The sequence below is a fragment of the Camellia sinensis genome, chromosome 9 (assembly GCF_055761805.1).
Source record: "Camellia sinensis isolate YWXY chromosome 9, ASM5576180v1, whole genome shotgun sequence".
NCBI lineage: Eukaryota > Viridiplantae > Streptophyta > Magnoliopsida > Ericales > Theaceae > Camellia > Camellia sinensis.
Window position 1 is genome coordinate 55,178,000 of NC_138969.1, and position 144,179 is coordinate 55,322,178.

General features: G+C 38.1%; 4 protein-coding genes, 1 long non-coding RNA gene and 1 pseudogene across 21 annotated transcripts; 3 read left to right on the forward strand and 3 right to left on the reverse strand.

The window, feature by feature from the left end:
- Positions 1–32,209: 32,209 nt before the first annotated feature.
- Positions 32,210–32,788, reverse strand: LOC145799432 (uncharacterized). The gene has a single exon (XM_082889015.1). It carries the CDS (start codon positions 32,786–32,788, stop codon positions 32,210–32,212), a length of 579 nt encoding a protein of 192 aa, XP_082745141.1.
- Positions 32,789–50,375: 17,587 nt separating this feature from the next.
- LOC145798596 (uncharacterized) lies at positions 50,376–59,922 on the forward strand. Of its 7 annotated transcripts, XM_082886819.1 has the most exons (6): positions 50,391–50,669; positions 51,304–51,381; positions 52,213–52,278; positions 52,727–54,209; positions 58,723–58,800; positions 59,632–59,922. In XM_082886819.1, exons 4-5 carry the CDS (start codon positions 52,733–52,735, stop codon positions 58,758–58,760), a joined length of 1,515 nt encoding a protein of 504 aa, XP_082742945.1. In that variant the 5' UTR covers positions 50,391–50,669; positions 51,304–51,381; positions 52,213–52,278; positions 52,727–52,732; the 3' UTR covers positions 58,761–58,800; positions 59,632–59,922. The 7 variants fall into 7 exon arrangements, 4 of the variants coding, with proteins under 4 accessions (XP_082742945.1, XP_082742946.1, XP_082742947.1 ...); XM_082886820.1 differs by lacking the exon at positions 52,213–52,278; XM_082886821.1 differs by lacking the exon at positions 51,304–51,381 and having other exon boundaries at positions 50,530–50,669.
- A 12,010-nt stretch (positions 59,923–71,932) lies between these two features.
- LOC114309808 (phosphatidylinositol N-acetylglucosaminyltransferase subunit C pseudogene) lies at positions 71,933–72,812 on the forward strand (annotated as a pseudogene).
- Positions 72,813–80,614: 7,802 nt separating this feature from the next.
- On the reverse strand, positions 80,615–82,619 carry LOC114305275 (uncharacterized). The gene is made up of 3 exons (XR_014339685.1): positions 82,473–82,619; positions 82,200–82,248; positions 80,615–81,019 (listed from the first exon to the last, which is right to left on the reverse strand). It is a non-coding gene; the product is annotated as an uncharacterized LOC114305275 (long non-coding RNA).
- Positions 82,620–87,334: 4,715 nt separating this feature from the next.
- LOC114317104 (kinesin-like protein KIN-7C) lies at positions 87,335–91,952 on the forward strand. 11 transcript variants are annotated; one of them, XR_014339690.1, is made up of 6 exons: positions 87,335–87,731; positions 89,056–89,336; positions 89,460–89,573; positions 89,707–89,839; positions 90,324–90,515; positions 91,662–91,952. XR_014339690.1 is itself a non-coding variant. In XM_082886824.1 (5 exons), the coding sequence occupies exons 3-5, from the start codon at positions 89,563–89,565 to the stop codon at positions 91,818–91,820; spliced, it is 303 nt and encodes a 100-aa protein (XP_082742950.1). In that variant the 5' UTR covers positions 87,347–88,722; positions 89,056–89,336; positions 89,460–89,562; the 3' UTR covers positions 91,821–91,952. The 11 variants fall into 10 exon arrangements, 3 of the variants coding, with proteins under 3 accessions (XP_082742950.1, XP_082742951.1, XP_082742949.1); XR_014339686.1 differs by having other exon boundaries at positions 87,347–88,722; XR_014339687.1 differs by having other exon boundaries at positions 87,347–88,722; positions 90,324–90,471.
- Positions 91,953–93,296: 1,344 nt separating this feature from the next.
- LOC114309900 (receptor kinase-like protein Xa21) lies at positions 93,297–103,184 on the reverse strand. The gene is made up of 4 exons (XM_028255777.2): positions 102,673–103,184; positions 94,265–96,480; positions 93,715–94,139; positions 93,297–93,431 (listed from the first exon to the last, which is right to left on the reverse strand). Exons 1-3 carry the CDS (start codon positions 103,182–103,184, stop codon positions 93,715–93,717), a joined length of 3,153 nt encoding a protein of 1,050 aa, XP_028111578.2. The 3' UTR covers positions 93,297–93,431.
- Between the last annotated feature and the right edge of the window lie 40,995 nt (positions 103,185–144,179).

The following is a 144,179-nucleotide window of genomic DNA, read 5'->3' on the forward strand; positions in this document are numbered from 1 at the left end:
TCCACCTTATTTGCCTTGTATGCATCATGCCTTATGCCCCTCATGCTAGTTTGTTTTGGCTCCCTTCCATGCATATTTTAGACTCATTTTGACATGTTCTAGGACTATTTTTGGTTGCCTCGACCATATGCTTCATGCTTTGTATAGCTATAGTGCAATTGGCCATACTAGCCTTGTGTTTTGATGCCTCTTGCATGCTATCTTTAAGCTATTTGGATGATTTGGCATCACTTAATACTTGATTTCAGAGCATGTAGCATTGTCATATCCTCATGCACATCACTCTCTAATTGTGGTTTAAGAGTTGTGCCTTGTTACCTTGTTTGTGGCCTAGCATGTATGCCATCTTGCCTAGGTCCTTGAGTCCTCATCTCAGCATGTTTTGGTCTTTGTTTAGACCTACTTGAGCTCTGTCCATAATTGGTTCATGCGTTTATGCCATGTATTGCATGTCCCCTTTGTAGTCTTTTTTGCTAGCTCTAATGCTTAAGGACGTTTGCATGCTATACCTGTATTATTTGAATGATTTGGCATCATTTCATACCTTATTTCAGTGCACTTAGTGTTGCTACACTTCCACATTTGTCACTCTTTGAGCACTCATGAGAGTTGCTCTTATGCCCGATCAATGGGCCTTTGCATTGTGCATGCATTTACTTTGTACTTCATGCCTTAGTTTCATCATTATGGCCACTGATTTGGGCATGATTGAGGTCTATCCATTTTGGTTTAAGTCCATCAAGCATGTTATGTGAATGTTGTTACATTGCATCATGTTGTTTGCATGCTTATGTTACATTGCATTGAGTATGCCATGTTGTTACCTTGCATTGTGTATGCCATGTCACATTGCATTGAGTATGCCATGATGATCACTGCATTGAGTATGCCATGTTGTTGCATTGCATTGTGTATGCATGCCTTACATTGTGTTTTGCATGCTTGAGTTGCATTGCATATTTGCATGTTGTTGCTTGCATTGTGTTTGGATTAGGTGTTAGTCCAAACACGAGGAACGAGGGACGCTTCATACTTGAAGTGATGAAACGTGCCTTAATTCTCGGTCGCTGACGCTCTTGATCATACATGATAGAGTTCTAGCCTTTATGTGTTTATGTGTGCATTCATTTCATATTAAATTGTGCAATTTGGCTTCTCGGCCATCATGCATCGAGATGCGTGATTAGTGGTCCGAGGGTCGAGAACTACACTCCCTCGAGCTTATAGGGAGGGTGGTTGTGCACACATATCTTGCAAATACATTCCCATGCCCTTTCTTGCTCTCTATTGTAGCAAACTAGAAAAGTGCAGCAAAAACTAGCCGGCCAGCCAGAAAAACTAGCTGGCCGACCACTTTTTCTGGTATGCAGCAAAGAAAAGTGGTCGGCATGTGGTCTCCCACATCAACAACTGGTCGGCCACGCTCCTACAGGTTCCCATGGTAGAGTTGAAGCTTTGTGGAGCTTTGTGCAATGTTCTGAGGTCAATTGCAAACAGAGGCAAGTTGGGGCATCGCGACGAATTTCTAAACGAGGCGACCGAGCATGCATACGCTCTTCTCCCTTTGAGGCTCCTGTTTTACTACTTTACTTAGCTAATTTGCTTAGCTAGTTTATGCTTTGGTTTTGTACTTAATTAGCTAATGTGCTTAGCTATTCAATTTGTGTTGTAATAATTAGTTGTAGCTAGTTAATCAATTTTGTGATGTAATAATTAGTTTAATTAGCTTAGATTAGCTAGTTAGCTCCTAATTCGGACCCTCCGTCGAGAGGGCCAACTGTTGTAATAAGCGTGCGTGTGTGTGATGCATGTCTTCCAACCCCCATTTCTTTCTCCCTTTTACTTAACCGCTTACAATGGTTAGTTTTAGGACATATTTCGATTAGCATCCTTATGCTTCGCATGCGTACATTTATTCATCTGTATTGCATGCACCGGGCTCGGCGCATCATACTAACTGCATTGTATTTCATTTCTTATTTGAATACATGTTATCAAGTTGCATTTCATATGCCATCTTAGAATAGCCGAGCCTATCTTAGTTGCATTTTTGCATGTGTTGCATTAGCCATCTTAACATGAACTAGGATCATGCATGATTTCTAACTAGTTCTCTGTTTTGGCTCAGAGTACACTGTGAGTGTTTACGCTTTAGCATACTACATGTGTGTTATTGATTGCCATGAAAGCATGCTTGTCATGAGGCTAACTGCTTAGTTGATTAACTGCCTGAATGCCTGTGGGTGAAGGTTGGATTGCTTGAATTGGAACAATTCATAGAAATCCTCGTCTTAGCCTATTTGTGAGTAGCAAACTTCAAAATCATTTTCACAAACGAACATGCAATGTTTTGTTCTAACTTAGGCGATCTAGTCTATACTTGTATGTTGTGCGCATCACATAGTAATTTTAGGTTAATAACCGGAATAAGAACACATGTGTTTTCAAAAAAAAAATATCATGTTAGTAAAGGCCGATCTTTGATCGGGCGAGTAGGGGTACTCATTGCATGACCTTCCCCTCTCGTACCCAAGTTCCCGAGCCGAGGCAACTTTGGTGATGACGGACACGTGACCTGAGGCACGAGTTAGGGTTTCCTAAATCCCCAAAATAAAATATTTAGGTGGCGACTCTGTATCTGGCAAAGCAGTCCATGTTTGGCACTTTTTTATTAAAAATCAGTTTTCCAAAACGATTTGTCGGATTTGGACTCTTTGGTGATTTATCGGTCTCACATTGCACTTTGTGAGATTAGATTCAGAACCGTGACATGAGTCCGAACTTGTAGTAGCCTAAAGAACAAAACAATTTCGCGCCCTCGCAGTGCGGAGCCGCAGAGTTCCCGGGGCGGTCTACACCCCTCTTTTGATTTTAAACCAAACCCCTAGATTTGTTCAAAATCACCATACGTTCCAATATTTCTTACACATCGACGAATAATTAAGTTAAAACTCATAGAAGAGTGTAGAAAGTCCCTACCTCGAACTTAGAAGACCAAGAGAGCAAGGGAGAAACTTCAAAAGTGCCAAAACCAAGCTTTATTCGGATCAAAATGGAGCTCTAGGAATGCTCTATCTTTTTATTAAAGAGAGTAGGGTAGAGAGATGCTTGATCTAGGTGTATATGTAGAGAGAAGTTGTGTTCTAGAGAGAGAGAAAGAGTCGGTCTAGGGCTTTTGAGAGAAAAGATGTCAAAAAGTGATATAAAAATGTGATTCCGTGAACTAATATACGCTCAGCTCACTTGAGCACAAGAGTTGTCGCTCGAGCGACCAGACACAAATAAGTCACCTTGCTCGAGCACAAGAAGCTTTGTTCGAGTGTAGAATACACATTCTCAGAAGTTCTACAAACAGAAAACCGTCGCTCGAGTGCGGAAAGTCTCGCTTGAGCGAAGAACACTACCCTCCCAGTATCTCTGCAGGCCTACAAAAGTACTAGGAGTTCATAAAGCTCGCTCGAGCGAAGAGGCCAAAATCTGGACAACAACAATTTGAACCAACTAGTAACCAATATGTTCCAAACACAACCAAGGAACTCTAATACTCAATTTCAATGGGGAATAAGGGGAAAAAGGCTAGAACAACAATACAAAATCATGAAACTCGAGTCCAAAATGCAAGATGGGTCGGGTCTAAAGCATAATCGCTATATTTTAAATATGAAGAACACATAAATAGTGCATACTATTTAACAAATTATGTATTTTTTTAACAAATTATGTAACCCACGTACAAATGTTTTTGTTTTATGCAAGCTTCACCATTTATCATATTATGCAAGCTTCACCAACCCCACAGGAAATTTTATGTAATAAGGTCAATACTCATTAATTATAAAAAATAGTGCCTACTATTAAAAACAAAACTAAAAAACAAATACAAAAATTACAACAAAAAAAGGTGTTTACATCCATGAAATTCTATAACAAATTATGCATTTTTTTTAACAAATTCTGTAACCCACGTAGAATTTTTTTTTTAACAAAAACCCACGTACAAATGTTTTTTTTATCAAATATTTTAATTCAAAATATTTTGTTATTAAACATTATATACAAATTCTATATATTTTTTTTACACCAACCTGTCAAGAGCTTATGGCAGGTAACAACTCAAGAGCAAATATACACCTACCTCCTTTGTACCACCATTTATCATATTGTCTAAGCTTCACCAACCCCATAGGAAATTAAATATGTAGTGAGGTCAATACTCAGTTAACTACAAAAAATAGTGCATATTACTAAAAACAAATACAAAAATTACAACAGAAAAGGTGCTTACATCCATAAACAAAAAAAATTAGTGACAAGACAGTACAAGTACATCAATAAAAAAAAGGTAATTAGATGAAAAAAATGTCATAATCAAATAAAACAATTAAAAAAAACAGTAAGCAAAAGTACATCTTCAAAACAACCAAATAAACCAGATTCAGGAATACATGTAATCGTTCATCCAAACATGTCAAACGTCATTGTCAGGTGGTAGTAGAGGTGGAGGGAAGTAGTGATGGTAGAGCTGACTGACTCAATGGTCAATTTAATCAATGTGATTACTTGTCACTTTATTACGTCTTTTAGTGTCCACATGAAACTCACCAAATTACCGAATTAGTGTGTTCTGAGCGGCGGCAAATGCATCGAACTAATTACCCAATGCATTTGTCACGACCCAAACCTGCCCCTATAGGTTTAGCGTCATAACCGGTCAGTAATCCTCGGATTACCAAAGGCCTCTTAACAGAATGACTTATAATTAGGGGCTGAGGAAGCAAATATACAAAATAATGTAGTCCATAGAGCTGTGTTGACGTATGTGGGACATGAATTTAAAACTTTAATAACATACATAAAGCATCATTTATATTTACGTTAATCGAGCATCACTTTCATATACAGATAAAACAAAAGATGGGCTTAGACCAGTGTACAGATGAACAGGACTTGCTCTATACTCAAAAAAAGATAAACTCTTAAACATAAGCCATTTAGACTTGACTTGCTCACAAAAGGGAACCTCCTCGAAGGCACAACAGTTGGCTGACAAAACTGAGACGCCAGGTCCTCAACTCTGAGCCTGGTCATGCACTTGGTCACCTACATTCATAATATAAATAGTGAGCGGGAGTCCAGTAAATAATAACAGAGTAAAGGGTTTAAATGAATGATATTCGTCACAGATATAACTTTCAAATCTTTTATTGAACAGAAACATAAACATATTCGTATTAGAAACAGAGTCATAAACATATTCATGCCATGAGTGGTGCATCCGTTAGCATTAAACATATCCCTTTGGTCAAGCATATTAAGTTCCACATTGGAACCTTCGGTACTGGGTAACATATTTCCCCCGGGCGAGGACCTGGGCCACGGCATTATCTCCCCCAGGCGAGGGCTTCATGACCATAAGCCACAGTATTATATCCCTTGGGCGAGGGCCTCTGCTAAGGATACCACATTTACATTTCAAAGAAATGGATCATCATTCATATAATCATAACACATTCTTTTCTATCATTCAAAAGCAGTTCATATCATATCATAATATTCAGAAAGTATTTCATATCGAACATAGTTTTACTAAGTTATTACTTACAGATAGCTTCATAGATAGCTTGATTGCAAACCAATGGATCAACAGCTCACGGCGCGTGACCTACACCAACATAACAGATACATATATTGAAACATACGCTTGGATTGTACATAACTCATTTCATTTCAGTCTTAGTGTGTTTCTAGCCTTTACTCTAATTATTGTGTCTTAATCTTAGCCTAGGAATGCTTAGGATGCAATGAGAAGGCCAAAATGCACTTCGAAACGCTTAACAAAACTTGTTAAAAACAGGGGTCACGCTCGAGCGCAACTCCCTCGCTCGAGCGGACATACAAACATGTGAGGGATTGCTCAAGTGCAACTTCCCTCTCTCGAGCGGTCTGTAAACTCTGAAAAAGTACTGGTTGTGTAATATTCACGCTCGACGGTCGCTCGAGTGTGAGACTCAGGTCCTTGCTCGAGCACAACTCTTGTCGCTCAAGCGGTCTACAAAACATGTAAACTTCTGGGAGCATGCATTTTATGCTCGATCTAACATTTGGTCGCTTAAGCAGAGGTGCAAGATCACAAAGTGGTCGCTTGAGCGCAGGATATGCCGCTCGAGCAGAGAGGTCAAATTCTGGAATTTCCAGATTCACCTCCAAGCTGTAAAACTTGAATTCAATACATCAAACTCATCCTTTTGGGCTAAAAACTTAAGGAAACACTTGTAAACTTGTCGATCATGAAGAATTGAGGATCTTTTCATAAAATCAAGGCCCAAGAGCATGTGAATTATTCAAAACTCATCTTGAAAACACATGCATGTAAGAACTTGAACTTTAGCTTCCAAAACGTGGACAATTAAGGTGTTTGAGTGTAAAACCATGTTGAACTCTCAAAATGTAGTACAAATAACTCCATGCATGTGAGGTATGAGTTAGAATTTAAACTCAACTTCATGAATTATGCATGCATGCAAGTGTTGATCCTTAATCTTACTTCTAAGGTCCAATTTATGTAAGTAACCATTAAATTCCTTTGAATACCCATGTAAGTAAGCTTGATGTCTCAAAATGAGGGTTGAATTTCTTACCTAGACTCTTCAATCTCTTGTATCCTAGCAAGTTCTTAGGCAATTCCTCTAATTTCTTCAATTTTTAAGCAATTCATCTCCTTCTAGTTTTGGATTCAAGCTCTCTCTCTCTCTCTCTCTCTCTCTCTCTCTCTCTCATGATTTTGAGCTCAAGAGTGCAAATTAAGTGATAAAGAAGTGAGTTTAAGAGATGTATTGGCCCTATATAGGCTTGCTTAGTGGTCTTTAATTAATTTAACTGAAGCTAATCAAAGTGGCCTTAATTAATCTAATTTAATCATTCTGAACCGAATTTTATTTAAACCTACCGTAAAATTTAAAATTCCAATTAACACAAAAACCAAGTCAATTTCATGATCGCATGTTGATAGGGCCTTCAATTTACAGAATAGAACAAATTAGAGACAGATATTCCTACACAGAACAGATAGAAACTCATATAACACATAACACACGTAATGAATGAAAAATTTCATTTTAATTACTTATTAAGCATTCTTAATCATGGATTGCATGTTAATAAGAGGTTGGGGTCATTACAATCTTCCCCCCTTAAAGAGTTTGGTCCTCCAAACTCGAAGTACCTTTATTTTGGAAAAACGTTGGGTTCAACGAAAACAAATCTGAATATCTCTTCACTATATCTTCTTCTGTTTCCCATGTAGCATAAGTTCCCCCATGATTCTGCCAATCAACTTTCACCAATGGAATTTCCTTGTTCCTCGATCTCTTGATTCTTCAGTTAATGATTTGAATTGGCCATTCTTCATGCGTATAATCATCCTTAAAAAGTACATGTGTCGGCTCAATAACATGAAATGGGTCTCTCAAATAGTCCCAAAGCATTGAAACATGAAAGACATTATGCATATTTTCCATGACTGGAGGCAAGGTTACCCGATACGTCACCGGGTTAATTTTCTCAAGGATTTCATAAGGCCCAACATATCTCGGTGCTAACTTACCCTTCATTCCAAACTGTGTTTGACCTTTCATTGGAGTCACTTTTATAAACACATGATCTCTGACTTCATATTTTCTATCACGCCTTCGGATGTCGGCATAACTTTTTTGATGGCTCTGTGTAGTTTTCAGATGTTGATGAATTAATTTTACTTTTTTAGTTGTTTCTTGCACAAGTTCCGGTCCCAACAACGGTCTATCACCTACCTCAGCCCAGCAAATTGGAGATTGACACTTCCTACCATACAAAGCTTCATAAAGAGCCATGCCAATACTCGAATGGTAGCTATTGTTATACACAAATTCGGCTAATGGTAAGTAGGTTTCCCAACTGCCTTGAAAGTCTAAGGCACACATCCGTAACAAGTCTTCCAACGTCTGAATGGTCCGTTCAGATTGGCCATTTGTCTGTGGGTGATAAGCACTGCTTAGTCTCAATTCAGTCCCTAGAGCCTGCTGTAGACTCTGCCAAAATCTTGAAGTGAACTTAAAATCTTTGTCAGATACAATAGATACTAGCACACCATGTAATCTCATAATCTCATTAACATACAAGTTAGCCAACTTATCTGCGTTATATAAGGATTTGACAGGTAAGAAATGTACGGATTTAGTTAAACGATCAACAATTACCCAGATAGAGTCTATACCTCGGGGAGAGTGAGGTAATCTCACAACAAAGTCCATCGTGATATGTTTTCATTTCCATTCTGGTATTGGAAGCGGCTGTAGTAATCCGGCATGTCGTTGATATTCATCTTTAACTTATTGGCAATGAATGCATTGAGCCACAAAATCTGCAATGCTTTTTTTCATTCCCAGCCACCAGAAATTTTGTTTCAAATCACGGTACATCTTTGTATTCCCCGGATACATAGCAAATTTTGAATTGTTAGCGTCGGTCATAACACGTTTCCTTAAATCAGAATGGTCCGATACACAAAGTCTATTTTGGAATTTCAGCACACCATTCACAGTCACAAATCTTGGCTTTGGTTTTGAGCCAATCTCCTCAATGATTCTCTTCAAAAACTCATCTTCACATTGTTTCTCTTTAATTTTTTCAATGATAGCAGGTTGAGCAGAAATAGCGGCCAAGATCCTGCCTTGTTCATGCAATACAATTTCAATTTCATTCTTCTCCAAGTCACACAATAACTCTCTCCGACTGGTGAGCAAACATGACAAATTCCCAATAGATTTTCTGCAACAGTATTTGCCTTCCCTGGATGACACAAAATTTGCAAATCATAGTTCTTGATCAATTTCAACCATCTCCTCTGTCTCATGTTCAGCTGTTTTTGGGTGAAGAAATATTTTAAGCTTTTATGATTTGTGTATATTTCACAAGTTACTCCATACAGATAATGGCGCCAAATTTTTAAAGCAAACACCACGGCTGCCAATTCAAGATTATGAGTCGGATAGTTCTTTTCATGAAGACGGAGTTGTCGAGAGGCATAAGCAATTACCTTCTCATTCTGCATTAACACATAACCCAAGCCTTTGTAGGAGGCATCACTGTAAATCTGAAACCCATCGGTACCATTAGGCAAAGTCAAAATCGGCGCAGTTACTAACCTAGTCTTCAACTCTTGGAAGACAGACTCTCTTTGATTGTTCCAGTCAAATGATACATTTTTCTGGGTCAAATGGGTTAATGGTATAGCAAGTTTTGAAAAGTCTTTCACAAATCTTCTATAATAACCTACAAGTCTCAGAAAACTTCTAACTTCTGACAAGTTTGTCGGTCTAGGCTAGTCCATAATAGCTTCAATTTTCTATGGGTACGGAGATACTATCCTTCTTGATGACATGCCCCAAAAATGCTACACTGTCAAGCCAGAATTCACATTTGGATAATTTTGCATATAATTTCTTTTCTCTCAGAATCTGTAAGGCAATTCTCAAATGATTTTCATTCTTCTCCCTGCTTTTGGAATAAATCAGTATATCATCAATAAAAACAACAATGAATTCATCAAGGAGTTGTTTAAAAACCATGTTCATTAGGTCCATAAAAGCTGCGGGTGCATTGGTCACTCCAAATGACATAACTAAAAATTCATAATGCCTATATCTAGTTCTGAATGTTGTTTTCTCTATATCTTCTGCTTTAACTTTTAGTTGATGATAGCCCAATCGAAGATCAATTTTAGAAAATACTTGGGCTCCTTGAAGTTGGTCGAACAAATCATCTATCCAGGGCAATGGATATTTATTCTTGATAGTTACTCTATTCAGTTCCCGATAATCTATACATAATCTCAAGGACCCATCTTTCTTCTTAACAAACAAAACTAGAGCACCCCAATGTGAAGTGCTCGGGCGGATGAATTTCTTGTCTAACAGTTCTTGAAGTTGGGTTTTCAATTCTTTCAGTTCTGCGGTCGACATCCTGTAAGGGGTCTTAGAAATAGGTTGTGTTCCCGGTGTTACTTCAATACCGAACTCAATTTCCTTATCAACTAAGTCTCTAGGTAAGTCATTCGAAAACACATCGGGAAACTCACAGACAACATGAATAGTTTCCACATTAGATTTATCAAAAATCTCAGTCAAAACACAACACATGTAACCCTTATAATCCTGTCCTAAGTAGTTTAATAGCTTTCATAGCAGAAATCAAGTATGGGGGAGAAACTACCCCATTCCCAATAAACACAAATTTAGGTAAACCAGGTGGACGAAATACAATAGATTTATTCACATAGTCAATAGTCGCATAGTACTTCGTTAACCAGTCCATACCTAATATGCAGTTAAAATGATCAATTGCCAAAGGCAATAAGTCAATATACAACATCACATTACCAATCATAATATCACACGCTGGATACACATATGCATATACCATAGAATCCCCAGATGGCGTAGATATAGACTATAAATAATTCATGGATTCTAAGGGTCTAGTTAATTTCTGAGAAAAGGCATGCGACACAAATGAGTGTATAAAACCAGAATCTATCAAAAAATATGCATTCTAGGAACAAATTGGAATTATACCTGACACCACAGACTCGATGTTCTGTACATCTCCAGGCACTAGTGCGAACACTCTCCCTTGCCTCAACGTTTCATTCTCAGTGTTACTCCTAACATTAGTTCTAGCATTTGACCTGGCCACTGAGGCAGACCCAGCTGAACTTGCTGCGAGGCGATTGGCATTCTCAAGCCCAAGTGGACAATCTTTCATTATGTGGCCAACTTTGCCACACCGGTAACAAGCACCAGATGTACGGTAACACACTTCCCTATGCTTTCTTCCACAATCAGGATAGTTTGGAATAGAGCCACTACTCTGGCTAGAGCTGCTGGAGGATCCCGTACTCTATTTTTTTTTTTTAAAAATGACTGGTCCTTCTTGAAATTGAATCCGGATCTTTTGCTTCTCCATTCTATGGTTGGTGCCTTGGCTTGTTTCATTGCTACTAGGGTGTCTTCCACCATTATTGCTTTGTCCAAGACTTCCATATAGGTAGGCAACTTCAAGACGCCTACTCGGTCAAACACTTCCAAATCCAAACTGCCTTCAAATTTTTGTGCCTTTTTGTAATCAGTATCCACCATGTGTAGGGAAAACCGAGCCAACTTAGTGAATTTGGCTTCATACTTGGCCATAGACATTTTGCCATGCTTAAGTTCTTGAAACTCTGACACTTTCCAATCTCTAAAACATTGGGGAAAGTACTTGTTGTAGAATATCTCAATGAATTGAGCCCATGTCATATCTCCATTGTTATTTCGAACTGACAACCACCATCTCCGAGCTTCATCCTTTAAGGTGTAGGTGGCCAAGAGTACTCTCTGCGTTGCGGAGCAAGGAAACACTTTAAATAACTTTTCCATTTCAAGCAACCATGTTTCTGCCTTTAAAGGTTCAATACCACCCAAGAAAGTTGGTGGTTTCATCTTTATAAACTTCTGGGCCAAGTTGATTATATCATTGTTATTTGGCTCATTTTGTACTGGTGGAGGTGGAGGTGGATGGGACAAAGGTTGTTGCCTCTGTTGTTGTGTCATTGCCTCAGTTAAAGCTGCAAGCATTTGTTCCATGCGGTTCATCCAGGCCTCAGAGGATTTAGCGGCATCATTATTTCTTGTATTTTTCATATGCTATAGGTAAGGACAACAAAAATAAACACAGACGAGTAAACCCTTCCATAATGTTCAGAATATTCAGTTTCAGTTCATTTGTTTCATTTATGTGAAGTAAAGCTGAATTCGTGTTCAGATCCAATTGTCATAGTAATCAACTTGTACACTCACACATGCACATGAATGTCCCAACTTCTTTTCTAGAATATCTTATAGCTCATATGGATTCGTGTGTGCGGTAAGATGCGTGCTCTGATACCATTCTGTCATGACCCAAACCTGTCCTTATAGGTTTAGCGTCGTAACCGGCCAGTAATCCTCGGATTACCGAAGGCCTCTTAACAGAATGACTTATAATTAGGGGTTGCGGAAGCAAATATACAAAATAACGTAGTCCATAGAGCTGTATTGACGTATATGGGACATGAATTTAAAACTTTAATAACATACATGAAATATCATTTATATTTACGTTAGTCGAGCATCACTCTCATATACAAATAAAACAAAAGTGGGGCTTAGCCCAGTGTATAGATGAACATGACTTGTTCTATACTCAAAAGAAGATAAAGTCTTAAACATAAGCCATTTAGACTTGACTTGCTCACAAAAGGGAACCTCCTCGAAGGCACAATGACTGGCTAACAAAACTATGACGCCAGGTCCTCAACTCTGAGCCTGGTCATGCGCCTGGTCACCTACATACATAATACAAATAGTAAGCGGGAGCCCAGTGAATAATAACAAAGTAAAGGGGTTAAATGAATGATGTCCGTCACAGATATAACTTTTAAATCTCTTATTGAACAGAAACATAAAAATATTCGTATTACAAACAGAGTCATAAACATATTCATGTCATGAGTGGTGTATCCATTAGCATTAAACATATCCTTTTGGTCCAGCATATTAAGTTCCACATTGGAACCTTCGGTACCGGGTAACATATCTTAAACGTGGGCCACAGTATTGTTCCTCCCGGGCAATGGCTTGTGCCATGACATTATTTCCCCCGGGTAAGGGCCTAGGCCATGGTATTATCTCCCCCGGGTGAGGGCCTAGGCCATGGTATTATCTCCCCCGGGTGAGGGCCTCATGCCCATAAGCCACAATATTATATCCCTTGGGTGAGGGCCTCTGCTAAAGATATCACATTTACATTTTAAAGAAGTGGATCATCATTCATATAATCAGAAACATTCTTTTCTATTATTCAAAAGCAGTTTTATATCATATCGTAATATTCAGAAAGTATTTCATATCAAACATAACTTACAGATAGCTTTACAGATAGCTTGATAGCAAACCAATGGATCAACAGCTCACGGCGTATGACCTACACCAACATAACAGATACATATACTGAAACACACGCTTGGATTGTACATAACTCACTTCATTTCATTCTTAGTGTGTTTTTAGCCTTTACTCTCATTATTGTGTCTTAATCTTGGCCTAGGAATGCCTAGGATGCAATGAGGATGCCAAAATGCACTTTGAAACACTTAACAAAACTTGTTGAAAATAGGGGTCACACTCGAGTGCAACTTCTCTCGCTCGAACGGACATGCAAACATGTGAGGAGCCGCTCGAGCGCAACTTCCCTCGCTCGAGTGGTTTGTAAACTCTGAAAAAGTACTGGTTGTGTGATTTTCACGCTCGATGGATGCTCAACGATCGTTCGAGCGTGAGACTCAGGTCCTTGCTCGAGCGTAACTTTTGTCGCTCGAGCGGTCTGCAAAATATGTAAACTTCTGGGAGCATGCATTTTATGCTCGATCTAACCTTTGGTTGCTTGAGCGAAGGTGCAAGACCATAGAGTGGTTGCTTGAGCGTAGGATATGCCGCTCGAGTGGAGAGGTCGAATTCTGGAATTTCCAGATTCACCTCTAAGCTGCAAAACTCAAATTCAACACATCAAAACTCATCCTTTTAGGCCAAAAACTTAAGGAAACACTTATAAACTTGTCAATCATGAAGAATTGAGGATCTTTTTATAAAATCAAGGCCCAAGAGCAAGTGAGTTATTCAAAACTCATTTTCAAAACACATGTATGTAAGAACTTGAACTTTAGCTTCCAAAACATGGACAATTAAGGTGTTTGAGTGTAAAACCATGTTGAACTCTCAAAATGTAGTACAAATAACTCCATGCATGTGAGGTATGAGTTAGAATTTAAACTTAGCTTCATGAATTATACTTGCATGAATGTGTTGATCCTTAATCCTACTTCTAAGGTCCAATTTATGTAAGTAACCATTAATTTCCTTTGAATACCCATATAAGTTAGCTTGATGTCTCAAAATGGGGGTTGAATTTCTTACCTAGACTCTTCAATCTCTTGTATCCTAGCAAGTTCTTGGGAAATTCCTCTAATTTCTTCAATTGTTAAGCAATTCCTCTCCTTCTAGTTTTGGATTCAAGCTCCCTCTCTCTCTCTCTCACACACACAATTTTGAGCTCAAGAGTGAAAATTAAGTGATGAAGAAGTGAGTTTAAGAGATGTATTGGCCTTATATAAGCTTGCTTAGTGGTCTTTAATTAATTTAACTTAAGTTGTTCAAAGTGGCCTTAATTAATCTAATTTAATCGTTTTGAACCGTATTTTATTTAAACCTACCATAAAATTCTAAAAATTCAAATTAACACAAAAACCAAGTCAATTTCATGATCGGATGCCGATAGGGCCTTCAATTTACAGAATAGAACAAAATTAGAGACAGATATTCCTACACAGAACAGATGGAAACTCATATAATACATAACACACGTAATGAATGCAAAATTTAATTTTAATTACTTATTAAACATTCTTAATCATGGATTGGATGTTAATCAGAGGTCGAGGTTATTATAGCATTGAACTGATTAGTCATTTTGTTGTTTCCATTGAACACACTGATTGTGTTGTTCTTGTTCCATCGCCAAATAATCATTCCAGTATTGCGGTTGTTGATTTTGTGGCATGGGAGTCTTCGGGGGCATCATCTATTGTTGCATTTCCAACATTCAGAGATCCCAATAAGTTCTCAGTGCCACCAGCTCAAGTAAGTGTGTACTCTAAAATCGGTGAAGTGATTTTAGTCTTTGCTTCACCTACAAGTTTGACATGAAAAATTTTGAAAATTTTGGTTAGTAGGGCTCCAAAAACTAGTGACCGGCCACTGATACTCCCAAGATTTGCAACCACATCTTCCTTCATTAGTATGTAACATAAATCCAATTTATGTCCAACTTGAAAACAATAAAACAAATAAGCATTACATATTGGAACAACATCAAAATGTCCTTTTTTTGGAGTGACATTTTCTACTATGAATCGATGGAGAATACAAAGGTGGGGTTTCAAATGTCTAGTGTGTAAATTACTATCGGTAAATCGCCTCTCACAAATTGTAGTATAAACTTCACTTATATCACTAACAATGTCAAGTAAGTTAGACTTACTCTGAAAATGGATTTACAAATTCCCTGGCTGAACTTCAATAATTTGTGCCAAAGTGTGACTGTTAAATGTGATTGTTTTACCTTTGACATAAGACGTAAGACTATAGTCTCCATCTTCTCCCTCAGCAGGTCTCAAGTGAAGATAAAATAAATACACAAGGCGTGGATATACCTTTTGTGGTAAATTGATTAAATTTAGCCACCCCATCGTCTCAAGTTTGGAAACCAACAGAGGATTATATTGAGGAGGAACATTTACCCTTCTCCCAATGACAATTGGTCGGTTGCAAAAATATTGAAAAGCTTGTTCATGATTGCAAGTGAGAAAATTAGTAGTTGGATAAGCCTGTTGTTGTTGTTATTGGCGTGGTGGAAGGTTAGAGGTTTCGCCATATTCTGGTCTTGCTCTTTTTCTTCTAGGCATGACTTCTAAAGGTAAGCCAAAGGATAGCGAAAGGTAAGCAAAATGTATAGAAGGTTTCGACTGCTATTGTAAGGAAATTATGTTCAAAAGGTAGGCAACAAGATAACCAAAATAAAGCCTCATGTTGAGCCTTGCTAAAAGTTGCAAACAGGTGCAGTCGATTGACCGGCCAGAAGACCCCCTGGTTGACCTCCCAGTCGACCGGTTCTGTGCAACTGCTATGGAAGGATTCGGCTGCTGCTGTTGTGAATCTTTGAAATTGATCAAAGCTCTTCCTCTCTTCTTGTTTTAAATGGATATGAGTTATAAATATATAGACAGAATTTGTGAAATTAATTGTAGAAGGTGGTGGACTGAATTTGAATTCGGGTGTTGTTGTGAAGCTTTGAAATTGATCAAAGCTTTTCATCTCTTCTTGTTTTACATGATCAAGATTTGTAAATATATAGACTGAATTTCTAAAATTAATTGAGCTAGGTGGTGGACTGAATTTGTGAAATTAATTACAGTAGGTGGTGGAGGCAAGTAATGGAGGTGGTTGTATGTTTCAGGTTAGTGGTGGTTGTATTGACACTATTCAATGATGAAGGTGAATGAAGATGGTGAAGAAGTTGGTGGTTGTATTGAAGTAATGATGTTGTTGGTTGTTTTGAACTAATATAAAAGTTGTTGGTTGAATTCAGATGATATAAATGATGAACGTACATAGGTTCATGAGTTTCCCACGAAATTGATGAAATTTAGCAAAAGAAAAAATTCCAATAATATTGAATTATGTGGTAAACTGTGTACATGCTAATCAAATGATATTCTAATTTTTGTTTGACTCCAAATATATGTAATGTTGATAAATTTTGTGGCCATTTATTTGAAAATAATAATATAATAAATAGCAAATGATTTGTGATAGTAATTATTAAAAATATAAAAATATTTTAACTGGAAAATATTGAAAAAAACATATTCGAACTAAATATACAATCATAAGTTTGGTATGATCAATAATTGAATATTTATTGTGACCTTCAAATTATTTTGTTTATAATATTTTCAATTAAAAAAATTTTAATGTTAATTTTTGTTAATAATTAATTTTTTGAATTGAATTTGAAAAAGAGTTTGGTTATGTCTGTTACTTTTTGTTAATCATTAACTTTTTCAATTGAATTTTAAAAAGAGTTTGGTTATGAATGTTTTTTTTTGTTAATAATTAATTTTTTTAATTGAATTTTAAAAAGAGCTTGGTTATGATTGTTGATAAAAAATTTCAATAGAGTTTTGAGTTGTGTATTTGATTATGAGTTATAGCTTTTTAAATTAAGTTCTGAAAACTCTTTTCAAAACTCATAACCAAACAAATTTTCTTATTTCACATGTCAAATCAAACATTCAAAACTCAATTCAACACTCTTTTCAAAACCCATAATCAAACACTTTTTTTACACTCAAATCATAATTCTAAAACTCACAAATTCAAAATACAACTCTATTGTCAAATCATATTTCTAAAATTCTATCAAACGCAACCTTAATTTTTTTGGAGTGTCCTATCATTAGTGTCAAATTAATGCCACATTGGAGTATCACACCATACCTGTCACACATTCCAAAAAAAAAAAAGCTTCCTCAATTAACTAGTGAGGGTATATTTCTCTAACCAATACCCATCCACGTTTAAAAAAGGACTTACTGGTCACACACTATACCTAATAAGGACTCCTCAATCAACCATTTAAACTGTGGGACCAAATGGTACAGAAGTTTCAAAAATAGGACTTTCCAATAAATTTTCCCGAAAAAAAAGAGAGATTACTTTCCCATAATTTCTTATCAAATCACCTCATCCAAATGAAGTTTTAGTTTTAGAATTACTATATACAATCTCATTTCTTATTTTATTTTCTTCATTTACAAAAATAAGTGAGTTTACATATTGTGGAGAAGTGGTTTGGAAACACTCTTTGGGTCTAATGGGACGCTTGAGATCCTCATCCAGTCACCTGAAAAGGAATGAACACTCCGGTCGGGGGTGCCGGAATTAGCACTCCGATGGACAAGTCAGTGTATACTCTCTTAGTTGCTTATATCTCAAGTTTAGAATTTTTCTCACATACCTCTCTTTAGCTGATACTTTCCTTATTTATAGTCCTTCTTGATGTTGACGGTTGGGCCCACCTTTCTTCCAATGATTAATCCCTCATTCGGCTAACTGTTCTTACTCGGCCTGGTCTATAGTTGATTATTCGGCCTTCATCCCTCTGGGATGGAGTCGTATAATTCACAATTTGGTTTCTTTCCTCAAGTTATTCGGCCTTTGTATGTAATAGATTTATTTGGCCCCCACAATTGCCCTCCAAACATCCTATTAACGTCAGTTAGTCGGCATGTTTGGTCTTTGGACCTAGAGAGTCAGAAAATATGGCGGTATCCCTTACTCCAATGCAAGCGTCAGGACACCTACTACTTTTGAACATCATTACAATTTCCCACCCCTTCGTACATTTCATTCATTTAATACGATTTGAAACCGTGTTGTCTTTTCATCTGTATGTTCTTTCTTCAATGCTCAAGATTTCTCGTTGCCTGTCAGTTCAACTCCCTCACTTCTCGCCTTATGCAACTTTTTTTCGCTCTTCATTGTCTTCCTTATTTTTTGTAAGTTTCTCTTTCTTCCACCCGACTCCTTTTTCTTTCTTTGTTTGCTTGCTGTGTAGAGTGTCCATTTTTCATGCTGTGATGGCTAAACATCTGAGAGCCCTTCTTTCTGCGGAGCGAGTCTCTGGTTTCCGTTGCCACTTTTCTATCCCTGACGACGTTCATCTGTCACTTATGGCACAGAACGTGATTGACACGGAGAGGACTGATGAGAGTACAATTGTCTTTCCTCTCCTGACAATCGCGGAGGGCGGAGTCCGTTTCCCCCTTCATCCACTTTTAAGGGTTGTCCTTCATTATTGGGGTTTAATCCTTTCTCAGCCAAACATAAACTTTTTTCGAATAATAATGGGTATTATAGAACTAAATTGGCGCCTTACGCTTAACCTTGGAGTCCCTGCCATTCGACATTGTTATGCCTTGGCCAAATCCTTTGGATGGCAGGGGCGCTACTTTTTCAGGGCCAAGGACACCAACCATCACTTGGTCACTATGCTTGCCAGCTCTGGCAAGCGAGTTGACGATGTTATGGTTGTGGTTTATGGAAACTGGGAATTCGGCGAGAGTGAAGATCGCCAAGATCCAGTGCCCCAGTGAAGGGGCGAACCAAGTGGCCATTTAACACCCCATGAATTTTTACTAAATATTTTCTATTCAAATTCCATGTATTTACCATTTTAATTGTGCAGGAAAGCACTTGAAGAAAGTTCAAGTTTCGGTCGACAACGCCGTACTTGCACAGATCAAAAGGGTACTCCAGTTCGTTGGCCGTCCGAATCTCCAGAAACAAGGGAGGGCGGCCCACATTCTTCTACGATATGAGCCGACCTATACCACTTTTTCGGCGGCAGAACATATCCTAATTCCAAAGGGCGAACAGCACCTTAAGGCACTTGTTTTTTCGAGTTTCAAGAATCTTAGGCAGATCGGTTTTGAGGATTCAGATTCAGAGCCGGTGGCCGAACAAGTTGCCGAAGGAGTCGAAGAGGAGTCGAATCAGCCATCTCTGGACGGATCCGACGTACTAGAGGAGGTTGATGCGACACTGAATTTTGCCTTTGAGGAAGTCGGCCTCAATCCTCCATCCACTTCCGACCCCGTTGGTGAGTCCTTCAAGGATATTTTTACCGACTTAGGGGACCTACCCGGCTCGTATTCTAACAACATGGGTGGTGAGTCGCTTACTCAATTGGCCAGACGGAAAAACGCCGAGAGGATGGCTGCGCGTAAGAGAGCCGAAGCCGAGCGAAACTAACCTCTACCCCCTCCACCCGACGCTAGGAAAGAAACTCCTCCACCTGCTCCTGTTGAGGAGGTTGAGACCGAAGTGGCCGAAACGGAACCTGTTGTCGATCAACAGGAGGGTCAAGTGACAGAGCAAAGGGGGAAAAAATGCCTGGCCGAGCACGAGGCTGATTATTCGGAAAAACCAATTGATAAACGACCACGCATGGATGAATCTGACTTGGTTGTGCCGTTTACAGTATAACCAAGGATAAAGAAAATGTCGGTTGCGTCTGATACATCGGCTATAAGAGACCCAGCCGTGGCCTTGAGCTTGGCGTCTTCCATTTCTCTGTCGGTTAACAAAGCAGCTTTTAGGGCAGAGGCCGATCTGTTGGCCATCACTTTAGCTGTTCAATCGGCGATATTGGCACGTGCCCCTTTATAATTTTGCGAGGTTAACCCAAAGAAAATTTTTTATATTAGCTTATTGATCCCTTATTTTGTATGCGGCGGGAGGATAACTGAAATTGGTCGTCGCCAACACGACGCTATCGAACAGATCGACTTTCTTATAGCCAAGTTGGAAAATCAGAGGGTTAAGGCAGCAGAGGCCTCTCTCCGAGCCGAGTTTGAGGCCATGAAAGCGGCGGTAGAGAGAGCTAGGGCCGATGCCGAAGAAAATAAGGCCAAGACTGCCGACGAACTGAGAGTGGCTGCCGTGGGAAGAGCGAATGCCAACGAAGAAGCGCTCAAGTCTGCCAATGAGACAATTGCCAAGCTGGAGGCCGAATTGGAAGAGTCAAAGAGGGCGATGGCAAATGCCGAGTCCGAGATTTCCAAGTCATTCCAGAAAGGCAAGGATGCTGCCTTGGCAAACTATGTAGAGGAAGTGCCGAAGTTTGAAAGTAGGGGGTTCAAACACTGCTAGCTCAAAGCCTTGGCTACCGCTAACGTGGTATCGGATCAGCCAATTCTGTACGAGCAGGTAGACATTGAGCCGCTGGTGTCTGACCCTGAAGGCTGACCTATAGTCAAGTACTTTTTCATTCTGTTTTTGGTATTGTGTGTACGTAGGTTTTGTTAGAGTTATTAGGGTTTTTTTTTTTTTTTTTGAGAAACTGATGTAGGGTAGTTTTCATTTGTAAGATGACTTTTGTTTGTGCTCAGCTTAAGAATGAAAGTTACTTTTGCCTTTCTGCCTGATGAATGTGCTTGTGAATGGCTAAGTAAGATATAAAATCATGAAATGAATGAAACGAACTGCAGAATCAATCCAGCTCACGAATAATTCTATAGCACTGCAACCTAGCCGAATATATTAGTGAATATGCACTTGCCCCAGCAGGTTGATGAGGACCAACAAAAGACGGCAGTTCAGGGATGTGCTGCGGTACAATGTATATTAATGAATAAGATTGAATGGATAAGATGTGTCTGCCCTTGACCCAACAAGTCGATGAACAAGACCACCGAATTAATGAATAAGACCTAAAAATGGTAGGTCAAAACTCTGCGGGGGCACCGTGGATATTCGGCTAGGAGCTCTGATATTTAAGTCGAATAGATTGACGAATCTGCGCTTGCTCCAGCAAGTTTGAACAAGACTGCCTAATTAATGAATAAGACCTCCAAAAAACGGCAGGTCAAAACTCTACTGGGGCACTGTGGATATTCGGCTAGGAGCTCTGATATTTAAGCCGAATATATTGACGAATCTTCCCTTGCCCCAGCAAGTTTGAACAAGACTGCTTAAAAATGACAGTTTAAAACTCTGCTAGGACACCATAGGAGCTCTGATATTTAAGCTGAATAGATTGACGAATCTGCGTTCCCTAGTGAATTAGTGGTGGATAATGATTATTGGTCGTTCATGAATTGGCTGGGGCAGCCTGTCTGTTCGGCACAATGACTTACGTAAGGCCGAATAGATTAATTAATTTGCCCTTGTCCCAGTGGATTAGTGAACGTTCCCGCCGATTATGAATTGGCTGGGGGCAGCGTTGAAGGGATCACTTTGGGAGCGGTGCATCTGTGGTTAATAAAAAATGAGTTACTTCATGCGCGTAGGTCCCATTAGCGTGCTAAGACTCAACTCAAACCAGTTTGTCGAAGAAGGTTAGCTAAGTGTGAATGTCAGGTAGACTATTCTTCAACAATAGAGGAGAGAGTAGGACATTGGCTGAGCTGGACTCAGCGATGAATCGAGGTGGGGAACCTTCACGAACGGGAACTAGGGTGCCTGGGGAGCGGGAGAGGCGTCATTCTCCACGTCGTCGAAGCAGGTCGCCTAGAAGGGAGAAGCGACAGCGGTTGAACTCCTCTCATTCGCGAAGCGAGGCCAGTGGGTCTCCGCGCCCGTTGAGTTTTTCAGTCTTTATTAGGAACAAACCGATGACGGAAGCAGATTCAATCATCCGAGATCCAAGCGTGGCAGTCGAATTTGCACGACAAATTTTTCCGCTGGAGGTCTAGTAGTCGATGATTGGTCGACAAGATTTCAAAGTGTTTCAAGAAGGCGTTCACGGAGCGGTGAAAGGACTATACACCGTTTATGAGATCGGCATGCGCCTTCGTGCCATGCGGCGGGAGATCGAACAGAAAGATGAACGCATTCGTAGTTTAGAGGCCCGCGCAGAGAAAGCCGAGCGGGAGTTAAGAAAAGCCAAAACCGTCAAAACTCAGTCGGCCGGCCTATCTAACCCGATTGTAGACGAATGAGTGACCCAGCGTCTTATAAGTCACGCGATTGCCGATCGCGACACGGCGAGCATGTTTGCAATAGAAGCTGCAAAGACCCGGGCTTGTGAACAAGGCTTTTATGCGGGCCGAAAAGTTGGGATTGAGAAGACGAAGGAAAAGCTTGCCGTGGAGGTTTGCCGATGTGAGAACCGTGGATTTAAACATGGGTGGATTAAGGCTCTCTAGGCCGCAGAGTCTCTCTGGGTAGTAGGCGTTGATTCGACGTTGCCATTATACCAGAGTCATCATTTTCCTTTTGTGGCCTTCGAAGTCGAGAAGAACGATGACGAGGGGGACGCCGAATAAATTAAACACATTGTACCGCTTTAGCGTAAATAGGGAGCGAAATATGTATTATCGATTTATGCAATAAAACATATTATTTTACACGTTTGCATGTTGTTTCGGTTTATGTCGCATGTTGTTTTAGTTTGTGTTTAAACATATTTACAATCATCTTCCATCCTTGGTCAGCTGAGTTTATGCTTGTTAACAGAATATTCATGAAAAGAGTGCCGAAGCTGGATGTTTTAAACATGTTTCAGCTTTTTTTTTTTTGTTTTTTAAGCCAATCGTGATATCCACGAAGGGCGCTGTAGACGTCCTCGAACGTCCCGGGAGGGAGATCCCGTTTTGTTAATTTGGGCTCACTACAGTTCGGACTCAAATTGTCACGGTTCTGAATCTAATCTCACAATGTGCAATGTGAGATTGATAAATCACAAAAGAGTCCAAATCTGACAAATCGTTTTGAAAAACAGATTTTTAGAAAGCAGTGTCAAACATGGACTGCTTTTCCAGATACAGAGTCGCCACCTAAATGTTTTATTTTTGGGAAATTTAGGAAACCCTGACTCGTTGCCTAAGGCCACATGTCCGTCATCACCAAAGTTGCCTCGGCTCGGGAACTTGGGTACGATTGGGGAAGGTCAGCTATGAGCACCCCCGCTCGCCCGATCAAAGATCGGCCACTACTAAACATGATATCTCGTTTTGAAAACATATGTGTTCTTATTCCGGTTAATTAGCTAGAATTTACTATGTGATGCGCACAACACACAAGTATAGACTAAATCGCCTAATTTGGAACAAAGCATCGCATATCCGTTTTGTTTGGAAAATGGTTTGAGGTTTACTACTTGCAAGTAGGCTAAAACACGGGTTTCGACAAATTATTCCAATTTAAGCAACCCAACCTTCACCCACAGGCATTCAGGCAGTAAATCAACTAAGCAATTAGCCTCATGGCAAGCATGCTTTCATGTTAACACTCACATACATGCAGTATGCTAAAACATAAACACTCACAGTGTACTCCGAGCCAAAATAAAGAACATGTTAGCAATCAATGTATGATCCAAGTCCATGTTAAAATGGCTAATGCATCGCATACAAAATGTCACTAGAATAGGCTCGGCTAATCTAAGGATGGCATGTGAAATGCAACAACTCGATGCATGTATTCAAATTGGAATTGAAATACTATGCGGTTAGTATGATGCGCCGAGCTCGATGCATGCAATACAGATGAATGGATGCACACATGCATAGCATAAGGTATGCTAAATGAAATATGCCCTAAAACTAACCACCATAAACGGTTAAATAAAAAGGAGAAAGAAGTGGGGGTTGGAAGACATGCATCACACACACGCACGCTTAGTACATAATTTGCCCTCTCGAGGGAGGGACCAAAAGAATAATACAAATTAATTAACTAACAAGCTAATTAAATATTACAGACCCTTAATTAATTAAACAAATTAATTAAATTACTGAAAGCTGTAAAACAGCCTCGAGAAGAGGGACGAATGCATGCACGCTCGGCTCCACTCGGAAATCCACCGCCATGTCACATGTTGCCTCTGTTTACATTGCTCTGCACCTCTGAAGACTGCATAAGTCTCAAGGTTACTTCTGGACTACTCCCTAAGCACTGTGGGAGGTCACCGACCAAGGGAAAATGCCACTGGCCATGGAGAACTGGTCATCGACCAAAAATTATACCACGAGCTGGGTTTTGATAGTCGGCCGGCACTGAAAATTGCCGGCTGGCCATTTCTTCCTGCAGAAGACTGGTTTTGCTGCAACAGAGGACAGACAGTGCATGGCATAAATTTTCAAGGCAATGTGTGCATGGCCACTCTCCCTATCATGCAATGAACTCAAGGGAGCATGGCTCTCGGTCCTCGGGCCACCAATCACGTATTTCGATGCATGATGGCCAAAGGTGCCGAGTTTGCAAATCAATATAAAATGAATGCAACGAAAACAAATGGATGCTACACACTCTATCATGTTGGGATCAAGAGTGTCGGCGACCGAGGATTGAGGCGTATTTTGTCACTTTAAGTACGAACACACCTCATACCTCATGTTTGGTTTGACACCCCAAACCAAACACAATGCAATGCATGTATGCAATATGGCTCAAATATGCAAAATGGTTCAAGTATGCAATATGGGGCTAAGTCAGCAAAGCATGCCAAATGCGATGCAACTTAAACATGCAAATATAAAATATGCTAAGCATGCAAGATATAATGCAATGCAACCTAACATGCAAGCTAAGCTAATGTAACAAGAACATGCAAACATGATATAATGCAAGCATGCAAATGATGTAACAAGATGCAACATGCCAAACATGCAACCATGTACAAGGGTGGGCTTAAACCGAAATGGGGGGCCTCAGCCATGCCCCAAAACAGTGGCCAAAATACCAAAATTAAGGCACCAAAATGCAAGATAAACATGCACACATGTTGGCCTATCAATTTAGGCCACGATGCACAACCTTCAAACATGAGCGAGATGTGATAAATATGAGGATATGGCATCGCAAATAAACTCTAAAATCACATGAAGAATGATGCCAAATCGACTACACAATGCAAAACACGGCATGTTAATAGAGTTAAAGCTCAAAGCTAGCTACGGGACTTAAACCATGACTATGTCGACCAAGCCCCAAATGGTTGAGGCGACCCAAAACAGTCCCGAGGCAGACCAAAATGAAGCTAAAACTCATATGGAACAAAGCCAAAACATGCGATGAAGAAAGGCACAAAACAAAACGCATACAAGGCCTAAAAGGGCAAATGCACTACACCTCTTATAACCGAACATGGCATGACTTAGACTAATGAAGTCAGAGTTAAAACAATTCAAAATAAGCCCCAAAACCCACTGATATGGCAGCCCGAAGACTTAAACAAAGAGGCATGCACAATGACTCATTTTTAAGGCATAAAAGAACAACTCTTCAAAGCATTGAGAGGATGGTAAATGCAAGCACACAAGCATGGAGTATGGACTGAAATAGCATGATAAGTGATTCCAAATCACTGAAATGGTCCAAGTAAAGCATGCCAAAGACTCACACACCCAAGGCCAACGAGCTCGATTACATGGTAGCTATGTAAAACAATGCAAGCATGACCAAAAGGACCAAAATCAGAGCGTAATCATGTCATAACAAGACGAAAAGCTTCAAGGAATCAAGCCAAAATATGTAAGCATGGTAGTCCACATGCTAGACACATGTTTAAAGAAAATAATGGGATTACAAGGCATGCATATGATGCATGTAAGGGACCACTAAACCAACTCAAAACAGAGGTATAACATGACAAAATAACTTCGAATACCCACTGAAATGGTGCTAGAAACAACTAAACATACATGCTACCATATTAAGCCAATAATACAAGCAAATGAGACAAAAGGGGAGAGGGGTGTCCCTCCCCTATACATGACCTCAAAACCACTTCTCCACCACTGAAAATCCTCTGGATTTCAGTGGTGAGAAGGTCGAAATAAAGGGGTCCCAAAGCTCAAAGAGAAAGGCACAAAAAGAGGCCAAACAAGGCCTAAGAGGGGGTGGACAACCCCAAACACAAAAGAGACCTTAATGAAACATCTTAAACATGAAAAATCAAAACTTTTAATGAAACATCTTAAACATGAAAAATCAAAACTTTTATCAGTTATACACAAAGCTCAAAACAGCATGCAAGATAGGTTAAAAGCTTGTACAAAAATAGGGAATATAAAGCAATAGTGCTCACCCTTGAAGAACACTTCAAGAACACCAACCCCAGCCCCTTCCTCTGATCAAAACCAACCTAAAAACTCTGAAACCAGTCCCTCAACACCTCAATAACCAAAGTATGGTGTAACACTAGGTGCCTTAGTGCAAAAATAGGAACAAAAAAACACTTTTGAACACTAATACACACACAATCTAGAGAGAGAGGGAGATATAGAGAGAGAGTGGTATGCGTGATATATATATATCTCTGATCTTTGCTCAACCCCTCTAAAGGAGAAGGGAGGCCCTCTTTTATAGAACAAAAGGGGCCTAAGCTTCTTGGAGAAGCTAAGACAAAGGAGTCAAGCTTCCTAAAGAAGCTAGAATAAAGGTTCAAGCTTCTTGGGGAAACTAAGGCAAAGGTCCAAGCTTCTTGGGGAAACTAAGGCAAAGGGTTCAAGCTTCCTCAGGCTCCATTTGGGAAGAAAAAAGCCAGGCTTTTTTGGCTAAAATAGCCACAAAAAACAAAATAGGCTATTTTAGCCACAAAAAACAAAATATCAAATCCAACCCATAATCATTACAATCCCCTCTCACAAAAAAAGTCAAAAAAGTCAAAAAGCCAAAAAGCCCTTCCCAAACCAGGCTAAAATAGCCCAGGCTAAAATAGCCAAAAAGCCAAAAAGCCAACCCACTTCCCAAACGGAGGCTCAAGAAGCTTAGAGCAAAAGGATGCAAAGGGTGCAAATCCTCCATACACGTGTATGGAGGACAGGTATGTGTGCTCCAGCTGGCACAACTGGCGTGCAAAATGCCTGAAAAAGGCAAAAAGAAGTCCCGGCCAGAAAATATGGCCGATTGACCAAACGAACGGCCAGCCGACCAAAAACAATGCCGACCGGCCTCACCAATGGCCGGTAGCAACAAAACAGGGCCGGTGGCCTCAAGCCAAGGCCGATGAGGTGTGGGGATGACCAACAAGCCATTTTCTGCCCTTAGAAGTAAAAACAAACAAGTTTTTGGTCCACGACCAAGCATAAAACAGGCAAGTTAAGAGATCCTGAGGCAAGTAGCGCGACCGAGACCTTCGGGAACTCAAAATGAACATGAACATGGATGATCATTGAGTGTTCAAACGATAACGTCCAAGTCTTGAGGACGGTCAAAAATGGGGTGTCTATAGGCGCTCCGAATCCGGAGGCTCATTCGGCCAAAAGTGTCATTCACAGAAGGGCGCTCCGAATCTGGAGGCTTTTTTGGACCAAAAGTGTTATTCACTGATGGGGCTCTGAATTTGGAGGCTTTTTATTTGGCTAATCGTGATATCCACGAAGGGCACTCCGAATCCGGAGGCTCATTTGGCCCAAAAGTGTCATTCACAGAAGGGCGCTCCGAATCCGGAGGCTTTTTCGGCCCAAAAGTGTCATTCATTGATAGGGCTTCGAATTCAGAGGCTTTTTATTTGGCCAATCGTGATATCTACGACGGGCGCTCCAAATTAGGAGGCTCATTCGGCCCAAAAGTGTCATTCACTGATGGGCTTCGAATTCGGAGGCTTTTTATTTGGCTAATCGTGATATCCACGAAGGGCGCTCCGAATTCGGAGGCTTTTTCGGCCCAAAAGTGTCATTCATGAAAGGGCACTCCAAATCCGAAGGCTTTTTCAACCCAAAAGTGTCATTCACTGATGGGGCTCCAAATTCGGAGGCTTTTTATTTGGCTAATCGTGATATCCACGAACGGCGCTCCGAATCCGGAGGCTTAATCGGCCCAAAAGTATCATTCACTGATGGGGCTCCGAATTCAGAGGTTTTTTATTTGGCCAATCGTGATATCCACGAAGGGCGCTTCGAATTCGGCCCAAAAGTGTCATTCACGGAAGGGCACTCCGAATCCGGTGGCTTTTTCGGCCCAAAAGTGTCATTCACTGATGGGGCTCCAAATTCGGAGGCTTTTTATTTGGCCAATCGTGATATCTACGAAGGGCGCTCTGAATTCGGAGGCTCATTCGGCCCAAAAGTGTCATTCACTGATGGGGCTCTGAATTCAAAGGCTTTTTATTTGGCCAATTATGATATCCACAAAGGGCGCTTCGAATCCGGAGGCTCATTCGGCCCAAAAGTGTCATTCATAGAAGAGCGCTCCGAATTCGGAGGCTTTTTCGGCCCAAAAGTGTCATTTATTGATGGGGCTCCAAATTCGGAGATTTTTTATTTGGCCAATCATGATATCCACGAAAGGCGCTCCGAATCCGGAGGCTTTTTGGCCCAAAAGTGTTATTCACTGATGGGGCTCCGAATTCAGAGGCTTTTTATTTGGCCAATCGTGATATCCATGAATGGTGCTCTGAATCTGGAGGCTTTCATCTTCAAACTAAAATTTCATGTAGTGAGATAAGGAATCATGTATTATAAAAGTGAAAGTTTGTACACGACGAACATTCAAAATAAATCATCGTGCCCCAGAAGTCGGGTTAATGATAGAGCAAATGCGTGGAATTCCAAGGACGCGACAGACTTTTTCCGGACATGTCTTTGAGCCGATATGCCTCTGTTCCAGCGATTGAATCGATTTGATAGGGGCCGTCCCAGTTAGGACCCAGTTTGCCGTTAGCCGGATTCCTGGCAGCTGGAGTACTTTCTTGAGGACCAATTCTCCTGGTGTGTAACGGCGTAGATGAACATATTGATTATACGACTTAGCAAGCTGTTGCTGCTGGTATCGTACCAGGGACGTAAGAGCACGGTCTCGCCGTTCCTCAATCAGGGTCAAATCCAAGGCCAACATCATGTCATTTCGGCCCATATCAAAAGCTTTCGATTTCAAGGTTGGGAGGCCGATCTCCAGGGGGATGATTGCCTGGGTTCCAAAGCATAAAGCAAATGGCGTTCCCCCAGTGGATCGCCTCAGCGTAGTGCGATGAGCCCATAACACACTCGACAATTCTTCGACCCATCTGCCTTTGGCTTTCTCCAGCCTTTTCTTGATGCCGTCCAAGATGGCTTTGTTGGAGGCTTCGGCTTGGCCATTGCTTTGTGGATAAGCCGGCGTTGAGAAATAAGGCCAAATACCATACGTGCTCAGACGCCACAGTCAAACTGGGTGCCATTGTCTGAAATAAGTGCTTTAGGAATGCCGAATCGTGTGATGATATTTCTCCATACAAAACGCTTAACATCAGTATCCCAAATGTGCGTTAATGCCTTCGCTTCGACCCATTTAGTGAAGTAATCTGTTGCGACAATCAAAAATTGCTTGTTGCCCAGGGCACGAGGTAATGGTCCGACGATATCAAGTCCCCATGGGGCGAACGACCAAAGACTGGTGACAGAGCTTAACTCTTCAGCAGGCAAATGGGTTAAAGGGGAAAACTTTTGGCACAGTTCACATTTCTTGACGTAACACCCGACATCAACTCTCATTGTCAGCCAATAATACCCTTGTGTCACAGCTCGATGAGCCAGAGAGCGCCCCCCGGAACGGGCACCATAACTACCTTCATGTATTTCAGTCAGGAGTTCTTCGACTTTGTCCAGATGAACGCATTCTAGATATGGACCAGAAAAGGGTATTTTGTAGAGCTTTCCTTATGGATCCAAGTAATATCACAGGGCTTTGTTCCGCAGTTTGTGTGCTTCTTTTTTGTCCGCCGGGAAGTGTTCAGAAGATAGGAATGCGGTGATAGGGTCCATCCAGCTTGGACCTGATTCTATGACATCAATTCCGATGAGGCAATGCTCGGCTGAGGGATAAATCGTACTTCAATTATCCGTTTGATTTCTAAGTTGATGGTGGAGGCTAGGCCGGCCAAGGCATCTGCATGCGTGTTCTGATCCCAGGTTATTTGATTTAGTTCATGATGGTCGAATTTTGCTAGCAAAGAATTCGCCGTTTTCATGTAAGCTGCCATACGGTCATTTTTGGCTACGTATTCTCCTTTTAATTGGTTGATGACTAGCTTTGAATTATAGAAAATAAGGAGAAGCTGAGCACCAAGGAGATGTGCATTCCGTAAGCTGGTTAACAATGCTTCGTATTTGGCCTCATTGTTCGATGCATCGAAACCCAGTTTGACAGCCTGCTCAATTATTGCCCCGTCGGGAACCATGATAACTACACCCGCCTCACTGCCACGTTGGTTGGACGATCCATCACAATACATTTGCCAAATGTCCCCAACATAAATTCTCCAGTTCGGTTTAGGTTGAATCTGATCAGACTTGAAGTCGGCGAGGCCTCCAGTGAATTCGGCCACAAAGTCGGTGAGCACTTGCCCCTTGATTGAGGTTCTAGGCAGAAACTGAATATCGTACTAGCCGAGTTCGAGAGCCCACTTTGAAACGCGCCCTGATGCTTCTGCACTACGGAGTACTGACCGGAGGGGGTAGTCCGTTAGTACCCCGATGGAATGCCCCTGAAAGTAATGCATCAGTTTTCTTACTGCCATGACGAGGGCTAGGATGAGTTTTTCCAACGGAAGGTAACGTGTTTCGGTGTCAACCATTGCCTTGCTCACATAATACACTGGCCGTTGCTTCCCAAGCTTTTCCATTAATAGAACGGTGCTGACGGCCTGGTTGGAAACTGCCAGATATAAAATGAGTGGATCACCTACCGAAGGTGTTATCAAGAGTGGAACTAATTGGAGGTAAGTCTTCATATTGTGGAAAGTGGCTTCGCACTCAGAGGTCCATTCAAAAGCTTTACCCCTGCCGTAGGGTATGAAAGAATTGTCAACAGCGATCTGTGGAATGACTGATGAACCTGTTGAGTGCGGCGGCCATCCCCATCAACTTTTGAACCTGCTTGACCGATCGAGGAGAGCCGAGTTCCAGGATTGCTGTGATTTGCCTCGGGTTGGCTTCGAGTCCGCGGTGGTTGACAATGTAGCCAAGGAATTTGCCGGATCCGATCCCAAATGTACATTTTGAAGCGTTCAGCTTCATTTTGTACTTGCGTAAAATGCCGAATGTCTCTTCCAGATCGGCTAGATGAGTTTGCTCTTCTTTGGACTTGACCACCATATCGTCAATGTACACTTCCATAGTACGACCAAGTTGCTCCTTGAACATGGCAGTGACTAGTCTTTGGTAAGTTGCCCCCGCATTCTTCAGCCCAAAAGGCATAACCTTATAGCAATAGGTTCCTCTTGGGGTGAGGGATGCAGTTTTGTCTTGGTCCTCTGGATGCATGGCAATTTGATGGTAGCCTCTGTAGGCATCGAGGAAGCTCATACGTTGATGACGTGCCATGACATCTACGAGTTGGTCTATTCTGGGGAGGGGAAAACAATCATTGGGACAAGCTTTATTTAAGTCCGTGAAATCCACACAAACACGCCAAGTCCCATTTTTCTTCTTTACAACCACAGTATTCAACAGCCATGTAGGATAGGTAACTTCCCGGATTGCCCCGACATCAAACAACCAGTCAATTTCTTCAATAACGACATCAGTGTGTTTTGCGGCTGATCGTCGACTTTTCGGAATAATCGGCTTACATTTGGGGTCAACGTTTAAACGGTGCTGAGAAACAGATGGATCCACCCCGGGCATCTCATACGGTGACCATGCAAATATGTCAAGGTTGCTGAGTAAGAAGGTAATTAGCTGCTGCCTGTCGACTTTATTCAGGGAGGCGCCAACCATGAAGAACCTGTCAGGATTCCCATCAATTTCAACTCGATCCAGGGCTTTTGTGGCCTTTTCACTTGGGAGCCGCCCAACATCGTTGAGGCTCTCTCGATCCGGCACCTTAATAGAATTCACTTCCAGCTCTCTTGGTGTCTTTGCAGCAAGGAGATAACAAGCTTGTGCCGATTTCTGGGAACCACAGATTTGTTCAATGCCGTGTTCAGTCGGGAAGCGGAGCAGTTGATGATAGGTGCTCGGCACGGCTTGCATGGTATGCAGCCAAGTTCGCCCCATGATGAGATTATACGGCGAAGGAAGCTTGACAACCAAAAATTCCACATCCACTAATCAGGAGCTCGCTCGAATTGGTAGTGTGATTTTCCCCAACGGGTATTCTGGATTAGCGTTGAAGTAGAATAATGGATAATGAGCCGGGGACAGATCCGACTCAGTGAAGCCGAGTTTGATGAAGATTTTGTAGTACATAACTTCTGAAGTACTCCCCTGGTCAATAAGAACACGTTCAACGGTGAATCGGTTTACGCGTAGTTCGATGACCAAGGAATCGATGTGTGGGAGCGTTACGCCGACCAAATCAGAATCATCGAAAGCAATACTCGGAGCTTCATGGGGCCGTTTCGCTGGTGTGATTTGCTTCTGGAGGTCAGGATGCGATTGAATTGTATGTACCGCGGATGCTGTCGGCAAGTTGTAAATTATATGGATCACGCCAAATGGGGGTGAATCTTGTCGTAGAGCAACTATTTTGGTTGAATTGTTCTTTCGGACGTGTTGCGTAAGCCGACCGTCTTGTACCAACTCCTCAAGATGATCTTTCAAGGCATAACAACTGTCGGTATCATATCCGTGGTCTTTGTGATATTCGCACCGTCTATCCCGTCTCCTTGTGTCAGGAGGTCCGACCATCTTGGGTGGCCATTTGAAGAATGAAAGATGTTAAATTTTAGACATAACCGTGCTGATCGGCTCCGATAACTCCGTATATTTCTTGTCCGCGCGCCTGCCATCCACTTGAAGTTGTTCACTAGCCCGTTGTGGACATTGGTCATTTGATCGGTGTGAATCTCGTCTTCTGTCTCGTTTAGCCCGATTAAGTGGTTCAGGGCTTTACGAGGGTACACAATTTATCGGCTGAACGATCTCAGATGGGGCTGTCTTGTTGGCCTTGTGCCCAGCTTTAACCTGCAGGGCGTCATCTTCCACTTTGCAGTATTTCTCGACTTTCTTCATTAGCGACCAGACTATTTTCGGGGGCCTTCTGGTCAAGGAGCTACGGAGGGCACTATCAGGGTGCAACCCCATTTTAAAGGCAGTGATGGCCATGGAGTCATTGCAGGCATCATCCACGAGATTAAAGAATTCCCAATAGCGCGCCGAATAAGCACGTAGGGTTTCCCCGGGTTGAATTTGCATTGCCTAGAGAGAATCGGCCTGTTTCGGCTGGACCTCATTGGTGATGAACCTTGTCCTGAAGGATTTTTGGAGTTGATGGAAGCTCTTGATCGATGCCTGTTCCAATTTATAATACCATCTGACGGCCAATGGTCCCAAACTGTTGGGAAATATTCGGCACATGAGGGCCTCGTTGTCTGCACGTAGTGTCATGGCTTGCTTGTAGTGACGGATGTGATCGCCGGGGTCTGATTTTCCATCATAGAGGGTGAACGATGGAGCTTTGAACTTTTTGGGTAGTATCACCCTTGCGATCCGTCGTAGAAATGGGTCATGTTGATCCTCTCCGTTTGAATCATTTCTTTTTCATTTAGTCGCACAGACTCCCTTTAGAAGAGCTGGAGACTTCGACTCGTCCCTTCATTTTGGATCCTGGGGATAACGAGTCAGAATCACTGCTACTATCTTGTCTTTGAATTCGAGGTCGTCGACCATCCTTTCGCAGAGGTCGTCCCGGATCTTGGCGCGCGGCCTGTTGGGACTTTGCCACCTCCAAGGCCAAATCTTGTCGAAGGCGCTCGTTCTTAGCCATCATGTTTTCCAGCCTCTATTCGTTTTGCTTCGCCTGATCCATAATTGCTTGCATTGTCTCATGCGCTGATGTCGAGGGTGAAGTCTGGGCAGCAGAGTCGTAGTTCAAGGCTCTTCATGCGGTAATGTTTTCTGGTCCAATCATGTTGCTTGGAGTGGCGTCAACTCGTGGTGTAAGGTCGTCAGCGACTACCAGAGGATCTTCCGCCACGCCCGTCGTGGATGTGTTGGGGTGTTCCCACAAACGGCGCCAATTGTGGAGAAGTGGTTTGGAAACACTCTTTGGATCCAATGGGACGCTCGAGATCCTCAGCCAGTCACCTGAAAAGGAATGAACACTCCGGTCGGGGGTGTCGGAATTAACACTCCGATGGACAAGTCAGTGTATACTCTCTTGGTTGCTTATATCTCAAGTTTAGACTTTTTCTCACATACCTCTTGTTAGCTGATACTTTCCTTATTTATAGTTGTTCTTGATGTTGACGGTTGGGCCCACATTTCTTCCAATGATTAATCCCTCATTCGGCTAACTGTTCTTACTCGGCCTGGTCTATAGTTGATTATTCGGCCTTCGTCCCTCCGGGATGGAGCCGTATAATTCACAATTTGGTTTCTTTCCTCAAGTTATTCGACCTCCGTATGTAATAGATTTATTCGGCCCCCATACATATATTTATTAATGAGTCCCATTGATCCATATTTAATACTAAGAAATCAAATTAGGAAAATTCTACAATATACACCCCTACAATCCTTTTTTTTACATGGTTTTTGGATAGATTGGGCTCCCGATCAAAACCCCTTTCTGGTCAAGGCTATCCCTCCAAAATCAAATCTCAAATCTGTAAAAGAGGTTATCCAGAATTGACTTCTTGTGGATTGACTAGGTCAAAGACATTAGACTGCTTCAGAAGAAGAAATCACGCCCCTAAGTTATATTATTTTCTTTTTTTGTTCTGTTTTTATTTTAATTACGACTCATGAGATCTTTGGTTATGCCTTATGTATTGTTTGGTTACGATTTTTTTTTTTTTAATTATAAATTTTTAGTTATGACTTAAAAAGTATGAAATTATACAATTTTTGTCCTTTAATTATAAGGTATGTATCATAGTTTTTCCCATCAAATTATACACTAACATGGTTTTGTGGAGTAATTTTTGTTTATACATTACTAGCATGATACCAGTGCTATGCACGATTTTTTAATAAATATGCATGACGAATTTAAAATTAAATAGTAAAAATATTAAATATGCATTATAATAGTTTTGAATCGAGTAATTATACTATTTTTATCGAGTCTACCTTTCTGATTTTTATTATTTTTTCTTCTTTCATTAATGGTGTCACAGATTGGTCATATTCAACCCCTTTTCTAGTTATTCTCACCCATTTGTCTGTCAACTTCTCTTACCTGATCAAACTTTAACTCAACTTAGCTATCTTCACAGTTGTTATCCTAAGTTAGATCAAGTTTGACTAACTTAAAAAAGTACATTTATTTTATCTTTTTATTTTTTTTAAGTCATATCAATTAACATCTTTTCTCTATTTTTTCTATACATAATATAAAAAAAATCAAAAAGTACACTTATTTAGTCTTTCCAAACTTGGCCTTGGTCGATACCCCGTTGTAAAAATATTATACTTGATTATAAATCTTGTTCTTACTACTAAAATTAGTATATTTGGGTCTTATTTGAAAATGAAATATTTAACTGAAAAGTCAAAGAGTCACCACAAAAAGTCAACATTTTTTTTTTATAAAAAGTTAAAATATTACTAAAAAATTCAATTCCCAAACTAACTCTTATTTTCACTATTTCTCTCTTTCCATATTTTCTCATTTGCAATATATTCCTTTAAAATAAAATAAAAAATATTGGAGGCGAAATTAAAATATAAAAGGAAAAGATACTAAAAACCAAGGATGCCTATGTGATTTTTTGATTTTGTTGGATATTAAAATCCAAGTTACACTAAAGTCACTTTTATGATTTAATCATAATACTTTTATTTAAATGTGTTATAATTTAAAAACAAAAAATGAACCCATAAAATAAATAGATAAATAAATATATATTTGAATTGGACATATCATTTGACCCGCGGTTAAAACTAAAGAATGAAATATGTTTATTTTTAATAAGTTATACATAATTTTTATAAATTAAATTTTAAATAACTTTTAAGATGGTTACATTTTAATATCATATTTAGCTATTATATGACGTGACATTTTATATGACACTAATATGTAGTTGATGGGTTTCATATGATACATGTGGTTAGTGTTATGCGTCACAACAGTCACTATAGTATTGTTAAAATTTTATTTGAGACTAATTTTCTTTTTAAATATTTTAAATATGTATAATTAAAATTTCATTTTAAACTTTTTATCTAGCAATTTTCGAATTCAAATGTGATTTGTTATGTGAGAGTTTTTAAAATTTTAATTTAGATAGGGATAAAAATACCAATAATTTTGTAATATGTGTATTTCTTAATTTTTGAAAAGTAAAAATTTTGAGAAATTTAAAATTTTAATTTCAATCTCCTAGAGTCTCTTAAATAAATAAAAAAAAATACTTTGTGGGATAAATTTAATTATAATAATTCAGATTTTTTTTAATGGAAGATATGTTGGTATTTAGATGATAATTATCACATGACATGATAAATTTTGTCTAAAACGTGGGTAGATATTTTTGGTATTATACTAACTATTTATTTAAAATTATATCTCAGTCAAGCTATCTTTACCGGCTAAATTTAATATATATAGATATAAATTTTAAAATTAAAATTATTTTTTAAAAGATTATGAGTTAAGAAAATTTTAAAATATTATTATACAGATGAATGACTGATTTTTTTTGAATTTTGAAAAGTTAAAGTATTTGACCTAACTGCTATATATATATATATATATATATATAGAATGTTTTAAGAGAGTTAAGATAAAATATCAATTATCATATTGGTCAAATTAACAATGTTTTAAAGGAGGTAAGATCATTTGCAATATATTACCATATTGATTAAATGTCCAATAATTTTATGACATGTGTATTTTTGTATTTTTTAAATTGAAATAAAAAGTACATTGACACTTTACAACTCAAATAGTTCACAACGTTTTTGCTTATATAATAATATAAATTTTTAATTAAATGAGGTAGATAAATAAATACTTGAAAATTTGTAATTAGTATTTTGGATATCTCTTAATTTTTCCTTTTGAATTTTCTGAGAGAATAGATTTGGGTAAATCCAAAGGAGATTATTTTATCTTTCCTTATAAAAAACATAAATTTAAAATCATTACTATTTTTATAATTATTGGTTTAATGGGTTAGGCAATAATATTTTTTAATTAAAAAAATTCACAAACGAAAAGTCATTTTTGTTTAATATAGGATTATTTGGAATGATCTAAATAAATATATTTTTTGAGTTTTTACGAAAAAATATATAAAAAAGTATATAAATAATGTGACTCAAAAAAGATAAAAAAAAATATGCTAATATTCAACATGCGATACAAGCTCTATATAGTACAAATATATAGATTTAGTTTTGGAAGAAAATTTAAAAATTTACTATACTTGATGGATAAAAATTAATGTATAAAATATGGAATATTTATTAATTTTGTAATAAATGCATCTTAGATTTTAGGACAAATGTATAATTGGGAAATAAAAAATAAAAAAATTACTCTATTTGATGTGCAAAGATTAGTATTTTTTTATTTATTTTAATAGTAAGATTTGTATCTGATATATAAAATATTTTTTAATTTGGTAGAATTTTAATTTTACAATGTAAATGTAGGGAAAGTTTACAATGTGCACCTTCTAAAAGAGCATATGATATGCACTTATTGTATGGTCCATATCGTGCCACATCATAAAAAATGACCTGCTAAACCGGTCATCTAATAGGTTATACGAAAGAATCATAACTTTTTTGAAATATCATAACAATATTACAATAAATCATAACAATGTCATAATATACACTACGATATCATAACAAAGACACTATCAATCGTAACAATATGGCAACGACTCATAACAACTGTAGTTATTTTTAACAAATTATCATAACATTTGAATCGTAACATTTTTTATTATAATTCACCATGACAAATCATAACTTTTGGTAGTACAAATCATAACTTTTACTAATGAATCATAATCATAACACCTTCTTTTTTTTTTCTTTTTCTTTTTTTATCAGAGAAAATTAGAAAAACAAGAGAGGCAAACATGACTACGTCAAGATACTGATCAAACCCAATTATAATCCTCCATCTAGGTACGTGCTTCGGAATAGATTCAAGGCTTGGAAATCAAGTGGTGTGGTATGAGACATCTTGGCTTTTGCTTATTCAAGGTCAGAGATGGTCCATGATGCTCTCTTTGTTATTGCCAAGATGAAGATATGAAAATCCAAGCTTCAATCTTGACCTACAACAGTTTGTTGTACAACTTAAGGCACACTAGTATCATGTGGGATGTATATGATGAAATCAAAGCTAGTGGGACTCCTCTGAGTGAACACACCAATTCAATTCTAATAGATGGTCTATGCAGAAAATCATTGCTACAAGAAGCAGTAGCCTTCCTGCAAGAGAATGAAGGGAAGCATTTTGGGCTCTGTGTTGCTTCATTCAATACTCTCATGTCAAGGTTCTGTAAAATGGGTTACGTAGATGTTGCAAAATCTTTCTTTTGTATGATGTTTAAGTATGGACTACTTCATGATGCATACAATTACAATATTCTTATTCATGGGTTATGCAAAAATTTTCAGATGCAGAGAATATAGATGGAACAATCAGTAAAACAGGGGCAAAACAGATCGCTGGAGTTGCACTTCATGGGATGGTCTTCTAGGGTGAAGAAGATCGCCGGAGTTTTGTCTGAAAGAATGAAGGTTTCGGACCAAAACAACGTGAGGCTTTGTGGGATGAGAACAAGCAGTAAAGAAAAAAGAAAAACCAGTTCAACAGGTATTCAATTTTTCTAATAAAATTATTTAATGGTTCAGATTAATTTATATATGTCTAATGGTTTAAAAGTCAGGCGTATATGATGTGCACAATTTAATCACGTGCACATTCTAATAGCTCCCGTAAATGTATTATCTATTTCCTTTCGATATTTAAGTCTAATATCACTCCCAAACTTTTAGTCATGAAAGAAATCTTTAGTCATGAAAGAGATCAATAATATTTTTTTTTTGGTAATTTAAAATTTCTCACCCATGCCTATATATTACATCCACTATCTCATTTTCCCTCCATTCTCTCCTCTCTCTTCCTCTATCCTGTCCTAGCTTCCTCCTCCGCCACCGTGACTGTCGCAATTGCCATTGCCGCTGCAGCAACCGGCAACGATAACAACAAGAACAGAGCTATTCACTACCCTCGGAAACAGGTTAATTGTTCCTGTGAAAACTCATCATCATCATTGTACGGGGAGGAAATAATTCTCCTCGTATAATCCTGTTGACCAAGTCCACGCTCCTCCGTACGACGTCGCTTTGTCACCTGAAAACACAAACGTGAGCTAGCCGGCGGGTGTGTGCTGGAAACCTCTCCGATGCCTAAGTCAGAAAACTTGACAAATAGACAAAGCTCTATGTTCTCAGAAAGAATTATGTTCAATTAATTACCTCCTCCAAGGTGGTGCTTGTGAGCTTTTATAGGTTTCGAGTTTCATAATCCTGGTAGGACTTGTATTTCTCCATGCAGAGTCCTCCTAGGATTCATACTCCAAAGGATAATGCTTTTCCTTTTACACCCTCCCCCACTGCTTAAACCAAGTGGGATGGTTTTTATTTTGGCCGAACTACTACATGACCGAAATAAGCTTGGCTATGCAGAGCCACTGAATAAACCGAACTCATCCTTAGTTCGGTCCTTCTGTTTTTCCCTTTCTTATCTCAGCTTTCCGTGCAGAACCTATAGTACGGTCTTGGACCGAACCAACGACTTTCGGCCGGTCTAACCCCAAACCGGTATACCTCTAAGGTCGGTATAACTTCAAGGCCGGTCTAACTTCAAGTTGCTCTCAGACCGAAGTACATTTACAATCCTCTAACCGAAGTAACTTTATCATTTGTGAGCCGAAGTAATTTCACCTCCTTGGGCCGGAGTAACTTTATCTCCCCAAGGCCGGAGTAACCTTGCTCTCCTGGGCCGGAGTATCCTTTACGGCCTTCTTACTTAGTCCTTCGCGTTTTGGGCCTTAAAGCCCAACTCGCAGCTCGGCCCAATTTTTTCCAAAAATTACCCTCTCAATTGCCCCTTAATTCCATCTGCGCAACATGATTGGGATTATCAGTCTACTGGCCGAGCTAGAGTTTATTAAGCCTTTCCAGCCGAGCTAAAAACCCTTTAGCCTCTCCAGCTGAGCGAAAAACCCTCGGGCTCTCCAACCGAGCTAATTTTACTTCGGGCTTCACTATGTCCGGTCAAAAACGTCTCTTCAATTACAGTGACTGTAACGCTTCCCCTTCCAATGACACGTGGCAGATTCTGATGGGCTAAGGACGGCTGTCACGCCGTCTTTCGTACTTCGTGAATTTTGAACAGTCCCCGCCATTTTTTGCCGCTCGTCCTTTCCACAAAAACATCCCTTCATCTCGAATCATTCACTCACACTTTTCACATTTTTCTCTCTTCGTGCCTCTGCCTTTTCAACTTGCGTTCTTGTTCTTCTCTTGCAGCCACTGTCTTCATTTCTAGTCCCCTTCTCTCCAATCTGGTAAGTAGATCTTTTTTCCTTTCTTATTTTTGCTTTCGTATATGTTCTATGTATTTGTTTCTTACTTTCTATGTTTTTGCAAAACAGTTTTCCTTCATTTCTGCTTTGCTTTCGTACTTTCATGAAAAAACCAGTAGAGCTTCAGGTGTGCATGAACTATTTATGAAGAAAACCAGTTTTAGATCCAAAATCACATAGCAACCGAACTAGGATCCTGTTTGCCCCAAATAGGTAGATCACTGTAGACAATCAACCGATCTAGAACATAAAAGTCTCAAAGAGCCACCGATGCCCGACTCTCTCTAGCCGAAGTAAGATCACCAAGTTTTGAATATAGCAAACTAGGAACCTCGGTGGTCAACCGAACTAAGCTTTTGGGGCCAAGTCGGCTCTCTTGGTTCCTAAACCGAACTCAGAAAGCCGGTCCCAGAGGCTTAACCGAAGTAACTCTATTCACATTGCAGCCGATTTAGGCCTTGGGGCTAAACCAGCTCTCTTAGTCTTTTAGACCGAACTCAGAAAGCTGCCCCTAGACGTTAAACCGGTCTACCGAGCAAACTGCTTAAAACCGAGCTGCCAAACCTTTTGATGCACCGAGATAGAACCAGTTTTTTGAGGCCGAAGTAGGGCTTTTATACCTTGCTTTTAAATTGTAGCACGGTCCATTGATCAGTGCTTTAACCCCCTCTGTTTTTTACTTTGCAGACTTAGGTTACCCAGGCACTCCTGCGTGCGCTCAATCGAGCTACTGAGCACGATTTTTGCACCGATATAAGTTATAAGTAAATTATACATCAGATGGGTAAGTATAGGTATCTAGTTGAGACCCCGGGCGGCCTAGCCGAATTCAGGAAAGATTACCAAATACCTGACGATGTTCAGTTGGTTTTGGCCGAAAAAGACATCACACCCTGGGATAATGAAGGCTTCGTCCCCTTTACTCTGCAATCCATAATAGAAACCGGACTACGGTTTCCTGTCCAACCATTGATCTGTGAGTTCCTTAGGCAGACTAGGTTATGCCCCACCCAACTGTCCACCAATACATACCGTATTATTATGGGAATAGCCACCCTAAACCACCAAACCGGTTTAAACCTTGGCCTTGCCGAAATATTCCATCAGTATTCCATCGGCTCGAAAGATGCTGGGTGGGTTTATTACCTTAGGATCCGCCGCCGCCGAGAGAAGATAATTAAGCACACACCGGACAAAGACCTTAATGATGATGACTTCTTCTGGGTCTCTGGGAATTTTGAGGATTTTCAAGCCCAAATTCCTGGCCGACCTATAAATTGGAAGAAGGGAGAGCCTGGTAATTTAACTTCGGTCTTCTTTTTTGTATGTTATCTCGGTTTTTGTTAGTCTATTAACCGAACTAACACTTCTCTTTTTTGCAGATTTCGCCCATCTTCATTCCTTATACAGTTATCCAAACCTTGCAATTTTGCGAGCCGCACTACGGATTAAAGAAAGAAGTTGGGCAAAGCTTCTGAACTTTGAGCCGACCTACCGGTACAGCGGTCGCCGAAAAGCAAGAGTGACTGACTTCCTTCTTGAAGAAGCACCTGAACCGGACCCAACTTTGCCCGAAATAAGACTCGTCCCATTAACTGCTGAAGAGGAGATGGCAAAGAAAAGCAGAGTTAGGGCCCTTCTGACCGCAACAACCAGAGCCGAAGTACCACCAACCATTGAGCCGCAGCCTGCCGTTGTGGCCCTCCCCTCTCAACAGCCTTCTTCATCTCGCCCTTCCAAGCGCGCCCGATCTACAACGACCGAACAGCTACTTGTCGATGAGGTTGAATCCATCCCCCAAAGTCCTCAACCGTCCCCCCAACCGGAGCAAACTGACCGAACCGAATCTCCGAAGTGGGCTCCGCCGCTGACCTTTAACGACCGAGACATCAAAGCTACTGACTCGGTCGTGGCTGAAAAAGACCACCAATTGGCCTTTAACCTGGCCAAAAGTGTGTGTCTTCCCAAGGACATGGAGCACCACTTGAAGCAACTGAACACCGAAATGAAGTCAATTCGGTCTGCTTCTAAGTCCATGATTTTGGTAAGTATCTCTGCCCATTTTTTCTTGTTTGAAGTTTCCAACTTTTACTTCGGCTTAATAGAAGTCTTCGTTTTGTCAGGCTTTGCAGAAGAACAACATCACTTATAAGAAAGTCCAAGAACTCCGCAAAACCACAAGGCAGGCGATGGCGGAAGCCGAAGCAAAGGCGGCCGAACTAGAGGAGGCCGAAAGGAAAATGACCGAGCTTCAAGCAGAGAATGGTCGGCTTGCCGATCTGGTTAGCTCGGCCGAAGCGGAGAAGCAGAAAGCAGCCATCGTTATGAAGGACAAGTATCTGCGGGAGTTGTTGAAGCTTGAGAAAAGGAAAGACGCCGAAATAAGCGAACTAAAAGAGAGGGTGGAGGCGGCCGAAAATGAGGGGTACAAGCGAGGTTACAAGGAGGCAGAAGATGCCTATGTCAAGCAATGCGACGCCGCCAAGGAGCTTTTCTTCAAGTGCGGCTGGAGGGCGGCTGTGGAGAAGCTCGGTCATGATGAACAGACCGAGGTCTTCGACCCTCCAGCATACTTTATACAGAAATCCCTTGCGGCGTATGCAGACGCCTTGCAACAAGAGTTTCTGGAGGACTCAGACACTGATGACTCCTCTGCTCCTGAAGACATTCCGGTTGTTGGTGCCAGCCCGTCACTTCGGTTGGAGCCCATGGTAGAGGACCCTCCTATTGAACAACCAAGTGACACCGTGGTTCCAACCGAAACTAACCCGGCGACCGAGCGTGATCTTCCCCTTGAAACCGGTTTTCAAGTTGATGGTGATGCGGCATTTGACGCTGAAATACAAGAACTCTTTTCTTGACTTTGTACTTTTTCTTTTTTTGTTTCGTCTTTGTAACCGAACTATGCCCATTTGTATTGACTTTTGTTTTGAATGAAAATTTTACGCAACTCTTACTCCGGTTTTGATTTGTATGTCTGCACTTTGTAATGTCTTCTATTACTCCAACTTCTATTTCGGTTTTGGCTTTTTAATCTATGCTTACCAGCCAACCACTCCTTAGCCGATATACTTACTTCGGCTAAGGAGTACAAAGTGTTGGTTAATTCCAGCCAACCACTCTTCAGCCTTGCACTTACTTCGGCTGAAGAGTAACAAGAGTTGGTTAATTCCAACCAACCACTCTTCAGCCATGCACTTACTTCGGCTGAAGAGTAACAAGAGTTGGTTTATTCCAGCCAACCACTCTTCAGCCTTGCACTTACTTCGGCTGAAGAGTAACAAGAGTTGGTTTATTCCAGCCAACCACTCTTCAGCCATGCACTTACTTCGGCTGAAGAGTAACAAGAGTTGGTTTATTCCAGCCAACCACTCTTCAGCCATGCACTTACTTCGGCTGAAGAGTAACAAGAGTTGGTTTATTCCAGCCAACCACTCTTCAGCCTTGCACTTACTTCGGCTGAAGAGTAACAAGAGTTGGTTTATTCCAGCCAACCACTCTTCAGCCATGCACTTACTTCGGCTGAAGAGTAACAAGAGTTGGTTTATTCCAGCCAAGCACTCTTCAGCTTTGCACTTACTTCGGCTGAAGAGTAACAAGAGTTGGTTTATTTCCAGCCAACCACTCTTCAGCCTTGCACTTACTTCGGCTGAAGAGTAACAAGAGTTGGTTTATTCCAGCCAACCACTCTTCAGCCTTGCACTTACTTCGGCTGAAGAGTAACAAGAGTTGGTTTATTCCAGCCAACCACTCTTCAGCCTTGCACTTACTTCGGCTGAAGAGTAACAGGAGTTGGTTTATTCCAGCCAACCATCGAAGTTAGTTTTTCCAGCTAACTTATAGTATTTGGTTATTCCGACCAAATGTCCTGCAGCCTGGATCCTTATCCTGGGCTTAGGAAGGGTGTTGGTTTATTCCAGCCAACCTCTGAGTTAGTTTTTCCGGCTAACTTAGAATGAAAAAATGCTTGCAATGCGCCTAATCTTTACTAAAGTTAATTTTTACAAGGAACAACTTGTGCTAAAAAGAATTTCTCATTTTATTGAAGGAAGAGAAAATTACATATAAAAGAAAAACTAAAAGTAAAATAACTTGAGATTGGCCGTATTCTATGGCCTAGGGATTGCCTTGCCATCTTTGTCTTCTAGGTGGTATGCCCCTTTGCCTGCTAACCCAACCACCTTATAAGGACCTTCCCAATTTGGGCCTAACTTGCCGTCTCCTGGGATCAAGGTGTTTCCCATTACTTTGCGTAGTACCCAATCCCCAATTTTGAATTGTCTTGGATGAACCTTTTTGCTGTATTTTCTGATTAACTCTCGTTGGTATGAGGCGATGTGGACTAGTGCTCTTTCTCTTCTTTCTTCTGCAAGGTCAAGTTCTAAGGCTATGGCTTCTCCATTTAAGTCTGGATCAAAATTTTCGCTTCGAATTGTGGGGAGGCCAACTTCTAGTGGGATCACCGCTTCCATTCCATATGCTAAGGAGAATGGTGTTTCTCCAGTTGATCGCCGGGGCGTGGTGCGATAAGCCCATAAGACGTGAGGGAGTTCATCTGCCCACTTGCCTTTTGCTTTCTCTAGCCTTTTCTTTAGTCCATCCAAGACGACTTTATTTGAAGCTTCAGCCTGTCCATTAGCTTGAGGATATGCCGGTGTGGAATTGTAGAACTCTATCTTGTATTGTTCACAAAAGCTTCTAAAGATTCTGCCGTCGAACTGAGTTCCATTGTCTGAGATCAGTGCTTTTGGTATACCGAACCGAGTGATGATATTCTGCCAAACAAACTTCTTCACGTCTTTTTCTTTGATTGACGCCAATGCTTCTGCTTCCACCCACTTTGTGAAGTAGTCTGTTGCTGCGAGAAAGAATTTTCTGCCGCCAGGTGCAGTTGGAAGTGGTCCTACTATGTCCAAGCCCCACATTGCGAAAGGCCATGGGCTAGTTAAGGGTAGGAGTTCTCTTGCTGGTTGATGTATTTGGTGTGCGAATTTCTGGCATTTTTCACACTTCTTCACATATTTCTCTGAGTCTGCTTGCATATATGGCCACCAATATCCTTGCGAAATAGCCCTGTAAGCGAGCGACCTTCCCCCTTGATGACTTCCACACACCCCTTCGTGTATTTCGAATAGGAATGCTTCTACTTTGCTGGGATGAACGCACTTGAGGTAAGGCCCAGAGAACGACTTCTTGTATAATGCCAAAGATGGAGATAGCCAAAATCGCTGCGACTTTGCCCTTATTCTGTTGGCTTCTTTTTTCTCTTCTGGTAGGACGCCGTCTTTCAGGAACAGGATGATGGGATCCATCCAAGAAGGGCCTAATTCTGCGCAACATACTTCTTCTGCTTCGGGGTCTTCTATGCTTGGTCTTGGTAAGAAGTCGACGAGTAATGGATGAGGGATTGATGTATCTGCCATTGAGGCAAGGCCTGCTAGCTCGTCCGCTCGGCTGTTTTCCTCCCTGCCAATTTGTTCTATCCTTACCACATCAAACTTCTTGATCTCTATTCTGACTAACTCTTGGTACTTGGCCATTCTGTCGTCCTTTGCTTCGTATTCGCCAGAAATTTGGTTTACCACCAGCAGAGAGTCACTGTATACCATTAGTTCGGTTGCTTTCATGAAGTGTGTCGACTTGAGTCCTGCGAGAAGCGCTTCATACTCCGCTTCATTGTTGGATGCTGGGAAGCCAAGGTTGATTGCTTGCTCTATAACCAGGCCGTCTGGAGAGATGAGGACTATGCCAAGCCCTGCACCATGTCGGTTGGATGCTCCATCCACAAAGAGCTTCCACATCTCTCCAACGAATAGTTTCCAGCAAGTGGAAGGATCAGACGATGTCGTGAGGTCAAGAATGGTGTTTTCTTCAAGGTCCATGTTGGCTGTCTGTCCTTCGTCCTCTGTTTGAACTGCTGGTGAGCCTTGGTTTGTCTCTTCCTTGTTGTCCTTAGTATGGTCTGCCTTGGTGCTTGATTGACTACCTTCTACTAGGGGTTGCGCTATTCCGGCGTCAACTTCCGTCCCTAGTTCGGTTGTGTTAGTTAGGTCGACTGGGCAGATATGATGACTTCCAGGAGTAAACTCTGCGACGAAGTCTGCCAAAGATTGGGCTTTTATTGCGGTTTTGGGTTGGAATTTGATGTCGAATTGTCCCAACTCTACTGCCCACTTTAAGATTCGTCCACTAAAGTTCGCCTTTTCAAATAGAGCTTTTAGTGGAAAGGCCGTGAGGACGACTATGGTGTGGGCGTGAAAGTAGTGTGCCAATTTTCTGGATGCCATCATTAATGCTAGTGCTAGTTTCTCCAAGGGCAAGTACCTTGTTTCGGCTCCCAACAATGTCTTACTGACATAAAAGATGGGCAAGTGTTGTATTCCTTCTGCACGAGCCAACGCTGCGCTAACTGCGTGCTAAGAAACTGCCAGGTACAAAAAGAGTTCTTCACCAGGTACTGGAGTAACAAGTAGTGGTGGGGAAGACATGTACTCCTTCAAGCTTTCCAGAGCTCGGTCGCATTCTTCATCCCACTCAAACTTGGCCTTTAAAGCTTGGAAGAACGGTCGTAGTCTGTCCGATGACCTGCTTATGAACCGGTTGAGTGCAGCCGCCATACCAGTGAGATGCTGCACTTCTTTGACTGAGTTTGGTCTCTCCAACTCCTGGATTGCTTTGATCTGAGAGGGGTCTGCTTCTATACCTCGGTTGGTCACCAGGAAGCCCAAGAATTTGCCAGATCCAACTCCGAATGCACATTTGGACGCGTTGAGGCGCAGCTTGTGTTTCTTCAGGATCTGGAACATCTCGCCTAGATCTTTAAGATGGTCATTCTCATCCTTGCTTTTGACCACCATATCGTCGATGTAAGCCTCCATTGTTCTGCCTAACAATGGTTCAAACATCTTGGTGACCATCCTTTGGAATGTCGCCCCTGCGTTCTTTAGGCCAAAGGGCATGACCTTGTAGCAATATAACCCCCTTGGTGTTGTGAAGGATGTGACCTCCTGGTCTGGTTCGTGCATGGCAATCTGGTGGTAGCCTCTGTATGCATCCAGAAAGCTAAGTCGGTTATGCCCTGCTGTTAGGTCCACCAGTTGATCTATCCTTGGTAGAGGAAAGCTATCTTTCGGGCGCGCCTTGTTGACTGTTTTGTAGTCGACGCAGACACACCATTTACCATTCTTTTTTGGCACTACAACTGTGTTGGAGATCCATCTTGGGTAGTGCACTTCTCTTATTGCTTCTGCCTCCAGCAGGTTGCCTACCTCTTCTGCCACTATTTCGGCGTGGTGGAGTGCCGATCTGCGTGTGCGTTGGATGACTGGCCTGGCGGATGGGTGGACATTGAGTTGGTGACTGATGAAGTTTGGATCAATGCCTGGCATGTCGTAAGGTGTCCAGGCAAACACTTCGATATTAGAGGTCAAGAATTCCTAGACCTCTAATCTCTCAGTGCTGGACAATGATGAGCCAAGCAAGAAGAACTTATCCGGGTTCTTTTCATCTATTTTTACTTCCACCAAGTCCTCCACCGCTTTCTGATCAGCCTCTTTGCCGACGTCCGCGAATAGTTCATTACTTTCTAGCTCTTCCACCAAATGAACGTATCCTTTGGCCGCTCGGCTTCCATTCGCTGTGGCGAAACATTGTTTTGACATGATCTGATCGCCATAGACTTCTTCAATTATGCCGGTGTCATTGGGGAACCGCATTACCTGATGGTATGATGACGCTACCGAACGCATGGCATGCAGCCATGTTCTGCCCAAGATGATGTTGTATGTAGAGGGGACCTTCAATACCCAGAACTCCACTTGTTTTGTTACACTTCCTGCTCTGACCGGAAGGATTATTTTGCCGACAGGCCACTCTGGCATGGAGTTGAATCCAATCAGGGGAGAAACTGCAGGCGCCAAGTCTTTGTCTTGCAGTTTTAGTTGCTTGAATGTGTCGTAATACATGATCTCACATGAACTACCCTGGTCAATCAGAATCCGCTTGACGTCAAAATCCTTGACTCGGAGAGTGACAACCAGGGCATCATTATGGGGGCAGTAAATTCGTTCCAAGTCCTTATCTGAAAAGGACATGACGTTTGTTGCCTCTGTCCTCCCCTTCTTGATGGCAGGTTGGGCACTTAATACTTCCCTAAAGTGCTCAGCCTTCTTGATTGAACCTTTGAGCTCGCATACGCGCTCAGGTTCAAAAACTCCATGAATTACATTGATAATGCCTTGAGGCGGTGCATCAATTGGCATTCTATTGGGATGGTCATTATGATCTTGGGGGGCCGGTTGCGCTCCTCCTTCAATGTATTTGTCCAAGTGGCCTGCTGCCACCAACTCTTCCAAGTGCTATCTTAGTGGTGTGCAATTCTCAGTTCGGTGCCCCTTTTCTTTGTGGAAGGTGCACCGTGATCTGTCGTCGTAATTCTTCTAAGCTTCCCCTAGCTTGGCTGGCCACTTGACAAATGGCTCGTCTTTTATTTCGCTCAGAATCCGATATATTGGTTTTTTGAACACCGTTGTTATGGCAGTACGGATTCTCAACCATCTTTTGTCTGGGTCTTCTCCGTTATCTCGTCTGCCACGCCCGTTTTTATTCTGCCGATCTACTGTATTGACCTTTGCTGAGGTCTTCTTTTCTGGTACCACGGTTGCACTAGATTTTGCTTTTGCACGTGCGCCATCCTCTTCTACCCTGATGTGCTGATGCACTCTCTCCATCAGGGCCTCCATGGTGAGGGGTGGCGTCATGGTAATTGAATCCCTTAGTCGGTTCCCTACTGGTAGGCCTCTTTTATATTGCGCAATGGCTAGATTGGTGGGGCAGTCTCCAATCTGGTTGAATGTCTCCCAGTAGCGACTGTTGTAAGATTTGAGGGTCTCTTTTTCACCCATGTCGATGGAGAGTAACTGGTCTATCTCCACCGGTGTTTTAGTGTTTGTTCGAAACCTTGTTACGAACGCTTCTGCCAATTGGGCCCAAGAGGCTATGCTGCCCTCTGGGAGCTTTTTGAACCAAGTCAAGCCTAGGTCGCCAAGACTTGACGGGAAGAGTATGCACATTAAGGCCTCGTTTCGCCTGTACACAGCCATGACTTGGCGAAAGTGGCTCAAGTGTGAATACGGGTCCGTCTTCCCTTCATATGTATTGAATTTCGGCTGAAGGAAGCCTGATGGTAGGGGTGCGTTTTCGATCGCTGGGACAAACGGCGAAGTCTGTAGTCTTGCCAATGCCTTGTCCGTTGGTTCGTAGGCCGGTCGCGGTATTGGCATTCCAACCTCGACGCTTCCATGCGTCCGAGGAGCCAACCGTTGTAAGGCCGAAACTCGGTGTGGATCTATTGCCCTGGCATCCTCCTTGCATCGTGTTTTTTCTTCTAGCACGGTTCGTAAGTCGGATGACCTGGGCAGCTCTGTTTGTCTGGATCTGGTTTGGTGTGAATGTGAAGGCCAATACGTGCTTCCTTCAGTGTATGATCTTTCGGATCTCGTCCTCTCAGACCTGGAGTGACGAGTCCTTGAAGATAAGGAGTGAGTGTCGCCTGTCCTGAGGCTTCTTATAATATTCCCAACTTTTCATCTAGAGCCAAACACACTCCTATGTTAAACTCCATTTAGGATATCTAAACCCAACTCCAAACTTGATGGTAGGTGTAACCAAACACCCCATTTCAACACAAAAAAAAAAAAATTAGAAGTGCAGATTTTTTTTTCATTCTTCATTCTCTAACTTCTCTCTACTTTCTCTCTCATTTTCCTTTACTTTCTTGGAGGCCAAACACCACACCTTTGCTCCACCCTTACACCACCACCTTGACCCACCATCTCCACCACCTCCGGCCACCTTATCTCGCCGGAAAATGGGTCCGGTCGGCACTCCTTGAATCCATCCGAAAATAACACAATAGAAGCACAAACTCTAGATTTTTCTTAATCTTTTGAAGAATCAAAGCATGGGATTTATTTTCTTGATGGATTAGAGGCTTGTACTTGGTAAGAATCTTTCTCTAAAAGTTTAGTTGAAGGTTTTACATATTTTGAGTTAGAGATGATGAAATTTTTGTGTTTTAGATCTATTATGATTTGGGGTTTGCTTGTTGAATTTTATACTCTCAATTAGTTTCCATGAATGTTTTACATGTTTAAAAAAAAAAATGGTCAATTTGATGGTTGATTTGGAGATTTAGATTTTTGGGTTAATCTAGGGTTTGAATGTGATGTAAAAATTGGGGATTTTGGTGTTAGGGAATTTATATGTTGAAATTGAGTTGATAAATGATGGATTGGGTATCTCTATGTTCTATGGAGGAATTTTATAAGTGATTGAAGAGATTTTACTTAAGTTGTTGAGTTTATACAAAAATGTTGATTTTTGACTTTTGTAGTAAATTGATGGTGGTATTGTGCATATAAATTGATTGGATATTTAAAAAGTTACTAACTCAAAGATGTTCAAAGGATGGGTGTTATGGAGATTGGATAAGTTATTTGTTTGGGTGATTTAAAGTTGGAGGAGTTCTTTAGCTTGCCATTCCTTAGCATAATTTTATTTAGGATCATTTTTGTAGATGTTGTAATTTTCATTGAAAGCTTTTCCTAATTTGAGATCCTATTTACTAATTGTTAGGATTGGAGGAAGGCATCTCTCCACCTCTTGGAAATTAATTTGTAGAGTTTCAAATCTACACTTTTGCTATTTTTGGAGGTGAGTATACTTACCATGGAAATTACCTTACCTCTATCTTTATTACAAAGTTTGAAAATAATTTTTGAATTAAAGGAAGTGAATGATACATTTCATCATGATATATGTATAAAAAGAAAATCTATAAATTTATTGAGGCCAAGGGTTGAGTTTTAATAAAGATACGATTTCATTTGTATAATGAAGCATTAATTTTTTATGAGAATTTATTTAAGTTGAGTCTTTCAAATTTTATGATGATGATGATTGAATGACAGTGAAATGTTATGTGAGGGTATTTATTTTATTGATCATATAACCGAATATAGCCTTTGGGGCCACAAGGGCCAAAATGCTTTGGGGTCCTGGGGACCGAAATGTTTTAAGGACCATAAGGGTCGTTGTATGTATAAGGGGTCCTGGGGACCGAAACATTGAAACAAGAATTGAAGTGCTACGATGACATGAGCTATGCTCCTATGGTTATGTTCTGGGTAACGGTACCGTCACCACCTAAGTCGCGAGGTAACGCGACCCTAAGGCTATGTAGTGGATTGTATGATGGACAGGAAATCTTAATGTATTGAAAAGTTATATTTTTGTTTACTTTCATTATCCAAATGTATGTTTTTTTTTCTGCCTTATGAGATTCCTTGGAAAAATCTTGATAACGTTTTATGAAAATTGTATTGCATCATTTTTATTTTTATTTTGTATAAATTGAAGTCCAATTAAGCTCTTATGTTTAGTATCTTTATTTTGAACCCTATTGGTAGGAGCAAGTTTTATAACTCCATGGTATTGGTATACTCATTGGGCTTTAGCTCATTCTTTTAAATAATTTTTTTTCAGATTCATAGACTTTTGTGTGGCTCGCCTCAACTTGGAAGACTAGAATTTTTTTTTGAAGGATCACAGGTGGGCATCTTGTGGTTGAGGTTTTGCTTAGGGTCATTCTAGGATGTAAGCTTACCCTTTTTTTTTATGAAGGAGGTTGATTGTAAAAATTGCTTATGAAGTTGGATGTATTGATGGATTCGTGATTAGTATGTATTATATTTTTTTTGGGAGGAAATGCTTGGGAACTATCTTGTAGCATGATAATATTTTTTTGTCTTTGAATAGATCATCTCATATATGTTAGGCAATTGAAAGGTGCTATAGCATTTGAGGTGCACCCTCTTGGCAGGGTTTTGCCTTGCCAAGATTGGGTCGTTACATTTTTGGTATCAGAGCATTTGGTTATGAATCTGTAGACTAGTTATTTTAGAATTAAAGTTGATAGGATATTGTAGTTAGTAATTCGATTAGTGATGATGTTTAATAGCGATCTAGTATTCTAAGTTTTAATTGTCTTGTTATACAGGCGCGTATGGCAAGGCGAAGAGTTCATAAGAGTCGCCCCCTTATGGAAGTACTTGAGGCTGAGCGAGAGCCACATCTTAGTGTTGGAAATGAAGTTCCACCTCGGGTTCAGGAAGAAGAGATTGAACATGAATCGCATAATGAGCAAACTCAAGAGTCAAGTGCCAATCCAGAAGTGGGACATTCAGATAGAGTCGTACCACCAAGGGTTGACACAGCTCCAGCATTTTTAGACCCTAGTGTGCAGCGCCTTTTAGAGTCAATGGCTAGCCTAGCGGAGAGGCAGACTCACATCCTTGAACAACAGAATGCAGCACAGTCAAGGCCATTTGTGCAACCTACAGAGAACCGCCTCACCGCAATTGAGAGGTTCAAGAAGTTGGGGGCTCCATCATTTTCTGGATCGCCCAATCCTATGGAGGCAGAGGCCTGGTTAAGGAGGGTAGAGCAGATATTTTCTGTGATGGAAGTATCAGACGAGCAGCGAGTTGCACTTGCTAGTTTTATGCTGGTGGAGGAGGCTGAATATTGGTGGGAGGCCACGCAACGCCTACTTACGGCAAGTGGCACCGGAGGATTGACCTGGAACCAATTCACTAAGGTTTTCAATGACAAGTACTTTCCAGCTACCTATCGGTATGAAAAAGAAAGAGAGTTCCTTCGGCTAGAGCAAGGGGATTTGACTGTAGCTCAATATGAAGCTAAGTTCATTTCTTTATCTCGTTTTGCCCCTTCGTTTGTGGATGATGAGGAGGTCAAATGTCGTCGTTTTACAGATGGGTTGGATTTGGACATCAAATCTCGTATCCGAGTATTGGGAATAACTAACTATTCAACCTTGGTTGATAAAGCCTTAACAGTTGAGGAAGATGTCATAGAAATGAAGTTAGCGGAACAACAGAAGAAGCGCCACCTTAGTTCATCCCATCATGAGAACACATTTAATAGACCGTCAAAAAGAGGTGGTCATGGTTATGGTTCAGTCAAGAGCTCTAGTGCATATCAAAAAAATAGAGAGCATCCCACCCCAACCCAAAGCATTTCTAATCAGCGTCATGGACAGTCTAGTGGGACATCATCCCAGTTTACTCGAAGTGTTTGCAAGCAATGTGGGCGGGCACATACAGGTGTTTGTCATGCTGGTACTGACTTGTGTTTTCGTTGTGGCCAGAAGGGTCATTTGGTGAAAGATTGCACAGTTCCTAAAATGACTAATTTGGGAGATACACGAGCTTGCTTCAATTGCGGACAACCTGGACATTTGGCTAGAGATTGCACACGAACTGCTTTTTCTGCTAGTACTGGAGTTGGTAGTAATAAAATTTCAGGTGCCGGCCGAGGGGGAAGCCGAGGAGGAGGTCAGGTTGGGACTCGATTTGGCAAGCAGAATAAAGGAGGTGTTCAATCCGATAGACAAACCTCGCAGGGGAGAGTTTTTGCTTTGACTCAGCGGGATGCTCAGGCTAATCCGGAGGTGGTAACAGGTATTATTTATGTGTTCAGTAGGGAGGCACATGTACTTATTGATCCGGGTTCTACACATTCTTTTGTATCTCTATCATTTTCTTTGCATGCTGATAAACCTATTGAACCTCTAGGCTATTGCTTATCCATTACTACTCCTATTGGGGATTGTGTTATAATTGAGGAGGTATATCGAGGTTGTGTATTACAGTTGGGAGATAGGGAGATGGTAGCGGATTTATTGCCTTTAGAGATGCTTGATTTTGATTTGATTTTGGGAATGGATTGGTTGGCTTCTTACCATGCTTCGGTGGATTGTTATAGGAAAGAGGTAGTATTTTCCAATTTTGGGGAACCTGAATTTAGATTTTGTGGAGATCGATGTGCGTCCCCATCTTATGTTATTTCTGCTATTACCGCTAGAAAAATGCTTAAGAAGGGGTGCCAAGGATACTTAGCCTATGTGATTGACTCCGAATTGAGTGGTCCAAGATTGGAGGATATACCAATTGCGTGTGACTTCATAGATGTTTTTCCTGATGAACTACCTGGATTACCCCCAGATCGAGAAATTGAGTTTGCTATTGACTTAATTCCTGGAACTGCCCCAATTTCTAGTGCACCTTACCGTATGGCCCCAATGGAACTTAAGGAGCTTAAGATACAATTGCAAGAGTTATTGGATAAAGGCTTCATTAGGCCAAGTGTCTCGCCTTGGGGATCACCTGTGTTATTTGTGAAGAAAAAAGATGGCACCATGAGATTGTGCATTGACTATCGGCAGTTGAATAAGGTCACGGTGCGTAATAAGTATCCTTTGCCGCGTATAGATGATTTGTTTGATCAACTTCAGGGAGCATGTGTGTTCTCCAAAATCGATCTCAGATCAGGGTATCACCAACTTAAGATTAAGGAAGAAGACATAGCGAAAACTGCTTTTCGAACTCGCTACGGCCATTATGAATTTCTTGTTATGTCTTTTGGTCTAACTAATGCCCCCGCCGCATTTATGGACCTTATGAATAGAGTGTTCCAACCATACCTTGACCAATTTGTGATTGTATTTATTGATGACATACTTGTTTATTCCAGGAGTCAAAAGGATCATCAACAACACTTGCGGGTGGTATTGCAGACCTTACGAGAAAAGAAGTTGTATGCGAAGTTTAGCAAATGTGAGTTTTGGTTAGATCGTGTCGTATTTTTGGGGCATGTGATTTCGGGTGAAGGTATTTTTGTGGATCCGAAGAAAATAGAGGCTGTGGTGAATTGGGATCGTCCTACTAACGTGACCGAGGTGAGGAGCTTTTTAGGGTTGGCAGGCTACTACCGTAGATTTGTAGAGGGGTTTTCATTGATTGCGGCACCATTAACACATTTGACCCGTAAGAATACCAAATTTGAGTGGACGGAGAATTGTGAAAAGAGTTTTCAAGAATTAAAGAAGCGATTAACTTCTGCCCCAGTGCTTACTATTCCGTTAAGTGGTGAAGGATTTATTGTTTATAGTGATGCCTCTCATCAAGGGCTCGGTTGTGTGTTGATGCAACATGGAAAGGTAGTGGCCTATGCATCTAGACAATTGAAGAACCATGAACGCAATTATCCCACCCATGATTTAGAGCTCGCAGCGGTTGTTTTTGCTTTAAAGTTGTGGAGACATTATTTATACGGGGAAAAATGTGAGATATATACTGATCATAAGAGTTTGAAATATTTATTCACACAGAGGGATTTAAATTTGAGGCAAAGGAGATGGGTTGAACTGATTAAGGACTATGACTGCACCATTAATTATCACCCAGGAAAAGCTAATTTGGTGGCCGATGCTCTTAGCCGAAAATCTACAGGGAAATTAACTCACATTCAGGGCATTCAATTTAGTCTCTTACATGAAATAAAATCTATTGGAGTTGATCTAGCAGTTGGGAAGTCGGGATCCTTGTTAGCTACAATTAAAGTGAGACCTTTGTTAGTGGATCGCATTCGAGAAGCCCAAGGGAAAGACTCAATTTTGGAGAAGACCCGAGCTCGAGTGAAAGATGGTACTCTGTTAGACTTTATTATTAAAGAAGATGGTGTGTTGATGTTTAAAAATCGGTTATGTGTTCCAAATGAGCCCGAGATAAAAAGGGAGATATTAGATGAGGCCCATAATTCACCTTATGCAATGCATCCGGGGAGTACAAAGATGTATCGAAATTTAAGAGAAAGTTATTGGTGGCCAAATATGAAGAGAGAAATAGCAGAATTCGTGTCAAGGTGTTTGGTATGTCAGCAGATTAAAACAGAGCATCAATGCCCAGCTGGTTTACTTCAACCTCTTCCTATACCTGAATGGAAATGGGAGCATATTGCCATGGATTTTGTTTCGGGCCTGCCTCGCACACAGAAGGGGCATGACTCTATTTGGGTTGTTGTGGATAGGTTGACCAAATCTGCACACTTTTTGGCTACTAAGAAAAACTTTTCACTTGATCGATTAGCAAAAAATTTATGTGGATGAAATTGTGAGATTGCATGGTGTGCCGGTATCTATTGTTTCAGACAGAGACTCGCGCTTCACATCCCACTTTTGGCCTAGTCTTCAAAATGCCTTGGGTACTAAACTGAGATTCAGTACAGCTTTTCACCCCCAAACCGACGGGCAATCCGAGAGGACAATTCAAACTTTAGAAGACATGTTGAGAGCTTGTGTCCTAGATTTTCGAGGTAGTTGGGATGAACACTTGACCTTAATAGAATTTGCATATAATAATAGTTATCAATCAAGTATTGGGATGGCTCCCTATGAAGCTTTATATGGGCGAAGATGTAGAACTCCAGTATGTTGGGATGAGGTTGGAGAGAGAAAATTGTTAGGGCCAGAGATTGTTCAAATTACTACCAATAAAGTGCATATTATTCGAGAAAGGTTGAAGGCGGCTCAAAGTAGACAAAAGAGCTATGCAGATAATCGAAGGAGAGATTTGGAATTTCAAGTGGGAGATCATGTATTTTTACGAATCTCGCCATGGAAGGGAGTGATGCGATTTGGTAAGAAAGGCAAACTAAGTCCAAGGTATATTGGGCCATTTGAGATATTAGAGCGCATTGGCAAGACTGCTTATCGTTTGGCCTTACCACCTAGTCTATCTCGCATTCACAATGTGTTTCATGTATCCACATTGAAGAAGTACATGCCTGACCCATCAAACGTGTTAGATTTCCAACCAATCCAACTCAAGGATGATTTGTCTTATGAAGAGGAAGCCATAGAGATTGTGGACATGAAGGATCAAGTACTACGTTCCAAGACCATACCACTAGTAAAGGTATTGTGGAAAAATCATGCTTTGGAGGAAGCTACTTGGGAGCGGGAGGATAATATGAAAATTCGATAGCCACATCTTTTTCAAGGTATGAACTAGACTAAACAAACGAATAAATTTCGTGGACGAAATTTTCCTTTAGGGGGGTAGAATTATAATATTCCCAACTTTTCATCTAGAGCCAAACACACTCCTATGTTAAACTCCATTTAGGATATCTAAACCCAACTCCAAACTTGATGGTAGGTGTAACCAAACACCCCATTTCAACACAAAAAAAAAAAAATTAGAAGTGCAGATTTTTTTTTCATTCTTCATTCTCTAACTTCTCTCTACTTTCTCTCTCATTTTCCTTTACTTTCTTGGAGGCCAAACACCACACCTTTGCTCCACCCTTACACCACCACCTTGACCCACCATCTCCACCACCTCCGGCCACCTTATCTCGCCGGAAAATGGGTCCGGTCGGCACTCCTTGAATCCATCCGAAAATAACACAATAGAAGCACAAACTCTAGATTTTTCTTAATCTTTTGAAGAATCAAAGCATGGGATTTATTTTCTTGATGGATTAGAGGCTTGTACTTGGTAAGAATCTTTCTCTAAAAGTTTAGTTGAAGGTTTTACATATTTTGAGTTAGAGATGATGAAATTTTTGTGTTTTAGATCTATTATGATTTGGGGTTTGCTTGTTGAATTTTATACTCTCAATTAGTTTCCATGAATGTTTTACATGTTTAAAAAAAAAAATGGTCAATTTGATGGTTGATTTGGAGATTTAGATTTTTGGGTTAATCTAGGGTTTGAATGTGATGTAAAAATTGGGGATTTTGGTGTTAGGGAATTTATATGTTGAAATTGAGTTGATAAATGATGGATTGGGTATCTCTATGTTCTATGGAGGAATTTTATAAGTGATTGAAGAGATTTTACTTAAGTTGTTGAGTTTATACAAAAATGTTGATTTTTGACTTTTGTAGTAAATTGATGGTGGTATTGTGCATATAAATTGATTGGATATTTAAAAAGTTACTAACTCAAAGATGTTCAAAGGATGGGTGTTATGGAGATTGGATAAGTTATTTGTTTGGGTGATTTAAAGTTGGAGGAGTTCTTTAGCTTGCCATTCCTTAGCATAATTTTATTTAGGATCATTTTTGTAGATGTTGTAATTTTCATTGAAAGCTTTTCCTAATTTGAGATCCTATTTACTAATTGTTAGGATTGGAGGAAGGCATCTCTCCACCTCTTGGAAATTAATTTGTAGAGTTTCAAATCTACACTTTTGCTATTTTTGGAGGTGAGTATACTTACCATGGAAATTACCTTACCTCTATCTTTATTACAAAGTTTGAAAATAATTTTTGAATTAAAGGAAGCGAATGATACATTTCATCATGATATATGTATAAAAAGAAAATCTATAAATTTATTGAGGCCAAGGGTTGAGTTTTAATAAAGATACGATTTCATTTGTATAATGAAGCATTAATTTTTTATGAGAATTTATTTAAGTTGAGTCTTTCAAATTTTATGATGATGATGATTGAATGATAGTGAAATGTTATGTGAGGGTATTTATTTTATTGATCATATAACCGAATATAGCCTTTGGGGCCACAAGGGCCAAAATGCTTTGGGGTCCTGGGGACCGAAATGTTTTAAGGACCATAAGGGTCGTTGTATGTATAAGGGGTCCTGGGGACCGAAACATTGAAACAAGAATTGAAGTGCTACGATGACATGAGCTATGCTCCTATGGTTATGTTCTGGGTAACGGTACCGTCACCACCTAAGTCGCGAGGTAACGCGACCCTAAGGCTATGTAGTGGATTGTATGATGGACAGGAAATCTTAATGTATTGAAAAGTTATATTTTTGTTTACTTTCATTATCCAAATGTATGTTTTTTTTTCTGCCTTATGAGATTCCTTGGAAAAATCTTGATAACGTTTTATGAAAATTGTATTGCATCATTTTTATTTTTATTTTGTATAAATTGAAGTCCAATTAAGCTCTTATGTTTAGTATCTTTATTTTGAACCCTATTGGTAGGAGCAAGTTTTATAACTCCATGGTATTGGTATACTCATTGGGCTTTAGCTCATTCTTTTAAATAATTTTTTTTCAGATTCATAGACTTTTGTGTGGCTCGCCTCAACTTGGAAGACTAGAATTTTTTTTTGAAGGATCACAGGTGGGCATCTTGTGGTTGAGGTTTTGCTTAGGGTCATTCTAGGATGTAAGCTTACCCTTTTTTTTTATGAAGGAGGTTGATTGTAAAAATTGCTTATGAAGTTGGATGTATTGATGGATTCGTGATTAGTATGTATTATATTTTTTTGGGGAGGAAATGCTTGGGAACTATCTTGTAGCATGATAATATTTTTTTGTCTTTGAATAGATCATCTCATATATGTTAGGCAATTGAAAGGTGCTATAGCATTTGAGGTGCACCCTCTTGGCAGGGTTTTGCCTTGCCAAGATTGGGTCGTTACACTTCTGCTCTCTCCTTGGGAGGGTGTAGTATTCCTACTACGATTCTCTGAGTGGCGAGGGGGCGTCTTGTGCTTGCGCCCCTCTCCTGTCGCCACATCTTTAGTCTTCATTTGGCGTTTCAAAGCCTCCATGTCCGCCGCCATCTTTCGAATTAGTTCATCTTGTTCCTTCACGCGATCTTCCAGGGCTTGAGGATCAATCCTCCTCCTTTGCCTGTCAGGACTCTGAGAATGTCGAGGGCTGCTATTCCGCCTTCCCCTGCCACTCCTCCTGGAATTATGTTGTTGGGGCTCCAGATCTGCCATAGGAGGGACAGAGGGTAATCCTTCACGCCTTGCGCCCCCCTCTGGAGTTAGTCCGTCGACGGCGGACTGCGGCAAGTCTTCAATGTGTGCCATTGAATGAGAAAAGGAGAAGCTTAGTCAAGAGGTTTTTGTTCTTGTCTGTTATTCCCACAGACGGCGCCAATTGTACGGGGAGGAAATAATTCTCCTCGTATAATCCTGTTGACCAAGTCCACGCTCCTCCGTACGACGTCGCTTTGTCACCTGAAAACACAAACGTGAGCTACCCGGCGGGTGTGTGCCGGAAACCTCTCCGATGCCTAAGTCAGAAAACTTGACAAATAGACAAAGCTCTATGTTCTCAGAAAGAATTATGTTCAATTAATTACCTCCTCCAAGGTGGTGCTTGTGAGCTTTTATAGGTTTCGAGTTTCATAATCCTGGTAGGACTTGTATTTCTCCATGCAGAGTCCTCCTAGGATTCATACTCCAAAGGATAATGCTTATCCTTTTACACCCTCCCCCACTGCTTAAACCAAGTGGGATGGTTTTTACTTTGGCCGAACTACTACATGACCGAAATAAGCTTGGCTATGCAGAGCCACTGAATAAACTGAACTCATCCTTAGTTCGGTCCTTCTGTTTTTCCCTTTCTTATCTCAGCTTTCCGTGCAGAACCTATGGTACGGTCTTGGACCGAACCAACGACTTTCGGCCGGTCTAACCCCAAACCGGTATACCTCTAAGGTCGGTATAACTTCAAGGCCGGTCTAACTTCAAGTTGCTCTCAGACCGAAGTACATTTACAATCCTCTAACCGAAGTAACTTTATCATTTGTGAGCCGAAGTAATTTCACCTCCTTGGGCCGGAGTAACTTTATCTCCCCAAGGCCGGAGTAACTTTGCTCTCTTGGGCCGGAGTATCCTTTACGGCCTTCTTACTTAGTCCTTCGCGTTTTGGGCCTTAAAGCCCAACTCGCAGCTCGGCCCAATTTTTCCCAAAAATTACCCTCTCAATCATCATCATCATCATAGTATGTATGCTTCTCTAAATCCCCATTACTTCCTTATCAATCTCTGAATTGAGTGTTGTTTGCTAAAGAAAGTTTTCTTAAAGTAGAGATTTGCAAAATCTGATAAAGAGAATCAATACAAATGGCAACAAAAAATATTGTCTGTATATGGGCACTCTGTTGACAATCTTGTTCTCAAGATATTTTGACGAGACACATCTCGTTCCCATATAACCAATCGGTGACTTAGCTACTACCTCCTTATTCTGGAGCTTTTCAAATTCCACAAGAACACAAAAAACTCATGTCATGACATGTATCTTCTTGACTTTGTAAACAAATAACATGAAATACAAATCTTAACTTCTTGAGGATTTTCACCACGCATCAAAATATACTGGAGCCTAGCTTTCGATAAACAATTTGACTCCCTAATTGCACAACTTGTTTCTACAAAGCCTAAATCATTTTATTTTATTTTATTTTTAGAATTCATCAACAAGAAATATATAACAAAAACCAACCATTATATTATACACAAGAAAATGCAAACCCACTCACCCTTCTTCACGCGCACAAGCTTCCCAGAATGAGTACGACACACATCACTATAATGTCCTTTTGGCTGTTGAGAGAGAGACAGTGTGTCTGTGTGCGCGCATAATTTATTTTGGTCACATTCTTAGTCATTTTTTTTTTTAATTGTAACAGCTTGGCCTATTTTTGTGTAGAGAATGCTCTCTTTATCTCCCTAAATTATTGTAAGCAAGGAAGGAAAAATAAACATACATATATATATATATATATATATGAGAGAGAGAGAGAGAGAGAAATTGGAAAGAAAAGAAAGAAGAGAGGGAAGAGAAAGAAGCTGAACCTATAAGGGGAGTTTGTGAATCCTAGTGGCCAAGTTTCGAGCAAAAAGGTTTTGATTTCGTGGGCCTCTCTGGGGAGAAAGGACGAAAAGGCCTCCTCTCCTGACACTCTGAAACGCAATTGGAGTTTGTAGATGGCGGTCGCGGTCGCGGTCGCGGTCGCGGCGGCGGCGGCGGCGGCGGCGGCGACGGCGACGGCGGCAATTGTGACTGTGAAACCCATACCTATATCCATACCTCCTACATAGGAGCTTCTATTTACACACACTAAATCCTTTTTATACACACACTTAATGAAGGGAGTGTGTAAAAAGTGGAGTGAGGAGAGATGTGTAGAAAGCGTATATTGTGTGTGTAAATAGAAGCTCCCCTACTACACCCATTGGTGAGCAAACCACAAAGAATTTTGTTAGTAAAGAGAAATTTCAAATCAGAGAATTTAAAAGCATAGAGAAAACTTGAAATCATAGATCAGAGAAATTGAGTAAACTAGAGAAATTTCAAAATATAAAAAAAATCAAAGAAATTTCAACCTAGTGAAAATTCAAAACATAGAAAATTAGAGAATTTGAGCAAGCCAAAGAAATTTCAAAATACAGAGAAATTAGATTGAAATTTCTCTAGAAAAATGTTGAGGGACCCCAACAATTATGAAAATATTATATGTCTTTTATCCTATAAAATCTTAATACCAAAGATCTTAAAAACAATTGTCGTAAAAAAATGTATTATCTATTTTTAATTTTTAATTCTAGATTATGTTTGGAAATTTGAAAATATTTTCATATAAAAACATGACATATATACTAACACTAAATTTGGAGACCTTAAAGATCTCATTTACCAAATTTTAAAAAATAGATCTCATTTGTTCCTTTCATAAATTTGAGCTAATTAAAATATATTGTCTTGAAAATCTAACAACTGATAACATTGCAACATGTGTATTTATATAATTTTAAGAATTGAAACTTTGAACTTCATACACCCCATAATGTTTTTGCTCAAGGAGATATTTTTTTATAAGATTCATGATATTAAGATTTTATAAGATAAATGACTTACAATATTTTTATAGTACTTGGGGTCCTTTAACATTTTGGTAGTTGGAAATGAATGTTTTATTAATTTTTCCTTTTACATATATTATATAATTTAGTACAATAACTTAAATAAATATCTTTGTGGGTGAATAACTTAAATAAAAATCCAAGTGAACTTGCTCCTATTAAAATATCTATGTATATAATATGTATAATTTATTTGTTTTTTATTAAAATAAAGTTAAAATTCTAAAATATTATACTTAATTTTATTTTTATTCATTTATTTTCTACATTTTAGAATAACTTAATTTTATTAATTTTTTTCAATCCGCCTAGTTTTGGACAGATGATAGATTGGAGGTTCCTATACTGCAACCGAATCGCAGGCACCCCTAGGTGGAATATAAGACATTTTCTCAGTGGATTTGGGAGTACAGCCATGAGGAATATTTGACATTTTTTCCAGTGCATTCGGGAGGAATATCTGACATTTTTCTAGTGAATTTTGGGAGGAAAGCCACAAGGATCATAATCTTCCATCTTTCTATAAAGGCTTCACTGTTTCTTTTTCAAACCATTATACTTTTCCCTTTCTTTACTTCCTATTTCGACAGTACGCTTAATTTTCTATTTTTCCTACCAATACAAGTATCAAGTGGTTACAGAGGATTCAAAGAATCGTGATGGAACATACAGGTTTTCACTCGTAGTATGCTTGCTGTAATTTTTCAAGCAATTTTACAAATTACATTCACATGAGCTGCAAAAACCGAAAGATCATGATCCATCCCAAATTGCATCGCCACACTATGTGGAAAATACTGCTCTATTCAGTTGAATCCAACCAACTCACAAACCCTCAAACATCTAGCAAAGGACTTAAAATCTTCATCCAAACCAGAACCAATCAGTACCTACTCTTTCTCACTATAAAACTTGAAAACAACTTATTCTTCATATCTATCGCATAAGGGTGCCTTTGAAAATACTCTCTATCACATTCTATAGCCTTATCTGTGCCACCTTGTGTTGGCTCAAATTCTAGAAGCCAAGCGAATTGGCAAATTGCAGCCAAGCCACAAGTTGCACTGTAAAGAACAAGTTGGCAAGTTGTGAACACTTCAAAACACAAATTTGTTCCCAAGAATTGTAGTATAAATAGCGGTGCAAGTAGTGTGCAAAAAGTGTGCAAGAAGAGTGCAAGCAAGTGTCAGCAAAGAGTGACAAAAGAGAGTGAGAGAGGTGAGGTTGAGAAAGACAAAAACAAGTTGTAATTTTTCTCCTCAAATTAGTGAAATATGCTGCCATTAACGTAGATACATTGCTGAACCGCGTAAATCTTCTTGTTTTCTTGTGATTGTTTATTTGGTGTTTGTTTCTGGTTCCTGGTCACAACAATCCGCATGCCTAGGATTCAATTTCTTCACCTTGTTTCATCAAGAAAATCTGGGCAAGCCATCTCCAATTGAATTCGGGTTTGGCCTCAAATTTGAAAATCTCTCCCAAACCCGAATCTAAATCAATTGAAAAGGAGCCCAAAGTGTCAATGTAGATAGTTCCTTAGTCCCCAAATTGTTTGGAACAGTTAGAATCCTCTATTTTAACAAGTTCAAGTCTTTGTAAAGACTAGCAAGAAAAGTCAGTGCCAGTGATTTTTTAGTACCTGAAGCTAGAAAAACTACAATGGAAAATACCTATTTTCTAACAGTATCAAATGGAGGTGTTGGGAATAACACCTAGAAAACCACATGGCGAGAAAAGCCTTGTGCTCGATTTTGTAATCTGTTAGCATGAATCTTTTGGTCCAACCAAATTGAGATGCCTTTTTGCATGAAGTTCTTCTGAGTTCTAATTGCGCTTTGAGCAATATGTTTTAGACAAGGTTCTGAAAAGCGGTTGCGGTGCCGTTACAGTGGTGGTGGTGAAGTTGCAGTTGCAGGGTGTAAAGGTTATAGCCTAATGGTTGCAATAATCGGAACCGTGAATTTTTTTATTTTTTGTACAATTTGAAAAAAACTTACCGATACGCATATTTTTCTTTTTCCAGAATCATATTTATTAGGTTTTAAAATAAATTTTGATAAATTTTTGATAATTTTTAAGTATGATCCAATATATTTTATATTTTAAAATCACTATAAAATGAGTTTTTTACATTTTATTTCAATAATTAATGACTTTTTATGTCATAAATCCATATTACACTTGTGGAAAATTTTTCTTTTATTGGATGTAGATGTATAAAATTATTTTTTTAATTATTATACTTGTAGAAGTGTATGTAGATTTTAACTTGAATAGTTTTAAAAAAGTATGCATCCTTAATGGAAGAACCTGACAAAGTACATAACATCATATCACAATTCACAAATGATAGAGATTACATTTTACATAATGTTACTAGTAAAATTACATAATGTCACCACCAAAATGAGTGATGTGATGCATTTTGGGATTCAGATTGTTGAGCTTGATTGTTGTTGCTACCTTCACCCCATCCACTAAGAAATATATAAGTGAATGTTGCCATCATGTTGTCCTTTTTTGTTTGGTGCATTGAGAGAAAAAATGGATACCTTGGCTGAAAAGGATCGACATACTGTTCTTGGTTTCGTAGATAATTTGACAAAGCGTACCCTGGAGGACCATATTGTTGAGAGGACCAAGGGTAATTTTGTTGAGGCAGGTAAGGATAACTCTGGCTATCACTACTATAGGATGGGTAAGGATGATAAGGGTAACTCTGACTACTATCAAATGAATCAAACTGTTGTTCTCTGTTTGTTATTCTTCTTTCATCCCTGTGTGTATCACTATCATGAAACCTCTTAGGTAGTTTGGATAAAGGTGCAATGGGTTCTCCAATATTATAATGTGCAACATCATTCTCCAATGAAATCTTCATTACCTGTACCAAAACTAGTACTAGTACCATCATCACCGCAGTCGCCGCCACCGTCACTGTGAGAAGCACCTCCACCGTCACCATCATCATTTCCTCCATCAAATGGTGTCAAACCACCACTATTATCACTTTGAGTTGGAGTAGGAGTTGAGATTTGAGAATTGCGTCGAACTTGATATCTATGGGTGCCACTACCATCGCCCTCGCCATTGCCATTGCCGTCGCCATTACCACCATTGCCACCACCATCACCATCATCATTGGAGACCAAATCTAGCCATTTATAATTATCCACACCATCTAGTAAAGGAGTTTCCCTTTCTTCTATCCGTAGACTTATTGGATCATCTTCTTCAAATATGTAATCCAAGTTAATGGGATTAAAGCTCCTATGAATCTCCTCTTAGCTTCTTTTTTTAACGTGTCTCAATTTTAATCTCATGTTAACCAACTAGGCCTAGCCTAGTTGGCCACCCTAAGGAGGTCATGGGTTCAATTTCCCTTAGGGGAGTTGAATTAAGAGAGTGCAAGCACTTAGTTGCTTTGCTAAGGGTGGGGGAGATTTTCTCCCATAGGTGCTAATCTAACAACTAACAACTAACATTTGCCGATAAAAAAAAAAAAAAATTTTAATCTCATGTTGTAGGTGATGAAGACTAATTTCTGGATTTTCTTATATTTCAGTCTATTCCTTGTCTTCATATGGATGAGAGTAAAAGTACTCCAATTACGTTCACAGTGAAATTATATGGTGGTTTGACTTAACACTTTTACAGTTATTTTTTGAAGTTCAGGAGCACAACTACCATGAAGAATCCACCACTTAGCTGCATAAAATTACATTACATTAGATATAAGTCAAAATAAGATAGAAAATTATTTAAGTATTCATGTATTGTAAATTTGAAATTTTCAAAATAAAATTTGGATTTGATTATTTTCATGCATTTTGTGCTAAAAGAGTTCCAGAAGTTTCTTGTTTATCTCGAAACAGCAACAACTACAATTTATGGCTATCATTAGAAGTAAAATTTACAAAAGTAAATTATTACTATTAAAATTTAAATAATTGACACATACTTGATTTGTTGCTTTTACTTAAGCATCCATGTTAGGCCCCAATCTGTAATTACATTTTTAAGTCCATCCATCACTTCTCTTGTTATTTCATTGGATGAGGTAACACCATATTAGAATTGAGGATCTAAAAAAAAAATCCTTCAAAAATAAAATTATAATTAGTAATTGAAAGTAAATACACATGTTATAATTGAAATCATAACACTTAGCAGCCGCAAGCAAATCTTGGTGTAATTGAAAAGACCATCGAGTATCAATAATTTTCCAATACTCGGTGTAGTAGCGACAATCTCTTTTAATTACCAGCTTTGCTCTAGGTATAGCTTTATAGATAAATCCCATTGTTGACTTCTCATCCCCATTAACCAACCTCAATACTCTCACCAGTGGCTCATGAACTTTACAAAGCTCTGTTACTTTTTGCCAAAACTGATTTTTCAAAATAATTTTTTTGACCTTGTAAGGCTGCCCAGTATTTGCCTTCCCCATCTAGAATTCTTCCACTCATCACTATTAAACATAGCTCTCAATTGTTGTTTATATCTAACAATACTCTCAATGGCAATAAATTTTGTAACAAATCTAGTGATAGTAGGTCGAAGCAATTCTCTATCTTCAGTGAATTTTCTTATTAAATCCAACACCTATCCAGTATTATAAATCAAATTCGTGATGGTTTTACCATCTTCAATCACCTTTGCTATACTTTTCTTATGGGATGTCTTTTAGCATAAGATCGATCGAACAAGCTATCCAATATAAATGTTTCATTTTTCTCATCAACATTTTGCCGGCAACTTTCAGTGCAGGTTCATTATTAGTCACCACTTGAACAATATATTGCTCTCCAATTTCATCAACAACTTTATCTAACAACCCAAAATAATATTCAGCAATCCTACTACTAATATTAGAGGCATCAATTGATTTGTGAAATATAGCACATCTATTGCTGTATACCAAGAAGTTGATGTGTTGCCGAGTTAGATAGCTTCAACCATCACACATGATGGATACATCTCTCTTTGCCTAATTTTCCTTGAATGATCCTATCTATTTCAGCATTTCATCATGCTCCATGTCCATATATACTTCAGAAAGCCACTAGGACCCTTTACCCTGGCCCTACTTCATCAGCAACATCAAACATGGGTTGTGTATACTTTGAATCAATTGTATTGAATGGAATATGATTATATAGCATAAATTTGGATACTATCCATCCCAATCTCTCCCTTAAATTTTGTAAATTCATTTTAGAGATTTTTCACTGCTTTGTACTTTTGCTCTTTTAGAGTTCTACATCCATTGCTCTCAACCTTGCTTCAGGAGCATTGAGCTTAAGCCAATTACGTTCACTCCCACTAGTTTCACGCACGGATTGTGATCGATGAAAAAGCCCAAAAATACTTTACTCTTTTGGCATTCTTTGACCACTACCCTTGCACCAGAACTACCAACTGCATCATATTGTGATCCATGACCAGCAACACATCATCTAAATGTTTGTCTTTCCTCCTATTGTTGTTGTGAACGAATACTTACTTGTCTAGCCTTAGTCATCTCTCGACGCACTTATCAAAGCTCAACTCCTACTCCAACTCAAAGTGACAATAGTGGTGGTTTGACACCATCTGATGCAGGAGGTGATGATGGTGACGGTGGAGGCGCTTCTCACGGTGATAGTGGCAGTGATTGTGGTGATGATGGTACTAGTATTAGTTTTGGTGCAGGAAATGAAGATTTCATTGGATGATTTGGATTATGCGATGTTGGAGGACATTATAATGTTGGAGAACCTTTTGCACCTTTACCCAAATTACCTAGGAGGTTTCGTGATAGTGATACACGCAGGGATGAAAGAAGAATAACAAGCAGAGAACAACAGTTTGATTCATTTGATAGTAGTTAGAGTTACCCTTATCACCCTTACCCATCCTATAGCAGTGATATCTAGAGCTATCCTTACCTGCTTCAACAAAATTACCTTTGGTCCCCTCAAACAATATGGTCTTCCAAGGTACGCTTTGCAAAATTATTTACAAACCCAAAAAGAGTATGTCGATCTTTTCCAGCCAAGGTATCCATTTTTTCTTTCAGTGCACCAAACAAAAAGGGACAACATGATGGCAACATTCACGTATATATTTCCTAGTGGATGGGGGTGAAGGTAGCAACAACAATCAATCTCAACAATATGAATCTTAAGATGCATCACGTCACTCATTTTGGTGGTGATGTTATGTAATTTTAGTAGTAACATTATGCAAAATGTAATCTCTATCATCTATGAATTGTGATATGATGTTATATATTTTGTCAAGTTCTTTCATTAAGGATGTATACTTTTTTAAAACTATTCAAGTTAAAATCTATATATACTTCCACAAATATAATAATTAAAAAAAATAATTTTATACGTCTAAGTCTAATAAAAGAAAATTTTGCCACAAGTGTAATATGGATTGACGACATATAAAGTCATTAATTATTGAAATAAAATGTAAAAAACTCATTTTATAGTGATTTAAAAATATAAAATATATTGGATCATACTTAAAAATTATCAAAAATTAATCAAAATTTATTTTAAAACCCAGTAAATATGATTCTGGGGAAAAAAATATGCGTATCGGTAAGTTTTTTTCAAATTATGTGAAATTTACGGTTTCAGTTATTGCAACCGTTGGACTATAACCTTTACACCCTGCAACCGCAACTGCGCTACCGCCACTTTTACGTCGACCACAATCACTTTTTAGAACTTTGTCTAAAATATATTGCTCAAAGCGCAATTAGAACTCGGAAGAACTTCATACAAAAAGGCATCTCAATTTGGTTGGACCAAAAGATTCATGCTAACAGACTGCAAAATCGAGCACAAGGCTTTTCTCGTGGTGTGGTTATCGAGGTTGTATTCCCAACACCTCCATTTGATACTGTTAGAAAATAGGTATTTTCCATTGTAGTTCTTCTAGCTTCAGGTACTAAAAAATCGCTCGCACCGACTTTTCTTGCTAGTCTTTACAAAGACTTGAACTTGTTAAAATAGAGGATTGTAACTGTTTCAAACAATTTGGAGACTAAGGAACCATCTACATAGGAACTTTGGGCTCCTTTTCAATTGATTTAGATTCAGGTTTGGGAGAGATTTCAAATTTGAGGCCAAACCCGAACTCAATTGGAGATGGTTTGCCTAGTTTTGCTTGATGGGCCAAGGTGAAGAAATTGAATCCCAGGCATGCGAATTGTTGTGACCAGGAACCAGAAACAAACACCAAATAAACAATCACAAGAAAACAAGAAGATTTACGCGGTTCGGCAATGTACCTATGTCAATGGCAGTGGATTTCACTAATTTGAGGAGAAAAATTATAACTTGTTTCTGTCTTTCTCAACCTCACCTCTCTCACTCTCTTCTGTCACTCTTTGCTCACACTTGCTTGCACTCTTTTTGGACACTTTTTGCACACTACTTGCACCCCTATTTATACAACAATTCTTGGGAACAAATTTGTATTTTGAAGTATTAGCAACTTGCCAACTTGTTCTTTGTAGTGCAACTTGTGGCTTGGCTTCTAGAATTTGAGCCAACACAAGGTGACATGGCTAAGGCTATAGAATGGGATAGAGAGTGTTTTCAATGGCGCCCTTATGTAATAGATATGAAGAATAAGTTGTTTTCAGGTTTTATAGTGAGAAAGAGAGTGGGTACTAATTGGTTCTGATTTGGATGAAGATTTTGAGTCCTTTGCTAAATGTTTGAGAGTTTGTGAGCTGGTTGGATTCAACTGAATAGAGCAATATTTTCCACATAGCATGGCAATGCAATTTGGAATGGATCATGATCTTCTTGTTTTTGCAGCTCATGTGAATGTAATTCATAAAATTGCTTGAAAAATTACATCAGGCATATTACGGGTGAAGGCCTGTATGTTCCATCACGATTCTTTGAATCCGCTGTAACCACTCGATACTTGTATTGGTGGAAAAAATAGAAAATTAAGCGTGTTGTCGAAATATGAAGTAGATAAAGGGAAAAGTATAATGGTTTGAAAAAGAGACAGTGAAGCCTTTATAGAAAGATGGAAGATTATGATCCTCGTGGCTTTCCTCCTCCTAAATTCACTGGAAAAATGTCAAATATTCCTCCTGAATGCATTGGGAAAATGTCAAATATTCCTTATGGCTTTCCTTCCAAATCCACTGGGAAAATGTCTTATATTCCTTCAGGCTTTCTTACTAAATGCAGTGGGAAAACATCAAATATTCCTTCCGAATGCACTGGGAAAACGTCAGATATTGTTTTCCTCCTAGCTTTCCTCCCAAATCTATTGGGAAAATGTCTGATATTTCTCTTGGCTTTTTTCTTAAATGAATCGAGAAAATGTCAGATATTCCTCCTGGCTTTCTTCCTAAATGCACTGGGAAAATGTTAGATATGCCTCCTGCCTTCCTTTTCAAGCACTCTTTGATAAAAAGTGGGTTTACGTTTGTTAAATTCTATAAATGAAAATATATATAGATGTTTACCATAATTGCATGTTCGTTGGACAAGGTTCTGCATTGTGAATATGATCCCAAAATGAAAACACTTCAATCAGAGATGCCTTGTGTCTTAGTTATCTGTTACCTTTGAAGGTCATAGTGATAACTTCATTCTCTTACCTGAAATCCGTTATTGTTGAACATCTCGAGTACAATTGGTTGTGGTTGCTGTAGTGTTGATAATGGAGACAGATTTCAATGGAAACTCTTCACCAACCCAACCTAACCCAAATGGAGGAAAGTTGCATATGGTGGGATGCAAGCTGGGTTTGATGACAATCACTTTGATGAGTGTTTCCTTGAAGATATGGTTATGAACACCAATGTTGTCAAACTCTGTTTGCATATCACAATAACTATGCATTGTCACTCTTGTGGTCTTAGTTTGGACATCTACACTTGGGTCGACTATTAATGAAAATTCTCTCTTGTTTCTTGATGCAATGCTTCTCGGTTTATGTTTCTTTGTTCTACTCTTAACAACAAAAATGATTTACTTAAATCTACTTCTCAATTATGTTTTCAAATTATCCTTTTTTATAACTGGGTTGTACGTTTTATCCCCTATTTACCACACTCTTACCTGTCTATAAGCTCCGATTCCATTTGGGCTCTAACGGCTTCACGTATCACCTTCCATCTCTTCCTACACGACTACTCTCGATCCACTGTAAAAGGTCCTGGGGCACTAGAACAACCAACCTTGATGAGCAATATCTCTTTAAATGCTTCTGTTTGTGGCCTCTCTTTTGATTGTTTCTCGCCTTCCGTCTAGGCTTCACATTTTTGCTATAATACTGTTCTCCTTGAAAGTTTTTCTCTTTGCTTCGCTGGTAATTATTATGTCAAGAAATACTCATTTCAGTTGCACCTTTCGTTCTCATTGGACTTAATAGCCGCGACATTGATTTTTTCTTATCAGTTGCATTGATTACTTTTTGTGCTGTTGTTGAGTTTGTTAGTTTTTATTACCATGGTGTGTCCTTATTGGATTATAAGGATTCAGGAGTACAAGTTGGTCCGTGGGATGAGTCAAAGCTCTGTTTTAATATAACAGAGTGACAAATGTTCTCTCATTTTCATAAGCTCCCCAAGCTCAGCAATTTAACATAATTGCGTCCTTGTCCTTGGTCACTCTGTTGTTTGAATGAAAGCTTAATAAAATTTGAAAATTAATGAGAAGAATTGGTTTTACCTGTGTTTGTTTCTTTTGTTATGCATTCTTAGACTTTCATATCAACTCCTATAAGATTATTTTTTTTTTTTTGGGTACATCGAAAAAATAAATAAAAAAAAATGACTAGGCCTCGTTACTCCCATCCAGATACAACATATCTGCAACTAACACATGGCGGGTTTCCTCTGGGGGTTCATTAACAATGAGTAGTTCAAGTGGTTGATTAGCTCCAAGTTTAGCTAAGTTATCTGCACAAATGTTGCCTCCTCTACGGACATGTTGGACTGTACACTCGCAGCCCCTTAAGATGATCCTTGAATCTTCCACAATGCCACGGAAAGGGCATTTAGCACCTGGTTCTTCATTTAACAGCTGCACCACTTGTTCTGCATCCATTTCGATGATGACCTTGTTCATTCCTTGCTACAGGATGATCGTGAGCCCTTTATAAATTGCCCAGAGCTCTGCCTCCAAGCTGGTGCTTCTCTCTATTCTGCCATAATAGCCACTAATCCAAGTTCCTTTCTCATCCCGGAACAGCCTGCCGAATCCTCCATTATTGTTCTTACCTTTAAGGCTTTCATCTGTGTTAAGTTTGATTCTCCTTGCAGGTGGACACAACCACAAAGATGAGCTTTTAGGTTGTAAATGAGTAGTAACAGCAGATTCAAAAGCTTTTTTAGTTTCTTTAGTATACTAAAAAATAAGCTTCACAGATGTATGGCAGTTTGGTTGTTTGTTTTCAAAAATCAATTTATTTCTATTTTTCCAAATAATCCATAGAGTAATAGTAAAAAGTTAAGGTTGGGAATGCTCCCCTTTCATATTCAAAGTTAACCAGACTCCAAAAGGGATAACACTCATTCTCAAATACCAATCTTGATAAAAAAATCTATGTCCAAATATTCATGGCATTAGGACACATCCGTAGTAAGTGGTCTAAATCCTCCACAGTTTCATAGCTAGGGCAATTGGGATTGTCACTGTAACCCCTCGTGTGCCTCATTTTATTTGTCAGCACTTTTCCAAGCAGAATAGGCCACATGAAGCTCTTAATCTTTGGAGGAAGCTTGAGTTTCCAAAGCCAAGCCCAATTATTCTCCAAGGATTGAGAGTGCATAATAAGATCATATGCACTAGATGTAGAAAAATCTCCATTAGGAGATTTTCTCCATCTCAGTTTATCCCTTCCACCATTATTTCTAGGAGGCTGAATTTTCAGTATCTCAGAGATAATGGGCATAGGAAAAGTGTTATAGATGTGAGTTAAGTCCCACTCCTCATTATCATCCACAAGGGAGTCCACATGGATGTCCTCCATCTCAATGACTTGCCTAGTGTTGGTAACAGTAGCCTCAAACAAGGCCCTTTCACCACACCACCAGTCTTTCCAAACTCTCACCTGAGAGCCCCAACTAATGGTCCAATGAACCCCTTTAACAAGGAGATTTCTAGTATTCAGGATACCTTTCCAGATATGTGATGATACTCTACTCTTCCTCTTACTGAGGAAGGGTTGATTACCCAGGTATTTATTTCTCAGGACCTCTAACCAGAGACCCTCTTCCTCATTCAATAGTTTCCAGCCAAGCTTGGATAGTAAGGCCAGATTTTGATCCTTAGCCCTTCTAATCCCAAGGCCACCATCATTTTTCTTATGGCACACCTGTTGCCAGTTGACTAAATGCACTTTTTTCCTTTCCAAGGAATCACCCCAGAGAAAGTTACGATTGAGTTTATCAATCTCATCACAAATCTTACGGGGAAGCTTCAAAGTCTGCATGGTATAAGATGGGATGGCATTGGTCACTGATTGAATCAGTGTTGCCCTCCCAGCTACAGATAGCACACTAGTTTTCCACCCAGCAAGCTTTCGTTGCATTCTTTCAAGAATAGAAGTAAAGTGGTGTTTGTTAACTTTGGAGTGAAAAAGGGGGACTCCAAGATACTTACCTAGATTCTGGGTTAAAACAATACCACCTATATGACTCAAGTCTTTAGCCTTCCTCCTATAAACATTTGGGGAGACAAAGAACTTAGATTTGGTGAGATTAACTTTCACCCCAGAGAGCATACTAAATTCATTTAGCACTTCAAGAATGGTTTGATAGTTCACTATATCAGCTTTGGCAAAAAGAATCAAGTCATCAGCAAAAAATAGGTGAGAGATATTAGGGCCTTTCTTAGATAAGGATAAACCCCTCCAGTCCTTAGCCTCCACTCTTTGATTGATCATATTTGAGAGCCTCTCCATACATAATACAAAAAGGTAAGGAGAGAGAGGGTCTCCTTGCCGAAGTCCCTTACTAGGTTCAAATTCTTCAAGCGGTTCTCCATTCCAAAGAATTGATTATGCTTTCTACGAAAGAGTCTTTCACGTGTACTTTCAACACACGACTTTTAGGTGTGGTCAGTAGTGGAGCCAGCAAATTAAATTAAAGAGGACACTTATTAATTACAATTTTAAAAATTTTTACAAAAATATTTTTCATAAATTTTTATGATTAATTTTGAGAAAGATCGAAAAGATAATGTTACTCGTAACTAACTGGTGTATTATGGATAACACAAAAAAAGTCATGTATATAAGTCTGAAAATAAATTATATAATGATAAAATAAGTTTTTCGTACAAAATTTGAGTAAAAATTCAATAAAATGGTGATACCATGTCATCATTGATATGTGATATCACCAATTAATAATAAAGTGACACATGAAGGGTGAACATTACATGTCCAATATAACTAATAATCTAATAAGTTCCATATGATAGTGAGATAGGTTTTGCATGTCAATATAATGACGGATATATCACCGTTGCATTGAAACTTTTTCATACATATGTCTTGACATAATCTTTTTATTTTCAATCAAAACAACCATTATTATTCCCATAATTTAAAAAATATCATTGACATTTTACTGTCTAAATATTATTTTTTATAACTTTTTTATTTGAATTGTTTTCTTCATGAACATATGTATATTAAAAAATTTCAAAATTTCAGGGGACACGTGGCCCCCCTAGTCCCTCTTTAAATCCGCCACTAGGTGTAGTTGTTTGTTGAAGATTATAGGTTGAGATTGGATTTTTACAGGTTTACTTGTAAATTCTGTGTGGAGAGAGAGAGGGAGAGAGTAACAGTTTTTTGGTTTATGGATTTTGTGTTTTGGTCCTTACAGTAACTGCTAGGCAAAGGTAATATTTGGAGAAATTATGTTGCTGTGAATTTTTTTGGAAATGGAAATTGCGTCTCAAAGCTTGATTCAAGTGAGGTGTGTGCTTTATATAGAAGAATTGATATATCTTGGTCCGGGAGCTTTAGATACTGAGATGCTTGTATGAAGTATTCTAGTTACACAAAGCATTGGATGTATGTCTCCTACCTCTACAGTATCTTCTTCCTCAACTCCTAGTTTACTAGCTGATCCTCACACATATCGTAATTTGAATCCAAATTGCCTCTCTCTCTCTCTCTCTCTCTCTCTCTCTCTCTCTTGCGTGCGCACGCATGTGTGTAAGTCCAAATCCCCTCATTTCAATCCTTTAATCCAAAACAACCTTTATACATCCTCGCAGTATTGATGTTTTGCTTTTGTCAAAGCACTGCTGCAAATCAAGGATTTAGCGGCGTTTAAAAAACGCCGCGATAGGTCCTAAAAACGCCGTCAAAACATTTTGTGACGTTTGGCGCCAAACGCCGAAGACGCGGCCGTCGCTATAACTTTATGGCGCTTGAGAAACGTCACTATATGACTATAGGCGGTGTTTTCTAAAAACGCCGCTAAAAGTTCTACAAACATTAGCATGACGTCACCATGCTATTTAGCGACGTTTTAAAACGCCGCCGTTTCTCTTTTTAAAAGAAATCCAGCCTTTGGTGTGATATTTAGTGACCTTTTTAGAAACGCCGCGATAGCCTTGTTTTTTTTTAATTTTTTTTTTTTATGTAATTGAACTAAAAAATCCCTGTAATAAAACTGAAAAATAACACTTATATAAAGTTGCTATGTTTAAAAGCTTTTCTATTACATTAATGTACATAAAAGTAAGTGGTGCAAGACTCCCAACTTAACATTGCCATTCAACCAACATACATATCCACAAGAAATGCCCAAAACCAATTAAAACAAGCATATCATATGAGCTCCACACATACAAATTCTCAATTGAGTGCTGAAAAAAAAAATACAAATCTCTCTCTCTCTCTCTCTCCTGTAGAATATACAAAAGTTTCTCATCCACATCCTGCAAAGAAAATCAGAGCCAGGTTCGAAATTGAAAAACTGTGTCATAGGCATATAGCAGTTTACAAAGCATGAAAATACATTCGAGTGCATCAAATTTCTTACAGGATCGAGGTTTCCCATAAAAAGGTTAGCTCCAACATCCAAGCTCTTTTTATCTTGATACGCCTGGAACCCAAAAACAAGAAGATAAAACTATTGATCAGATTTTAAATCTAGTTCAAACAAAGGCTCTGAAAGTCAAACCATGAAATCATTAATGATGGCTTCTGTGGCAATATCCTAAGCATAAGCATAAAGAAACAGAAAATGATGCATAACAAGGATATAACATTCCCACCTTATTCACTCTTATTGGCTTCCCATAAAGTTTAATCATATTCAGAACTTTTATTGCCTGCATTGTGGATTTAAAAAATAATAGATAAATAAAATTAAAAAAAAGAACTGATCATACAGCTATGAGCAAGTAGGGAAAGCAAAACTCAAGAGAACAGTAAAATAAATGCAAAGAGCATAACTGATGAACAATAAAGAAAGTACAAAGCAATGAAGCATAAATATGACAAAAAATGACCAAACCAAAACAGACTTCAGCTCCAAAATTGCAGTATAACCTTGAAACATAATATTTATCCAACAGAAGGGAGACCAACATGCTGATAAGACATTCAAAGGTGCAAGTAGCAAGATTTTCCTCCGAGAAAAAACAGTACTCTTAACTAAATGATGAAAACAGAACACCAATTACCTCTGGTGCCCAAATTTCTTCATACTTGCAAGCAATTAGCATTGAACTAATGCCGACCAACTGAAGCTCCCTCCTTGGGACAACATTCATTGAAAGGTACCGATCAACTATGTTAATTGTGAGGTAAAGGGTCTCAGGCATTAGTTCAAACATCCTGTGAACCTCTGTCAACCAGTCTATGAGAATTGATCTCATCTTTGAATTGATTTCAGGCTGTGAATCCATGTAATCGTGAACTCGACTCTCACCCTACCATAATAAATTCCCATGATTGAGCAAAACATGTCGATAGATAGAGAAGGTAAAAAGATAGAAAAATAAAGGCCAAAATAGTACCTCTGTTAACTTGTAGAACTTGTAGATGTCCTCAACATACTCCACAACTGCCAATTCATTATCAACATCTGCTGCATCAATGTCTACTAAGTAACAAGGAATAATATACATATACAAATAGAAAAAGTATGTACAGAGGGGAAAGAATTGATGATGAAATTAAAATTGAGAGAAGTCCACACTAACAACCTTACTTCGAGCAGTGAGGATCGAAGTCAAGGTTTTGACCTCATTCCTAGAAGACCCAACTCGCGACTTTCTTGCAATGACAGCAATAGGCTTTTTCAAGTCTGAAAAATGAAAATAGAAGAAATTCATAGATCATTTTGTTTGATGCAATTTTTTGTTGGACCTTTTCTTTAGATTTAATTGCTACTTGCTTAATATGGGCAGACAGCACCAATTAATCCTTTCAATCGAGAGCTCCAAGCCATCAGCATCCCAAGGTGTCCCACTTGGAGGAATGGGGTAAGCACTGGTTCAGTCGTCAAGCATGTCATCTTTGCTAATATATAATAGTACAACACTAATTTTGTGTATATTTTTCATTTCCCTAAACTATCCAAAGAAAATTAAATTATGCATTATTAAAATCCTTTTACTTCTATATTCATTTAAGGGTAAATGTTCAAGTAAACACATTATTCTAAAGAACTCCCTACAACTGCCTAGAGAGAGAGAGAGTTTCCTGTCATCATATATCCACACTCAGCCTTTAGTTGCAAAAAAAAAAATTGACTAGTAGTGTACACTGTACCCACCTCAGTATATGTGATTAGGCATAAACTAAGTCATAATCAAGTGACAAAAGCAATTGGCTGATGACTGCGTAATGTTTTCCCTTTCTATGATCACACTCCACCACCAGATGGTATGTTTATATTTTGGACCCAAAACTACCAGTTCTTTAATACAAATTTAGCTCATGATAGTCTCCAATGCTAACATGGAGGGGGAAAAAATATCCACTCAAAACTATCCTAGGTCTCATAGCTAGCTATATTCAAGGAGATGCTTGAAATACAAGTAGCCAAAATTGGAAAGAATAAACCTTCTTGTTTGGCTTTAGATGTTCATTGCACATAGAATTGGCAGAAAAGATAACTAATCTAATGCATACAATAAACACAGAACAATGCTTAAGATTATGATGTGGACGGCACAGCGCATGCACTTGAAATATAAAATATATACCTGGGCAATCACAAACTCATAGTTGCTCTTAAAGCGCTTCCTTAATTCGCTCTCGGATTTAGCCAGAATATTCTGTGTACTGCCATTACTGATTCCTGATATAAGAGCAATCAAAGCAGTAGTATCAAAATTTATGAGATCAGCTTGACGTTCAAGTCCTTTTGTGGAGCAAATTCAGCATCATTGACATTGACATCCAAGGGGCCTAATTTCATTCTAGAAATGAGAGAGAAGAAAGAGGTAGCCAAGTTGAAAGGAATGCAGTCCTCTCTGGTGGGGGTTACAGCAGCAGCAGCAGCAGTAGCAGACAGGAGCAGGAGTGAATCCTTTAACCCCCCACTTTCTATCTGTGGAATGGAATCCCTATCCCTATCCCTATCCCTATCCCTTGAAAGATCAACCTTCATTTGAAGGACACATGGAGGAGGAGGAGGAGGAGGTGGTGGAGGTGGATATATCCAGTCACCACCACCCTCTAATTCCTCAGAAAGATGGAAATGGAGAAAGTGGAAACCCAAGTCAGACTTGCCCCAGTTTTTGGGACAAACAACCCTTGAAGCTTACCTTACAGAATAATTCAATCAAAATCATGGATTTTATTCAAGATTATTTTCACTGCTTAAAAAAATTCAATCAATTCGAGAATACGCAATAAACATAACAAATGAAAGAAAAGATTATAATACCTGCTTTATTGCTGCCACTGCTTCCAGTGCTTCCACTGTCAAAGTAATGAAGAAATTTGGGCCCAGCATTAAATCAAGTAGAAATGCTCTACAAATTGACTAGGAATGTTAGGCCGGGCAATAAAATTTCAGGAATGTTGGACCCAACATTAAAATTGAGCTATACAAAATGGGATAGTTAAACAGAAATTTCCTCACAATCTACGACATGAATAAATTGTGCCTTTGCACTGTCAAGTGGAAAGCAACAGTATAGATCACAGATTGCTTTCAAAAGGATAACCTAAAAAAGGCATGAAAACCACATAAAAATTAAGTCTTTAGCATCCACAATTGACAACAATTGAAACTAATAATCTCAAAACTTCATGGACAAAATTTGAGAAAATTAAGTATAGCATAACATCTTCATCAAATTAGTAGACACTGACCATTGAATCTAATTGTCATAAAAATATACTAAACATGAATTCTTGAGGTGTTGCAAAACAGAGAGAAATATAGAACAATCTCAAATTCCATAAAAGCAAACCAAACTACGATGATATTCACTAACCTTATGTAGCAAAGCTTCTCTCTGATATCCCTAACAGTCTCAAAGTCAGGAATCTTACTTACCATACCTTCACTAAAGACTCTTATACTCCAATCAAAACAAAAGCAATTACTGTGAAGAACATTAATGGAAAAAAAAAATACAATATATTTGTATAAACATAACAAAAATCTAGATAAAACACTATAAAGAGAACACAAATAAAAGCAAAGTGGTAGTCAAAATCTTTACCTGTTTTGCCCCAAACTACAGGATCAATAAAGGGGCCGATCTTGATAGTTCAACCCATTCCCTCTTATCACTAGTCCAATATCCAGATCTGACAATGTGTGATCAATAAGAGTTTTTAAACTTGGAAATAAAAAAATAAAAACTAATTTCTTTGGATCTAGATCAAGTTTAACAAAAGGAGGTACAACAGATTTCATTAACTAAGCTTTTGCTAAATCAAGTGCAGGAAGAAGTGTGAGCCCATATTTTATTTATCTTAACAATGAAATCTAGAGCACAAGACAAGCATGCACATAAGAACATAGTTTATTAATTGATGACATGTTCTTCAGAGTCAAGAATTATCACATGAACTTCACATATGCCTCTGCACGTCATATCATCCTACAAAACATAAAAATGTTTGGTATCTTCTAGAACAACAAGATTCAACAAAACCACAAAGCCTAAATACCTTAACAATCAAAGATGAACTGCCTTAGCTGTCCTACAAAAGCTTAGTTGGTCTATCACATTTTACATAGTAATTCAATAAAATCTTGTTTACAAGTTTCAAGTGGAGCCCTTTCCAATCTCCATCCATCTGTTCTGCCCCTTTACATGTCATCCACTAGTTTCAAATGAAGATACATAAGTGAAATAAGAAATTCAATAGGCCTAATATGAACTCTAGAAAAGCGATTGCTATAAATGCTTCTTTTTTTTAATTATTTATATATGATCATGTAGACATTAGATTAATAATACTATCATAGCATATGACACCTGGACACCATATAACTGTTCCAACAATTTATTTCAGCTTTCAGCCACTAACATGTGAGAAAATAACACTTACTTTTCTCTTATAAATGAGGAAGTCTCACTAATATGCTATTAGTTCTTTACTTCTTACTTTGTTGGCAAATATTTTCAGAAGACGTGCATTTGATTACAGTCTAAACTAGAAGCAAAAGTTGTGAAGCAAAAGTTGTGAAGCAAATTGATCATTATTTTATCAGTAATCAATAATGAGATTTCTAGATAGCTCAATTGCCTACACTACATCTATATCAGTCTTCATCACTACTGTCAACTGATTAAACCAAACTGGAATTCATAACCCAATAGAGCTCCATAGAACAAAAAAAATATACAACACAAATCTGACTAATAGTAAGTTATATAGAGTTAACCAATTTAGATGAATTGAGACTAGCATTTATTTATATTAGAAAAATACATAGAATGGCAATTACATAGAAGAGAGAATACATATAGAACAGAACCTCTTCAACTGCCTTCTCTCTAAGGCTTCCCCCAATTCTCGATCCTTCTCTGCGCAAACAAAAATCAACAACCAAAGCAACATTGTACTTTAACAAATCAAAAATCGAAAATTTACCTAATAGTGATTTGAGCAGAACAATAAGTAAAACTAGAAACGAAGAAGATAATGATTTAAGCAAAAAGTGGAAACAGAGCATAAAACAAGAGATTCACAGAGCTGAAGAAACATCTAAGAAGAAGAGTTCCAAACAGAGCACAGAAGAACATCTAACCTCTGATCGAAGAAGACGAAGATCACGGATCTGAAGAAGAGTTCCAAATCACGGTGCTCAAAATCGAACTTCAAAATCGCAATCGCTCTGTGCTCAAGAAGAAGAATCACCGAATCGAGAGAGAGAACTTCGTATTGATTCGATCCTCTGCAAAATCAAAACGATTCTCTCTAAAATCATGCAGAAAATTTTGACTACAACCAACTGATTCACTGATTTTTTAGATTACTAGGAATGGCCATTGGTCAATCCATTTCTCATTTTGTCTTCCAGAACTTGAACTTAAAGATAGCTACCAAAACAATTAACAGCACTACGATGAGTTCAAATTTCAGTAATCACTGTCCAGTTCTGTTTGACCACAAACCATACTAAACATCATTACTATCTCAGATTTCTTCTCACAAAGCCACAATGGAAGGGGGGGAAAAGAATATGTGTGGCACAAGCAAGTCCCACTTGTATAATTAATGTGTCTAAACTCTGAAGTTTTGTTATTCCAACTAACCTAATGAAGCACTAATTTTCTTAATTTCATTGCAAGAAAATTCTATCTCCTATATGAACTTCATGTTACTTGATTACTAAACAATTACCATCAATTAGGAAAAAAATCTACACACTTCTGAATATAATAAAGATGTTCATGCATTAGCAGATTTGGCTAAAATGCTAAAATAGGAACAACAACAACACTAATGTATTTAGCAAAGGTTCAGCCAAGTAGCAGAAATTTATACTAAAAACAGTAGTTCTCAATAGAGAGACAAACTTATAATTCAATAAGGAAAAACAAAAAATCAATCCCTCAGCATCTGAAAGGTTTAGACGTATTTAGAGAAGGTAAATCTAACAAAAGTATTCAATGTAGTAGCAAAAATGATGTCAATGACGATATAAAAAATAAAAAAATCCATCAGATGTTCGGTTTTAACTTCTTTCCATTATGTTGTGTTAAGTAATCTTTGTGTCTTTGATTGCTTTTAAGCTTATAACATTCATGGCCCTTAAAATTAGATAAAATGGCCATTCGGTGCTACAAATTAAAGGTTATCATCTGTCACAAGAATCTTATATTCCTCAAATCCAAGAGCAACATTCACATTGTCTACTCTAAGCAGGAGTTTGCTGTCACTACTCGCTACATTATGGCACCTGTACAACAGAGAGAGAGAGAGAGAGTAGCTCACCGATCTGAATCGATTCACCGATCTGAATCGATTTTGAGAGAGAACTTCGAAATGGTTCTGATGAATCACCGATGTAAGATCTTCGAAGCTCTGACTTCGATTTTGAAAGATTTCTGATGAATCACCGATGTAAGATCACCGATCCGAAACGATTTCGATTTTGAGAGAGAGAGAGAGAGAGAGAGAGAGCGAGAGGGCGAGTGAGAGTCAGATTCAAAATAAAGGTGAAACAGGGAGAGGAGATGTAAGATCTTCGAAGCTCTGACTTCGATTTTGAAAGATTTCTGATGAATCACCGATGTAAGATCACCGATCCGAAACGATTTCGATTTTGAGAGAGCGAGAGAGCGAGAGCGAGAGTGAGAGTGAGAGTGAGAGTCAGAGTCAGATTCAAAATAAAGGTGAAACAGGGAGAGGAGCGTGCGGGACAAAACCATTTCAAGGCGTTGATAAACGTCTTCTATTCATGAAACGGCGCCGTTTTGATTAGAGAAAAATGCGACGCTTATGAAACGCCATTAAATATTACAAACAGTAGCGTTTTTAAAAACGCCGTTAAAAATACGCCGCCAAATCTAATATTTCTTGTAGTGAAGGTTAAGTGGGAAAAGAGGCTAGCATGAGTGACTTTCAATTCAACTGTAGTGTTAGCTTCAGAGTTCAGCTGATTGTATTAGAAATATTTTTAGAGGCTTAAAGCTTGCTTGGGTCAAAATCTAGCTAACGGTGTAGTACCTCAAGTACCACATGGGTCTCATTGAAGCTTTTCATGTACTAAGGTTGGGCTAGTCTGAACTAATTTTCATAAATTAGTTCAAACAAGTAGATGTCCTGAAATTATGTGACATAGTGCTGTTTGGTTCTAGAGCTAACTCCATGAGCTATTTGAGTAGTCATTTAATATGAATAAAAAATTTAAGCTCTTAGGTTTGTTTGACAATAGGTTGGTAAATGATGCTTAAAAAATTCTATTTAGTATTCTTCTTGTCACAGAGGCTAGTGTAAATTATACTATGGCGACCAATTTTGTCTCAGGGAACAATTTAATACTACATATTAAAACAATTTGTAACTTAGGGAATTATTGGGGGAAATTGTTAATGGTTTGAACTTAAAGACAAATGTTAAGCAATTTATGTTAAGAAACTGAGAAACACAAGTTCCCCTTTTGTAATTCAGGAATTTCGAAATTATGTAGAAACCAAATGGTAATGTTTTCGTATTGGGAAATAATTTAAGTCTTTTTTAACCATACAGGATAATAGTTGTAGGAGCATCCACAACTATTTCAGACTAAGATCATAATTGTTAGAAATTGATACACCTAATCAGGATTGGGGAGACATGAAAGACAAACAGGAATAATAACAAGAAACGATAAATCAAACATACACGAAGAACATAGAGATTTACGTTGTTCACCCCAAAACTAGGGTTACATCCACGGCTGTTGTTGTTTTCACTATAATAAGAGAATTACAAGATGCAAAAATAGCCGTCTCCCCTCAACTCAACTACAAATACATATAGAAATTAGGACAACATGGTACAAGTGCAGAATTACAAAAGTACCGATCAATTGGTTAGTGATTAGTATTTATCAGTATCCACACTACCCCAACAATAACATGGCCATCTTGCTTGTACTCTAGTCTCTAGCATTAGTTTTAACTCTTTATGACTGCTTTTGAACTTCGTGGTCCTATAGTTTTGCCCATCGAGAAACGGTATAAGAAAAATAGTCAAGAAACACAAACTTGTGGATCATAGGGCGTGTTAGGAAAAATTTCATGATACTGTAGATCAATGTGCAAGCTGGGATGGAACTAGGCTCCCCACTTCCACAATTATTGTTCCATACAAATTACAATCATGTCAATGAAATGTTCAAGATTTCCAATATTAAAGGATATTTTACCATTGAGGTTGTTGTTTGTCATATTAATCCTTTCTATAGATGAGGCATTGATTAATGAGATCATAAGAGGTTTGGTTACTCCCTAGTCTATAATCTGTCTTATAGTATTGTTAGGATTTTGAATGAGAGAAATTTGTTATTAGACTAATTTATGAGAATAATGTATGTTGCATTTTTGTCTCCATCATGGGTAATTTGAGTTGTGTTATGGACTACATAACATGAAGATCTGATCATCCATTGAATAAATTATGTGGGATTTGAGGAACACTTGTGCATGGTTGTTAGTTTTATTCTTTTTATCTTATATTATTGTTAATGAATGAGCTGTCTGCTCGTCTCACTGTTGCAAGTCTATGCTAAATCTTGTTGAAATTGATTTTATGAAGTGTTAGGCTTTAAAGTAATGGATTTCACATTTGAGTGGGATTGAGGAAGACATGTGGCTGTTAGTTCTATTATTTTTATCTTGTATTATTGTTAATTATTGAGGCTTCTATACTGAAATATTATGTTGCTAATGCTCGAATGTTTATCAAGTCTAATCGAACTCATAAGACACTTTTGTTTCCGGTTGATTTAGTACTTTGAATCAATCAAAACATAAAGGGTTAGCCAATATTAGGCTTTCTTAGCTTAGAAATCTTTGGACCAGCAAAAGCTTGTCCCTTTCATGTCGTCCTAGGCTAATTGTAACGTGGTTTTCCATTGATTTCTTCATTAAAAACTTCTTTTTATTAATTCTTTTTGTCAGTCGGCAGGAGATTAATTAATGTTGGTGATAATTACAAATAACACACCAGAAAATACAAATAATAAAATTACAATAACTTATTATTAGGGCTGAGGCGCGGGAAACTCGCTCTCTTTAAGAAGATTCAAGCCCTCTGCGGTTAGGCAAAGCCTCACACCGGTGCAGCAGAAAAACCTTGACTTGTCCCCCCCAGGAAACAACAGCCCGACTAAGTCTTATGGTTCACCAATACTGCACAATTGGTTAAACCCAAAACTTTATCACACACACCCTTTTTATTTGCCTGATAATCTCACTCAAGATATAACAACACAACCAAAACTTCTTCTCTCTTATGTGTCTCTAAAGATAGGACATAAGTTAATATATATAGAAATCAAAAAAGTTCTGGTGGATAAGTTACTGGAGATAAGACCAAGACTTGGTGAAGACGACTTGAAAGACTTGGAAGACATGGACTTGACTTCACTACAACAAAATACATCTTTGGCGACTAAAATTGGCGACTAAAACAAATTTAGTCGCCAAAAGTTTTGGAATTGGCGACTAAAACTTTTTTTTGGTCGCCAAAAGTATAAAATTTAGCTACTAAATTTTTTTAGTCGGGATTTATTGATTATTGGCGACTAAAAGATAATTTAGTTGCTAAAAATACTAGAATTGGAGACAAAAAAAAATTTTAGTCGCCGTATATTGAGTTTTGGCTACTAAAATATTTAGTCGTTGAATGTAAAATTAAAAATTTATTTTTTATCTTTTGGCGACCAAAAGTTTGGTCGCCAAAACATATTTTCAGTGACCAAAAATTAATTTAGTCGCCAAAATATTAGGTATTGGCTACTAAAATATTTAGTCGCCAAATGTAAAATTTTAAAAAAAAGTAAAAGTAATTGGCGACTAAAGTTTTTAGTCGCTAATAGTGTAACATATCAGTAATTGGCGACCATGAGGTATTTTAGTCGTTAATTGTATAAAATGGTATATATATATATTTTGTACCAAACCAAACCCTAATATAATCTGCGCCTCTCTCTCTCTCTCTATTTTCGGCGTCCCTCTCCCTCCCCGTCTACGTTACTCCTCTCCCCTCCCTCTCTCACTGCCGCACTTCTTAGCCTTCGACGAAAACCGGTGCCCCTCCTCCTCCTTCGCCATCGCCATCGCCATCGCCATCGCCATCGCCATCGCCAGTACCGCTGATCTGTTCACGCCGCCGCCTCCTCCTCCTCCGCCGATCTTCACAGATTCGTTTTTTCGTTTCTTTGAGATTTCACATCAGTGGGTTTCTATGGTTTTCGAAGATTGAAAGTTTGGAGCTAAGAAGAAAGTCTAAAAATCAATGGGTCTATTGCTGCTTCTTCTTCTTTTATTAGTCTTTACTGCTTCTTCTGGTGAATGTGAGCTCTTTTCTCTTTCTCCTATTTGCTTCTATTATTTCTTTATTCTTCAGGGTTTGATCCTATTCCATCTGGGTATCTCTCTCTGTACTCTCTTCTCATTGATAGATAGGTACACACACACACAAATGTTTGGTTCTCTGTTGATTATCTCTGTTTTTTTCCCTTTCCCTTGTATGTTTTTTTTTATAAAAAAAATTGGGTTTTTTTGTATCTTTGTTAAAGCCCTGTGCTTGAAGATTTGAATGTTTTTTTTATCTGCTTTGCCATTCTTACTACTTTGGACCTGTATTGAGTGTTTCTGGGACTGTAGAGTAAAGTTTAGAAGAAAGCAAGCTGGGCCATTTTCAAAGTGCATAAACAAAATTTGTATACTGTTTGAAGTCATTGTCCTTGCCATAAACCCTGTTTACACTGATAGTGGGGGGAGAGAAAGAGTCTTATATAATTTTGGGTGAATTACAGTTTGACCCTCTGACTTCCCTTGAATTCACTTGGTTTCAATTACAAAATTTCTTGGGCTTCAACCCGAGTATCAGTGTAGCCCTTCTGTCACACCGCCGCTGATTAAAATTTGATTATGGGAAGTTCAGATATGTTTATTAAGGCTAGCCCAGCAACCTTGTGTTAACATCTTAACTGTCTTCCATGATTGGAAAGCAGGCAATAGAGTGAGTGAAATGGTGCTAATTATTTGAATAATGGGTTATTAAGTTTTTGGATTAATGGAGGTGGGTTTGTGAAAAAAAAGAGGGAGGGTGAGAAATGGGGGCAATTGGTGGGGAAGAGTTGACTAAGTGGGAGGAGATGCAAGGAGTGGTGAGTGGTGGTAGTGAGCAGAAGATTCTTGTATTGGTTAGATTGAGGCCTCTGAGTGAGAAGGAGATTGCGAGGAATGAAGTCTCAGATTGGGAATGCATCAACGAGACTACCATTTTGTTCCGGAACAGCCTTCAAGAGCAGTCCATGTTTCCAACTGCTCATACATTTGGTAAGGAAATGGCCATCTACCTATTTAATTTGTTCTCATTCTGGATTCAAATATTTCTTTGCATTCATGGTGTTTAAGTTTGATCTAGAGCATATCGGGTAGTCAAGTATAAAAAAAAAATTCACTCTACCTGTTAGAAAATATTTAGTGACTTGGGTTAGGACATTTAGGTACTATATGATGGCATGTGTATTCATAATTTACTTACAAATTTTGGAAATAGATGTTTCTGTTACAATTTGAGAATTTCATAGGATTTCTATTTGAAGATGTACATTTTTTTTCTTCTTATTTTTATTTAACCTTCTTAAATTGTTGTTTTATGTTGGTTAGATGGCGTATTTAGTGGTGACTGCTCGACTAGGCAGGTTTATGAGCAAGGAACCAAGGAAATTGCTCTTTCAGTGGGTAGTGGTGTTAGTATAATTTCATGTTCTGGTTTCTTCTTGTCATAATCTTACTGATTGTTTGAATGAAGTGAAAGTTTTTCACCTCTACAATTTTTCCTTTCACCAAGTATTTTTGCATATGGGCAAACAAGCAGTGGAAAGACATATACCATGATTGGAATAACAGAGTACACAGTCGCAGGCATTTATGACTATATACATAGGGTAACAAATAAAATGTTTATTTGGTGTCGTTTTCTGTTTCATTTTTATATTCCATTATGTTCTTTGTTCTTAAACATTTATAACTGTAATATTGTTTCTTTTTCCGCCCTCTACGATCTCCAGCATGAAGATAGAGCATTTGTTTTGAAGTTTTTTGCTATGGAAATCTACAACGAAGTTGTAAGAGATCTCCTTAGCGCGGATAGTCTTCCACTCAGGGTCGTAGATGATCCAGAGGTAAATGTCTATTTATTTATTTATTCAGTTTCATCCACTTAATATATACTTATATATACACATTACTTGTGTCATGTGATGTGAAATTGGTCTGTGCCAATTCTACACACAAATAATTGTTCTCATATCGCAGGCATCACATAAAAATGGGTCCCCTTCTTGGTGTTTCAACTATGAAACAGCTGGACTTTCTCTTGATGACAATTCCATGGTGCTATAAAATCTCAACAGAAACTTACCTCATCTCCATCTCCTTGGTAGACCAAGTACGAATCAAGATTCTTTATGAAGAAATTTATAAAGTTAAATTGTAAAGTAAATTTTATATTGGTTCACCTAGATAGAATAACAATGTGTACCATAAATCATATTGATTAAAAGAATCCCAAATTGAAAAGGGATATTACATATCAGTGGTCTTTTTGAAAAGTACTTACATATTTATTTAGAAGTTGATAGTTTAATGTTTTAATATGTATAAAGTTTTTCATTAATATGTAAATATTTTTTCAAAAGTCGGTTTGATTTGATATTTTTTCAATTAATACCCCCTTTCCCTTGCACTTTGATTGCGTAGTATAAAAATCATCTCAGCACTTACTTTACAGTTAATTCTACAAAAGTTCAGAAGATTTAGAAAGTGACAACATTTAAAATCCTTCTTATTTTATATATAAAATAAAAGAATGTTCTTTTCTTCCCTCCTATGACTAACCTCTCTTCACTCCTCTCCCAAAATGGTAAAACAAGGCTAGTGCCAGAACAGACATCAAAGTTCAACTGGGGGCATGGTCATGGGATGCAGTTTCAGGCGAAGAGTTTCGAGTGGGTGCAGGACTAGCAGAGCCCTACCCCATCACCTGGCCACGAGCTTGTTGTCATCCATGGCCATGAAGAGGTACATAACAGACATTAACAAAACGTACATGATACGTCACAAAGGTACTACTAACAAAACTCATCAGTCATACTGTTGTTGTTGTTGTTGTTGCTGCACCAATATGATTAGCACAACTTACTACACAAACCAACACATCCATCAACTTACCAAAAAATATTACAAACAGAAATCCTTCACGAAAAGTGTATATATTGCAATGCTGGCAATACTGTATTCTGTGTGTTATGAGGCAACATGCCAATACTGCATTTTTGAGTTCTATGACTTATCTACATAATTTTGACAAACACATTATTTTTATTATATAAAGCATTATATTACCTTCTAATTATCTGTGAGCAAACATTCAAACTAAAAAAGTCTTTTTTTAAAAAATACTACATTTTTTCTTAATTATTTATTTCCATTAAACACATTCCAACATTGAATACAATACAATTATCATACACTAATAATAAAAATAATAGCAATAATGATAATATAATTATAATAATTAATGTTTTCTTGCTGTCTGAAACTCGTCCCTTTGTTCTGACATTATGAAGGTTCCTTGACCTTAGCAATGTACTAATTGGAACATCCCAATTCTATTATAAATATATAAATAATAAAAAAAATTAAAATATATATAGGGAGATAAGCCCAACACATTTTTGTAATGTAACTAGTTGCTCTAAAAGCTTAACCTATTTGGAAATAAGCCCAACACATTTTTAAGCTCTCACACCCTCCCTTTATTTGTGACCCCCTATCCAACATGAAGATACAAATTGACACAAGCTAAACTGACACACTGACAAACATATTATAAGGTACAAACAAATATGTGTACATAAATGCTCTCCAGTTTTTATGGTTGCATAGAGACTAGCAAAAAAATGAGGTTTACTTGTTTTTAGGCACACAAATGCTCTCCAGTTTTTATGTGTGTACATATTTTCTGAAGAAAAATGTCATGCATATTCCTTAGCTTAAATTTGGTCATTGTTAGTGCGGAACATTTGAGGAAAATCATAACTATCGGTTCATTTGAGCTGTAGAATACCAAGTTCTTATTTCAGTTAGTCACTTTCACTTCAAAGTGGGTATTAATTTTTGGAATATTATTTTAGTGAATGCCATATTATAAAGTGGGTGAAAACTGTAATTTTATGTGAATCTCACTATTTTGTGAATTTTTTTAACAGCCTAAGACTGAAGAGGTTAAGAAGGAACTCGCAGCTACTAGTGCAGATTCTCAGGCCCAGAAAATTGTTGTGCAGGAAGCTCCAGAATTGCAGAGTTGCTCTGTTTGGTATATGCTTGTTAGGAAATTGGTTTTGGCATGGAGTTTGGATTGTTGTTGATGTCATGTATGCAGCTACTAATGCTGATTCTCAGGCCTTCAGCGGGTGTTGATGTTTGGATTGATGTTAGGATTGTTGTTGTGCTAATTCTCAGGCCTTCAGCTGCAATTTTGCCTTGCTGCTGTTTGTTTTGTTCTTTTGTCTTTTGTTCAGTTTTGGAGTTCGGGTGTTTGATTGGCTCCTCGCCAAACTTGAGTTTATTGCAGGAAGCTTCCCCCCCCCCCCCCCCGCGGCGGGATTTGTTGTTGTTTTGTTGATTGTATATTGCTTTATCATCAATATATTTTCATTTTGCTAATAAAAAAAAAAAGTTATTCTCTTTTTTGGATGGTTGTAAGTGAAATGCGTGTTGTGGAATGGGTGATAATATTTATGTATTGTTTTGTTTGTATATCTCTTACAGGTTGCGTGGGATACATACAGGTTGTGGACAAATTAATTAAAATAAAAAAAAATATAAAATGATATTTTTGGCTACTAAACAATTTGTAGCCAAAAATGAAGTTAAATACTTTTAGTGACTAAATAGGTAGTAGCTAAAAAAAGAATTAAATGGAAACAAACCTTTTGGTGACTAAACATTTAGTAGCCATTTAAAAAAGACTTTAGGCGACTAATAATTTAGTAGCGAAAAAAAAAAAGTTTTGGCGACAAAAATTTTAGTAACTGAAAATGTGATGTTAAATTTAATTGTAAGCTTTTGGCGACTAAAAAATTAGTCGCCAATTTACCCTTTCAGCGACAAAAGTTTTTTTTGTCGCCAATAGTTTTTACTTTTGGCGACTACTTGTTTAGTAGCCAATTTAAGACTTTTGGCGACTAAATTTTTTTTGGTCGCCAATACCTTCACCGACCGTCTTTTAACGACCAAGTTGGCGACCAAACTATTTAGTCGGGAAAACCTTTTGGCGACTACAAATAGGACTTTTGGCGACTAAAAATTTAGTCGCCAAAAGTGTAATTTCTTGTAGTGCTTGGAAGACTTAGACTTGGAAGTCTTGGAAGGATAAAGACTTGGTGGACTCTTGGAAGACTTTGGCAAAGCCTTAGCTTGGAAGGCTTGGATGGAAAGAATGGAAGGACAAGACCAAGACTTGGATGGAAAAGTCTTGGAAGACTAGGAAGACCTGATGGAAACCAATATCACAATATAATATTAAAATACCTGCTAACAATTACAAATAAGACAAGTATTACATCGAATTAGACAATTGAAGTCTAACAATAGACAATGCCCAACAACCATAATCCATCCAACAATACACCAATCCCAAACCAGGGAAGAGACAAGCAACTATATATTAACCCCGATAATAGGGGAGAAATAAAAACTACAAAGATATCAAATTCCTTGCCATAGGAGTTGAACTCGCAACCTCATATTACAAAGTGGTGCTACACAACCATCAGGCGTTAACGATCAAACAACTCGTATCACAGTAGGATATTAGATATCATTCTCATATGGACTAAATGGAAAATAATTTGGTGATCAAATTATTTATAGAATTTGCAACATAATAGGTTCCTAGTTTGAATATAAGTACAAGCATAATCCTCTTCCCTTCTGCTTTGACAAGCATCAAGCTTCATTGTACTGTAATTAGTTACCTAAGACCAAAAAGGAGATGCCAAGGGCATAAGTATAATTTAAGAATTATTTAAATCACCATAAATCAAAATGAGTTTTCTAGAATACCTACACAAGGACACGGTGGCCAACATTCTTAGAGTAATGCTATATAGAAGCAAAAAAAATTGAACAGAAGTTTAATACAAAATGTCACTGCAAGTGTTGATTTTATTATTTTAAAGCAAAAATGTCCATCAAAGTGGATTAAATTCTACAAAGGAAAGAAGTTAAAAATGTTTAGCAAGAACATTAATTTCGTACCTAGTCAGAAATTCGTTTTTGTAGAAGCTTGTGCTTGACCAGATGAAGCTCATGGAGGATACTACTTGAGCTCATTCGATCCTGTGGTGAATCTATAGAGCACGCCACTCCAATCTTGACCATGGAAATCAGACATTCCACCATTTTATCACCATTGTTCACTTGAATCGGTTCCCAAGTTTTATTGGTAGCAGTAGCAGCAGCCATTTCTATTGCTCTTTCCTCTTCTTTTTCATTATTTAGGAACACTGGGTCTACAATCTCCATCATGCGCTGAGGTAAGGCCATCTTAGCAAAGCTATGAATGTTGAGGCCTTCTTCAAACATGCTGTCAGTCGGTCTCTTTCCTGTTATCATCTCCAGTAACAAGATCCCATAACTATAGACATCTCCGTAAGTTGACATCTCACTTCCGAGACCATACTCTGCCATTTAAAAAATTCACATTCAAAACAAGCTATGATCCTTTTTGCTCGAAAATAAAAATGATACGATTGGATTAGTACCCATTTAACATTCAGAGTAGAAGGGTAAAGAGCTATTTTGTTACCTGGGGCTGCATATCCAATGGTTCCCCTTACTCCGATTGAACTACTTTGATTTGGAATAATGAACTCTGAGCAAAATTTTGCTAGACCGAAATCTCCAATATGAGCAACCATGTCATTGTCAAGAAGGATATTGCTCGGCTTCAAATCACAATGAATGATCGGTGTTTGACATTGGTGATGAAGATAATCAAGTGCATAAGCCACATCAATGGCAATGTTTATTCTTTGCAAAAGATTGAGTCTTTGGAGCTCATTTTGCTCGTTATTAATTTCTGGACTTGAATGCAACCACCTCTCTAGATTCCCATTAGGCATGAACTCGTAAACCAGAGCTTTAAACTCATTTCCTTGAAAATCAACACTAGAACAAGAAGTTATGATCTTGACTAAGTTTCGGTGCCGAATATTTCTTAAGGTTTCGCACTCTGCTAGGAAACTCTTTGTAGCTCCACGATTTTGAAGGTTAACTACTTTGATAGCAACAACTAACTCCCCATCGTGATCAAGAAGTCCTTTATATACAGAGCCAGAACTACCAAAACCAATCAGATTCGCTGTAGAGAAACCATCTGTTGCTTTGAGAAGATTTCCGTAAGAGACTTTCCAGAATGATTCTTTCGACGATGAAACTGTAGACTGAGTTTTTCTTCTCTTTTTGAACCAACAAATTATGGAAAATGATACCATGGTTACTCCAACAAGTACAGAAGCTGTTGTGATTGCTATTATATGTGAAAGAGGCATCTTAGGCTTTGATTTTTTGGGGGTGCAGCGGGGTAGGTGTAGTTCAAGAATACCGCCACAAAGCCTATAATTTCCAGCAATCGATATTGCACTCGCATTTGTGAAAACTCCCCTCATTGGTAAATCACCCTCAAAATCATTGAAGGACAAATTGAGATTCATTAGTGAAAATTTCTCCAAGAACGTTGGAATTTTTCCAGACAAGTTGTTTTGAGAAAGATCAATGTTTTGAATACCCCTCAAAGATTCCAATTGTAGAGGAATAGATCCCTGAAAGGAATTTTCCTGCAAATACAGGCTTTCAAGGCTGCTGCAGCTGCCAAGACTGCTAGGAATTTCACCGGATAACCTATCCTCGGAGATATCTAGTTCCCCTAAATTTTTGAGATTTCCAACCTCTGTTGACAAGGAACCAAACAAATGGTTCCGAGCTAGATTTAATGAAATTGATAAAGACGAGACTCTCAATAGTTCTCTGGGAATGGTACCACTCAGGTTATTTTGATCAAGGCGCAATGACAACAAATTTTGGCAGTTACCAAGACTCGAGGGTATAGTCCCCTCTAGTCTGTTATTTGCCATGTAAAGTTCATTCAGCAACGATAGGTTCCCCATAGAATCTGGAATTTTACCCGAGAGGTGATTTATTGCGAAAGACAACCTTTGCAACTTCTGAAGATTACCAATGTTAGTTGCAATTGTGCCTGTGAGTTGGTTATTTCCCATACTTAACACAGTTAAGTTGACAAGGTTACCTATTGTTGAAGGAATAGTTCCATATATTTGATTTCTTCCAAATATAAAGGAAAAGAGATGGCTTGACAAGTTGCCAACAGAAGCTGGTAATACCCCTCTAAATCGGTTTACCTCCATACCCAACAACATCAAATTGCTGCAGTTGGCCAAAGAACCAAGAAAAGCTAGTTCATCAGGTTCCCCACTTCCGAAATTGTTATGAAACAGACCTATCTTTTTGAGCTTCTTTAGGTTTCCAAAATTGTTTGTTATTTTTCCGTTGAAGCTTTTATATTCTACTTGAATCTGTTCCAGTTCTGAAAAATTGGATATTGAAAGTGGAAGGGGTCCGGTAAATTGGTTCATTTGTAATTGAAGGAGTTGCAGATGATGGAACTTGAAACCAAAACTTGATGGAAGACTACCACGAAGTTGATTACTAGCCACAGAAAAAACAGTTATGAAAGAGAGGTTGTAAATAGAAGAGGGTATCATACCGGAAAGTTGATTGCCACCCAATCCAAGTTGTCTTAGATTTTTCAATTGACCCAACGTATCTGGAATGCTTCCGCCAAAAGGATTTTTAGCAGCAGAAATGACTTCTAGAGAAGTAAGATTCCCAATGAATGAAGAAATGCCTCCCGTCAAATTGTTCGCTTGAATGACAAGATACGTGAGCTTCGACAAGGAAGTAAGCTCTTTAGGAAATTTTCCGACTAGCTTATTGTTACCTACACTAATTGTTGGAACAATCTTCTGTGTAAATAAAATAACTAGAAATAAATTCAAACAAAATAAATAAATAACATACCGGATTTATTTTGTCGAACCAAATAAAATTACAAGACCAAGTCGAGTGTGTGACACTCTGTCCTTAAGACAGATTCGCCCTGCTATGGTACTTACGGTTGAGTGGCGTCTATCTCCCAGGATACAATGATCTTCACAAATTGTAGTAGTACTCCAAACAATTTGTTCGGCGAACCAAACCTGTGTTCTAACTCTCTGAATATTTATTCCTAAAACTAAATATGAGGAATAATGCACTAAAAGAAATGGACAGCAAAGAGAAAAATTTTAGACTAAAAATCTCGGATGGAAAATTGGATTACCAAAACTCAATTTCCAGATTAATTCGACTGATTTTTTCCCTACCCAAAACGCTGGAAATAAGACAGTATATATAGGCAAAATCCTAAGCCCCGAACAGGTTTCACAAAAAAGTGAACAGGCACCAAAAATTCAAAATGTTTTTGAAAAGTTTCCGTTGACAAAACCGGAGCACTTTTAAACCATTATGAAAAGTGACCTGTTAGAAGAACTAATCACCTGTTGGAACTTAATTTAAAAAACTATTTGAATATATATATATATATATTAAACTAATTGAATAGTTTAATAAATAAAGTAAGAGGTATAAATTTTAGGAAATCACTTAAGGAATCTAAAATTTAAATTTAGAATTAAATTAAATTCTAAAATTACACATTTTAAGAAACCACTCAGGAACTCAAAATTTGATTTTAGAATTAAATTAAATTCTCACAATAATTTTTTTTATTGAAAAAATTCAAAAGAATTTTATCTAAAAAATTAATGTTAAACCCGAAAACGACGTCATCTTCCCATTCACTCATAAATGGTTTTGACATTCCGTCTTCATCACTTCACCTCTTCGGACCCACCCCAAAAGACGTTTGGGGTCCACCCAAAATGGGCTCAAAATTATGCCTATATAAAACCATTTTCCAACAATCCCCCACATGAATGGAATTTGACGGAGAGAAAATGTAACAACATGATCTAATTACAGAGAGTACAGAAAATGAAAATATTCTGCAAAGGATAGGTAGCTTTTGGCTTTGAACCTTCCCTTGTGAGACACTATCGGATTTACTAGCTAACCAATTTAATTTCTTGTGTGGAATTATTTTGATTAAATAAAATTTTATTTTATTTCCAAATTAATTGATAAATAAAAGTTATAGTTTTTATTTCTTTTATTTTACAGAATTTAATTTTCTGTGTGGAATTAATTTGTTTAAATAAAATTTTATTTTATTTTCAAATTAATTGGAAAATAAAAGTTACATTCTTGTTTCTTTTATTTTTACGGAATTTAATTCTGTGGATTTGGTTTAATTTTCTGTGTAGTGTAAATTCTAATTATAATTTTGTTTTATATATTAGAATTGATGGCTACTGAAACGAATGCCCAAACAAGTACTACTGTGGTGGCTGCAATGACGCCAACCCCCTCTCCTGTTGTAACAGTACCGGTAAATCACGGTGAAAAGCCAGAGAAGTTCTTAGGAACTGACTTTAAAAGATGGCAACAGAAAATGTTGTTCTATCTTACAACTCTGAACCTGGCTCGTTTCCTCCGTGAAGATGCTCCTATCCTGAAAGAGGATGAAACCGACTGGCAAGTGGTTGCTGCGGTTGATGCCTGGAAACATGCCGATTTCCTTTGCCGGAATTACGTTTTGAACGGACTTGACAACACATTATACAACGTCTACAGTCCAATCAAGACTGCAAAGGAACTTTGGGAATCGTTGGAGAAAAAGTACAAAACGGAAGATGCCGGCTCAAAGAAATTTGTGGTTGGCAGATTCTTGGATTTTGTAATGGTTGATTCAAAAACTGTGATCAGCCAAACTCAAGATTTCCAACTCATTCTGCATGACATTCACGCAGAAGGTATGTCTCTCAGTGAATCCTTTCAAGTTGCAGCCTTAATTGAAAAATTACCAAAAGGCTGGAAGGAATTCAAGAACTACCTCAAACATAAGCGCAAAGAAATTTCTATAGATGAGTTAATTGTGCGTTTGAGGATTGAGGAGGATAACCGCAATTCTGAAAAGCGGGCTGGTAAGCTTCCTATGGAGTCTAAGGCAAATGTGGTGGAACATGCTTCAAAAACCAAGAAACGAAAGTCTTCTGGAGAAAGTTCATCACAAGGCTCTAAAGGAGGGGATAATAAAAAGTACAAGTTTAATGGCAAATGTTACATCTGTGATAAAGAGGGACATCGGGCCAAAGATTGCCGTAGCAAAGGAAAAAATAAAAGAAGAACAAGCAAGAAGTCTGCTCAAGCCCACATGACTGAAGTGGACAATATTTCCAATGGTGTCTCGATGACATCAATCTTTCTGCAGTTGTTTCCGAGGCAAATCTTGTCGGAAATCCTAAAGAATGGTGGGTGGACACTGGTGCTACTCGCCATATCTGTGCCGACAAAAAGATGTTCACATCTTATTCTACAGTGGATAATGGTGAACAACTCTTTATGGGCAACTCCTCAACTTCCAAAGTTGAAGGACAAGGAAAGATTGTACTCAAGATGACATCTGGAAAGGAACTCACTCTCAACAATGTGCTGCATGTACCGGACATTCGCAAGAAACTTGTTTCCGGATCTTTGTTGAGTAAGAGAGCAAGAACATCAAAATCCTTTGGTCCAGATTTTCTGACATACTTGTTAGAAAATGAACCTCAAAGCTTTAAGGCAGCAATGACAGGTCCTGAAGCACCTTTGTGGAAAGAGGCTGTTAATAATGAAATTGAATCCATTATGCAGAATCATACTTGGGAATTGGTGGATCTTCCACCAGGTTCTAAACCTCTTGATATAAATGGATATTCAAAAGAAAAATGAAAGCAGATGGTTCAATTGACAAGTATAAAGCAAGACTTGTTGTTTACAGACAAAAGGAAGGTCTGGACTATTTTGACACATATTCCCCTGTGACAAGAATAACATCCATTCGCATGCTTATTTCTATAGCAGCGTTGTTTAAATTAGAAATACATCAAATGGATGTTAAGACAGCTTTCTTAAACGGTGATCTAAATGAAGAAATCTATATGGAACAACCCGAAGGGTTTGTAGTATCAGGGCAAGAAAAGAAAGTTTGTCGACTTGTAAAATCCCTTTATGGATTAAAACAAGCACCTAAGCAATGGCATGAAAAATTTGATCATGCAATGCTTACTAATGGGTTTAAGATAAACGAATGTGACAAATGCGTCTATGTTAAAAACACTGACCAAGGATATGTCATAGTTTGTCTTTATGTGGATGACATGCTTATCATTGGAAGCAGTCAAAACATGATCAAATCAACTAAGCAGATGCTTAACAAAAGATTTGATATGAAAGATATGGGGGTCGCAGATGTTATATTAGGAATGAAAATTACTAAAACATCTGACGGATATGCATTATCTCAATCTCATTATATTGAGAAAATTCTTGATAAATTTATCAAGGATGATTTGAATTTAGCTAGAACACCTGTAGACATCAGTCTTTATTTATTAAAAAAAATAAAATAAAGGTGATGCAGTGTCTCAGTTAAAATACTCCCAAATCATTGGAATCCTAATGTACCTAATGAATTGTACTCGTCCTGATATAGCTTATGCTATCAGTAAATTGAGTAGGTACACTAGTAACCCTGGAGAAGACCATTGGAAAGCGATCATTCGAGTTCTTAAATATCTAAGATTTACTCGTGATCATGGTTTGAACTTTACTCGATATCCAGCAGTACTCGAAGGTTATTGTGATGCCAATTGGATATCGGATACTAAAGATTCAAAATCCACTAGTGGATATGTCTTTACTCTAGGCGGCGCTGCTATTTCTTGGAAGTCCACGAAACAAACGTGCATCGCACGATCCACAATGGAATCCGAGTTCATTGCTTTAGACAAAGCAGGTGAAGAAGCAGAATGGCTTCGTCACTTCTTAGAAGACATTCCAATGTGGCCAAAACCTGTGCCAGCTATTTGCATTCATTGTGATAGTCAATCTGCAATAGGCAGGGCACAGAATCATATGTATAATGGTAAGTCACGACATATTCGTCGTCGACATAATACCGTAAGGCAATTGTTGTCAAACGGAATAATCTCAATAGATTATATAAAATCTAAAGAGAATATTGCGGATCCGTTAACAAAAGGTTTGACAAAAGAGCTAGTGTATAATTCATCGAAGGGGATGGGATTAAAGCCTATTACATAAGAGTCGTCATAATGGTAACCCTACTTATATGACTGGAGATCCCAAGAACTAAGTTCAAAGGGACAACTAAGTTATGTATGGCTCGCCAGAAATCACCAAAGGATTAAAATTCCTACCCATTCCTATGGTGAGAGTGATATCTGCAACATATGTTGTCTGCAGGGGTATAAGGATAAGCTTTGCTTTTAATGATTACTTATATCTTGATTAAGGCATAAAATCAAGACGAGTATAAAGAGATACTCACAATAAGAATCACCTATATGAGTGTTGAACTGGGGCCGGTTCTATGAGAATGCAAAGGCTAAATTCTCTAGAAACACTTATGAAAACCAGGCGCGTTCAAGGCCAAAATGAACACAACAGTGAGAACCACGATGTGTTAGAAGATATTTTGTGTGAAATCTATTGTCTTGGCTTACACAAACGGCTGAACAATTCAAGGCATCGCGTCCATTGGTTAGCCAGTAAGTCCGATAGGTTATCACTAGGGAAGGTTCAAAGCCGAAAACTACCTATCCTGATGCAAGATATTTTCGACTTATACTCTTTCGTTAAAGTCTGCATATTGTTGCATTTCCGTTGTCATCAAATTCCATTCATGTGGGGGATTGTTGGAAATGGTTATAAAATTCTGGATAAAACCAGAATTTTTTCCTAAGTTCGGTCTATTTTTTAGGTGGGCCCCGAGTGTCGATTTACTCGAGTCAAAGTGGTAACGCGTTCTATGCCGCGTTGTGATTCACGTGGTATATTTGGTTGCTCAAAACCATTACTGAGTTAATGGGAAATTGAAGCCAAAGTATGCTCCATGGAAATGGAGTTTTGGTGAAAATTCCTTAAGGTTGTAAATTGGCTTGTCCCACATTGATTTGGTGGGAGGTTTTGAAAGGGTTTATAAGGCTTAGGGTGAGATACTTGGGGTGTGCCCCAAGGGGTACCCAAGTGTTTTAGAGGGAGAGGTTATGGGCAAAATGGGCTAGACCCATTGGACCCAAAAATCACCACACACGCGCGCGCCGCCGCCGTCCGTCCGGTCGGGCGGGCTGGGCTTGGGCGCGGGTGCGTGGTGTGTGGTTGGGTTGGGCTTCTAATCTTTTTAGGCCAAAAACATTTGAATTTAATTTTATTTTTTATTAAAATAAAATCCAGAATTCAAATTAAATTGGTTTGGATTTTTTGTTCATCCAAACAGGGCCCTTCCCGTTTTCAAACAGAAATAAACTGTTTTGGAATTAGTGCATACCCAAACAGGGCCCTTCCCGTAATTGCTATCTGTTTGAATTGTTGAATCTGTTTGAATTCAAAACCCAACAGGTATCATACCTGTTCAATTCAAAACCAAGAGCCACATACCTGTTCAATTCAAATCCAAGAGCCACCTTCACATCTATAAATAGGACCACCCTCATTTGAAGTTTTGGTTAATTCAGAAATTTCGTATTTCACTTCTGCTATTTATATTCTTCATCTTGCTGCATTTTATTTCCGAAAGAAAGAGTGTAAACACTTAGTGTGTTCGTAAGGCAAACAATTTGTAGTGCTGCTATTGTTTGTGGTAGATCATTTCATCCTGGGAGATAGACGTCCAAATTCTGAAAGCACCGTGGAGAGGACGAATCTGTCTTAAGGACACAGTGTCAAACACTGGACTTGATCAGAAAATAATTCAAAGAAATTAAATCAAGTAAGTTATTTAATTTATTTTCAGTGTTGTTTTTATTTATTTAAATCAGATTTTAATTTTGTTTTTGTAACAAAATAAAATCTGTTTTTATTTATTTATTTTTATTTCGAGTTTGATTTTTGTAATCAAACAAATTCTCTCCTTTTATCTATTTCTTTTATTCTTATTGTTGTTTTGTACACAACAGAATTTAATCTTTTAAATACAGTGAAGATTGTCCAACACTAAGTTCTGTGAGGTCGATGCAGCGCGATAAGTTGGTTGGAATTTCTCCTTCGAAACTATTACGAGTCAAGTTTAGTTTTTGCAGCCTGGCGAGGTTACCGAGTTCAGTTGGGATTTCACCTTGAAAAGTGTTATTATTGAGGTTGAACTCATGAAGGAAACTAAGGTTCCCTATGGAAGGAGACAAGGAACCGACTATACCTCTTGACGACAGGTTTATAACGGTAACTCTTCTGTGTCGGTGACCACATGTAACACCTTGCCACTCACAGAAATGGTGAGAATTGTTCCATGAGCTCACAACCCCTTGAGGGTCATGTGTAATCTTTGACTTGAAGGCTAGCAATGCGAGGCGATCAGTCTTGTTCCCAACAAAGGAACTAGTGGTAGTGGCTGTTGAGAGCGTTCCAACATTCAGCAATGTCATGACCACAAGCCATACGTGAAATAACTTGAGTAGTCGGAAACCAATCCCTGAAAGTGGAATTGCCATTTTCAAGTTTTTTTTGTGTGCAAAATTAGCCTTGGTTGTGAACTTGCTATATGCTATGCAACCTTCCGTTGGTCCACATTCCAGAAGTCACAGATGTAGTGGCTGGTGAACCGCTTCTTCTTCTTCCACGAAGATTCAGGCACAACCGGGCTAGGAAGTTTGATGGAACTGAACAAGATTTCCTTCTTTGCTTTGTTCCAATAGAGTCCTAGGCAAAGTTAAAGTGGTTGGCCTGTCTACGTAACCTACTTGACGAAACGGATCAAACTTTGTTCTACCACTCCTAGAACTGTACGCAGCTCCTTGGAAAAGTCTATGAATACAATTTTTTGGAAAAGACTATGAATACATAAACCAATTATAGAATCGGACTCGTTGATTAATTCTGTGATTGGTTTCGTATTTTTAAATGAAATAAAATATTTTATGAGACTACGTGGTTGTTTAGGAAGTGGGTTTTTTTGTAGAATTTTTAATTGTAGGATATTATTGGAGAAAAAAAAATTTGTGTTTGGAAAGATAGTTGAGTTTTTTTATGGTTGGATGTGACGTCTGTGAGAGAAAAAAAGTAAAATGATTATAGAGTTTGATGTGATATTTTGTTTGGATTTTTTTTTTTTTTGATTTTGTAACCAATTTGTCTTTTGATGAAAAAAAAAACCAAAAAAAAAAAAAATCAAAAACTTCCTTCCCAAACACCCCCTATGTTTGCATCCACGTTTTATGTAAAGGTGATTCTTACACCACATAATTAATATTAATATTAATATTAATTTTTAAGCTGTGTTGACATTTTGTGGTTGCAAAAAACTCAACAAGGCAGCGGAAAAAAAGAAGTTAGGAGGGTAGTTTTTGTACTTGGACTTGCTTAGCCACTGAAAGCAAGTTAAACATATTTGTTAAAATATGACAATTAAATATTAGGGTTTAGGATTTAAGATTTAGAACATCGAGATATTAAAAGGTGAATAGTGTAGATTACCGAAATTAGTTTCAAAATGGGAATGGCTTCTGTTCAGTCCTTAATCGGATTAGACCGTACTGTTGGGCCTGTGAGGGCCCACCACGGGTCCCGTTTTGCTAATCTGAACCGTTCAATGTGCAGAACTTGTCGAGTACTATATGCTTATAAAAAATCATATTGATCGGATATCAATAGCTATGTGATCAAAACAGATTTTTGTCAACCGTTAATTTATTCACCGTCCATTTTTTTTTTGATATAAAACTGATTTGATCACATAGCTATCGATATCCGATTAACGTGATTTTTTATAGGCATATAGTACTCGACGAGTTATACACATTGAACGGTTCAGATTATCAAAACGAGACCCGTGGTGGGCCCCCATAAACCCAACAGCACGGCTCAATCCGATTAAGAACTGGACAGAAGCTATGCCCTTTCAAAATAGGCCTTGATATGACCAACTTAAGAGAGTTCAAACCTTTAAAAAAAAAAAAATTCATTAAAAAACTATCTTTATATATTGCTAATAATATATTTTAACATTACAACAGTGAGTATACAATATTTCCAAGACTAAATTTATTAAACAAAGAACAAAGTAACTGTTGAGTTTTGAAGAAACTAAAAATAAATTAAATGTATTTTATGAATCTAATTAATGGGGTTTCAAGAGCAACAATACTATGAATTCAGATTTAATTATTCAGAAATTATTTAGAATTATCATCTTATAATTCAGATTTATTCTATATACATTCAATACTACAGAAATTTAATTTTTACTACACAATTATTCACCTAAAAAAATCTAGGTGATTTTGTCTGGGTTCTCATACTTCGTTCACAGTGGTAGGTGAGACTGAGACAGAATTGGTGAGTGAAAGGGATAGTGAAGAGGGAATTGGTGAAGAATTAATTGAATTTAATATTTTTTTGGGATAAATTACACTGACACCCTTGGGTTTCTATTTAATATACATCTTTCTTTATATTTGAAAAATTACATTTTTCTTATTGAGGGTTATAATCTCATTATAAATTATCTCATGGATTGTTGATGTCATACTTTAAAATTTTCTAAGTGACAATCTTATCATTTTTCTTATCATTTCTTCTTCATATTATTATGTCTACATTTTACGACTTTTTATTATTAAATTCGATATGAACATATTTTTATTGAGTGATGATATACAAACATAGATTTTATATAGAATTTTCAAACACAATAATATATAGTTTAATGATGACCTTTTACTTTAAAACAAAATATCTATAAACATCATTTATATTTACAATAATGTCACTATTACAATATTTTTATAATACTTTTTTATATATGAATATAATTTTTTATTTTTATTTCCACTATTATATCTAGATTAGATCAATTTAATATGAACATATTTAAAAAGTATAAAATTTGTACAAAAAAATTTTAAAAAAATTCATTGAATACAATAAAATAAGATAATGTATTGAATATATATATATATATATATATATATATATATATATATATATATATATATATATTGTTGTATTTGGTGAATTTAAAAAAAAAAATCACAAAATATTATACTTCGCAAGCATATCTAGATTATGTGTATTTAAAAAATAAAAAAAAAATTGCTTACAATATTAAAAAAATTTAGTAAAAAATAAAAAAACACGAAAAATAAAATAAAAATTTATATTTTGTGAGTTAAATCCAAGAAAATGATTCAGTATGTTTTTTGTTTTGCATTTTTTTTTGTTTTTATTAAATGTTTTTTAAAATTTTAAGCATTTTTTTAAAACTTTTTTAGGTGTACCTTACTTAGATGTATCTAAATAGTAAATTATTTGTGAAAAAATATTTTAAAAAATTAATAAATTCACAAAAATACAAAAAATGTACTGAATTTTCATATATATATATATATATATATATATATTTTTATATTTTTGGTATTTAGTAAATTTTTTAAAAAATTTCTTCACAAATATTATATTTTCTAAGTGTATTTATATTAGGTGCGTTTAAAAATTAAAAAAAATCAGTGAAAATAAAAAAAATTCAAAAAACGAAAATGTAGAATCTTCTAAGAAGTGAATTTTGAAAACTGGCAACAAACATGGTGATTGTTATTTTTCTTAAAATGGTATGAATAAAATATCTGTATTATTTTATTATTTTATATGTATAAAGGTTAAAGGACAAATATGTTATTTTAATTTGATAGGGTAGTAAATCTAATTTTTTAAATATGAAAAAATTACTATTAAACAGAAATCTCATGGGGGTGTGAGAGAGGAGTTGGTGAAGGATTAATCAAATTTAGGATAAATTATAAATACACATTTTGAGGTTTGATTAAAATATGAACCGTCTCCTCTGGTTTTCAAAATTACATTCTACTTCTTGAGGTTTCTAAATTTATAACAAATTGCCCATTTTAGTAATAAATCATTAAGTCAATTAACAGTTTTTAATGATGTTAAAAATATGTTTCAATTAATAATTTAGGTAATTTTATGATTGTATAGAAAAGCAATTATGAATTTTATTTTTTTAGTTAATTCTGTTAAATAAAAAATTCTAATAAGGGGGTATTTGTAATTTTTCAAACCACAGGGGCAATCTGTATTTTAAGCAAATCTCAAGGGATGTATTTATAATTTACCCATCAAATTTAATATTTTTTTAATATGGCCCTGTTTGTAATTTTTTTTTTTTTTTTTTTTTTTTTTTTTTTAAGGTGATAAAGACAAAATAGGTTAAAATAGTCAATAAAATAAAATGTCACATTCAAACTATAATCATTTTACTTTTTCTTACAATTATCATATCAATTACAAAAAAAGTCAACCATTATCCCAAACATAATTTTTTTTAACCAGATTAAAATAATCAAATAGTCAAAAAACCAACTAAAATAGCTAAGTTCCTAAAGGGAAGCATTTGGTGAGAGTTTGTGTACCTAAATAGGGTTTGGGTTCTCTCAAGTTGACCATCAACTTGAGAGTGTTTGGGAGGCTCATTTTAGAGCCAATTTTGGTGATCTGAACTTTTCACTTTTTGGTTTTCATTAAGTACAATATTCATGTAAAAAATTCAGATGATCAGATATTAGTAGCTATCTGTTTGAATTACATTTATATTATAAAGAATAGGTAACTATTCTTGAAATTATAGTTGTCATTTATTTTTTTAAAACAAATGTGATTTTTTTTTTGAATTACATTTATTTATTTATTGTTGAGAAACTTATAAAACAATTATTTACTACTATTTTAATTTAAAAGTATGAAAAACATATGTTTTCTACTTTTTTTCATATCCCTAAAATATCTTTTCAAACTTATTAAACATTTCACAACAACTTATATTTACCGAATAACCAAATACCTATCGGAATTCAAACACCTTCAAACATCATAATATGATTATTTTTTTTTTAATAATTCTACTACTTTTTTTCTATTTCAAAATATCCTCTTTATAATTGGATTTGAATGAATCGGCAAGTATGAAGCATTGCTACATTTGAATGAAAATGCATATACAGATCGTTGCTTCTATCTATGTACTACTATAACAAGAGAATGGCTTCTTTGTAGTTTATCATAAAATTTGATTGTTCAGTCTTGTAAATGAGATAATACCTGTGACAACCCTGACTTGTAATTAATTATTAATCCATGATTAAGAATGCCTAATAAGTAATTAAAGTGAAATTCTGAATTAATTGCATATGTGCTGTACTCTTTGTATTTATATCTATTCATGGTATGAATATATATTTGTATTTCTGTTTTGTTCTGCGAATTGAAGGCATTATCGGCATCTGATCACGAAATTAACTTGATTTATGTGTTCTTTGGAATTTTTAGAACAACATGATAGGTTCAATTGAAATTCGATTCGGAACGAATAAAATAGAATAAAATTGATCCAACTTAGTTATCTTTAACTCCAATTAATTAAGCTCCATTAACTAAGCCTATATAAGGCTAGTATGTGTTTCAAGTCATTTTTTTCCCCACATCTTTGAGCCTATTCAAACAAACAAACGTGAGAAAATGGAGAGAGAGGAGAAGACTTGAGCTCAAGTGAAGGGATTTGCTAGGAAGTAAATGAATTGGACTTAGAGACTCAAGAATTAAGCCTCTAGCTCTCACTTTGGAAAGCCTAGCTAAGAATTTAACCCTTAGATTGCACAATTATGATGTCTAGACTACGAATTCAAGAGACTTTAGTTGTGTAATACAAGAATTGAGCTAGAATTGATGTATTTGAGCCATATCATGCATGCATACACTTTCATCACATTTTTTAGTTTGAATGTCAAGTAATTCTCACATTCATATACCAAGTCTACCATAGTTTTGAGAATTCATCTTGTTTTCCATCAATTTGTCTCATTTGATCATGATTTGGAAGCTTTGAAGCCAAGAAATTATATATATGATTTGTTTTCAACATTTTAAGTTTGATCTTGCTTAATTGACATGCTTTTGGGCCTTGATTTTGCGAAATGATCTTCAATTCATGATATTCTACAAGTTTCTAAATGTTTTCTTGAGTTTTGGCTCAAAAGGATGAGTTTTGAAGTGTTTAATTAGCGTTTTGAGCTTGAGAGTGCAATTTGGAAATTCCAGAATTTTGTCTATTTGCTTGAGTGACAAAACTTGCGCTCGAGTGACCACTTTGTGCTTTGCACCTTCGCTCGAGTGACCAAAAGTTGGCTCGAGCGTAAAATGCATGTTCCCAGAAGTTTACAATTTTTGCAGACTGCTCGAGCGACAAAAGTTGCATTCGAGTGAAAACCTCAGTCTCACGCTCGAGCGACCGTCGAGTGGAAAAATCAAGCAACCAGCACTTTTATAAACCGCTCGAGCGACCGAAGTTGCGCTCGAGCAGCCACTCACATTTTTGAGCCTTCGCTCGAGCGAAGGCCTTGTTTTCAGCAAATTTTGTTAAGTCTTTTAAAGTGTATTTTGGCATCCACATTGCATCCTAGGCATTCGTAGGTCATAGTTAAGACATAATATTGAGGATAAAAAGTAAAAACACACCAAGATAAGAAATGACTAAGTTAATGATTCCATGTGTTTAATTAAATACGTATTCATTCTCTGTCAGTGTAGGTCACGTGCCGCAAGTTATCTGATTTGTCTGCTTTGGAGCCATCTGTGAGTAATAGCTTTGTAAAGCTATGTTTAAATTTAAGTAATTTCTTATATGATATGATATGATAAGAAATGCTCTGTTTTTGACATGTTATGTTCTGAATCAATACATGATTGTCCATATATTGAAAAGTATTCGTGGCATTCTTAGTATAGGTCCTAGCCTGGAGGTAACAATATCGTGGTGTATGAGCATAAGGCCCTTGCCCGGGGGTAATAATACTGTGGTCTCATGGCCCTCGGCCGGGGGTAACAATACCGTGGCTCAAGCATGTTATAAGTTCCTGGTACTAGAGGTTCCTTTATGGAACTGGTCAAGTATGACCTTTAATGCTCTATACATGATCTGTTAGTGCTAATGGTTGAATCACGTATGATCCTATGTGAAACTGAACAAGTATATGTTTCTGAACTCCGAATAAGAATATGAATCTATTTCTGCTTTTTGAATTTGATATGGGACATCATTCATTTAACCCTTTACTCTGCTATTATTCACTGGGTTTTCGCTCACTATTTATATTATGTATGTAGGTGATCAGGTGCGTGACCAGGCCTAAGCTACTGCCTGGAAAGTTTTGAGTTAGCCAGCCACTGTGCCTCCCGGGGAGGTTTTCATTTAAAAAGTTAAGTTTTGTGAACCATGCTAAGAATGTTTTGTTATTTTGTTTTTGTTTATCTGTACGTTGGGCTAAGTCCCTTATGATACTACCTGTATAGTAATGCAAGACTTAAGGAAGTTTGACATCACTTCTGTATGTGTATGTTTCAATTTTGAAATTTATGTTCTATGTATGTCTGCACAGCTCTATGGATTATGTATGTTTCTATATTTGCTTCCGCAACCTCCTTGTTACGTGATAATCTAAGGATTACTGGGCGATTACGACACTAAACCTATAGGGGACGGTCTAGGTCGTAACAATACCACTTCATCATTTTTTCTATTCAATGGTTCAGATTGCATTAAAGAAAAAAAGGTAATGGTTTTTCTCTCGTAAGCATCATGTTTGGCGACATCCCCTCTCGCTGTTGCCTTTTCTTCCCTTATCCATGGCTAGCGCAACATCGTTTCTTTCTATATACTCATTCCTCACCCATTTCACCACATTAAAAAAAAAAAAAAACCACCTTTGTTGAATATGAAGAGAGAAAATAATTGAAGCTATGAATGGTTGTATTAGAGCATGGGTTGCAAATTAGTTGGTGAGAGCTTGGTTAATACTTGATAAGATTAGCTAGAATATGGTGGTCATGACGTGCATAAGAAGTTGTTGAAATAAATTACATCAATTGGTTGCCTCCGACAATGGTTGGAGTTCAGATCTCAAGTGAAGGCGAGATGTCTTGATGGACTGCTACGAGTGGAGATGACACGGTTGTGAGTGAGCTTAGAGAAAGTTATGCAAGAGATGAAAATGGCTGTGTAAGGTTCAAAGGTGATGGTATCAATATCGTCATCTGATTCAAGTGCTGTTATGGCAAGTACCATATTGCCACCAACAAGCAGTACTTCCTCAGCATGATTGGTTGGAGAGTTTCTCAAGATGGTTTTGAAGTTCACCTAAAATCATGGTACGGTAGCTACCTTCGCGGAAATGGGGGGTTATTGCCATGGAGGAATTCAATCACACATGATATCCCTAAGAGCCATACTGTTCAAATTTGTCTTGAGCAACCAGCGTGATTTGATTTTGTGTCTCGCTCGGTACCCATATGGCCTTCTTTCAATCTTAGGTCTGCCAGATCTTCCAAACTCGTGGTTCGATTCAATTTTGTTATTTTTCTTTCCATTATATTTACTATGACGATGTGATTGTGTTTACATTGAGTTTTTGATTGCATGGCTTTTTTTTTTTATATATTTTTAATAATCATTTTTAGCCATAATTAAGAAATGAAAGTCTTTTTAAACGAATCTATGTTATAATGTGTTCATCTATTCTATATGTAGATTAACAACAAACATTCATTTATTTAAAAAGTGAGTTAGAAATTAGACTCCAAAATTTAATTATTTACAAATATATAATTTATTCTATGTTCATATTGAAATTTAAATTTTGAATTGATTTATAGTTCGCAAAAATATTGAAAGTTTTTTTTTTCTTTTATTTATTTATTATATTTATTATTATTTTAATTTCTTTTTTTTTTTTTTTAAAAGAAGTTAGTTTATTTGTTGGATTTTGAAACCAAACAGTGTTTGGTTAATACATTATTTTCAATTGAATAGGTCTCTATTTATATCTCTTATTAACTTGACTCAAAAAAATATGGTCATTATAATTATATATAATAATAATAATAATAATAATAATAATAATAATAATATAACTTAAAAGGGGTTAAATTTAGACTCAAACCAGTGCACTGGTTACAACTCACAATTAGAATGCTTTTGTTTACCAAAAAAATAAAAATAAAAATGCAAAGTTTAATATATAAATAAATTCTGTCTTCAACACAAATTCTTTTCATTTTCTCTCTGTGGTTTGATACAATTGCATAGAAAATTATTATTTTTTATTTTCTATTCGGATACACATATTACTCACAATAATAAATTCTTTTCATTCTTTTTCTGTGATTCGTTACGACTGCATAAAAAATTATTATTTTTTATTTCTATTCAGATACACATATTGTTCACAATAATAAAAGGAAATCATGACTACAACTTAATGGTGCAAAAGTAAGTCCATTACATTAATTCTTTGATAAATTTTAACATATAATTACTTATGATTCATTTAAAAGATTTTGATAATGTGAATTAACAGTGAAATTGAATACACTCATAACAATGAGTCTATAAATATCAAGCAATTACTTATGCAATTTCTATATGGATCAAGACATTAATGTAAAATTCAGTTTCTTACAAAATAAATTTCACACATTTTCTACATAAATCATGAATGATTCTTATGAATAATGTTACCTTTTTCATTATGCAGGATATTCACTGCACAGGAAACTACTCCCAGAAACTCTTTACCTCCCCCCCCCCTCTCCCTCCACCTCCCCTTTTTGGAAACATTAGGAAAATTTACTCATAAATTTCATAAGGAGGAATGTTGATACACTTAGTTCTAAGAGTTTTCTTATGAACCAATTAGTCATTTTTATTTTGAAAAGTTGTATTTATTTGATTTGATGCCATTTGAGTTTAAGTAAATGTCATTTTGTGATTTATTTTTCTAATTTTCTGATTGATTTTTGATATGAGAATGGAAATGTGAGGTGTGGAAGATTTTTTTCGAAGGGATTGATGGCTAAAGTGTTGGTTGTTGAGTGTGGAAATCTACATTTTCTGTTAGTGTGATTTTCTAGTATTATATTGGAGTGATATATTAAATTATTACGTTTAGAAAAAGTATACTAAGGAGTTTTTATGTCTTACATCGATTGGAGTGTTACGTTTGAGAAAAATATATTAAAGAGTTTTTTGGAATATTATGCCAACTTTGCGAAAAATACACTAAAGAATTTTTTAGTATGTTACATTAGAGTATTACATTTGGAAAAAAGTACACTAAGGAGTTTTTGTGAGTGTTATGTTTGAGAAAATTACACTAAGAAATTTGTGTGTTATATTAATTGGAGTGTTATGTTTGGAAAAAGAACATTAATGAGTTTTTCAAAATGTTATGTTGTTATGTTTAAAAAAAGTACATTAAGGAATTTTTTTAGTGTTGCATTGGAGTATTACATTTGAAAAAAGTATATTAAAGGGTTTTTTGATGTGTCACATTAGAGTTTTATGTTTTTGGAATGTTACATTGAAGTGTTACATTTGAGAAAAGTATACTAAAGAGTTTTTTTAAAGTGTTACGTTATGTAATTTCAACATTATGAGAAAATCTACATTTGTCCCTCAACACATAACACGTGTTTATGTTTGATCATTTATGTAATTCACATTAGAATGAGACATTTGGGTCTACAAAAAGAAAAAGAAAAAGAGGACCAAATAGTTCATAAAGATCACTATTTAAGATTTATTGATGTTTCACTCGTAACATAATGTATTTAAGAACTTATTTATTATATTTTTAAAATTTATATATGTTATATTTTATTCACAATTTTGTTAAATTATCTATATAATATACTTACAAAGGGATGTATTGTTTAGTATGATTATTTTATTCTAAAATTTATTCTCTATATTATGAGGTCAACTACAAATAACCAGAATTTTTTAAAAAATTAATTATATTACATTAATAGCTAAGATGAAAACTGCGTGCAAGCCATGTGCACCCGACTAGTACATCTAAAGATACAAGGAATGGGAATTGTTAAGTGAGAACAGTTCGAAGTGTCTTGAGCCCTCGACAATTACTCGATGGTTGTTCTTGTACTATTTTGCGATGTGTTAAATTACTTATTATATAAATAATTATAATTTGTTGTATATGTGGGGATATATTTTCTGAGTACCAACACGTGGCAAGGTGACGCCGACGTGTCAGCCGAGGTGCCACGTGTCTTGGTCGTTGTGCCGAGGTCATCTCGGCTAGGCCGAGGTTGCCTCCGAAGATATCGGAATCCGAGATAAGCGGATAAGAGACAAGAGTCCTAGAATGAAGAGGGAACTCAACTTGGATATGGACAAGAGTCCTAGATTGAGAGAAGACTTCAGTTTGGGTAAAGATAAAACTCTTAGAGAGTTTATCCTGATCCCACTGGGAGTTCCAGATTAGCAGTAATCCTAAGTCCATTAGGGCCAGGCTCCTATTGGGACTGGGATTGTATTGACTATAAAAGAGAGGCACCCCCATGGGTCTAAGGTATGTTTTTTGATACTCAAGCTTGTGAGTTTAGTACTTGATTTATCTTTGAGAGATATACTGACTTGATCGTCGGAGTGTCCCCGGGTGGTCGAAACCACCGCGGGATTCTTATATTTCTGTTGCAGGTCAGTCAGGTGCCATCTATTCTGCCAGTGCTCTCCAGCTGATTACTAAGCAGGCAGTGTGGTCGGAAAATCACCCACACAATTTGGCGCCGACTGTGGGAAAGAAAGAAGAATAGATGGCCAATGACGAACAGAAGGATCAGATTAGAGACAACGCTCCTGCTAGGAGTCGGAGACCTATCGATCTCGACGTTGAAGGGGACAATAGCAACACAGAAACTCGTGACCAGAGTTACGGAGTGAAAGAAGCCGACCAGGAAGGTGACGCACCAAAGATAACAGATTGAAGCAACGAAGAAGACCTCCAGGTATGGAAGGATAGATACCTGCGGAGGAACTAAGACCCTTCCAGAAGGGATGCAAAGACAAGGGGCATGAGCGCTCCCAAGGAGATAACATTCAAGTATAGAAGAACTCATCCTGAGTGAGCAGATCCCGGATTTCAGATCCTGGATCCCGAATCCGAGAAGACATGATCTCAGCCTAAACAAATAGGCCTGAGAAGACGAGAGCTCAACCTAAGTGAGCAGACCCCGAATTCCAGATCCCGGAAGACATGATCTCGGCCTAGATGAGTAGGTCCGAGAAAAGAAGAGCTCAACCTGAGTGAGCAGATCCAAGATTTCAGAAGATAAGATCTCGGCACCTGAGTCCGAGAAGAGAAGAGCACAATGAGCAGATCTCAGATCCCAGAAGATAAAAAGGAAACACACAAGATCAGACTAAAGTTGGCCAGAATTGAGAAGTATGCTAGGGCCGAAGAAGACATGCCAGGAACAAAGGCATCGGAACAAGAAAAGAGAAACGGCTCGCCGATGCGAGGCCGAAAATCAAACTCAGGTTGGAGCCAAGTAAGATCAATAGAGAAACCACGGCCGACAACCTCGGCTTGAATTAAACCTCGGCGACAAGGTCGAAGCTACATGTATGATGAGAACCCAAGTGGATTTTAAGTTCACACTGGGGGGGGCAGAGAGAAGAAGAATGTGTTTACCACTTGTTGAAATTTGCAGCAATTTACAAGTTAGTTAAACCAAGACGATTCTTAACCGAAGTTAAGCCGAGATGATGCTTAACAGAAGTTAAGCCGAGATGATGCTTAACCGAAGATTAAGCCCAGATGATGTTTAACCGAAGTTAAACCGAGATAATGCTTAACCGAAGTTAAGCCGAGATTATTCCTTAATTCACTTGTTGAAATTTGTAGCAATTTACAAGTTGGAATTAAGCTGATTTCTTATCTTCACTTGTTGAAATTTGTAGCAATTTACAAGTTGAAGTTAAGCCGAGATTATTCCTTAATTCACTTGTTGAAATTTGTAGCAATTTACAAGTTGGAATTAAGCTGATTCCTTATCTTCACTTGTTGAAATTTGTAGCAATTTACAAGTTGAAGTTAAGCCGAGATTATTGGTTCCCTTCACTTGTTGAAATTTGTAGCAATTTACAAGTCGAAGTAAAGCCGAGGTTATTGCTAAACACTTGTAGCAATCTACAGGTTGGTTAAACCGGAGAAGATGCTTAACACTTGTTGAAATTTGTAGCAATTTACAAGATAATGTTAAGCCGACATGTAATCATCTGTTGAAATTTGCAGCAATTTACAGGTTGAGGAAAGAGCTAAGTATATTTAAACACTTGTTGAAATTCGTAGCAATTTACAAATAGATTATTGTTTAAACACTTGTTATACTAATTCTTGTTGATCCCTGTTACAGTATATGTTAATCCTTATTGAAATTTGTAGCAATTTACAAGTAGGCTAGACCGAGATCACCGTTTAAACACTTGTTGAAACTTGAGAAAAAGTTTACAAAGTTAACATTAAGTAGTATATGTTCTACATTTATTAGAATGAAAAGTTTACAGGTCAGTATCTTGCCGAAGTAAAAGTTTTATAGCTATTATACCCGAGGTATGTAACCCCGAGAAGATTGCACAAAGGAGGCAAAGTATGAAAGGCATGCACAATATTCTAAGTATAGAATCATGCAAGAGCAGTTAGAAGAAGATCAAAACATAATTCATCGTGATTGACACGCCTTCACCTTACAACATCATCTTGGGAAGGCGATGGTTGCATGCAATGGGGGCAGTTCCCTCAACGTTGCATCAACTATTGCGGTTTTCCACAGAACATGGGATTGAAAGAGTCAGAGGAGATCAACTGCAGGCGAAGAATTGCTCCATGGCAGCAATGAAAACTACCTGCAACATTCGGGAACCAGGGAAGGCAGAGATTGAAGACGAGGACATGGAGGTCCTAGATGATGTCGGCAATGAGCCAGCCAAAAAGAGTGAAGAGACACTGAAGAAAATCCTCGTCCAGGAGGGCGACGAAGAGCGCTTCATTCAGAGAAGGAAAGTTGAATTAGACATTGAAGAACAATGAGGCACATCGGCCATATGCAAAGCTTACATTATCTAAAGAACAAAAAGGTACCAGAGTACAAGCGACAAAAAAAAAGGAAAAACTTCAAAAACTGAGATGATGCTTAACCGAAGTTAAGCCGAGATGATGTTTAACCGAAGTTAAACTGAGGTGATGTTTAACTGAAGTTAAACTGAGATGATACTTAACCGAAGTTAAACCGAAATGATGTTTAAACACTTGTTGAAATTCTGAGAGAATTTACAAGCTAAAGAGTGCACAAAGTTAAATGTCGGCAAAAGATTCTCCAGAGTCAAACGTCGTTTTGATTAGAACCACTAAATGCACGCCAGAAGTGGTGACCAGAATTGTGAAAAGGAATAAATGCTTCAAGAAATAGCGATGATAGTTTGCAAAGGCCAAGAGAAAGAGGGTCTAAAGGGGGTGAATTAAATACCAGAAGTTTTAGTACATCGGCGAAAGAAGAACACATCAGGTCTGTGACTACAGCATGAAGCCCACTTCCCTAATGTGATCCTAAGTACAACTTGCGTTCACATTAGGGGCCAGAGAGAAGGTGTAGGGGGAAGGAATGATAATTAAGGAGCAAGGAATGTTAACACTTGTTGAAATTTTTGAGCAAATTACAAAATGAGTTAACCGAAGATTATGAAGTCTACCACTTGTTGAAATTTGTAGCAATTTACAAATTTGGTATAGCCAAGATAAACACTGAAAGACGTTTCCGAGATATGATCAACCGGGATGACCAACTAGTTTGTTAAGAGCTGAGAAGGTTGGCAAAAATGAAGACCTTAAAGAACTAGGGACTGAAAGCAAGAACGTCGGACTAATCTGCTTCGACGGACGACAATGGTTCAGCCTCGGCAGTCAGTTGGAGGAGCTTCCCTACCACTACCTCGGAATCAATTTCAAGAAGGAAGCAAACTACTCGGCATCAGCGGTAGGTTGTGTCTCACCCCCAGAAGACAGTTGGAAAGAACTTCTCAGCAGCTTTCTCAGCCACGAACTCAGCATCAACCTCCTGAAGAAATTGATCAAAGCTCTTCTCGGCGATTGGCACCTTGGAGTTTGAAGGCAAAGATTGAAAGCAAGAATCTGGAAAAAGACACAGAAAACAGAAACAAGAATATAATTCGTAATCAAGAATGGTGATGAAGCTATCAAGAAATCAAGACAAAAAGATTACACAAGTGTGTCAAGCCAAGAACAGTGGTAGAAATCAACAGATGTGTGAACAGTGTGTATTCAAGAAGATGATTTGGAAATAACAGGTAAAACAAGCAATGGTGATTAACAATGAAGCAGAGCTTCTTGGAAAGCAACAAGAAATAAAACCAGGAGGAACAGTGGCTTACCAGAAAGAGGGAAGCCGAAATGAGAATTGCCGAAGTCTGACGACAATGACAGAATGACGTAAAGCTTCACCGGAGGAGAGAAACGAAGACAGTTGAAGAAGCTTGAAAGCTTGGAACAAATGACGGATTTAAGCAAAAGAGCTAGAAAGAGAAGAAGCCAGAGGATTAAATGAGAAAAGAAAAAAATAGTCAAGAAGACGACAAAGTTCAAGAATAAAGCCAAGTGCACAGGCACTAAGTAAGTATGTGAAGAACAAGAAAGTAATGAACCAGACATGATGCTAGCAACAGAAAGCGGATATGACAAAGAACAGTTTCAGGCATTTTAGCAATAAGAAATCAAAAAATTGAAGACAGATGAGAACAGAAGGCCACAGATGGCAAATAAACAGATGCAAAGTAAATCAGAAGAGTTATGAAAGATTGAGCTTAGTAAAGAGTTTATGAACCTACAAAGTGAAATGAACGCCGATATGAAAATCGCCGGAGTCAAATAGATGACTGAAAATCGGGAACTCACCAGAGAGTGTGAGTGGAGCAGTTGCAAAGCTCTTGGAGTTTACGAATTAATGAAACCAGAACCTCGGCTAGGAGGTGCGATTTCAAGCAGCTTGGAAAGCATGAAACTTGATTCTTGACACCAGTGGACAGCGAAGTCCAGGAAACTTTGAGGTTGGCAAGTTTGATCTCAGACAGAGGGGCACAGATGAACGAACAGTGTAGGTTCCATCACCTCAGAATGCCGAGGTAATAGAACCTAGGGGGCAGTTGTGGGGATATATTTTCTGAGTACCAACACGTGGCAAGGTGACGCCGACGTGTCAGCCGAGGTGCCACGTGTCTTGGTCGTTGTGCCGAGGTCATCTCGGCTAGGCCGAGGTTGCCTCCGAAGATATCGGAATCCGAGATAAGCGGATAAGAGACAAGAGTCCTAGAATGAAGAGGGAACTCAACTTGGATATGGACAAGAGTCCTAGATTGAGAGAAGACTTCAGTTTGGGTAAAGATAAAACTCTTAGAGAGTTTATCCTGATCCCACTGGGAGTTCCAGATTAGCAGTAATCCTAAGTCCATTAGGGCCAGGCTCCTATTGGGACTGGGATTGTATTGACTATAAAAGAGAGGCACCCCCATGGGTCTAAGGTATGTTTTTTGATACTCAAGCTTGTGAGTTTAGTACTTGATTTATCTTTGAGAGATATACTGACGTGATCGTCGGAGTGCCCCCGGGTGGTCGAAACCACCGCGGGATTCTTATATTTCTGTTGCAGGTCAGTCAGGTGCCATCTATTCTGCCAGTGCTCTCCAGCTGATTACTAAGCGGGCAGTGTGGTCGGAAAATCACCCACACAGTATATATTTTTAACTTAATATTATTACATCAATAATTTACTCAATTTTAATTGTACTAATAATTCTAGAGTGTGGTTGGTTTAAGGTGTACTAAAAAAGTATATTTTTTTATCTTTTTTTAATTACATCACCTTTTTACTTTTGTACGCATTTTTTCATTCCGTCTATAAGGACATCTTTTGTAAAATGACTAAATTACCCCGTCAGTGTTCTTTTTATTACCAATCCACACTTCTCTCTCTCTCTCTCTCTCTCTCTCTCTCTCTCACTACTGATTAGTTCGCTAGAGTTAGGAGTGTAAACATGGCTCACGGCCCGTGGGCGGCTTGAAGCCTGCCTGCGGCTTGGGGTGAGCTTGAGCTCGAGCCCAACTCGAGACTTTGGGCTAGGACCTAGGCAATCGTTTTGAAGCCCGGCCCGCCTGGCCCAATTCGTGGGCCCGACCTATTGGCCCGCTTAAGGCCCAGCCTGCCAGAGGTAATCTTTTTTTTTTAGTGGAAAATAATAAAATTTTGGTCGAAAAAAATAAAAAAAACAAAAAAATTTGTTCAGGCTCGCCCAAGCTCGCCCCAAGCTTGAGCCTAGGGCCAGGCCTGAATATCCCTTGGGCTTGGGCCTGGGTCTAATTTTTTGGTCCGTGGACTGCCTGACCTAGCCCGGGCCGAATTTTGGCAGGAGCCCATGAGGACCGATATGGGCCGAGCCAAATTTACACCCCTAGTTAGAGTTTCAGTCTCTCTTCTCTTAGCAATGAGAATTGATACCTCTATCTGTTCAGAGTGGCACCATAGAAGTCATTGCCTCTATGCGAACCGAATGCCATTGGAGATAAAGAATTCGAGACAATTAAGATTTCGAATCAGAGTAGAACAATGGTGATTGAAAGAAAACCCTAGATTGACGCAAACTCATCATTAGCAAATCTTTCGACCAGATCTAACTCTTGATGAAGATGGCTCCGAAGCCGACCTGTTGAAGGAAGAAAGTGAGAAAGATTTGAAGATCTGAGTCATTTTTGTGATCTTAGACTCGTATCGTAACTCTACCGCCATTGATTTGTTGTTGCTGTGGCCTCACAGAGCTGAGAGCTTGTTCAGCCTCTAGAAGGTACCAATTTCTAAGTTTGGTATGAACCTCCTCCTAGAACCATGAACTAGTATTAAAGTCCATGGCATCTTTGAGATATGAGGAAGAAAACTGTCCTATATCTCTCTCTATATGTATATGTTGTTGGATTTCTTCAGATTTGGAAAGTCGTTTTCATGATGATGATGATGATGATGAAGAAAAAGACTTTCCTGAATTTTGAACATAGATAGATTTGCTCAGATCTGTCTCTAGGATTTTTTTATCTTTTTTTAAAATTTTTTTTTTAATTTTTAATTTTTTTTTTTAAACAGATCTGGTTTAGAATTGTTGTTGTTGTTGTTGTTGTGGTTGCTGTTGATGATGATGATAAACAAATAAATTGCAACAGATTAATTTTTTCAACAAATAATTTAAACAGATGGATTTAATGGCTTCTAGGGTTTGGATTTGCTTGTTCTTGTTCGTTTTCGCTCAATTCGGTTCTTCATTTTCCTCTGAAAGTGACGACAAATAATCCGTTCTGTACAAATGAAAATTATATAGATATAAAAATTTATACAGATAAAATCAGGATAGAAAATTTGTATAGATAAAACTATTGAATAGATAAAAAATTGGACAGATAAAAAATTTACACAGAAAAAATTGAACATATAAACAAAAAAAAAATTGAACAGATAGAAAATAATTTGAACATATAGTCAAAAAAAGTTAACAAATAACTTAAGGGGTACAATTGGAAACAAAATGTCCTTTAAAATAAGTAAAAGGATTTCTCACTAAACTATTTCACAAATAATGGACCTCTCACCAATAAAAAAAATACACTGAACCTAATGTCTTAGACACCCTTTAAAATAGATTTATTGCCAATTTTCTCATAATTCTATCTTACATGTTTTTAAAGTCTAACATTTTACTTAAATGATAATCCATTCCTTGTAGTTAATGATTGGTTCAATAGAATGAAATAGAATAGAAAAATAAGGGAAAATTTGGCAATAAACCCCTCATAGTTTCCTTTTTTTGTTAAAAGGACAAAAAAATTTAGTATTTTCAAAACCCCCTTATAATTATAAAATTTTGTATAAATGACAAAATTTGTTATTTGAATATTTTATTTGATCATTATACCATCTCTTTCTTCTATTTCTTTTATAGCTCTCTCACTCTCTCTCTCTCTCTCTTCACCAACTCCATGGTTGTTTATCGTCTCCACCATCTTCATCGACTATCAGCGTCGCTCATTCTCACCGTCAGCCGGCAACCACCATTTTTATCGTTAGACCACCACCATCTCAGATTTGATACCTACGAACTCATATTTGAGATCAATAACTTCAGATCAAAGATAAAAAAAACCTTAGATTTGACAGAAAAATGAGAAATCGAGATATTGCAATAAAAAATTAAGAGTTTTTTGTTTATTTGTTCATAGATCTAAAAGTAAAATTTGACTCTGGTTCGTTCATTTAATATGTACTCTGTTTTCCTAACAGTAAAATTTTATTCTAGTTAAGAACATACTGATCTGCTTAATGACAGTAAAATTTTACTTTGAATCATAATAAATTTTACTCTGCTTCAGAGTTAAATTTTACTCTTTTTTTATTTATTTTAAATTATAGAGTAAAATTTTACTATGAATGAGAGTAAAGTTTATTATAATTCAAAGTAAAATTTTACTCTGAAACAAGCTGTGATGATGGCTTTACAGAAGAGTTTTGTGTCATGAACTAGAGTAAATTTTTACTGTTGAAAGAACAGAGCATCATGAGAAGAAGAACAAGAGATAGAGAGACAGAGTTCGAAAACAAAGGATCAAGAGAAGAAGAAGAAGAAGAAGAAGAAGAAGAAGGAGAGAGAGAGAGAGAGAGAGAGAGAGAGAGAGAGAGGGATCTCAGATTTGAGGTTTGTGAACCGTCACAAATCATCATTTTCCGGTGACGACAATTGTGAATGATCTCCGACCTGAAGTTGTGGATGCAACAAATGATGGTAGTGATGAAGACGGTAGAGAAAAAGTTCCGTGGTGAGCGGCGACGGTGCCGATGGAGAGTAGCAATGGCATCGATGAAGAGAACAATGATAAGTGTGAGACAAAAAGAAGAGAGATTGAGATGAGAGAGAGTGATTACACGTTGATACACACACACACATATGTATATATATATATATATATACATATGTATATATATATATATATGTATATGAGGGCATTATAGTAAAAGAAATAAATTTTAAAATACTAAGGGATTTTGAAAGAATCTATATAATTCTTGTCTTTTTGAAGGACAAGTTAGACACTGAGGGGTCCACCACCAAATCCCCCAATTTAATATCCTTTGATTATCATAAACTTTTGATTAACCTTTTATTATCTTGTAAAGAATTTTAAAATTTAAATTTTCTCAATGACATAGCAACAGGGCTGAGTTTTAAAAAGTTGAATCTATGATAATTAAAAGGGAGCTTTTTTGATAAATCCATTTTCTAAGAGCTTTATTCCATCCAACCCATATTCTTTTTGACTATTCCATTAGGTCCAATTTGAGATAAGAAGACCAAAATACTCTTTTCATCTACTTATGTTCCATTTAGTTCACATTATTTTCTTATATTTCAATAAGTCCTATGGGTGACATAATTACCAAAATACCCTTAATGTAAATGTTCACACCGTCAACGTAAATGTTCATATCGTCAATGTGTAGGGGCCCGGCCCATGTCGATCCTCGTGGGTGCCCGGAAAAATTCGAGTCGGGCCGGGCCGGCCCACAGGCCAAAAAAATAGGCCCGGCTCGGCCTGTTGATAATATGAATATTCACATTGACAAGTTAACATTCACATTGATAGGAGTGTAAAATTGGCCTGCGGCCCGTGGGCAGCCCGAAACCAGCCCGCTGCTCGGGGCGGGCCCGGACCGGCCCGTTCACAATGTGAATATTCACATTGACATATTAACATTAACAATAACATTGACAAGAGTGTAAAATTGGCCCATGACCTGTGGGCAGCCCGAAGCCCGGGCCCGGGTCGGGGCGGGCCCGGCCCGTCCCGTTGACAATGTGAATATTCACATTGATATGTTAACATTCACATTGATAGGAGCGTAAAATTAGCCTGCGGCCTGTGGCCGGCCCGAAACCCGCCCGCGACTCGTGGGCTGCCCTGGGCGGGCCCGGCCCGACCCGTTGATAATGTGAATATTCACATTGGCATGTTAACATTCACATTGATAAGAGTATAAAATTAGCCCGCGCCCCGTGGCTGCTCGAAACTAGCCCACGGCCCGTGGGCGGCCCGGGGTGGGCCCGGCCCGGCCTGTTGACAATGTGAATATTCACATTGACATGTTAACATTCACATTGATAAGAGTGTAAAATTGATTCGCGTCCCATGGGCGGCGCGGGGCGAGCCCGGTCCGGCCCGTTGACAATATGAATATTCACATTGACATATTAACATTCACATTGATAGGAGTGTAAAATTGGCCCTTGGCCAGTGGCCCGTGGGCGGCCCGAAACCCGCCCGCTGCCCAGGGCGGGCCCGGCCCGACTTGTTGACAATGTGAATATTCACATTGACATATTAACATTAACATTGATAAGAGTGTAAAATTGGCCCGTTACCCGTGAGCAGCCCGAAGCCCGGCCCCGGCCCGTTGACAACGTGAATATTCACATTGACATATTAACATTCACATTGATAAGAGTGTAACATTAGCCCGTGCCCCGTGGCTGCCCGAAATACGCCCACGGCCGGTGGGCGGTCTGAGGCGGGCCCGGCCCGGCCTGTTGACAATGTGAATATTCACATTGACATGCTAACATTCACATTGATAAGAGTGTAAAATTGACTCGCGTCCCACGGGCGGCTTGAAGCCCGTGGGCGGCCCGGGTTTGGGTCCGGGCCTACCCCGGGCCGCGGGCGAGCTTCGGACAGCGGACAAATTTTACACTCCTATCAATGTTAATGTTAACATGTCAATGTGAATATTCACATTGTCACGGGTCGGGCCAAGCCCGCATCGGGCTGCGATCAGGCTTCGAGCCGCTCACGGGCTGCCGGCCAATTTTACACTCCTATCAATGTGAATATTCACATTGCCAAAGAGCCGGGCCGGGTCGGGCCGGGCCCGCTACGGGCAGCGGGCGGGCTTTTGGCCGTCCATGGGCCGTGGACCAATTTTATACTCTTATCAATGTGAATGTTAACATGTCAATGTGAATATTCACATTGTCAACGGGCCGGACTGGGCCCGCCCCGGGCCACCCATGGGCCGCGGGCGGGTTTCGCGCCACCACGGGACGGGGGCAATTTTACACTCCTATTAATGTGAATGTTAACATGTCAATGTAAATATTCACATTGTCAACGGGCTGGGCCGGGCCGGGTCGGCCCGCCCTGGACTGTTGTCCAGTTTTATACTCTTATCAATGTGAATGTTAACATGTCAATGTGAACATTCACATTGTCAACAGGCAGGGCCGGGCCCGCCCACGGCTCGTGGGCGGGTTTCGGGTAGCCATGAGGTGCAGGCTAATTTTACACTCCTATCAATGTGAATGTTAGCATGTCAATGTGAATATTCACATTGTCAACGGGCCGGGCCGGGCCCGCGACGGGCCGCGGGCGGGCTTTTGGGCGCCCATGGGCCGCGGCCCAATTTTATACTCTTATCAATGTGAATGTTAACATGTCAATGTGAATATTCACATTGTCAATGGGCTGGACCAGGCCCGCCCCGGGCCGCGGGCGAGTTTCGCGCCGTCACGGGACGGGGGCCAATTTTACACTCCTATTAATGTGAATGTTAACATGTCAATGTGAATATTCACATTGTCAACGGGCCGGGCCGGGTCGGGCCCGCCGTGGGCTGCTGTCCAGTTTTATACTCTTATCAATGTGAATGTTAACATGTTAATGTGAACATTCACATTGTCAACAGGCCGGGCCGGGTCCGCCCACGGGCCGTGGGCGGATTTTGGGCAGCCACGAGGCGCGGGCTAATTTTATACTCCTATCAATGTGAATGTTAACATGTCAATGTGAATATTCACATTGTCAACGGGCCGGGCCGGGCCTGCCCCGGGCCTCTGGCGGGCTTTTGGCCGACCATGGGCCGCAGCCCAATTTTATGCTCTTATCAATGTGAATGTTAACATGTCAATGTGAATATTCACATTGTCGACGGGCCGGACCGGGACCGCCCAGGGCCGGCCATGGGTCGCGGGCGGGTTTCGCGCCGCCACGGGACGGGGGTCAATTTTACATTTCTATTAATGTGAATGTTAATATGTCAATATGAATATTCACATTATCAACGGGCCGGGCCCGCCCCGGCTCGCGACCGGGTTTCGGGCCGCCCACGGGCCAATTTTACATTCTTACCAATGTGAATTTTAAAATATGAATGTTCACATCATTAAATTGCTAATCGTTCAAAAAATATTTATAAGGGTATCAAAATTAAATATAAGGGCATAAGTGTCCAAGAAAATAGTGTAAATCAAGAAAATGGACTTTATGGAATAAAACTATACATACATGGGACTAAATGAGTTAAAAAATTCCTTCATGGACTTCTTGGGTTAAAACACTTCTAAATTGGACTTATCAATAAAAATCCCTAATTAAGAAGTTGATCCGTAATTGTTATGTTATTGTTGATAAATTAAAACAAACCTTTTATAATTTCAATTTTTTTTATTTGTTTGTTTGTTTTTGACTTCAACTAATTTCACAACCCTTTCAAAAAGAAATAAAAAAAAAAGTCCAAAAACGTTCCAGACCACTGGAAACAAAGCCCCCCCGAAAAACTAAAAATTAAATTAGTTGGGTAGCTTCGCTTCACACGTTTTCACTGAAGTGGTACTTCAATAAACATAAGAGTAGTTGTGGACTACCGGTATATACGAGCAACATGTTATTTTCTTAGTGGCCAACCGTAAATTCATTATTCACGGCTAGGCCGTGAATAAGTTGTTCCTGGCTAGGCCGTGAATAAGTTATTCCCTAAACAAAATATAGGAGTTTTAATCCAACTCACATCTAACACAAATGGTCATCACATTAAACAAAATAAGTCACATCTTTCCATATATTAACTAAAATTGTCTCAGTTAATATTTTTTTTTGGAAGACCTCCAAATCCCTGTAAAACTGTTGGACATCATTGTTTACTGTTGGACTTCATTGTTGGTGGCCTATGTTGTCTAGAGAGGCCACCATAATCCATGCATTTAGATTTTCTTGTGCAGCCCTCCTCTTCCTCCTCATTTCAACAATGTCTCGCAGCATGACATTTTTCTCCTCTTCTTGTTGGGTGAGGGTCTTCATTTCAGCAAACAATACTTCAAGTCCCATTGGAGTTGTCTTTAAGATGAATTTGTCTTCCATCATCTTTTCCCGATGCACATCGAGTACATGCATCATTGTCTTCCTCTCCAGATTGCCTTTGGTAACGATCTCGATCATGAATGACAAAAGATTACCACCAAAAGAGAGATAAATTCCTCATCAAATCATAGAAATTACAATGGGTGCCTTGAGTGTTTGCAATTTGAGTATGTCCTTCAACAATGCATTTTTAACGCATTGTTGTGTTAATATTTGTGCCATCAAAAACCAATTTGTTGACTTTATTAACTGATTAAATAAATTGCTTGGCATTTTATTTTGCACTTTTGTGTATTATTATTCTAGGTAATGTTATATTTAATATTACATATAATGTGAAAAACATTGTAGAAAGACATGCTAATGGTTAATAAACCAAAAGCTGAGAGTTATGAATTTTTGGTGCCTTGTAGACCCAATTAATGTTTTAGGCTATGGGTGTTAATTGGGAGTCACACTACTATGGCCTACAGCTATTTTGTTGTTATATGATAGAATAATTAACTCCACAATTGAGGTATTGACCTTAGGCAAATAGGTGGGTGTTATGCAATAAGTACATGCACTGAATATGATCGATTTTGAGAACACCTATGAAATGATCATTGTTAGTTTAAAATGTAGTTTTATTACAATGCACTTATTTTCCTTTAACTTGATAGGCTTGTATAAATGAATTAACTATTTATTTAACTTTGATATTGTCAATCGGTGATGCCAAACCAAAGGCTATACATGGACAAGTTGGGTTATGTGAGTGGTAATTGATTTATACAGGTGTTTAACATGGAATCCAACATTCTCAAAGTGAGAAAGTATATTCAAGTGATTTTTCCTATTAACGTTGGACCAAAAGAAAACCGGCCGGTAACTTTTTCATAAAAATATTTTATTTGTACATGTATAATTATAAAAGTATATTTTTTGCAAAATGTTTTTGGGGTCCAATTAGAAGAAGGAAAAAATTAGAATTCACCTAGAGCTAGGGTTTTTGATAGTGATAAATTTATCCATACCTAGTAGTTCATGTGGAATATAGTTTGGTGGAATGAAGTTTGTGACCAATTGTAAGAAAGGACCTTGTCATGCACTACTTTTAGGGGTTTGATTGTAATGTGTTGATAGACATTATTACAATTAGTGGAAGTTCTATATTATCTATTTAAAAGATAATTAAATGAAAAATTGCATAAATTGTAATTGGTAAATTCAAGATAAAAGATACATCTTTTATTTTATCCCCATAACTAAAAGATAGAGATCCCTAAGGATCCCACCTACATGCAAACTCTATCATGTGTTGTGTATATATCAAACATATTTGATACAAAAATTGGCCATTAGAATTTTTAATTCATCCCCACAACTAAAAAATAGAGATCCTTAAGGATCACATCTACATGCAAACTCTATCATGTGTTGTATATATATCAGACATATTTGATACAAAAATTGGCCATCCAAATTTTTAAGGTCTGTAGAAAAATATACACAAAAATAGAAGCAAGAGGATACAAGATGAATCACTTTGGAGGCGAGACACTTGGATCGCTTAGTGAGGTACTAACAATAACACACTTGGATTGATGTATTTTAGATTGTGTAATCATGTGGTGTTTCTGTGAAAAATTATTTTTCAAATAAATTTTTTTTTTCCCCGCAAACTTTCATGTTGTTCATAGAGAACTTTCAGCTCTTCTACACCCATATCCACCATTTCTGAAGATTTTATCATCATTAACATCTACAGTGTGTCGAATAGCATCTTTGATATTTTCTAGGGCTTCTATCTTATCTCTAGGAATTGCTCTAGGCATCATAATTGTTGATGTGATATCCCTGTTCCCTAATATGTTAATTGGTCCTTAATATGAGCATGATTATGTGTTTAGTATGATTTCGTGTGCCATTATGTGAAAATATGTGGCTTTGAATTTATATCTGTTCACCGTAGGAATATCTATTTGATTATTTACTTTGAAAATTAAATTGAAGGCCCTATCGGCCACAGAAACTGAAATCGATTGTGCCTTTGTGATTAGTGTAATTTTTAGAGCCTACGGTGAAATTCAATTAGAATTTGGTTCGGATCAGATTAAATTAATTAAAATAATGACTTAGTGCTCAAATCATTTAATCTTAAAATAAAATGATTAAGGGAGCTTCTTATTAAGGGCATTATACACCCAATTCTCCTTCTTGGTATTCATTTGGTTGATTTAACTCTAAGAAGAGAGGGGGAGGTTCGGCTAGAGAGAGAAAGAGTGCAAGAGATTGAAGTTTGATCTCAAAGCTTGGAAACCTTGAAGATTACTCAAGAATTTGCTATAGATTGTGGGAATTAAAGCTCCTAGGTGAGTATTTCATGGATTCTAGTTTGTAATTTTGTGTATTCAAGCTAGTTGGGTAATCAAGAGTAAGAATTGAAATGAAATTGAGTTATTATGTTGAATTGAAGGTCAATGTATGCATGCATGTGTGTAATTGCTTTGAATATTGCATGTTTGAGCACAAAGGGTATGATCCATGTAAGTTTGTAGTTGAGGCTCATGTTTTGATCACGTCTTCATCATCTAAGTTGAGAGTAAGGGTTATATAGCACATGCATGTACAATTCATGAGAATATGAGCTTGAATGCATGAATTTGTTATGTTAGAATGAGTTTGATGAAAGATTGGGACATGCATGTGATTTATTTGTGAAATTGAGCTTCATTGGGTTGTAATTTGGGGTTTATACCATGTTAGTACAAGTGTATTTGAAGTTTGAGCTATTGCATGCAAGAAATGTTGGTTGAATGTCGAATTGGAGCTCAAGAACATGTTCTAGAAAACCTAGAAAATTTGATGTCCGCTCGAGCGGGGAAACTACCTCTCGAGCGTGAATTTCGTGCTCCCAGTATTTTTGCAGACTTGGATGTCCACTCGAGCGGGTAAGTTCACGCTCAAGCGGGGAACTATTTAGACAGACCTTTGGCTCGAGCGCTAGACTTCAAGCTCGAGCATAATTTTGATGCATCTAGTACTTTTGCAGACGTTATGGGTCCGCTCGAGCGGGAAAGTCCACGCTCGAGCGGGAACCCTGTTTTCTGAAATTTTGAAAAGACATTCCGTGTTTCATTTTCTGTTCTCTTTCACTTCCAAGTACTCTTAGGCATGCATTGAGCGTTGTAATTGAGTTAAAGAGGTAAGAATGAAGCCGAAAGAGGAAAATGTGAATTTGGAACAGATTGAATTGTTTGTGACCCTTTTGTGTTCATGGAATGTGTAGGGTCGAGCTCCAGAGCAAACCAACCAACTGATCACTGTGAGTAATATCTAAACAAGATATTTGAAATATGTTGTTGTCCAATTGTTTACTTCTATGTAAGTTTTGTAAGTTCATTAATTTGAATGACGGACACTGATTGACATAAATGATTAGGCCGAAGGCCGATTGACATGAATGATTGGGCCGAAGGCCGATTGACATGAATGATTGGGCCAAAGGCCGATTGACATAAATGATTGGGCCGAAGGCCGATTGACATAAATGATGGGGCCGAAGGCCGATTGACATGAATGATTGGGCCGAAGGCCGATTGCCATAAATGATTGGGTCGAAGGCCGATTGACATGAATGATTGGGCCAAAGGCTGATTGACATAAATGATTGGGCCGAAGGCCGACTGATACAAGTGATTAGGCCAAAGGCCGTCTGCTTTAACTGTTTCAAAGATTGCTTATGTATCTTCCTTATTGATATTATTCACTGGGCTTTCGCTCACGCTCATTCATGTTCATGTAGGTGAGCCAAGGGACGTCCAGAACCAGCCTCGGTGAAATTGTGAGAAACAGTCGAAGTTTTAAGGAGTCAGCCCAAACGTCTCACGCACGAGACTGTCTTCGCCTTTGTCCTTTGTTCATAGTTTTGTTATGTTGGCTAAAGCATTAGACTACTTTTGTATATAAGTCTTGGGTTCGATTGACTTAAACTTGTATGATCCTGTATGTACAGTGTTCTATGTTAGTTCATATTTTGATGTGAGTTGTTAACATATAAATGTTTGGAATGTTATGGTGTGCATATAAGCACAGCTCTATGGACAAAATTTTAAATTTGCTTCCTTTTGGCCCCTTTACTCTGATGAGTTTTGTTTTATAAGGTTTGAGGCCGTGGGTAATCTCGTGATTATTGGCCGGTTATGGCCTTAACCTATAGGGGCGGGTTCGGGTAGTGACAGAGTGGTGTCAGAGCACGAGTTAATAACTCACACACTTGTCCATTAGAGCAATAAGCGTCTAGAAAAGCTCTAGGATGCATTCATGTGATAAGTATGAATTTGAAAGCATCAAGAATACGCTTAACTGTTAAATGTGAACAACTATGTGTTATAAGTTTGTGAACTGCTTGCATTTCAAATTATTTGATTATGTATGCTCTTTAGTATATGCATACCTGTGTATCTTTTGTGTAAAGTATAATCCAAGTTTAACAGATGGTGAGAACAAGAGGTGATGAGATAGAGAAATCTTCTACTGCCAGACTGGATAGAATGGAAAGACTGATTCAGGAAATGGCAGAGACATTGAGGTAACAACAGGAATGGCAACAATAGTGGCAGCAACCACATCCTCCACCTCCACCTCCACCACCACCTCCGGCACCCCCTGTGCCAGATAATCAGAATGATGACCGAACCATAGCTCTCACCAAAGAGTTCAAGAAAATGAAACCACCACAGTTCTATGGTGGATTAGATCCTTTGAAAGCTGAAGCTTGGGTCCTCGGCATCGAAAAACTGTTTGAAGTGTTCCCGTGTTCGGAGACACAGAAAGTGCTTCTAGCCACCTTTATGCTAGAATACGAAGCAAGAAGATGGTGGATGTCAATGCGTGAGAATTACAAAGATGCTGATTGGGCAAAATTTCTGGAAATTTTCTATGACAAGTACTTCCCGCAGTGTGTCTGGGATAGGAAGGTGGCAGAATTCATGGAACTGAGGCAAGACAGTATGACTGTAGCCGAGTATGAGGCCAAATTCACTGAATTGGCCAGGTTTGCACCACACGTGATTGATACAGACTATAAGAAGGTGAGACATTTTGAAGGCTGGCTTCAAAGCAACATTCTAGAGAGGGTGAATGTCTTGAAGCTGGAAACCTACATTGGGGTACTAGACAGGGCCATAATATCATAAGCTAATATAGCTAGACAAACTAAACTGGCAACTGACTGGAAGGGTAGTAAAAGGCAGGGCTTCTTTTCAAAGAAGAAGTCTTCAAACAAGCAAAATACGGGCTCCTTGAATACTTCTAATTCTTCCCGAGATATAACCCTGTTGTGTACTACTTGTGGTAACAGGCATCGTGGGGTTTGTTACCTTGTGTCAGGAGCTTGTTTTAATTGTGGTAAACAGGGACATATGGCCAGAGATTGCAAACAGAACAGTGGAAAATTTGCTGCTAGTTCGACAGCATCAGTCCCAAAACCAGGAAATGTTACGAGATCTACTCCCCCCGGAGATACCATGAGACAAGGGAGAGTTTTTTCGCTTGTTCCGGGCGATATCCGGAATGCCAACGCGGTTGTCTCAAGTACCATTTCTATATGTAATCAGGACGCCTTTGTATTAAATGACTCTGGATCAACACACTCATTTGTAACATGTGTATTTGCATCTAGATTGAACAGACCTTTAGAATTACTGCCATATCTGCTATGTGTGTCTGCTCCATCTGGGGAATCTGTATTGTATGAATCTATATACCGGTTTTGTGATATGCGTGTTGAGGATGCTATCCTATATGTAGATTTGTTACCCTTGAACTTTAGGCATTTCGTTGTAATTTTGGGCATGGATTGGTTGACCAAATATTGTGCCACCATTGATTGTGTAACAAAACGGGTTGTGTTTAAACCATCAGAACATAAAGAGATTGTATTTGTGGGTAATGGGGTAATGCCTCCACGTTATTTGATATCTGCAATGAAAACATGTAAACTGATCAGGAAAGGGTGCCAGGGTTATTTGTGTTATGTGCTGTCTGAACAATCTATGAATGTTGAATTGAATGTTATCCCTATTGTTAGAGGATTTCCATATGTGTTTCCAAATGAACTACCAGGGGAATTGGTGGACAGGGAGATAGAATTCACTATTGAAATTGTATCAGGCACCTAGCCTATTTCTAAAACTCCCTACAGAATGGCTATTGTCGAAATGAAAGAATTGAAAGAACAGTTGCAAGACCTGCTTGACAAGGGGTTTATTCGACCTAGCACTTCGCCTTGGGGTGCACTAGTTTTGTTTGTGAAAAAGAAGGATGAAACTTTGCGTTTGTGCATCGATTATCAGGAATTGAACAAGGTAACAATAAAGAACAAATATCCCCTACCCCGTATTGATGACTTATTTGACCAATTGCAGGGATCACAAGTGTTTTCCAAGATTGATTTGAGATCCGAGTATCATCAGTTGAAGGTGAAGGCGGAAGATGTTGAGAAAACCACATTCAGAACGAGGTATGGACATTTTGAGTTTCTTGTTATGCCATTTGGAGTGACTAATGCTCCGGCAGCATTTATGGACCTAATGAACTGAATTTTTAAAGCCTACCTCGACGAATTTGTTGTGGTTTTTATTGATGGCATTTTGATATACTCTAAAGATAGACTTGAACATGAACAACAATTGAGAATTGTCCTGAAAATACTTAGGGAAAGGAAATTGTTTGCTAAACTAAAGAAATGTGAGTTTTGGTTGGATGAAGTTGTTTTCTTAGGGCATGTGATCAACAAAGAAGGGATTTCAGTGGACCTACAGAAAATAGAGGCAATTGTGAATTGGCCTACACCGACCAATGAAACAAAAGTTCACAGTTTTATGGGTTTAGCTGGGTACTACAGGAGGTTTGTGAATGATTTTTCGAAAATAGCCTTGCCTCTTACCCAACTGACACGCAAGGGGCGACCTTTTGAGTGGAACGATGAAAGAGAATCAGCCTTTCATGAATTGAAAACAAGATTGACCACTGCACCGATTTTGACACTACCATCAGGTACGAAAAATTTTGTAATTTTCAGTGATGCATCTCATAAAGGTTTGGGTTGTGTGTTAATGCAGAACGGAAGGGTTATCGCTTACGTCTCTCAGCAGTTGAGGCCACATGAGAAAAATTACCCAACACATGATCTAGAATTGGCCGCAGTTGTTTTTGCTTTGAAAATCTGGCGACATTATTTGTATGGGGCAAAGTGTGAAGTCTACATGGATCACAAAAGTTTGAAATACTTTTTCACATAGAAAGAGTTGAATATGCGGTAGAGGAGATGGCTGGAATTGATAAAGGATTATGATTTAGAGATTCAGTATCACCCCGGGAAAGCTAACACGGTGGCTGATGCCTTGAGCAGAAAATCAACGGGGAGTATGGCTTGTTTGCTTACTGAACAGAAAGAGATCTTGCAAGATTTTTAAAAGTCTGAAATTGAAGTGGTAATGTGTGAACAGGGCGGATTGATAGCCACTATTACAGCCGAGCCGACAATCATTGATGAAATCAAGTAGAAATAGAAAGAGGATGAATTCCTCAAGAAAGTGATTGATGAATTTGAGACAAGTCCGAAGGCAGAGTTCAGTATTGAAAATGAAGTGTTGAAATTTCGAAACAGAATGTGTGTCCCAGATATTCCGGAACTAAAGAAGAGGGTTTTAGATGAAGCCCACAGATCCGTATTTGCTATGCATCCGGGTAATAATAAAATGTATTGGGATTTGAAACAAACTTATTGGTGGCCTAAAATGCATAAAGAGATTGCAAAATATGTGTCCAAGTGTCTTCAATGTTAGCGAGTCAAAGCTAAACATCAGAAACCAGGCGGTCTACTTCAACCTCTCCCTATTCCTGAATGGAAGTGAGAGCATGTGACTATGGATTTCGTTGTTGGCCTACCTCGGACTTCTCGAGATATGGATTTTATTTGGGCTATAGTTGATAGACTGACTAAATTTGCACATTTTCTACCAGTTAGAACCACGTTTAATGCTTATAGACTGGCTACCATTTATGTTGATAAGATTGTCCGTTTACACGGAGTTCCGGTATCCATTGTGTCGGATAGAGATCCGAAATTCGTATCTAGATTGTGGAAAAGTTTGTAGGAAGCTATGGGGACAGAACCAAGATTCAGTACTGCATTCCACCACAGACCGATGGACAATCAGAACGAACAATACAGACTTTGGAAGATATGATTCGGATGTGTGCTTTGGATTTTCAGGGGAGTTAGGAAGACTATTTGCCACTTATAGAATTTGCATACAATAACAGCTTTCACTCCAGCATTGGTATGGCACCATACGAGGCTTTGTATGGTAGAAGGTGTAGATCACCTATTTGTTGGACAGAAATAGGGGATAAAGCCTTACTTGGGCCTGAAATTGTGGAAGGCATTTCTAAGAAAATCAAGATCATTCGGCAAAGGCTCAAAATAGCTCAGGACCGACAAAAGAATTATGCAGATGTTTGGAGAAGACCTCTTGAGTATGAGGTTGGTGACCATGTGTTCATCCGTGTATCTTCGATGAAAGGCCAAGTCAGGTTTGGAAAGAAGGGCAAGTTGTCGCCCCGTTATATTGGGCCGTTTCAGATTTTGGAAAGGCTTGGCCCAGTTGCCTATAGAGTTTCTTTGCCACCGGGATTCGAACAAATCCATAACGTGTTTCATGTGTCGATGTTGAGGGGTTACCTCCGAGACCCGTTTCATGTGATTGATTATCACCGAGTAGCTATTAATGAAAATATAGAATACGCCGAATGGCCGGAACGAATTGTTGATCGGCAAGTGAAACAATTAAGAAACAAGTCCATCCCAATGGTGAAAGTGGAATGGAAAGAACGTTATGGGATGGATGCTACATAAGAAAAAGAGGAGGAAATGCGACTACGCTATCCACATTTGCTTCCCGACGAAGCTAAAATAAGTTTAGAGGACCAAACTTCCTAAAGGAGGGAAGACTGTGATATCCCTGTTCCGTAATATGTTAATTGGTCTTTAATATGAGCATGATTATGTGTTTAGTATGATTTCGTGTGCCATTATGTGAAAATATGTGGCTTTGAATTTCTATTTGTTCACCGTAGGAATATCTGTTTGATTATCTGCTTTGCAAATTAAATTGAAGGCCCTATCGGCCACAGAAACTGAAATCGATTACGCCTTTGTGATTAGCGTAATTTTTAGAGCCTACGGTGAAATTTAATTGAAATTTGGTTTGGATCAGATTAAATTGATTAAAATAATGACTTAGTGCTCAAATCATTTAATCTTAAAATAAAATGACTAAGGGAGTTTCTTATTAAGGGCATTATACACCCAATTCTCCTTCTTGGTATTCATTTGGCTGATTTAACTCTAAGAAGAGGGGGGGAGGTTCGGCTAGAGAGAGAAAGAGTGTAAGAGATTGAAGTTTGATCTCAAAGCTTGGAAACCTTGAAGATTACTCAAGAATTTGCTATAGATTGTGGGAATTAAAGCTCCTAGGTGAGTATTTCATGGATTCTAGTTTGTAATTTTGTGTATTCAAACTAGCTGGGTAATCAAGAGTAAGAATAGAAATGAAATCGAGTTATTATGCTGAATTGAAGGTCAATGTATGCATGCATGTGTGTAATTGCTTTGAATATTGCATGCTTGAGCACAAAGGGTATGATCCATGTAAGTTTGTAGTTGAAGCTCATGTTTTGATCACGTCTTCATTATCTAAGTTGAGAGTAAGGGTTATATAGCACATGCATGTACAATTCATGAGAATATGAGCTTGAATGCATGAATTTGTTATGTTAGAATGAGTTTGATGAGAGATTGGGACATGTGATTTATTTGTGAAATTGAGCTTCATTGGGTTGTAATTTGGGGTTTATACCATGTTAGTACAAGTGAATTTGAAGTTTGAGCTATTGCATGCAAGAAATGTTGGTTGAACGTCAAATTGGAGCTCAAGAACATGTTCTGGAAAACCTAGAAAATTTGATGTCCGCTTGAGCGGGGAAACTGCCGCTCGAGCGTAAATTTCGTGCTCCCAGTATTTTTGCAGACTTGGATGTCCGCCCGAGCGGGTAAGTTCATGCTCGAGCGGGGAAACTGCCGCTCGAGCATGAATTTCGCGCTCCCAGTATTTTGCAGACTTGGATGTCCGCTCGAGCGGGTAAGTTCACGCTCGAGCGGGGACTATTTAGACAGACCTTCAGCTCGAGTGCTAGACTTCAAGCTCGAGCATAATTTTGATGTATCCAGTACTTTTGCAGACATTATGGGTCCGCTCGAGCGGGGAAGTCCACAATCGAGCGGGGACCCTGTTTTCTGAAATTTTGAAAAGACATTCTGTGTTTCATTTTCTGTTCTCTTTCACTTCCAAGTACTCTTAGGCATGCATTGAGCATTGTAATTGAGTTAAAGAGATAAGAATGAAGCATAAAGAAGAAAATGTGAATTTGGAACGGATTGAATTGTTTGTGACCCTTTTGTGTTCATGGAATGTGTAGGGTCGAGCTCCAGAGCAAACCAACCAACCGATCACTGTGAGTAATATCTAAACAAGATATTTGAAATATGTTGTTGTCCAATTGTTTACTTCTATGTAAGTTTTGTAAGTTCATTAATTTGAATGGCGAACACTGATTGACATAAATGATTGGGCCAAAGGCCGATTGACATGAACGATTGGGCCAAAGGCCGATTGATATAAATGATTGGGCCGAAGGCCGATTGACATGAATGATTGGGCCAAAGATCGATTGACATAAATGATTGGGCCGAAGGCCGATTGACATGAATGATTGGGCCAAAGGCCGATTAACATAAATGGTTGGCCGAAGGCCGATTAACATGAATGATTGGCTGAAGGCCGATTAACATGAATGATTGGCCGAAGGCCGATTAACATGAATGATTGGGCCAAAGGCCGATTGACATGAATGATTGGGTCGAAGGCCGATTAACATGAATGATTGGGCCAAAGGTTGATTGACATGAATGATTGGGCCAAAGGCCGATTGACATGAATGATTGGGCCGAAGGCCGATTCACATAAATGATTGGGCCAAAGGCCGATTGACATGAACGATTGGGCCAAAGGCCGATTGATATAAATGATTGGACCGAAGGCCGATTGACATGAATGATTGGGCCAAAGATCGATTGACATAAATGATTGGGCCGAAGGCCGATTGACATGAATGATTGGGCCAAAGGCCGATTAACATAAATGGTTGGCCGAAGGCCGATTGACATGAATGATTGGGCCAAAGGCCGATTGACATGAATGATTGGGCCGAAGGCCGATTAACATGAATGATTGGGCCAAAGGTTGATTGACATGAATGATTGGGCCAAAGGCCGATTAACATAAATGATTGGGCCGAAGGGCGATTGACATGAATGATTGGGCCAAAGGCCGATTGGCATAAATGATTGGGCCGAAAGCCGATTGATACAAGTGATTGGGCTAAAGGCCGTCTGCTGTAACTGTTTCAAAGATTGCTTATGTATCTTCCTTATTGATATTATTCACTAGGCTTTCGCTCACGCTCATTCATGTTCATGTAGGTGAGCTAAGGGACGTCCAGACCCAGCCTCGGTGAAATTGTGAGAAACAGTCGAAGTTTTGAGGAGTCAGCCCAAACGTCTCACGCACGAGACTGTTTTCGCCTTTGTCCTTTGTTCATAGTTTTGTTATGTTGGTGAAAGCATTAGACTACTTTTGTATATAAGTCTTGAGTTCGACTGACTTAAACTTGTATGATCCTGTATGTACAGTGTTCTATGTTAGTACATATTTTGATGTGAGTTATTAACATATAAATGTTTGAAATGATATGGTGTGCTTATAAGCACAGCTCTATGGTCAAAGTTTTAAATTTGCTTCCGTTTGGCCCTTTTACTCTGACGAGCTTTGTTTTATAAGGTTTGAGGTCGTAGGTAATCTCGTGATTACTGGCCGGTTATGGCCTTAACCCATATGGGCGGGTTCGGGTCATGACAGTTGAGTTTAGCCCACTGAAGAATACTGTGGATGCTATTCAATGCACTTTGGATGTTAATGATGGTAAAATATTTGCAATCATTGTGAGATGTTAGTGATGATAAAATCTCTGAAATCATCGTGAAAACAGTGCCAACAAGGGTGAACTTGGGTATAGAAGAATTGAAGGTTCTTAATGAACAGCAACGCGTTGTTGAAGGACAAAGTCGAATTGCAAACACTCAAAAGCACCCACCGTAATTTCTATAATCTGATGAGGTTCATCTCATTTTTGGTGGTAATCTTTTGTCATTCATGATTGAAATTGTTACCAAAGGCAATCTAGAGAGGAAGACAATGACGCATGCACTTGATGTATATCGGGAAAAGATGATGGAAGATGAACCACTACTACAAAAAAAAGTTAAAAATCACACTTTAACAAATGAACATATCTCACTTTTATTAGAAGTGTGATAAAAAAAAATTAGATTGATATTTTAATCACACTCGATTTGATTGAGTGATAATATTTATTTTTTATGTCACTTTTTAATTAAGTGTGCTTATATATATATATATATATATTTTTAATCACACCTTCTAATTAACATGTGATTATATTTATTTTTTATGTCACTTTTTAATTAAGTGTCATTATATCTTCTTCTTCTTTTTTTTATTTTTTATTTTTTTTTTATTTTTATTGTCAAGCTCTTTTATTTTGTGTGTGTTTGTACATACACCACGTTCTGTAAAATACATCTATCATCTATTCCCCCATCTAACCCCAGGTGTCCGTTCGTAAAAGCTAATCAATCTTTCCTTTATTTATTTATTTTTAATAATCGTGTATTTGTATAGCCCTGTAAAAACCCTAAATCGTCTCTCCGTCTTCTTCAATTCAACCTTGGGTCTGATTTTGATTCGATTGGTGTTTTGATCTTTTAGATTAGATAGAGAACAGAGAACAGACACAAACAGAGAGAGAGAGAATGGATGATAGATGTGCGGTGTGCATAGAGACCCTAGTGTAGACACCCCATTTTTTATCGCCCTTAAGATTTAGGCGCCTCATGGTGAACACTCAATGATGAATTCGTACGCTGTACATACCGTTCGATTTCTTCAACAAGAAGCTTCGATTTTGAGTTTCATAGCCTAAAACCTTGCCCTCCATTTGGACCAAAACCTAAATTTTTTCCAGCCTGACCACTCAGAGGCCCGCTAGCCAACAGGTGGCCAGCAGGCCAATTTTTAGTGGCCGACCGTCCCCCTACATGGCCAGCCAGCTATGTTTCTCAACTGGCAGATCTTTTACTGCCAGCTGTCTCTCCATGCGTATGCACTGCACCAGCTGGCTCAATACAGATATTTTCAACAGGGGAACCTATTTTTCTATAAATAGGTGACCACCCCCTTTGGTTTTAGGTTAGAACAATTCTCCAAGTCCCCAAATCTTACTAAACACTCTCCTTTTCTATCTTGCAATATACATACACTTCCTAATTTAAGGCTTCTTGTTGAGATTATTGAGCTGAAATTTCATCCCTTGATAGTGAGCACCTTGTGGTTTGTGAACAAAAGAGTGTCTTCTCTTCAAAGATATAACTCTTGCCATCTTTTGCCTACTCTTCACTCCTCTTTTCTTGGTATTTATACTCTATTTTGGATTGTTTTTGTGGGTTGAAACTTGTAATTTAAAAGCTACTCAAGGTGGAGGGGTTAACCACCCTTTCTTGAATTTCATTACATAGCTTTTATCCTTGTGTTTCCCACTTGTTTCTCAACTTTTAGCTACTGATTTTCAGAGTTTTCAGAGGCTAAAACATGTGGTTTTAAGGTCCAAAAAGTGGAGGGGTTAGGCTTGCTTACTAGTTTTTGTTCTATTCAATTTTGCTTACTTTTTTTTTTTTATAGCTTTTTCAAAGTAATTTCAGCACTGTTTTTGCTATTTTCGGGCTGCTTTAATTGTTTGCTTAGTTTATACTTTGAATATCATGCTTGTATTGTTGTAAGCCCTTATAGATTTGGTGGTTTAGGCCTTAGACACCAATCTATTTAAGTTGATAGCTTTTTATTCCATAGTCTTCATACATGTACTCACACTTGTAATAATCATCTCTGTAACCTTCCTCCTTTCTTGGTTTTTTTTGTTTAAGAGTTGTTTCAAACAATGGATCATTGTTTAAGGCATGAGAAAGAGACCTTCCATGCTTAATGGTTTAATATTTTTGGAGATTCATTACCAGGTCATTACATCTCTCTTATGCTAAGGACAACTTCTTGTTTGACACTCTCTTTATTAGTGGATGTAACCATCACTTTTGGACAAAATGAATAAAGAATGGAAATGTAATAAAAAGGCATAATAAAATGGAACTAAAAATGGTGAAAGATATAATAAAATCAAATCAGGTTCAATCGGACGTTATATGAACCTATTGCGTCTTGACTCATTGCGTACTCTTTAGTGACGTTCAATGATTCAAGAAGCAATGTCCACCACTTTCCTTGAGGTAACTCCATGATAGGAAGAGACATTGTTGGTCTTTTATTTCATTTCATTGATCTTTTTGTCCCATTGGTTCATAGATCAACACGTAACAACTTTGCGACAATTGATGATTTGTGGATTGATTCTACTCCTCCCTTGATCAGTTTCATGATAGAGAGAGGCAGAGAGGATAAACATCCCCCAAAAACACTCTGTTTTTGCTCTGTTTTAATTCTGTGGCAACAGGGCAGTACCTAAAAACAGTGGTCGGCCGGCCATCTTTTTATCCGGCCGACCACTGTTCAAGGTCGGCTGGCCACCCTATTTTGGACAAACAATGTCATTTTTATGATAGAACAGAGCAAAAGCTAAGGCAAAAATAGAATTATTTTCTGACTGCAAATAGAACAGAATCTGGCAGCAAAACAGAAGAGTTTTCGGGAGGATGTTCTTGGTTGCACGTGTGGTTCTTCGACTCCCATTCAAAATCATTAGCTTGTAGCTCTTAGATTAATTAGTGTGTTGTAACTAGTTAATTAAATTCCTTCGAATTTGTAATAGTTAGTTAAAATTAGCTTATATTCATTCATTTGGTGTTTGTAATATTTAGCTAGTTAAGACATTTATTCGGACCCTCTTGTATGAGGACAAAATTGTAATATTGTGTATGTCTTTCAACCCCTATTTCTTTCTCCCTTTTATTTTCTCACTTACTGTGGTTGCATCCATATTTTGGTTTCATATCATTCCTACGTGTAAATACGCATTTTTGCATGCATTGGGTTCGGTTCATCATTCTAACCATATTGTCATTTCCTACTTACTCGAATATGTGCACTAATCGCATGCTTTGAGTTGAGCCATGTGCTATGTTAATAAACCGAACCTCACAGTTGCATTTTGTATATGTTGCATTAGTCACTTGCATAGTAGAACATGCATTTTTCTAACGATTTCATTTCTTTTGGCTTGCCTCGATTTAGTACTAGGTGAGCATTTCTTGCTTTAGAATATTGCATGTGTGTTAGTGTTGCCATATCAAGCATGTTTACCATGAGGTTAAGTACTTAGTTGATATATCTCTTGAATGCCAGTGGATGAAGGTTTTTCGCTTAAAGTTGGGATGATTTGATTAAATGTACATGTGAGCTTACTTTTTCAATTAGAACATGTCCACAACTCTTTTCCAAACAAACATGAGACCAAAACATTCCAAAGTGGGCGAACTAGTCTATACTTGTGTGCATCACATAGTAAAGATAGTATAATAATCGGAATAAGAGCATATACTGTACATAAGAATCACATCATGATTAGTAGAGACCAATCTTTGAGCGGGTGAATGTGGTGCTCAATTCATGACCTTCCCCTCTCATACCTAAGTTCCTGAACCGAGTCACTTTGGTTATGACGGACAAGTAGCCTTTGGCGCGAGTCATGGGTTTCCTAAATTTTCCAAAAATATTTTGGTGGCGACTCTGAAATCTGGCAATGCGGTTCATTTTTGACATTTTTGATTGAAAATCGATTTTCTAAAGATTTTCCGGATTTGGACTCTTTTGTATTTTCGCTGTTTCACATTGTACTTGTGGAATCAGATTCGGCATCACGGAAGTCCGAACTCTAGGGCTATCATATCTAAGGAGACTAAACCCCTACGAGGAGCAACAAAAAACCAGCTACACCTGGAATGGGTAACTTATGGAGCGTGTGGTCACCGGGAGCTGTGCTCGACCTGCGTCGGTTGACTTCACTTCATGTGCAATGATCGTCGTTGCTGTATCTGCAAGACTGAATCCGACGTTATCTTTGTCACCAAGGTTTCCTTGTAGATTCTTTTTCATGATTTATTTACTCTTTCCAATTTATACAACTTATTAAAATAGTGCATATTATCAAAGTAATTTTTTTAATTGTTCTGGTCTAATTCTGTGATTATGGACATTCATGTTGAAAAGTTTTGGTTTCCATTAATTTGTATTTCCTTTCTTCTTCACTTATGTTGGTTGTTAATTTTAATATCTTTGGGTTTTAATTAGTTGGTGCACTCTTTTTGGATTACATTAGTTGGTGTGCTTCACTTTTATTGAATTTTTATTTTTCTGTCATTGGTATTCCTGTGGTAAGAGATAAATGATATGGGAAAAACAGAGAATCGTGTGTGATTGTGTAGTGGGGAAGGGGAATATAGTGAGGGTGGTGGTTGTGCAATACAGTTCACATCTAGATCAATCTAGTTTACGGTTGACATTCAATTTCTATGGTCACTAGCATAAGACAACAAGAAACCTCATCTTCACGTAATTTTGTTCTTTCAAAATGCAGCTTCTCTGTTTGATATTCAGTGTATAATTGGAGCAATTATTATGTTTTTCTCACATAAATACATTTTTTAGGTCTTGAGTACTATTTTATTTGATAAATTGTTCATATTTGACTCTTTCATGATAACAAAACTACATTGAGTTTTTATCTTCGTGCATTATTTTGGATAATATAAACATCTTAAAATCGGATTGAGTGTGACTATGAAAAAACTTCAACCCAAATTTAAACATCTCAAGCATCAATTCAAAGAGCTACTTTTGTTTGAAGTATATTAGTTGGTCTACTTTTGAAAAAGCATTTTCATGGCATTGGTATGTCATGGGTGAGAGAGAACTTAAGCAAAAAGTGGAGAGAGGGTGTGTGGTTGTGTAATGAGGCTGTGGGATGATCGGAAATGGAGGTATAGGGAGAAAAAAAATGCAATCAAATGAATAGAACTGTGAGAGAAAGATATGGAGGATACGGCTGAATTAATGAATGTGATTTAGTTAGAAAAGG

Coding starts and splice junctions, on each gene's coding strand:
- LOC145799432 (XM_082889015.1), bottom strand. CDS start 32,788: ATGGTCGGACCTCCTGACACAAGGAGACGGGATAGACGGTGCGAATAT.
- LOC145798596 (XM_082886819.1), top strand. CDS start 52,733: ATGGCAAGGCGAAGAGTTCATAAGAGTCGCCCCCTTATGGAAGTACTT. Junction 54,210..58,722: donor TAATCCGGAGGTGGTAACAG/GTATTATTTATG, acceptor ACTAATTGTTAG/GATTGGAGGAAGGCATCTCT.
- LOC114317104 (XM_082886823.1), top strand. CDS start 89,283: ATGATTGGAATAACAGAGTACACAGTCGCAGGCATTTATGACTATATA. Junction 89,337..89,459: donor TTTATGACTATATACATAGG/GTAACAAATAAA, acceptor TACGATCTCCAG/CATGAAGATAGAGCATTTGT. Junction 89,574..91,661: donor GGGTCGTAGATGATCCAGAG/GTAAATGTCTAT, acceptor TTTTTTTAACAG/CCTAAGACTGAAGAGGTTAA.
- LOC114309900 (XM_028255777.2), bottom strand. CDS start 103,184: ATGGCAATTCCACTTTCAGGGATTGGTTTCCGACTACTCAAGTTATTT. Junction 96,481..102,672: donor AGTGTTGGACAATCTTCACT/GTATTTAAAAGA, acceptor TCCAACAATTAG/TGTAGGTAACAATAAGCTAG. Junction 94,140..94,264: donor CATTGGATATGCAGCCCCAG/GTAACAAAATAG, acceptor TTTAAATGGCAG/AGTATGGTCTCGGAAGTGAG.